Consider the following 101340-nt stretch of genomic DNA (forward strand, 5'->3'; position numbering starts at 1 on the left):
GAAGAGCAGCTCTGTGGCTTCCTCCAGGGCCCAACCAACCTTGCCATGCAAAACATCTACTGAGAAACTGTGGGCATGTATTAAAATACGTGCATGTATTATGAACACCAAACTACAAAGAAAAATTATTAGAAGCAGAGGCAGCCATTAAACACTTCTCTTTACTTAACACAAGTTCCCAATCACAGCTGACTGCACAACAATGCCCCCTCCCCAGGACGTGTTGCTCCTTACAGAAGAAATGCAGATTATAGGTAATCATGTGAGAAACAGGTAATGAGAAGGAAGCATTATAGCAATGTTGTGGCAAAGACAGAACGAATTATATGCAGTTATGTGGAAGATCTTCAGACAGATCTGTCTTAAAAAAAAAAAAGAAAAAGTGGGGGAAAAAAGCTACTGGCAGTAACAGTAATTATTGTAAATCGACTTAGATCACTCACTCCAGGTCCCACATAGCTGTGCTGTACTATAGGTGTATTTGTCTATACTTGCCCTCTGTACACACAGTCCCCAAAAACCTAAACTGACACAAACAAAACCATCCAAAATTAAGTTGCTTCTGCCTACTTAATATTTCCTTCATTAGATCAAATTTGGGATGCTTTCCTCTCTAAAATACCAGAATACTGATTGCCATCTTCCCTCAGTCATTCACCAGTTTTACATAAGGATAATTGGATTCAAGATTGTGCAATTAAAGCAGTCATCAGTGGATGCTCACGTAGGATATCACTACAAAAACAGTAACTACCAACCACAAGTCACACCCAGCTTGTATAAACTCCAGCCCTTGTAGCCAAGTCCAGTCCTGAGCCTTTCATTGCTGGTGCTGGTGGAAGAGGATTTAGAATGTTCTTGCACACTTTTGTAACCATAACCTGAGCTACGCACAAGTGCGGAAAAGAAGAAAGAATCCTTATGGCAGGTAAGTTCATCCAGCCTGATGGCTCCAGACATCCCTCTTCCAATCCAGATGAGCAGTATTTACTGAGGAAACAAATTACATCTAGCTGCTCTCTCAGGAGGCTTTGCTTTTTTAGGTTAAGTGTATTTATTGTTTTTTCTACTAAAACTGATTTTCTTTTTTCTTTTATTATCATGGGTCTTGAACATTTTTTTTCCAGTAACACAGAAAAGCAGAGTAAGAAAATATTTTTCTATCATATCAATTAACTACTCTGTTCAGTGCTTCTGCAGCCATCTAATCACTGTTGGCTAGTGACTGGGGCATCAAACTGCTACATGGAAATCCCAGGCTCTAAGATCAAATGAAGTCTGGCCTCAGAGAGGTCACTTGGTGGCCTCTGGACTCCCAAGAGGGGCTCTGCCAGCCGAGTGCTCTTTGTCTGCATGGGATTGCACTCGCTGTGCTCACTGTGATGCTGACTGTAAAGATCTCAAGTTAGACACATATACCATGGAATACTCACACACAAACTCTATCTACAGTTTAGCCTAAAGAGGTTTTCCTGTTACAGCTTCATCTTTCAGTCAAGGGCAAAGAGAACCCTGTGTGCACCACGATCAGCATCTTCAGCAGTGACCACTGGGCTTTTCCTTCTGAGCATGCTCCCAGTGTCTGTCCAATACAGGATAGACACCCAAACAAATTTTTAGAAGTTTTGGCCAGTTGTACACTGACAGAATTCTAGAAAATAAGTTTTCCTAACAGGCACTGAAAGAAGAAAAAGAAATTATAAGACTGAAATTAAAACTGTGAAGATCAAAACAAGGATAAATTTGAGGTTCATGTGGACAAAAGACTGGCATCAAGCTTTACTGTACTCTTGCCCCATATACAGAACTTTTTTTCTGATCTCCTGCACATATTCTCTAGAAATGCTTGTGTAACCATGAACTTTGCAAGGCAAATCAAACTATTAATGCAGTAAATTGTTAGAGCAAACCAATGCTAGCCACTGCTTTCTTTATCTTTCCTACTTCTGCACACTTCCCCTCTACCTCTGTTGGACATCCTGTCTGCCTGTGACATTCTACTCTGACAGTCTTTAGCAGCACTGTTTAGGTCCTTTAACATCAGTGTGTCACTAATACCAAGCCCATGGCCATTAAATCCCCTATGCCATGAGATTTTTATTTGCAGGTGTGCAAAATCCTTCCTGCAGCCCTGCACAACACGTGGTGCCACAGAGCCTGGGCATTCAGGATACACACAGATAAAGTGCAGCAAGGCAAACTGACTCCTTTTCAAACCCTGACCCCAAGTCAGTTTCCTTCAGAAACACCTTCTAAGTCACTCTTAAATTAGAGGACTTGATATTAGGAATGATGCTATCCATAGGTCCCTTTCAATTAAACATGTTTAAGCCAGGAAAATGAAGTGATGATGCAAGCGACACGCTTTCCAGGCATTTCACATCATGTGACTCAAACACCACGCTCCTGCCAGTGGAATTTTTGTCTCCAGATGACACATCTGAAGCAAGACCCTTAAATAAAAACACTCACACATGCTTATGCACACAGACTAGAGGAAAGTCACTTGCTCGAGGCCTTTACTGCAGCCTTGGAAATGCACATTTCTTCCAAAAAGCTGAAAAATGAGTACAATTACACCTTTATCAAGCCTTCACAGAATGTAACTGCGTGCTGCAAACACAGCAGAAAACTCAAATCTCACCTTCTCTATTATTATAGTAGAATCCTATGGAATCTTTCAGATATAAGCCTCTTTCTTGGTTCAGTGAAATGATGGAAATGTTGCTTACAGCACCATTTTTCTGCACAGGGTTAACAAGCTCTAGTCAGAGCAGCAAGTTTTCCTCAACTGAAACTCCTCTGGAATATCATACTCAGAAAGGGCACTTTCCAAACAGCTGTTTTCATAGGGGAATCTGCTTTTTTGTTTGTTTGTTTTTGTTTGTTGTTGTGGGGATTTTTTAATTTATCAGGGAGAGAGAAAGCTTGAAGCTTTTGTAATCTGAGCTTCAGCGCCCCATCTTCAACATTGGGCAACCTATCATGATACAATAGAGCAACCCATAGCACTGCCTCGAGATATGCCACTCCTCTGCTTGTAATCTTTTCCCAAGAGAGTGTGAAATAACACCCAGCTTCAAGCTACAAGACTGTAAATTAATTGAGATACAAGATATGTGAGAAGATAACAAGCAAGTTCCACAGTAAAGATACCAACCTTCACTGTCAGGCAGTGTTTCCAGAATCAGCCTTGCACTTCCTAATGAGAGTTTTAATACTTCCTTCTGTAAATCTGTAAAACACTATGGGAACTAGATATCACCACAGAAAAAGAGCAGGAACATGAGGAACTGAACAGTCTCTTCAGACTTTAACAAAGTCTTATCTACACACAAAAGATTTTGATTTTTTGTTTAACTCAAAGACGAATTCTCTGAATTTCAAATTTTTGAATGTTTTTTCTCTTTCTGAAAGAAACTGACAGAAAAGGTAGTTTAGTTGTTCATCTAACTCCCTGGATTTTTTTTCAATTTTTAATAACAATGGATTTTTCTTTTTTCCTATAGCACATAATGGCAGCTATACATAAATATAATAAAATTAGTACATTAGACACAATGAAAAGGTGTGCAAGTCTGAAGGACAATGTTTTTAATTAACATGTCTTGTGTCTTTCTAGCCCTAAAAATAGGAAAAGTCAACTGGCAATCCAAGCTAAATAAAGCTGCACATCACACCTCTGATTACAGCAGCACAGAAGTAATCTTGAGGAGAGGGCAGCCCTTCAGCATCTCTCTGAACCTCAAAACAACAGTGCAATCTTGGGACAACTTCACCTTTATTGCAAGCACAGGTAATCTCCCCATGGCACTCATCTCATATCGAGGTTACGCCAGCTCCAAAATAATTGTGCCTTACAGGTCTACATGGCCCATTCTTGAAACATTAACATCCTGTTTCACTCAGGATTCATTGTCCTTTTAGACTTAGGAGTCTCCATTTTAAGGTTTGAGCTATACCTTAAGGCAAGAGACAGGGTAATAATTAAAAGAAAGGCAGCAGCCACCCTCATTCCAAAACCAAGGCTGTATCTCTGCTCCTAAGGACATCCCTGCAATACTTCACGTTATCTTCATTCTGGTCCCTGAACATAATTCACCTCTACCTCTCATAAACCACCATTTCCAGCTCATCCATTCTCTCTGGCAGGACCATCTCCATCCCAGCAGACCAAGGCCATATTTACCCTTTCTGAGGAGGGTGCCAGTGGCTGGAGTGCAACCCAAGAGCCCGGTGAGCCTCGCTGCCTGAACGTCGCCATCCTCAGCCCAGCCGATGCTGTCATTGGGCGATACAAACTCAAACTCCAGGTCCTGGCTGGGAACAAGGTCTCTTCCAAAGTCCTGGGCCAGTTTGTGCTACTCTTCAATCCCTGGTGTCCAGGTATGCTCTGATATATCACATCCTTCAAATAACTCATTGTCTCAGCCTGGGTGTCACAGTGAAGTCTGTACTTGACAAACACAGATACAGAAAGCTGGTTTGTTGCTCAGCATCAAGGATCAAGTTTTTGTCCCTTCTTCAGTGCTGCAAGGCATCAAAGACCCAGACTCTTGCTTGTAGGATAAGAAATCAAAGGCAGTAAATAGTCCAAATATTCATCCTAGAATTTTTTTTCCTCTGGTTCTTGCATTCAGTTGTAAAACAAGTAACATGCACCAGGGAGACACATACTGAGCTTAGTGAAGGGACAGGAACACAGTCAGTTCCCCTGAAAGGAATTTCATGCCTATTTTACTCGCTCTCTAAATGATTACAGATGTGTTGCAGGGAGTCCTAAGCCTGAATGCATGGGCAGTCTCACCTGTTCCCTAGAACTGCCCTCTGTTTAAGATTTTCAGTTACAGCAAAACAATTTCCCTCCAGCCATCATGTCTCGTTCTGCTTGTAGATGATGATGTCTACATGGCTGATGAAAAGGAGCGGCAGGAGTATGTTCTGAATGACAGTGGAATCATATTTCAGGGACTGGAGAAAGATATCCAACAAGAAGCTTGGAACTATGGACAGGTAAACAGCACCACCTCTTCCAGAACCTTCAGAATCAGAGCAGTGGGTAAATAGGCTCTGAGGGGAAAACCCCATTATCTCATAGTGTAAGAGCTCAATATTCCTCGCTCACTTCAGATTTTCTTGCAGATATGTATCTCACTTATCAATACATTACAGACAGCAGCATCAAGATCATCTTCCCTGTCTGGCATGTGCTAATACAGAAATTAAACAAACAAAGCATAATTTTAGTTTTCTGTTGCCTGTTACACAAACTGGTAAAACTGCACTTGTTTTTTTGGCCCTTGTAGAGAGCAAAGAAAGCCACTGGGTATTGCAAAGCCAATACATGTAAATATTTAAGCAATCTGTTCAGTAATGGGGCAGCAGACAGTAAAAGGATACCCCAAATGTACTCAACTGAAACAACTCATGTTGGAATTTTTGAAAACCAGGTTGGCCCTCCAAGTGTAACTGCTGCAAACAGTCAGTCAGCCCATCTCCAGTCACACAGCCATCCTGCAACTCCCCAGGCCAGCCAGAACCTTTCCTGGCCACTTCATGCCCCCCAACTGCACCAGCATTTGCAGACAGCATTTCTATTGGTCCTCCTGATCCTGTGGCTGCTTTGACACTAATAAATGAAACAAGGCCAGAGTTCCTTTCAGAGGTCAAGGGCCGTCCTCACCTGGCCACATCCATCCAGCCAAGCACTGGGGCATTCTCTGGGCCCAAGCAGCATCTTGGTGACACTAATCCACAATAATTATTTTTGTGGGTTTCTTTCAGTTCAGATCACCTGATATGAGGTGGAGGCAGCCCACGAGAATAAAGCTTTCATAACAGATGGGTACCTGAAGGGGCACGGCAGGATGTGGGAGGGTGTGACCCCTGCCGAGCCCGACCTGCACTGGTCTTGTCTGTGCCACCAGGCCATGTAATGCCCTCGTGAATGCCAGTGGCCACGGCCCCACACTGTGCTCACAGACATCTTTAAAATACTAAGGACACTTGGCAGCCTAATGGTTATATTTTCTTCTTGGCCCAATTTTCTTTAACAGTACAGAAAATGCCTCTATTCCCAGCATCTTCCATCATGCTAGGGGAAAGAAAATAGGTGGGGAGCTTATCTTTGGGTTTACTTACGAAATTAGCCTCTGATATATTGCTTGTTTTGATTCCAGTTTGAAGAGGACATCCTTGACATCTCTCTGGCTATACTGGATCGGAGCCTGAACCACCGCGAGGACCCAGCTGTGGACGTCTCCAACCGGAACAGCCCTGTCTATGTCAGCAGGGTTATCAGTGCCATGGTAAAGTGATCCAGCACTTACAGATGGAAATGCACCTACCAACAAAACCCCAACGCACACTCACGCCTGAGTATGAATTCCTCAATGTTTTATAGGTGTGGCCAAGCAAAAAATAGCTACAAAATAGGTTAAATGGATATTTATTCTTCTTCCCAAGAGTTTGCTCATGACTGAAGGAATGTTTCCAAGAACTTCTGAGGGACATTGAAACTCAGATGTATTTTCCTAACAGATTTTCAGTCCATTAGATCTTTTCACTAATTTGGAAAGCCTTTGTCTATTCTGAAATCACTTGCTAAGTTTTTCAAACACCAAAAGAAGCACGAAATATTTTGGAAAACCAGTGCTGTTTCAGCTGCATTTAATGTCTGAATTTAGCATTCTTCACTTAAGGGATATTTGTTCAGTGAGGCTTTTATGCATTTCCTGCAACAAATAGTTACAGCTTCTCAGCACACACCCATCCTCACAAACACATAAAGGCACAACTAAGCAGCTGAAAAGTTTGCCATTTTATAAATAATACATGCCTCACCACATTCCTTAGCTGAGATTCCTCCTTTATAGCTGTGATACCTTCCAGTCTTTTAGACAGCACTCAATTTAGGCATTCTCAGATTCAACATAAAGTAAACAACTCTTCTCAGATGTACAAAATTACTGTAAGTACAAATACTTAAGAAAAAAAAATTTAAAAGAACTTACTGCTTTCTGTATCACCACACACGACACTTAAAACAGGGCTCTACAACGGATGTGCACAAATATATGCAACCACATCTAACAAGTTTGGGCAAGCTATAAGTACTATCTGCACATTTTCACAGAAAAAATGGGTTTCTCAAGGCTTCCATATAAATCACTTTAGAATGTGAAGCAGCACTGAATGCATAGTCCAACAATGTAATAACATACAAGGAATGAGATCAACAGATGAAACAGAGAAAATGTAAACAGGTGTCAGTCAGTACATTTGGGACCACTTGTACTGAAAACAAGGCAGTTTTGAATCATCAGATTCTACAGTCTGCTCTGGGTTTGATCCAGTTCTGGCCCTTGAGCAGGCAAAATTCTAAGATTCAAATACTCTGTCCCATCACCCAGTCAATGAGAACAGTCGTACCCACAGGGTCACTTTGAACTATTTCCCTCTCTCTTTTCCTGTAAATGCTTTAATTCTCTCATGAGAAGGACTCTTCCAGGTTAACAGCAATGATGAAAAAGGAGTAGTGGAAGGGAAGTGGAGTGGGAAGTACCGCTCAGGAACAAACCCCCTGCGATGGAGCGGGAGCGTGACCATCCTTCGGAAGTGGTACCGGGCCAGGTACAGACCAGTCCGGTACGGCCAGTGCTGGGTCTTTGCAGGAGTCACGTGCACAGGTACACAGGGAGGGATGGAAATGACACCACAGAGGCAGCTCACCACCAGTTCTACAGTCTGAACTTTGTGACAATACTGTTGAAGCTGTTTCAGCTTTGACAGGGAGAGTGAAGAACCTCTGCTCTCCATGTATGAAGGGTTAATCTCTCTCTTCAGTTTACAGATTGTAATAATGCACACCAGCTTTGTGAGTAATCAAACAAAAACCAAAGGGGTTTCCCAGGCTGAGCTGGTGAAAAGAGGAAGGTCTCCTGTTTCAAAGCTAGGATACAAAGAAAACCAGCACTCTTTTAAGTCCGTCTCCTCACAGTGCCAGTCTTCTACTACTGTGTCTTATCTGCTGGTGACACAAAAGCAAGTCACAGTTCTGAGGACCCATAAAGGGAGCTGCAAACCAGGAAAAACATTTCATCCTAGCAGTGTCCAGTCAGAGCTGCTCTGAGACACAAGAGTCTCTCTGAGGAAAATACACAGGAAAATTGAGAGGTCTACCTCAGCAAGAGGAAAAAGAAGCAAGTAACAGAGGAACAAACAGAGAGAAAATGGGAGAAAGAACAGGATGAAAAATCAAAGATTAAAATAAATATGTGAATCTAACTCTTATTAAAAAGCACATGACAGCTCAGAATGTCATGTGAGTGGAAGTGTCTTCTAAGGAATTTTGCACAATGACTGTGACTTACATCCTATCTGGAGGGAAATTTCTAAGGGTTTGTTTCACCACTGAAAACATACAGTAGACTGTTTGACCAAGAAAAACACCTTCTAAATGACTGTAAAATAGGTTTACAGAACTTTTATGGTATTCTATATTGCAGTACTGAGATGCTTGGGAATACCTACTCGTGTTATTACAAACTTCAACTCTGCCCACGACAAGAATCTAAACCTGAGTGTTGATAAGTACATTGACATGTCTGGAAACACTCTACACTTGAGTGAAGACAGTGTGTGGTAAATATACATATATTTTTAATATTTCTTCCATTATATTCCCCACTAATTAAAATATCTAGAATCATGCTCCTGAAAAACCACCCAACCTCACACTCCCAGTGATATAAAACTCCACACCAGACGTTTGGCTTTTTGTTCTGGAATGTCCAGGATTGAATTATTGACTCTGAAATGAAGCTGAAATGAAGTATTTTCCTTCTAATATTTCTTTTTCATAACATCCCAACATTTCTCAGAGGTATAACACAAAAAGCTGGAAAAAGGGGGAAAGAGGTATTAATGTAAGGAGTACACCAGCTGCTCTCTCCACAGAGGAGTTATAATTCACACAGTTAACATTATTTCTTGCATTGTATGAATCAGATATTCAGTATTCTACCTCCTTTACAGGAATTTCCATGTCTGGAATGAAAGCTGGTTTGTTAGAAGAGATCTCGGCTCTTTTTATGATGGATGGCAGGTTCTGGATGCAACGCCCCAGGAAAAAAGCAAAGGTAACTCTGCTGTAAATATAAAAAACCTGTAGATAATGTTACTCCTAAAGATTGCCAGGGAAATTTCAGGACAATTCTCTTTTATATATTCCCTGTAGATGTAGCATTAATTTGGGTGCACAAGAAAAGCAATACCCACATCAATCTCCAGTAGGGAGCTTTTCTGTCAGCCTCTGGATTGCTGACCAGCATAGCAATTCTTCCTTTTTGAATTTCAATTCTCTGCCTCCACAAAAGCCAGCACATCTTAAGTTCACTGATCTCACCCTTGCTTGTCTTAGGTCCTAACATCACACAGTCCCATTCCCCACCACTAGGTTTAACAAATTTAGTTCCCTGGTTCTTCTCAATGCACACACAGCACTGTTGATTCCCATCTCAAATCTGACTGTACTTCTGACTCGGCTCACATCCCTCACATCCTCTCCTCTCCTTTCACCTGACAGCTTTGCATGCAGCCTTGCAGCCTTTGGAGGGTGAGAACATTGCTCACAGCACACATCATCAGAAGCTTTAGCTCTCCCTAACAACCTCCTCTGCAGCCCCACCTTTTGATAGAAAGTGCATGTGGAATCTCTGGACGTGCTGTTACCATCTTACACAGACATGAAAACAGTGCACTTGACCCAAATGTCTTTGGCGTGGCTGCCTCTCCCTCCTGCTCTCAGCATGAGGATTTATGTTGTTTTACTTCTCCCAAATGTGTCTTTGCAGTGAGTGCCTCTCCCTCCTGCTGTCAGCATGAGGATTTATGTTGTTCAACTTCTCCCTGTCTAATACAGGCATCTATCAGTGTGGTCCTGCCTCCACCAGAGCCATTAAAGAAGGGGATGTGAACCTGGATTACGACAGCCCATTTGTGTTTGCAGCAGTGAATGCTGACTGTGTTACTTGGATTCGCTATAGCAAGAAAAGAAAAGAGAGAATTTATTCTAATACCAGGAAGATTGGAAAATTTATCAGCACCAAAGCAGTGGGCACCAACTCCCGTGTGGATGTCACTGCTAATTACAAATATCCAGAAGGTAAATTCCTTATTACAATAGTTTTGCCACTGATGATCAGGTGTGAAAAGAATTTAGGCCTCTGTTGGACTGAGCACTGACTCAATTTCTTTACTTCTTCTAGAGCCAAGTAATTGTGAATTTTCTTAGAGTTCCTTATGTGCTGATATTGATTCAATTGAAACGACAGCCGTTCTGGAGAGCTGTTTGGGGAGAATTTCTGCAAAAGGTGTTATTCACCCTTCTCAGTTTCAGAGGAGATGGCAACTGCCCCAGCTGACACAGAACTGAGCTCTCCCAAGAATTACCTTTCTACTGCCCACAGCTTCTCAGAGGTGCCCATGAACAGCCACCTGGAGCTGATGGGCTGGTTTTACTTTCCAGCCTTCATGGCCACATACATTTATTTGCTTCTGTGCCAAAATTCACATTAAGGTTAGACCTCACTTTCTCCTCTTGAGTATCTTTGCACTTCTTGCTTCCCTAAATTGCTGAGATCAACCGTGGCTCCACTGCACTATATCCAGTACATGCATGAGATCTCTGACCATGGTATCTTTCCAAGCAGGATCCTTGAAAGAAAGGCAGGTATACAAGAAAGCACTGAAGCTGCTTGGTGTGAGAAGACCTGGAAAAAGAACCAAAATTCCAAGACCCAGAAGAGGATTTTCAAGGGCACAGCCTGCACAAACCCCCAGTATCTCAGGGAAACTGCTCCTTGATGCATCTCCTGTAATTGGCCAAGACATCCTCCTTACCTTGACACTCAGAAACTTGATCTCAGATTTTCAGACCATAAAAGTTAAACTTAAGGCTTCAGCCATTCTCTACACCAGAAAACCCAAGGCAGAAATTTTGCAGTTGCATAGGTCTATTAAACTTGGATCTGAAGAAGGTAATTTTAATTTTATTACAACTTTTATTACTGAACAAGACATAGTTTTGGATTGTGGTCAGATCACATGGAAATAAAGAATGGCTCAAGAAGTGTATGACCTGCAAACAGCTGGAGGTCAAGGCTATTCAGGGGAAAAGAAACACATATTTGCCCTGCCTTAGGCATTTGCTTTTGAGCACTGGCAAAAAGGAGACTGAGCAGGGTGACCTTTTGTCTGACCCAGCACAGCCATTACTGGTGCTACATTATGATCTATTTTGCTAAGAGAGAACAACTAAGAGACATACTCTGGAGATTAATGAGCTGCCAGCTGTCCATAAGCAAAGCACAAAGACTAAAGGGGGAAAGACAAGCCTATGACTTTCACAGAAGCACAACAGCAACCACCAACTGCAGGAAGAGCTGTGCCACCTGCAGAGAGTGGTCTCTGCCCTGCTTTTACAGGGACAGTGCTGAAAAATGAGACATAGCACAGATGAATAGAACTACCCTCTCAAGTTAATACGTAATGTGTTAGAACTCATTCCACAGTTCCAGTGGAAGAACCCTTTTCTCAGTATGCTGAGTTCCACTGCCTTCCTCACTGGCACAGAGACTCTGATTGTGCAAGGCACAGGCTGAACAGTTGCATCTACAAGGGCATTTAAACCAACCCAACCTTCTCACTTCTGCCCTCTCTGCAAGAAAGGAGCAATAAATGCCCAGTTTCAGACAAATGAGAAAAACACCAGCAGGGACTGTCACATATATCCATCCTCAGATCTGTCCAGGTACCAAACTGTACCTCATCATTTAGTGTTTTATGTAAATACCATAAGCATCATTCCTGTCTGTTGGTGTCAGCACACACAAATGTGCAGCCCCAGGGTGATAGGAGCATTGCTCCTTAAAACACAGGTATCGTACAGATAGCTGGTACTCAGAAAAAAAGAAGAGAGGGAAATTTTGTTTTCATTTCCATTCCAGTGAAAGAGATTTCTTTCAAGATCCTCTATTCCCAGTATAAAAACTCTCTGATGGATGACAGGAAGATCCTAGTGACTGCTGTGTGCCAAATCAAACAGGGAGCCTCGCTTCTCATTGAGAAGGATATTGTACTGCAGGATCCTTTCCTCACCATAAAGGTAAAAGCTAGTCCCCTCTGTGACCCTTGAGAGATGTGCTGAGAAGAAGCAACTAGAATCCCTACTCTGTCTATTCCTCATGGGAAGGAGCATGGGAAGTGAAATCATGTCTGAGGGTGATTGGATCTTGTTGCTGTAGTAATAGGCCAACGAAATGGACATCAACAAATGAAATGAAATGAACTACACTAAAGAAAAGCAAATCTTTCCACGCCATAGCTGTGCTGGGATATTCTTGCCAGTGCTCGTTAACGTGGCACTGATAAAGTTCTCAGTGTTACAACAGCTACAAGGTAAGTTTACCTAAGGAGGGACAGGCAGAATAATACAGACAGATAAAGACATCTCATCCATATTTAGACCTCCCCTTTTGTTAGAAAAGTCTGATCAATATCTTCCAGTTTATTTAGGAAGACTGATTTTACCAAAGACATCTTCACTGACCAGCTGATAATGCCTGAGGCTGTAAGTCTCTCTATTACCAATATTCAAAGAAAGTTCTTTAACTATATCAGGATAAGTGTCACTTTTCACCTTCTGCAACACTTCCCAAGTGATTAATTAGAACTGAAGGCTTTTTTTTTTACTTTTGACTGACTTTTGACAAATGTTTACAATGAATAAAAAGCAGTTCTTAGTCTAGAGGAAAGATCCTGTACTCTGTTTGTCCAGGGACAGTCCTGGCTTTGCATGGCCCATCACATCCACATAAACGAGCTGAACTGGTTTTGGACAGCACATTTAAATGCTGTATTGCACATGGGATCAAATGCTATCTGCTTATCTTACTGTAAATAACATAGAGGGAATATGGTAATGTGGAGAGTCTTTCAGGGCCTCCAGACTAGATTAGCTGTCCCGAACCACTCTGTCAGTAGCATACAAGAAAAGCAAGGTCACACAGAGGAGTAAAAAGTGTGGATTTTTGCAGGTCTGGCAATTTCTGAATACCAAGTTCTAGTGGGACTTTGTAAAAAGCCTCTGTGCTGTGTTATGCAAAAAACAGAGTCAGTTTATGTAGGGCAGGCACCTGGGTTATATTACTCCAATTCGGTGATGAAGTTTTAAGAAGCATTTATGTTTCTGTTGATTGAAACTTCTCTATAAACATGGAGACAGTAATAGAGAAATGCAATTGGGCTGATGGATCTCTCAATTACATTAACGAATATCACATTATTTTACAAAGATGTACCAGATATACCAGTTCCACACTATCTCAGCCAAAATAAGGTAATGAATATGTTTATTTGCTAATTTGCATGCTTTTCCCTGAGACACCACAATTCACCTCTGTCTCACAACCTCCCATGCTCTCCAATCCTAAACCTTTCATTTAGCCTAGTTAAAGCTAATTTAAGGTGCCTCCAGTAGTTAGCCATATATGCCAAGTTAGTACTTGTATTCTCATGCTGTTCTCACTCTGATGAGTATCATATACTGTGTTATACCTGAAACCACAAACTGACCTAGTTAAGAAGGGGACTAAATGGTAGATTCTACAGCAGTTTGCTGATTCTTAGCCACACTGGATGCCTCATTCAAGTCTGAACTCTGTTGCCCAAAAACATGTACGTGAACTAATTCCTGGCTCCTCCCTGTCCAGGTGATCCTAAAAGGGTAAGTGGTTTGCAATGGGAATGAAAGGAGAAAAGCATTAGGAAGACATGAGGCTAATGGTGTGGCTGAGCAGAATGTTTTCTCTCTGTAGGTCCTTGGCCCAGCTGTAGTACACAGGCCTGTCAATGTGGAGGTCACATTCACCAACCCTCTGTCTGACGTGGTGACAGACTGTGTGCTGAGAGCTGAAGGCAGTGGCCTGCTCAAAGAGCAACTCCGAATCCAGTACGTAAATGCTTCTGGCTGGTAACTCATCCACTCTGGTGGGAAATCTGGAGTACCATTGGGTTTTTTTTAAAAAAGATTCTGCCAACCTCATGACTTTCATTTGCACCAACCTTGGACCAAATGCCACAATGTCAGTACTCTCCATACAGAAGATGGAGTTTTTTGCACCTCTTTTGCCAAGATTTGAGTTACAGAATGCTCAGGGAGTGATGGCATACAGTCTTAAATTTGGGTACTCAGAAGAATACATTGCAAGAATTTTTCAGCTGCTTTAACTTACAAATGCATTCTCTCTTTTAGTGTGGAAAGAATGGCCCCTATGGAGACCTCAACAGTGCAATTTGAAATCATTCCCTACCGGAGGGGCACCAGGCAGCTTCAGGTGGACTTGGTTTGCACCCATTTTTCAGACATTAAGGGATTTGTGATGCTTGATGTGGCTCCCGCTCAGTGATATAACCTGTACAACAGTTCAGTTTTGCCTGTTTATGAGGCTGGAGCAGTGTTCATGCATTATTATGACTGCAAGCACAGAAATGCAGATTACTCAGCCAAAATAAAGTGACGTAATATGAACAGAAACTAATAAAAAGGTACTACACACTGCACTGTAAAGACAGTGTCACCTTTCTCATTCCCTAGCCTGTTTTATGGGCCTTCACACATACAATCACTAGTAGAAATCATTATATAATTTAACTTGAAGGAGAGGATCAAGTGTGATGGTTTTCAGCATTAGAGCCTGTAGCAATAATAGCAGCTGGATTTCCAAGGAACGTAATTTAAAATCACTGGTTTTATAAGCTTCATGGAATGTAATTTAATTATCACAGAATAATAAAATAGTTTGATTTAGAAGGAATCTTAGAGCTCATCTTGTTTCAGCTCCCTGCCATGGGCAGGGGCACCTTCCACTATCCCAGGTTGCTCCAAGCCCCATCCAACCTGACCTTGGACACTGCCAGGGTTGGGGCAGCCACAGCTTCTCTGGGCACCCTGTGCCAGGGACTCACCACCCTCTCAGGGAAGAATTTCTTCCTAATATCCAATCTAAACCTACCCTCCTTCAGCTTAAGGCCAGTGCCCCTTGTCCAATCTCCCTATACCCTTGCGAAAAGTCCCTCTCCAGCCTCCTTGTAAGTCCCTTTTAGGCACAGGAGGGGGCTATAAGGTATCCCTGAAACCTTCTCTTCTCCAGGCTTATATCCACTAAATATGTTTTATTCAGTAATAGACAAAGTACTATCCAAGTAGCTGATATAATTAAATTCTAGAATTAAATGTATCAGTTAATCTTATTGCTAGAAGGAAATACAGCAATAAGATACGGCAGTGTTACAAGAGAACTCTCTTCTGATGACTGGAAAAATGAGAAGCTACAAAAAGTACAAAAGCAGAAAAAGAAGGACGTCAGAAAGACATACGAAAATTCACAATTAACAGTCACTCATCCTCATACCACAAAGCTGCTTAAAGTAGATCATCGTTCATGAGGGAGCCATTGTGCCACTCATATCTAAATCCCTAATTGTCCATTCACTCCTTGCAAAGTTAACAAGCCAATATAGCAAAGATCTGAAAGCTCCTAAGAGACAATTTGACTTCTTCCTCCTGACACTCAGTACTGTCCAGCAATGCAGGACCAACTTCCCCCAGAAAGAATGTCCCATGCACACAAACTGACCCTGTGACACAGATTAAACTGAGGATTCATTTAAATATTTCTTTGATTTAAAGCCAACAAAATCTTCAAAACATGTAAAGTCCTATTTTATTACATCAATTACAGCATTTTGCCACCCACACATATACTTACAGTGGATGTGGAAGCTTGGTAAAACTAGTCAGCCCAGAGAGACTGGAATGAAGGTTGAAAAGGACACACACACATACACACAGGAATTCAGATTTCTCCAGGCAAAGGAGAGGGGAATAGGTAGCTTTGTACCTATCAATTAAGTCTTGCAGGATCTTGGAGAGTCAGGGTATACACTCCTTCATTAGCCTCAGAAAAGGCCTTGAGGTAGTGGTGGTATTTCAGAAAATCTCATTAAATCTTGCAAGAATGCAGACTGACATTACATTTGACACACAGTACAGCCAAAACACTGAAATTCCTTCAGTATTCCTTCTCAAATACAATCCAGGCAATTGTTTAAGACAGTGTTTGTCACACAAGCTTGGAATGACCTCATCCTAATTAACTATCTGTAAAGGAAGCCTGCAGTTCAAAGGGGAACCAGCGCTGTAGAGCCTGTGCCAAGTTCCAAGCTTTGCAACACTCGTTGGGTTTTCACAGTGTCAGCATTTTCATCTGCCCTCAGCAACCACACCCAGCTCAGTTTGAGTGTGAAAATGCAGATCTGGCCAGTGCCATGCAGGAGAAACACATTCTTCCTGCATGAGAAGTGAGACAACTGTCCAATTACACTAATGAGTGTTACAGAGAAAAACATGTAAGTGCCCGAAGAAGGATTTAAATTGCTTTTGTCAAACCTACAATCTTTACACAGCCCTTGGTCAGAAGTCAATGGGAGTTGGTGGAGTAAAATATGGCTAATTGTCAGTATTTTTCTTTATAAATATGCAGTTTAAATGTGAGCATGCCCAAGAGGCTGACCCAGCCAGCTCTCATTCCAGTCTGATCACTCCAAAAACAAATCCACTGAGCACTCTCTGATATGACATATTCATACCACGAATTGGTCTTGAAAGACCCTGAAATCAGCCTCCAGGGTGGTGAATTTTTCTTCCCCATCAATCAAGCTTTTTGATTCAGATTAAAAAAAAGAAAATCAACCAGAAATAGCCAAAGTTGGTTATTTCAAATGACTTTGTTCTGCCACCAAAGCCTCACTGCTTTACCTCTTGGTTTGTCACTCTCCTGTACTGAATATGGAAGGCACTGCTTGCTATAAAAGACAAAACCCAATGCACAGTATAAGCATTTCTTATTGCTCTAAAGCAACAAGAAATTCCCCTCAAAAGGAAAATTCCTATCTAACTCATGGGTATTCCACGCCAGAGCTGGAAATGTAGACACAATAAAAGGGAAACTTGGGCGTATATAATTTTTGATCACTACACTCAGAAAGAGACCCAATTATTAAAGATGCTCACAAAACAGTTTAAGCTTCTATTTTTAAAGGTAATAAAGTTTTTATGGATTTATATTTGGACCTGTAACAACAAGTACCCCTACACACTTTAAAGATAATAAAATAATATCCAGGCAGGATGGACACTTCCAAGGATCTTATGGATGGATTACTTTTCCTTAAGATTTCTAGGAGCATGTCAGGGATGCAGTGGATATAGAAGTGACAAAACCAACTAAGTTTAACTAAGGCAAGTGCTGGATTCTGCACCTGGAACAGGGCAGCCCTGGCTGTAGGCACAGCCTGGGGACAGGGGGCCCATTCTCACCAGATGGAATGCCAGTACCAGCACTTGAGTATTACATGCAGAAGTCTCTTTTGTGTGTTAACCTTCTCCATGGGCTTTTTTAGCCCATTTCAGTGTCATGAAAGACACAAAGGGACAATAAGTAGGTCTCTGCTCACAGTTGAAGTGCATCCTATGCAGGAAATCTTACTTGCAGTTGCCAATTTGACCAAGAGATGGTACTGTGTGTATACAGAGTCATTACAAGGCAGCGCTGATGGGATAAATAGCTCCTTGTATCTAAACCACTCTGATTTAGAGGTTCAAAACTCACACATATACTGCAAAGGTGCATTTAAGAACACTGATCATGCAAGGAAAGTCAGAAGTTTGAGCACAATCAGTTTACAATCTGCATAGGTTGAAAGAGCACAAATCAGCAGTCACAAACTGTGTTTGGCTTGTTATGTAAGAAACAAGTTCAAGACATATACAAAAATAACATATAATTAACACCGAAAAATGTATGCTGACAGTAAGCACAGAATTTTTTGGAAGATTTCCTCGATGTTCTTATTCTTAGTGTCCCCAATTTCTGCAAATCTGGTGACCTCCAGGCTTCCTAATAAAAGTCAGAGCAGTCAAAGCTCACGAAAGGCAGGACTGTGCCCTTGCCACAAAGAAGGGAACGATATCCTGGGGTGCCTTAGGTAAAGAACTGCCAGCAGGTCAAGGGAGGTGATTCCTGCCTTTATGCAGCACTGGTGAGGCCACACTGCTGTGCCCAGAGCTGGGCTCAGCACTACAAGAGATGAGCAGCAGCTCTTGGTGACCCTGCTTGAGCAGGAGCTTGGACAAGATGACCTCTGAGGTACCTTCCAACCTCAACGACTCTGAAATTATTCTGTGAAAGTAAATTTATGCAATTAAGGCTATGCTGTAAAAACCTGAAACTTGAGAGAGTTTGTATTTAGCTTAAATGATGCATAAAAGCAAACAATTGTGAAGTTTAATATGGAAATACTAAGAAAAACACTGAACTCACAGGACTATAATTATGTGATCAACTTCTCAAATTATTCTTGAGTTTGTGGGAGATCATAGGTTTCTGCAAAACTATTGATGACTCACTCCACAGTGAAAGCTGTTCATTTCTGATATCTTATTTCCTGACTTTTGACCAATTATCATCAATCCAGTGACGCTCTTTTTATATTACAGCAACCTTAAGAATGTATTTAGTCCAAGTCTCCAGCACAACATTTTTAAATAATCTGCACTAGGCTACACAAATCTAGCTGTTTCTTTTAACACATTTTCTTATTTTGAAGTGGTTTCACTTTTCTGAATTAGGCACAAGAGCAATGGATGCACTATTTTTTTTAACTCCTTGAAGGGTTTAGGATCTAAGTAGCTTGGGGTCAATGTTGGAGAGCAGCTCTCCAACACTTACATTTGAAGTGCATTCTGTGCATTGTTTAGAGCCATATTAAGATTTACATTTCCTGCTCTGGGGTCCCCAGTGCACAGCTTCTTGAAGGAATTGTCACTGGCTGTCTCTAAATGCTTCGCATCCTGCTGTGTAATTTCACCTCGTCTTGTAGCGTGTCTTCAGTGTGGCCTGAGAGATAAAAGGGTCCTCAACATCTGCACACCAGATAAGCTGGAGAGGTGGCAACACCATGTCCCACCCTGTACAAAGAAATCAAGCAAACAACTTTGCAAGAGTACAGTTTTTAGGACAGCTGGAGGAAGGAACCACTGCCCAGCAGAGCAAGCAGAAGCTGAAGACTTTCATGGTACCCAGAACCAGCCATGGGCCAAGGTAAGCAAAAATCACTTTTGTTAGTTCTGAGCATTTGCCAGCTGTGTGCCAGGAAGAAACATCTGTTCTTGCTCCAAGACAGTGCTCATGAGGCCTGTGAAGAGCTGAGCTTACAGGGCAGGAGCCAAGTGCTCTAAAGGTTTAAGGAGCTCAGTTTGCACAGCAGACTGCACAAAAAGGCACAGCAATCCAAAGCTGGTGTGCATGTCTGAGAGGAGTGTGAGAAGTAGCGAGAAGCAGCTACGGCAGACAGGTGAGATTTGGAAGCAAAGGTAAGTGAATCCTCAGCATAGGGAATGGGGGGGCAGGAGGAATTAAGCCAGACTACACAACTGAAACAGAGAGATGACCAAGTGTTTGAGCCCCTGGAGCAGGACACCAGTGCACCAGATGATGTCAGGGGTAAGCAAAGGGAGCTCAACACCAGCGGAACAAAGCTCAGAGTGAAGGCCCCTACCATTACTGGACAGAAAGGCTCAAAGACAAGGGGAGAATGTCTGAGTGGAGAAACACTTGATCAGCTGTTTCTGTGTCCCAAAATGTGGCTCAGAGCCCAACTGCAGGCAGCTCATAGCCCCAAACCCATTCTGTATCTTCTCACACTATAGGTCTGAGCAAGAAAAAATGTGATTTCATGATCCCAGAGAACAACAAAAACCACCACACAGAAGAAATCAGCACTGAAAGGCTCATAGTGAGGCGGGGACAGCCATTCACCATCACTGTGAGCTTCTCAGCTCCAGTACACAACTATCTGCAGCAGATGAAGAGGACCTTCCTCATCGTACAGACAGGTAATGCCATTACCAAACCTACCAGAGCTCTGCTCCTCCCCCCACCTGAAGAACAGAGCTGGGGGCAAAAGCCATCTCCAGAGCTGGGCAGGGGTGCCCAAATTTAGATGTGAGGCCAGTGGACTGTTTATCTAAGGCAAAGTAAAGTCTCATGCTGCTGCAGGGTCACAACCAGATAGACCCCTTCCAGAAGAGACACTGCAGCACAATAACCAATACAGGTTCACTATTCCATGATTTGCAAGTACTCACAGGATCTCTCCTGGGTTAGGAATGTTCAAATTTAGCTGGCCTGCTACAGATTTTTCTGTTACAAAGTGTTTTCTAGTGAGACCCCTGAGAAGGGCAGCAGCTTTCAGCCCCAGCTTATTTTACCATATTGTGAGCACTTGGCTGTGACTTTTGTTGCAGGACACTAAATTCCAGGAACAGCAGGTCTGCACCATTCTAGCCATTCCTGCTTTCTACAAATCTGAGGAAAGCACATCTCACTTTCAAACATGGAAGCCTGACTGCAATACTGGCCTTAGGAAGGTTTAGTAGGCATTAAGCTGCTAAAGGGTCAAGACCCTCTCACAAGGACAGCTATGGCTCCAGAGATAGATGAGATCCCTGCAGTCTGCACATGTGAGAAATAAACACAATGTTTGGAATAAACACAACCAAATTTCTTTGGCTGCAGGATCACATCGTTACAAAGCAGATGAAATCCAGACTGAATTTCCTATCTCCAGCCTGGGAGACCAGAAGCAGTGGAGTGCAGCAGTGGAGGAACAGGACCCAAATTTCTGGACCCTGTGTGTGAACACACCTGCCAATGCCCCCATTGGCCAGTACACTCTGCTTTTACGTGCCTCCAAATCCTCCCATTTCCTGGGCAACTTCACCCTTCTCTTTAATCCCTGGTGCCGAGGTAGGTGGTCAGAAAAAGAAAGGGAGGCTGGGATCAGTCATTTCACAAAAAAAACTTCGGAGCTCTGGCACTGCCTCCATGGAGGGAGGCTGGGGCTGACTCACCCAGAGCTCCCTGCCACTCCTGCCCTGCTCCTCACAGCACCTCAGGAGAGGTAGGGGCTCATAAAGCTCAAAGTTTCCTGCCTCAGCACTTCTGTCCCTTCCCTGGAGTACTCCACTGCCAGAGCCCTGTCCTTCTGCTAAGGGAAAAATGTTTGATGAAGTGTTTCCTATAACAGAGGTTTTTAGTATTAGAGAAGTTACCAGCCAGGAGAGTAGAAGAGCCAGCTAGTGCAACAGCCTAGATCTGGAGGACCTTTTTTGAAAAAGGAAACAGAGATGACAATGAAATTCTTCTTTCTTATCTGTGGTATTTTTCAGGGCAGAATGCCAGGGACTGCCAAAATGCAGTGGAATCTGCTAATGTAAGAGAGATGCAAGTGCATCTGAGACCAGGAATGCTTTCTTCCTGATGCTTTTTTTTCCACTATTCTAGATGATGAGGTGTTCTTGGCTAATGAGGCACAGCGGCAGGAGTACATTTTAAACCAAGATGGCATCATCTACCAGGGGACTGAAAATACAGTCCTAGCCCAACCCTGGGACTTCAGTCAGGTAAGCAAGAGGTCCAATATGTCTGTGCTCTCTTCAGCCACCAGCAGAGGAAGGGTGCATTTATCTTGTGTGTACAGGATGCTCTGATGAAAGAGTTTTGTCCATCTCCATGTTCTCTGCACCCACTACCTTTGTCTAAGACTGTGCAGGAGAACAGGGACCTGTGTTTGAAGTCCCATAACCCACTACATGTAATTTTAGCTTCCTTCTCAGGCTGTCCTCTATAAAGAAATTCATTGATCTGTATCTGAGCTTTGTGTGCCTTCCTTTCATCAACAGGTATAAAAACATTTAGCAGAGCTCAATAGTACTGTCTCTATATAACAGGTAAAGTGAAAACAAATAGATATTTCTGTTTGTCCAAGGCCATCTGACACAGCCAATGATTAGAATGGCATTCTATTCAACTTTAGTGCCAGCAGATCATAAAAATACCTCTGTGCCAACCTAGAGAGTGCTCCAGAAAAGCATCAGTTTCCCTCAGTCAGGGGACACAGTATCATGCTGATGCATTTCCCAGCTTCAATAAAGCTGGAGGTCTGTCCTCAGCTCCCCTTCCTAATCTCTCCTTCACAGCCCACTTACCTAAAACTACCAGCAGAAAGGGAGAAAAAATCTGCACAGTCACAAACCTTTGTAGGGACTCAAGAGAACAGAAGTTCATGGAGAATTTCCTGAAATTACATGTTCTTGTTTCAGTTTGAGGAGGATATGGTTGACATCTGCTTCATACTGCTGGCTCTAGGGGAACACTTTCAAAGAAAAAAGGATCCTGCCCAGCGCAAGAGCCCCGTCCATGTCTGCCGAGCAGTTGCTGCCATGGTAAGGAAGGCAGAGAGCAGCCCTGACCCAAGCAGGGGGCACCTTCTCAACCCCAGGTCAGGCCAAACCACTGACCAAAGAGGAAGCCCGTTCCAAACAACACCTCCTGCCCATCTCCAGCCTGTCCTGACACTCCCTCAGCAGAGTAGTGCTGCAGGAGGTTCTTAGCAGTGAAAGTGCACTTACTGAATAAATCCCAGAGGAGACTGCTGCACCTGTTCTGCTCAGCCATGACCTTCATGCTTTGCACAAAAAAAGTCCTCTTGGTTTCCTCTGCTTTGGGAGTAGCTTCCACAAACAGGATCAGGTGGACCTACCAAAGAGAGGGAATTCCTGAATACATCTTTCTCATCTCCTTCTCTGCAGCTGAACTGCAATGAGTTTAGATGCCTGACAGAATGTGAGCCTGGGCAACACTCTAATGGGATACCCCCTTCCACATGGCTGGGAAGCAGCCCCATCCTCCGGCAGTGGATTGCATCAAAATTCCAGCCTGTCTGCTATGGGCAGTGCTGGGTGTTTGCTGCAGTCCTGTGTTCAGGTACAGTGCTGTTTCAAAGACTTTTGTGTTGAGCAAAAGAGGACCTCTAGCATATGCCCAAATGCCTGGATTAACACAGATCCCAGTAACATAACCTTTAATGTTTAGGTGAGAGGCAAATCCTTAGTTTCCTCATCAACACTCAGCATCACTGCCTTTGAGATAGGAGTATCAGTACCTCCATTCACTGAACGCATCTATGAGATCCTATTTCCTGAGGGAGCAACGCCTCTTGCAAACTCCAAACAGCAGGCCTGGTGCCATTCCTAACAGGCCTAGCACCAGAAGAGGCTCTATATCTATCAGCCAAGGCACCCTTAAGGAGGATGCACAACTGATTCACAGCTCTTTCTTCTGCACAGTTCTGAGGTGCTTGGGAATTCCTACCAGGGTGGTCACTGGCTTTACGTGGGCTCACAACACCAAGAGCAGCCTGAGTGTGGATGAGTATTATGATGAAGATGGGACACTGCTTACACAGGACAATACTGCTCATGTCTGGTAAGAAGAACACATGGCAGGGCCCAAGCAAGAATTTGAGACAATACTTGGATGTGGGAAGTGAAACACGGGGGACAGGAAAGAGGTAAAACAGCTAAAGTGAGGTGATAGGAGACAGCTCAGCTGAAATCCTGTCTACAAGGCCTGTTCTTGATAAACTGCTGCAACCCAAACTCAAGAGTGCCCTCTTTCTAGGGCCTACAAAGGAAGAATGATAGCCCAGCCCAGCTGGAGAAACTCCACTTGTTTCTCCACACAGACCTCTGCTCTTCTCAATGTGCACTGACCTCTTTCAAAGGAGCATTAACTGGCTGTGGTTTGGCAAAAGCTTTACTGTACCTCAGGGCTCAGTCCCTTGGTATAAGCTCATGCTGTTGTCTCTTGCAGGACCTTCCATGTTTGGAATGAATGCTGGATGGCTCGGACAGACTTGCTACCAGAGTACAGTGGGTGGCAGGCACTGGATGCCACCTGCCAGGAAAAAAGCAAAGGTAAGGTGTCAGAGATGGGCTTGAGCAAGAGCAGGGAGAAGTGAAGCAGGGGGCGAGTAAAGTAGTTCAATACTCCTCCTTTTCCCATCTTCCAATGGACAGGAAAGGACAGCAACTCACTCACCCTGTTGACTTTTGGCACAAAATCTTTATTTATCTGTTTGGTTTGTGCAGCTTGTATAGCTCTAAGAGCTCTATCACTGCTTCCTAATGTCCTCCTAAACTAGATACTTCACCAGTATTGGTCTAAACTAGGGACTGGTTTAGTAGGGAAAGCACCTGAATCTTAACTGAGCCACATTTTCTCTTCAGGTCCATCCTTCTGTGGGCCAGCCCCTGTTCATGCCATCAAGGAAGGGGACACACAAGTTGATTATGATGTCTGCTACTTCTTTGCTGCCATCAATGCCAAGTGTCAGGTCTGGATACACAAAGCAGATGACACCCTCAAGCCAGCTTTTGGTGGCACAAAATACACCGGTAACAACATCAGCACCAAGAGTGTGGGCAGTGAACGCTGTGAGGACATCACACAGAACTACAAGTACCCTGAAGGTATGGGGCAGGCACGGGGCTGAGCACATTCCTTGCCACTGTTACAAGTGAGGAGTAAAAGACTAGAGCAGAGCCAAACCACAGCACCGGGGTCATCCACTTGTCACTGCTTCCCCTTCTTCAGTGGCACAAGAACACATAATTCTCCTGCCTAAAAAGCCAAAGCAGAGGTCATCACCCAAACTTCATTCTGCTTAATGGCATTAAGGTCTCCTGAAGGCCAGGTGTTTCTCCACCAGGCACTTTCATGTCTGGAAAACCTTTTCTGATTTCTGTTCTCTCTGCACTGTCCATCTGCCTCCCATTACCTCTGTAATATAGATAGATATATTTCAGACTCCAGCTTTCTGAAAACAACCATTGTGCTCTCAGATACTGCTTAAATCTCTCCCTCGACAAGTAGCTCCCCTTTTCAGAATCTGAGTGCTGTTTCCCTGGCCCAACCCTACCACCCCATCTTAACCTGTGGCTTGTTGGCTCCATGGCTGCAGGAGATAACTGCAACTTCTCTGCACACAGGAACATGGAATTGTGCCTTAGCTACAGCAACAAAAAGCAGCTGCCTCCTCTACTCTGAGAGATGTTAGCACCAAGGTGTTTTAAAAACTATGACAACTATTCCCACGTAGAATCTGTCAGGTACATCCAATGCATACCCTGTCAGCTGAAGCTGTCAAACTGATCCAGCCAGAAGCACAAATGGATATCTCTCTATGCTCTTAGAAACAGTTATCTCCAGTACTACCAGGAGAAATCAATGCCATTCTCCTGCTGCTTCTCACTAGTAAACAGGAGAGAATACTAAAGTATGTGCTTCATTTATTTTTGTGACAGGTTCTCTCCAGGAAAAAAAAGTACTTGACAAAGCCTACAGAAATATGAAGGAACTTGACACAACCACCAGCAGCATCACCACACAGTTTATCTCCATTCCTACTGCTCTTGAAGAGCCAGTTAACCTTTTCATCCACCTCCAGTCAAATAGTTCTTTGCAACTGGGACAAGACATTACACTTTCCATTGAAGTGTTTAACCACAGTGGTGGTGAAAAGGCTACTCACCTGGTAGTTGGGATCCAGGCTCTGCATTATAATGGTGTGCCCATTGCCCAGCTTTGGAAGGAAGAGTTTCATTTTAACCTCCAAAGTAATTCAGGTAAGGACTCTGCTGGGTGCATGGCTAGAAAAGTCCTCTAGTGCTCTTTCAGAAAAAGGCTCTTAGCCATTGGTTTACAAAAGGTTGGCTGAATAGTTGGTTCTAGGTGATTTCCCAGAGAGATTGTGGAGTCTCCCTAATTGGAGATATTCCAGAACCAACTGGTCACAATCCTGTGCCATGTGCCCTGGGATGACCCTACTTGGGCAGGGAGGTTGGACCAGATGGTCCACTATTCTCCATTCCAACCTCACCCATTCTGTGAAATGAAACACTTTGGCAACATCACCTTAGAGATTTTCAATCTGCAAATCCACTTGGGGTCGTTTAAGCATTTAAATGCCGCAGCTTTTAGTACAATTTTGGGCACTGAACACTCCTAGGTGTCATGCAGGAAAAGACCAGACTGCACTCATCATCTGTTATTTCACCACTCTATTCCAGTCAACAACCTGCAGGTCTCTGTGCCTTACACATGGTTTGGAAAAGAGCTGGGAGAGAACCATCTGCTCAGGCTGACTGCTGTGCTGAGAGATGAGGATTCCTTCTACATGTACCTGGCACAGGAAGACATCAGCATTTGTGATTCCCCTCTCACCATTGAGGTAAGATTGGGCTGTCATTCTGCCACTGCAGTAGGGAGAAAACAGCTTTCATAGACATAAGCAGCAAAACAATTCTGCTGGGTTCAGGGGCTCTCTGAGAAACCAGAGCAGAAGAAATTAAGCTGGACTTTGCCTCTTCGGGCAAATGGTAGCTCAGGCACCGAAAAATTATACATCTCCTTTTAATCATAGAAGAATATCTTTTCTTCTCAGTTTCAGCTCATTTCCTTCTTTCAACAGTTCCCAGAAAACATGGTACAGTATGAGCCAAGCACAGCAAAGATCAGCCTCCAGAACCCCCTCATGGAACCCCTGGAGCAGTGTGTGATAGCAGTCACAGGGCAGGGGCTCATTTACAGACAAAGGAATTACAAGTAAGTGCAAACTGACTGATCCAAGAACTGTTTTTTTCTTTCTTTTTGGCACCACATTCCTGTCTAGCAAATGCATATCCTAGACCCAGGAAACTAAAAGCAAAAGAGGTGTGATTCCTGTATAATCCCTTCTTTCCTTTCAGGTTGGGCTCTGTGCAAGTTAAAAGCACTCAAGAGCTGCAGATCCCATTCACCCCCACCCGAGCAGGGCCCAGAAGACTCACTGCATGTCTTACCTGCCTCCAGCTCCAGAACCTGAAGAGCTACAGAACTACCAACATTGCTGCTGCCTGAAGCCCAACTCAGAACAGGTCCTGCAGTTCTGCTTACAAAAGAGTGGTCATGATCTGTGCCCTGATCTTAGACAAGCATAGATGTTAACAGTTTAATAAAAGTTATATTTAAAACCATGTCTGATTTTGATTATTTGCACAAACTCAACTCTCTCCCATCTGCCACTACGTCCACTCTCCAGTTTTAGAAGTTGAACCTCACTGTGACAAAGATGGACTGAATGCTCCAGCAGATGTTGCATTTCTCACCACATTTGTGCTGAGCCCACCAGCGCTTAGTCTTTTGCCCTACCTGTGACAAAGTAAAGGATATCCTGGAACTTTAAAGTGATGACAGATGTAGCATGTCTCTAGGGATATACTCTTCTCCCCCTACTGATCCTTGACTTGGTAAGGCAGTAAACAATATTTTCTGCTGCTTTCTGAGGACATAAAAAAGAGAAAGCTTGTTCACTGCTCTCTAAGGTTAGACAGGAAATAGCAGGAGCGCAGCACATTTTATAATTATTCATTGGTCTGCTTGCAAAAGAAGCAAGACCCTTTCATTCTGTATATCCTTTGCCTTCTGAAGACAGATAAAGCAACTAATGTAAATCTAGCAATATTTTATTTTCTTGGAACCCCACAGTAGTTGTAATGTCTGAAGAACAGGGCACATTAAGATGCAGCACTGCATCATCCCAAGAATCCAAGCAAAATGACACCTTCTGCAATGGCAAAAGGGCAGCTTCCTGGAGAAGTTTTTCCAAGCAGCAGTAAAGTTCTCTCCTACATTGTTCTCATCATTCTCCAAGCAGCTGAAGAACAGCAAAGTTCACTGGAAATGCAGATGACATAGCCAGTGGCAGCAACACGGGTAGGCACAGAAGAGCTAAAGTTGACCCTGTGTGAAGTTCTTGACTTTGTTCATGTTGTGATCTACTGCACCAGTAAGAAACTGCACCCAGCCTTCCTCTGATGGTGGACATACATGGCTTGTCCTGCAAAAGTGAGGAAATTCATTAGGGAAGCCTCCTGGGTGTGTTATACCTATGCATCCATGCAACAAGTGGGAATTGTGAAGTGCTGAATAAACACAGCACTAAAAGACAGCTGCCCCAGCCCCAGAGGGCTTTGAGCAAGGAAAAACCCACACCCCATGTCTGTAGTCCCAAACCCAAAATAAGGGAACCACTATCACCCCTAGCATCCTTTTCTTACTCCCATCCCTTTGTGGGTAGATAGCATCATCATTGTTTCAAATGCCAGCATCTACTGTCTAGAAATAGGTCATCTCTGCCATGAGGCAGAAAGGTATCAACCTTCATAGCAGGGAACACACACTTAGAGAACTGTAGCTCATACTCACTTTGCAATCTCTAAGACTTTCTTTAATACTGAGGCCAACTTAGCAGCCTAGAAAGAAACAAAAGGGAAATAAGGTGAGCCAAGTTTGAGGAAAAGTAGGGTCTGAACAGTACTGGAAAAGAAAGGAATATAGGAATGCCCAAGAGACATGAATGAATAAAACTGCCACGGATCCTGATGCAGAATGGAGTTATCCATCACTGCCATGCTAGAAGTGTCTCCCAATCTACTGCTGGCTGTGACAGGTTAAAAAAAAAACCAGCTGTTTTTAAAGTATACATCAGAATGCTTTTTTAAAAAAAAAGGTAAACCTATTAGAAATTGGAAACTGATATTAGAGTACAAAGTTACAAGTGACTGGCTTTAAAGCAATTTGATATTAAGTAATTCTTTTTTATTCCAAAAACATCAAGCCACTGGCCAAAGGCATGAAACCAGGATTAAGAATAAAAAAATTCAGATATGAGGAGATTTGTACTTAATTTATGATGCAAGAGATGTCTCAAAATTCAGCCAGGTTGCCAGAGCATTGCCCAGTCAAGTTTTGAGTGTTGCCAAAGATGTAGACTCCACTGCTTCTCTGAGCAGCTTGTTTCAGTGGTTAAATAAACTCTTACAGTGAGTGTTTAATTTCATAGATAACTTTATTTGAGCAAGTCTGCATTACCCATGGAAAAAAGTACATCTGCAGTACACAGGCAGCCACAGACCTTGCTTTCCTGAGGTTCTGTCACTGGAAATCTCTATGATTATAGTTCAGAGCTAAAGCCTCATGTTGCCAAGCTCTTCCCTGAAGAGGTACAGATGAAGAATGTGTTTCCACCTGAAGGAAGTTAAGTGTGCAAGAACAAAGGGCACTCTTCATCCCAAAGAAATTATAACTGAGGCAGTCACTAACACCCACCTCTCCATGACAGTCCCATAACCCCTCCAATCTGATTTCTTCCCGTTCCTTACAGCCAGGCCACTGTCCCACATGCAGACAGTCAGATACTGAGCTATCAGTACTGCAGATACTCACATTAAGTCGCACAGCCAAGGGGTTCACAGGGGGGTACATGCTCAGTGCCAGCTCATCAACACTAGTCAGAAAAGAGGGGAGTAACGGAAGAAATGTTCACAACTCACAGATCCTGGTTGAAGCCTGCACCCACCCTGAATGCAAGACAGGAGCAACAGTGAGGTATCAGTTGTACCTATGGGATGCTTCCTACTTCTCAGTCACCTGTGTGTCCCTCTCACTGCGGAGTGAGACATGGTCACAGCTCCACCCCAAACTGCAGTGTATGTTCCTCTCCTGACCTACACAACTCTCAAGAGTTTATGCTGTAATAGTCTTCCTACCATGCCTGTGTCCACCACCCACTCACAGCTCCAGTATCATAAAGGTTGTTCCTACTCCTCACTCAAGACCTCAAGAGAGACCTGGACTGCTCTAGTGGGAAAAGCAGCATGGGGAGAGCCCTGCTTACCTTGGACTGATCTCATTAGCAATGTCTGCCAGGTCATCCAGCTGAGCAATCTGCTCTGGCGATTCAGCTTTGCCATGGGCCTTCACTGCAGCCAAGACCTTCTTCAGGCAAGCTTTAGAAGCCTTCATTAATCCCATGCAGGAGCTGAGCAGCTGCCGGTCAGCCTCTGACCAATATGTGTCTCTGTTGCCCCGAAAGCCCAGCTCTTCATCTTCCATGATGTCCCCATAGGGATCCTGCCCCTCCACCAGTGCCTGAGAACACAGAGGCACTGAAAACCCAGAGCTAACATCAATTCCAGCAATACCCAGGAGGAAAGGGAAAACATAATCTAGACATCCTATAAATAATTCATGGAGGAATCTCAGTTGGTTAATCCTAAAATGACTGGATTAAGAAAAACTAATCCACCACTTTAACAGTGCAAACAGCAAGAACCTGGTGAATACTGCCATTCTTACATGACCCTAAATTGCCTCCCCACTCCCCAGTGCAGGACATGGCTTTATGGAAATCTTACACAAAGTAAACCAGTCTTGACAATAAAAACTTGTTAAAATATATGCATAAAACAATAATCTAGGTCATGTCAGAACAAATTTATATTAAAGCCTGTATGTAAAATAATTCCTGTGTTCCATCACTGAACCACCATAGAGGGTAGGTGGGCACTGAACAGGCTCCCCAGAGAAGTGGTCACAACCCCAAACCTGCCAGAGTTCAAGGAGCATTTGGACAACACTCTCAGGCACATGGTGGGATTGTTGGGGTTGTCCTGTGCAGGGCCAGGAGTTGGACTCGATGATCCTTGCGTATCCCTTCCAATTCAGAATATTCTGAGTCTATGAATCCACCACTGCAGATTCCTCTAAGGTTTAGGGGCTTCCTTACATGTTCCATCTCTTCCACAGCATCCTTGACCACACCTAGACATGCAGCCAGAGCCGACACAACTGCTGCCTGGTTATCTGCAAAAGCAAAAGGATGAAAACTGTGACACCCCACCGTTTCTGATCAGTTTGCAACAACCTTCACCTAGGTTTGCAGTCACTGTAGGATCAAACTTTTTGCAGAGCTCAGAGCTGCACTGTTGTCATGCAAAGAATCTGACCTAGTTACCAAGCTCATACATTTCAAAATCAGTCAAGTTTTTGAGTCATTTGGCCTTCATTGTACCAGCTGGAATGCCCTTGCAAAAGCTGTTGATATTCCAAGACAACATGTCCTAGTTCTGTTGCTCTGCATTTACAACACTCACCTCGTGGCAGCTTAGACACTTGCTCACAGGCCTCCCACACACCTCCAGTTGATATGAGCTGTTCCTGAGACAAGCTGAAACAAAATAAAACCCCCAAAGTTAGTCAATAACACCACCGTGCTAGACTTAATTTTCTGCACCAAAGACAATTCACACTAGGAAAAGCTCTGCTGCAAAGATATCACCAACCAGCTTGTCACTAGTATGCCATGCGTGTGTAAAGCCCTTGCTGCTTCCTAACAAGGACACCTGTAACTTTTTCTTCCCTTCTTTCCCAAAAATTATCACAGAATCACAGAACCGTGTGATTGAAAATTACAACCTCTCCACTGGAGCATTGAGAATGGTGTCTGTGAGTTGGATCATCCCCTCCACTACTTCAGTGGTAGCATCTCGAACCATCTTCCGAAGAGTAGTACCTGGTTGAAATTGAGAAAGAGCAAGAAAGTTGTCACAAAGTCACACTGACAGAAAGCAACTGCTGAAGATGAACAGACAGACTGCTCTGCTTGTGTGGATACACTGTATAAAGGAAGTTACAAGTACTTTGAAGAAGGCAAAATGCTTCCCAGTTCCAAAAGAACTCTGGACAAGGATTTCAAAACCTCATAAATTCCAATGCTCAATCAAACTACGCAACTTCCTGCATTATCACTCTCCCACAGATGGAAACCTGCAGCAGCAGACAGATAAGTAGTTCACTCATAAGCATGTTCAAAGTCTACAGAATAGTTGATAACATTCTAATGGGATAACATTCTAATTAAAACTCGCTGATACCAGACCTCTTATTAGGCTCTGAAATACTGGGTTTCTCTATACAGTAATGGTGAAAGAACCACCATCCTACACAGTGGTGACTACTTTGCTGTCACTGTCTCACCTTGGCTCTTGGGGAGCCAGTAGTACACTGTGGCAACTGCAAGAATGGCATTTTGGACATCCTCACTCAGCTTCTGGCAATCCTGAAAATGGAGAGGCAAAAGGATCACCCGTGAGTAGCACACAGCTGCACCACCTTTAGAAAGCCTCACAAGCAATCACTGGCTTTCAGACTGCTTTGAGAAAAGGGAAGAATAACAACAACCAGCCTGCTTGAGAAACAAATATAGCATGAGAAGAAGGCCCAGTAAGCAAGCTGTATGCATTTTAACCTGCCTCATGATTTAGTAACAAAACACTCCCTGGTGGGGTGGTCATGTATCAGAGAGGAAAAAGTAACTTGGATCATTATTCTGAACTGGAGGTCTTTTTTTTTTTTTTCTCCTCCAAACACCTGCATGATAAACTTCTCTCAATTAATGGCAAAAATGTAGCATATTCTTTGTTAGACCTAAGGTCTGTATTTGCCAATATTCTGTCTCTATCAGCAACCAGCTGTAGCTGTTAAAGAATATAAGAATACTTCTATTTAGTATGTCTCTCTATCTCACAGAAATTAGTTCTCTGGGCAGTTCTTGGATTATGTTAATACACTCTATAATATGCAGCCCATTTAGTCAAGTGAACCAAGAAATACCTGAAGTTTGTCACACACACTGCAATTTCATAGTCTGCCGAGGGTTTCTCTCACCTCTGAAGAAGGTAGTGGAGGCCTTGAGAATGCCAGACTCAGCTTTGTAGCTTCCTGTGATGTTACTTGGAATGTCTGACCTAAAAAAAAAATCCAATGGGAGCAAAAGAAGAGAAAGTAACTTGGGTAAAAGATAACAGAACAGAGCAGCCGGATGAGCAACAGCTCTGATGCTACTACTTGTTTACCATTACATCCGAGCCATACAAACACATAACCAAATCCCACTACAAAGAAAAATTTCCTGGTGCATTTGTGCCATGCATATTGCTTGTGTCCTGTGTCTGCTTTTTCTCTATTTTTTTTTCACTTGGCTGGTAGCGATGACCAGAACCCCAGTCTGCATCCTGGTTCATGACCCCTTCACCAGGATATGCCAGGAGGCTTTAACACAGACCTTTATAAACCTTGTATCAACAGCTCAATATCGGCCGCTGCTTCGCCACACCTGGGAGTGTCTGGCTACCAGAGTTAGGGTGGTCAGGCACTGGAGTAGGTTGGCCTGGGAGATGGTGGAGTCACCAGCCCTGGGGATGTTTAGGAGACTGGATCTGGCACCGATGTGGTTTCGGGGTTACAGAGGTAGCGCTGGGTTAACGGTTGGACTTGATGATCACAGTCCAACCTTGATGATTCCATCACTCCATGACGGAGGGCACGTCCCACAGCTGGAGACCCGCAGGGGATAGCAACCCTGCCCCGCAGGTACCCGGCCCCGGCCCCGCCCGGCCGCTCCCCGCCCGTACCTAGCGCGTCCCAGAAGCGCGGCAGCTCGAACGGCTCTCGGCCCTCGCCGGGCTCTCCCTCTGCAACGGCACAGACAGAGCTCAGCCCGCGCGGAGCCGGCCCAGCTCGGCCCGACCCCCTCCCGGCCCCGGCCCCGGCCCCGGCCCGCACCTCGCAGCCGCGCCAGCACCGCCCGCAGCGCTCCGCGCACGTCCCGCAGCGGCTCCCGCGCCTCCATCGCTGCGGGGCGGCCCCGGAGCGGCCCGCGCGTCACGTCCGCTCCGGGAGCGGCTGGAACGGCCCCGCCGCCCCGCCCCGCCGCCCCGCCCCGCCGCCTCACAGCCCCGCCCACCCCCTCCTCACAGCCCCGCCCCGCCGCCCATCCCCTCACAGCCCCGCCCGCGCCTCCTACCCCCTCACAGCCCCGCCCATCCCCTCACAGCCCCGCACCGCCCACCCCTCCTCACAGCCCCGCCCCGCCGCCCACCCCCTCACAGCCCCGCCCATCCCCTCACAGCCCCGCACCGCCCCTCCTCACAGCCCCGCCCCGCCGCCCATCCCCTCACAGCCCCGCCCGCGCCTCCTACCCCCTCACAGCCCCGCCCATCCCCTCACAGCCCCGCACCGCCCCTCCTCACAGCCCCGCCCCGCCGCCCATCCCCTCACAGCCCCGCCCGCGCCTCCTACCCCCTCACAGCCCCGCCCATCCCCTCACAGCCCCGCCCACCCCCTCCTCACAGCCCCGCCCCGCCGCCCATCCCCTCACAGCCCCGCCCATCCCCTCACAGCCCCGCCCCGCCCACCCCTCCTCACAGCCCCGCCCCACAAAGACGGCACAGCCGCCCAGAGGCAACACAGCCCCGTAGAGACAGGACAGCCCCACAGAGAGCCCCGCCCCATAGAGACAACACAGGCCGGTTCGCAGCGATACACACTTTATTAGAGAAGAAGCAAACGGGGAAAGCAGTGGGGCTGTGCCCCTGTGTGCGTCTCTGTGGTAAGAAGCGATGCTCACACTCCTCTACACCAGCCGGCGGAGGTCCTCGAAGTTGAGCATGTTGTTGGCTATATCGGACCAGGCCGCATGGGTTGCCCCATCCATCTCCGAGGCCAGGCTGTTGCTGCTCTCCAGAGTGTGGTTCGTGCCGCCGATGACTTCATGGCATTCAGGGCAGGTACTCCTCTCCATTGCCCCCCCACATTCCCCAATTACATAGATATGTCCATTTTTGCACTTGAACCAGTGGCCACGAGGACAGCCAATAGCACTGACAATCTGCACCCGCTCAGCTTCAGAAATCTCCAGTCCTGACACGGGCAAGCCAGCTTCAATCTTCTTCAGGTGAGCCTTCACTGCAGCCTCATCCTTCTCTGTGAATTTCTTTGTCCCTTCCAGGATCTCACGTGCACGGTAAATCTCTACTGCAATGCCTGCGGGTATCGTCCTACTTGCTTTGCATCTTGCCAAGAGGCTCAGCAAATAAGTCAGTCTCTGGATCTCAGACTGCAGGTCAGCAAGCTCCTGTTCTGTAAAACCGATGCGTTGCTTATCCAGCCATTCTTGGACTTCATCCAGCCTCTTTTTCAGCCCCTTCCTTTCAGTCTCATCAATTTTGTTCATAGAATGAGTTAGGTCTGCTACACGTTTGTAGAAATTAAACAGGTTCTCAATTAGTCCGATACACTTTGTGGAGAGAACAGAAGCTTTTAGTTTATCTTCCAACATGGTGTACTTAGAGTATAGATTACTCCTCAGAACACCATTCTGCATCAGCGCAGCCCGCAGTCTCTGTCTGTTAGACTCAATTTCCTGTGCTGGGCCTTGGATGTTCTGTTTCACCCGTTCTATCTCCTCCACCTGCCTTTTCACACTGGTGCCATATCTCAAATTTTTTCTGATGGGTGTCTGACACATAGGGCATACCTTCAGCTTGACGACATCATCATCTTCATCCATATAATGGTCAAGGCCTTGTGACTCAAAGACATGGCCACAGTCTTCAAGCTGTACAAATCGAGCATCTGGGTCATCCTCAAAGCCAAAAAATATCTGAGTGAGTTCCTCGTGGTCGCAAACAAGGCACTTCTTTGGGCAGGGCTCTCCACACAGTCCAACACAGGGATGACCACAAGGCAGTATCTTAGCACAGGGAATGTTGCAGCGAGGCCTGTTGCATGGCTCGGAGCAAAGGTTGGTACACTGGTAGTGCTGGCACTGCCACTCACATGGCTCAGCACAAGGAACACAGCTTTCCCAACATTTCTTTTTGCACTTACTGTGAATACAATAGTTCTGACATGCCTTCTGACAAGGAGGACATTCTGTAGTACAAGGCTCTTGACACTTGTGGGAGCAGATCAAGACACGCGTGCATGGGCTGTTACATGCCTTATGAAATCTTCCTCCAAAGCAAGTATGACAGGAACCTGAACATACATGACCACATGCCAGTGTGACAGAACACTTACTCTCACATTTCACAGCCTCTTCCTGTCCCATCGTAGTGATCCAGCATGCAACTTTCTGCTTGTGGCCACATTTCAGTCTGGCTGTAACCTGTTCAGTACATGACACTGTGCATTTCTGCCCGCAGGAATTCCTGCATGTGTGTCCACAGTTTAATTTCTTCTGGCAAGGTTCTAGGCACTTAAATTCCCTCTCTGGCATATGGCATGGCACCATCTGCGTGTGGCCACATTTAGAAATAGTTTTCTTTACCTTCACCATACATTTGTCACAAGGCTCATAACATGACTTTGGGCAGCGGTGCCCATCTGCACAAAGCACCTTTTGACAAGGCTTCGGGCACTGGTACTCTTTGTGCTCCGGGTCATAGGGGTGACATGCCCTTGTGCAAACATGTCCACAACTCAACCTAAACTCACAGGGACGGCTACAGCCTCCCTCCGGGACTCTGTTGAAGTCTTCACCTGTAGATACCTGTGTCTTGGTTTCAGGGTGGTTTTGACAGCAAAGCTCCAATGACTGGCCAATGTGACCATTCTCCCCAAGGGTTTGAATGATCTTGTTCCAGAGAGGAACCTTGCCAAGCATTCTCATGTTTCCAATACAATAGAGCCCTTTCCTAGCTCTGGATAGTGCCACACATATCCGATTAGGGATCTGCAAGAAGCCAGGTCTCTCCTCTTTGTTGCTCCGCACCAGTGACAGCAGAATAATATCATTCTCCTCTCCCTGGTACTTATCTACTACATGAACCTTCACACCTTCAAAGATCTTCACTGGCATGAGCTTACGCAGACAGAAGAGCTGGCCAGTGTAAGTAGTGAGAATGGTGATCTGAGAAGGTTCATAGCCCTGACACAAGAAGTATTTGCACAGTTCCACTACAAAGTGGGCCTCATGTGGGTTCTGGTGGCTTTTCCCTTCCTGGATCTCTTGCTCAGGAACCTTATGTTCCACAAAGAAGATGTTGGTTGAGACGCCCTGAAACAAGAGGAAGGATGTCAGAAAGATAATTCTAGTTTCTGTTGCCCAGCCTGTTTCTATGCCTCTGATTATCCATTCACAGGAAGACTTTTAAACAGATGACTACAGTATGCAGTTACTGTGTACTTAGGTGACTTCCTCTTAAATTTCCATAGGTTATTAATCAAATTCCCATTTCAGATTATTGGTAACATTTCAGTATCCTAATATGAAATCAGTTCCTGTGGGTGATTTTATTCCCTATCTTTCCAGAGATGTTTCTATTGTACCTTTCCAGGTTATACAAAAGAGAACATGAAGTGTTAGTAACATTTCTCAAAGCATATTCATAGTGTGAACAATTTCTTGTTTTGGCCTTGTGGGAAAAAGATATTAAGTTACCAGTGCACAGGGCTTAGCACTTGCCTAAGACATGCCTCCTCTGTTGCTGCAATTAAAAACAAAGCAGCGAGGAAGATTTCTTTTTCACCAGAAAAAAATAGGAATGCTATGACTCCAGTAGTCACTTACCAGCTCATGGTGACTGCTCACCTGTTCAAAAATTCTATTTGTCTTGACGTAGCAGGGACTCTTTTTTTTTTTTTTGCCTATTAACTGGAATTATTCTACCTATAAGAAATTATTGTTCTGCCTGCCAAAACCCAGAGACTGATGTTAACAGGAAAGAACAAGTTTTGTAGATCAAAAACAGATCTCTGGTTTTCCAAGGTGTCCATGGTGGCATAGGGTCCAGTGGAGTAGAACCCACGTTGGTTATTACACTAGCTGGGAAGATTAAATTTTGATGCCTTTTAGTATCTCAAGTTTGTTTTAAGGCCAGATGGAACCACAAGGTTCTCTAGAATAGATTCTTGTAGGAGAAATGGGGTAAAATTTGGTGGTCTCCCAAGTCGTTGTGTGTTTTGGGTGGTATTTTTCTTGTTTGTTGGGGTTTTGGTTGGTTGGAATTTGGAGGGGGTTTATTTGGGTTTCTAATTTATTTAACTAAATCATCTTCTACAAAGACTTGATCTGGATTTCAAGATACCAAAAAGGACCTGCCACTTTTTCAGATAGCTTATTCTAATAATTAAATCTTCACTATTAATTTTCTCTTGTCTAACTGCAGCATTCTGCTATGGTTTTCAGTATGCTTACCTCATCCAGTTAAAGAACTTTTAACTAATTAGTACTGTTTTTTTATGAAGACAGATTTACATAGGCTAGGCTACTGTAATCCTATTTCTGTAACTGCCTTCAGTCTTTCTCCCAGGTATTCAGTGGCTTGTGTTTCAGAGATCCAAGGCCATCACTGTAAAAGTGTAACCTTGGCTCAGACTTCTGGGAAAACAGTTCAGTTGTGACAGAGAGCTGTGAGCAAGTCTGCAGAAAAGGACTATGCAAGATATGCAAGGGAAAATGACAGACAGAGAGATGATTGTTAATAGTTCAAAGGTGCAAGAAAAGCACCAACAGAGCGATACATGAAGTCCTGATTAGGATGAGGAAATACAAATCAGAAAAGAGGGAGTGAGTGTTAAGATGGAAACTCAGTACCATTAAGGAAGAAGCAAAGACTGATGCTTCTGACTGATACCCAAGGCAAGCATTCTACTAACTTACTAAATTCTGGCAGTTTATTGTGCATGTTAGATAATAAGTGATTACTTTATACTGGTAAGCTGCATAGATTTTCTTTGCATATGCTGTTTATTGGCAAAATGCCCAAACAGAGAACCCAAGGAAAAATGGTTCCAGTAATTCAGTCACCTATCTTATGTTGGAGTTTCACATATTATGCTTTAAGTCTTTCATTTAAGATTTCTTCCTAGCTTTCAAACTCCTACAATTCGTTTGTTCCTCCTTCCATTTCTTACCGTTCTTTTAAAGTCATTGGTATTGGATCCATTTCCAGTGTCCACCATCACCAATGCCAGAAGAACTACAGATTGCTTGCCTAATTCTATATCACATAATTCCTTGATTCAGGTATAAATTTCAATAACTGAATTTGACCTAAGAGTTTGAAATCCTTGAACACTGTATTTTACAGAAACTCATTTAGCCAGTAACAGGGGACAAAAGCAGAACTTACTTTTATATTCTCATATTCCAAGACAGAAGGATGGTTCTCCAGTTTTTGGTATATATGAGGACTGATAAGCTGGGCAATTTCAGGGCGCATGCGGTGCTGAAACACAAAATAGTTTTATCAGTCTTGAGGAAGGAGCACCATATTTCCCTGTCAATATTCTGTTGCTCCACTGTACAGACTGTGGCTGAATACAAGACAAGGATGACTTTTCAGTAAGAGATAAGAAGGGAGTACTTCCCAATCCCTGCTCTCCCCAACCCCATTGCTGACACCACCACCAACTACAGGAGTGGTAGTAGCAGAGTATCTTCGAGAAAATCACTTGGTAAGGTTGTTGTACAAGAATGCTGGTTTCGGTGCAAATCTAAGCACACTTATAGATAACAAAAGCCAGCACTTCACCCTAACTACTAAATGAGCTCTTCCAGGTGCCTTTAATACAGGACTGCCAGTGGTAGAATTAACTTCACCGGGCACCAAGATAGAGGATTATAGCAATTTAGCAGGAAGCAGCCTGAGAAGAATTGTGCTGTCTCACTCTGCAAAGTTCTGGAAGCTTCAGTTGCCACAATAAACCATGTTCCTCACACGAAAACATGAGAACCACAGTGCTGTGGACAATATCACTAAATAACTGAAAATACGCTGGAAGTCTGTCTGTGTCAGTTTGACAGCTCCTACCACTCTTCTCAGAAGTTAGATAGTATATTCTTTTCTTTTAGGCTGCTCTTACAGTAGAAATATAAACTTAAGTGTATTGCAAGCTTAAAACAACCTAAATACAAATGCCATGGAGTTTTTTATAGCTCTTCCTTACTTGGTACTTCAGACAGACAAAGGGGAAATCCACTTTGATCAGACGTTCAAAGAGAGAGACTTCAAGGTTGAAGTTCTTGGCCAGGTCATATACATTTGCACTAGGCTGCAACTGAAAGACAAGGGATAGGAGGTCCATGTTTTAGCATTTTTCCTATGTGTTAGTAGGATTTTTCACTCCCATCTTCTGTGACTGGTCCCCCACTGAAAGACCAGAGACTGGATTCTTGCAAAAGTGCTAAATATCAAAGCTAGATACAGTCACAATCAAAGCACATGTAAAATTGTATCAGTTAAACTAGAACACCAGTCCCACAGGAGCTGTACTCTAAAACTACAGGAGACAGGACCTGTGGTATCTATGGAAGCTGGGGAGAAAAAAGCCTTGGCAATTTTCCCACATGGTGTTTGGTTATACGGTTCTTGTTCATTAGCACAGCAGATAGAGACGTTAGTAATGAAAGTTACCTGCTGGTGATCTCCAATGAGGATGAGGTGCTGGCAATCTTTACTCAGAGTAGTAATGGTGTGAGCCTCAAGCACCTCTGCTGCCTCTTCTACAATGACAATTTGTGGCCTTACGTACTGCAAGATCCGTCGGTACTTGGCAGCACCTGAGCAAGGACAGAAGATAAGCCTTAGGATATAACTACATTCAAGCAATAAGACAAGAGTTTTCACAGAGAGGAGTAGGCTCTGTCTCAGAAGAGACTGGAATTCTTCCCAAGATTCCCCATTTCAACATTCAGCTTTTTGAATTTTAAAACAGCACTATACCAGGGGTGGCTTCTATATGAAGAGTTGTTAAGAAAGGCAGGTAGGGATTAGTCCTATGCCTGCCTTGGTCCTTTGTCAATGCTCTCTTCAGACAAAATATACACTCAATACATTGTTCTACACACATAAATAAGCCTAAATTTTCTCTCCAAAGGGAAATGACACAATGACCTTGACACTACCATCTCCAGAAGGTGCTGTAGGAACAGCAATAGATATTAGCTGTGCCTTACTAAGGCACAAGTGGTGCAGGTCTGTTAGAAGAATGCTGCTTGGGACGGGGGAAGTGCAAAAGGGCACAGAAGCTGCTCACGCCACTAATTAACAATTCTCACAACAGGCCTGTTTGCAAAGGGAGTCAGAGATTAAAAAGCCTCCAGACTAATGCAGAGCCTGGCCCAGGCTGTGAAGCAGCACGTGATAGTAATCTTTCAGCAAAAACATTCTTTAAAGCAATACAATACTGGTTTGCTTCCCAACTCCTCCGCACCTGTAGTTGTCATCCCCACAATTCTGGCCTCATTAAGAATGCAGAGATCTTGCTCCAGCTTCAGTTCTTTCAGTCTTTCTGCTGCTGCCTGATACTGCTGTTCATGCTCCAGAATGTCCTCTCGAATAAAACCCTGGTAAGTCGTCAGCCAAAGCCTGGGAAGAAAGTGCCATTATCACACACTGCAAGGAAAACAGGATGGTGATCCACAAGTTCTGACTGGATTCAGTTCAAAACTTCCCCCGTGTCTTTTGATTATTATACAGATTATTACCATCTGTACTTACATGTACAATGTACATGTACAAATGCAGGGGATGACATTGCTTCCCATGCAGTACAAGGAAGGTAAGAACAAGCATGTTCAAACAAGGAGCTGAACAGATACAGGCAGAAACATGATGGCTTGACACAGTTTGCAAACTGGAACAATCCTAGGAAACACTTGCCTGACAGGCCCTGCAAAATAGCTTTGTCACCTGTAAAGCCTCCAGCGGGAGCTCAGGTCAAGTTGCCACACATCCTGAATAGCATTGGCCTCTAACTCTGTCATTGTGTTTGTTTTACGGAGCTCAACCTTTATCTTCTGCTTAATTTTCCTCCTCTGACCAGGAGTTACCTGCATAAAAAAAAAAAAAGCTCCCCAATAAGCAGTTACAGCACAAAGATTCTTTTGTATTAGCATCCCCATGTTATTCTTTACATAGTCACGCTAATGCATGCAGTTACCTCCCACTGCATGGTCTCATGCAGTGTTCCTTCTTCCTGGTCCAGGTTCATAGCCAACATGGCACTGGCTAGTCCATGAACAGCTCTGTCATCTTCCTCCTTCCTTCTCCAAGGGCTTGCTGTCTTTTCATCCTCAATCACTCTCTCAGCTTCAATCAGGTCAGCCATCTCTGGGATCTCCAAAAGCTCCTCTTCTGCTTCATCTTCCCCCTCTCCCTCTCTTTCCTGCTGACCACCTGTGAGAGTCACCAGTCACATGCAGTAAGCCACAGCCACTCCATCAGTGCAGCAGTCAGATCACTATGTGGACATTAGGGTTAATCTTCTTTCCACTCCCTCACAGTATCACACATCATTCTGTGCTTGTTAAGTAGCAGTGTCTCTTTTCTGGCACACATACACTGCCTAGGTAAACACACTCAGAGTATGCATGTGGGGTGGGTGTCTTTTCAGCGTTTGGTTTTTTTGTTTTACCTGGATTTTCATCCCATATATCCTCTTCAGCATTCTGGATGACAGCAGATACACCAAGTCCCAGCCACTCCAGAATCAATGAGTGTCGTGAACCAATGTGGTATAACTCAGTGTCCTCCTAATACAGGGAAAGTCAAATCAGCCAGGCCTATTGCACTTCAGAGTCTTAGGATGATGCCAAAGCAGCACCTTACAGTAGCGGCAACAAGGACAAGTCTCCCCAAGAGACCCTCCAGAGCCAGAAAGTCGAAACAGCCCTGATCTTCAGAAAGGGCACCCTTCCTCCCCTTCCATTTAAGAAGCTTTCATTTGGGTACTTGCATTTTTATGCTGCTAAAGATCACTTAGAATCTCTGCAGTTTAAAGGAGCAACATTCAAAGCCCCTGCTTGCCCCGCCTATCTAGACTACTGTCATTTGGCACAGCTTCCTGTTCACTCCCTTACTTGCCCAGTAACCAAATGATGCTATTGATGCTAAAAAGATGTGTGCTGGGGGAACCTCAGACCCATTAGCAGAAAGGATAGTAAGCATGCATCGGGACTGCTTGACTTAGAAGAAAGAGACCTCTCTTACCAGAGCCGTTACCAGGCTGGCCCAGTGCTGGGGCGCCATGTGCGGTTTCAAGTAGTCCTCAGGCAGAACTGCGTAGGTCGTGTACTCCAACCGCTTCGCTCCTTCAAGCAGCTTCTGCTCAATCTCTTTCATCTCACTCATTATCTACTCATAACAAAGAGAAGGGAGGCAGTGTCACAGAGAAACAAAGTTCACTAACAGCAGAACAAAAAACGGACACAAGAATTAAGAGGCCAAATTCAGCATAAAACAAGGTGGAAGGCCAGGTGTGTGGGAGGTTTATTATCTCCTCCAACGCACAGGCAACCCAGTCCCAGCATCTCCAGGGAGATCTGCACATACATTTTCATAGTCTCTGGGGAGGTAATCTGGGAAGTCGAATCTGTAGATAAGCTTCCTCAGCTCCTTCAAGGTGAATTTGTGCAGGACTGTACTGCTACTCCTGCCCCCAATACGCACTATCCCATCTTTTTGAAATGAGAGTATTCCTGTGAATGAAAGAGAAATATTAGAAATAAAAGGCCAAGCTCAGTTTTCAGCAGTATAACAAGAGGTAGGAGAAACACCCTTTGACTGCATATCCTACAATGGTTTGCTCTGAGTGAAGTTTTTTAAATCTATATCAATGGGGCTAGAGTCACTAGAAATATTCAAACCAAAATGCAGGTTATCATGCCATACGATGAGCAGACTAAGAGTTATAGTATAGTTTTTAATTACAGGTCCTAATAACAGGTTGCCCAGAGAATTTGTGGATGCATTATCCCTTGAAGTGTTCAAGGCCAGGCAAGACAAAGCTTGGAGCAACCTGGTTAGTGGAAGGTGCCCCTGTCTATGGCAGGTGAGTTGGAACTAGATGATCTTTAAGGTCCTTCCAACCCAAACCATCCAGCTCGCAGGTACTCTTACCTTCCAAGAACTGATCCAGTGCATGGTTAGTGTAGCAGACTATAAGGATGGGACGCTTCTGGTAAGCGCTTTGCCACACGTGCTCATTAGTTAAGAGAGCCTGAACAATCTTCAAACCCACGTAAGTCTTCCCTGCAAAACAAGCTCTAAATCAGAAAAGGCTAATCCACCCTCTATGAGTGCCTTGAAACATAGAATTCATCAAAAACAAGATACAAGACTTCTTTCCAGGCTGCCAATCTGGTCTGTACCAAGGGAACTGACCCCAGGGGTAACTAGCTTACAAAATGTAGACAAAGTAGCGTGACACTGACTTTCTGGCCTGTAGTTGAGCAAGGCCACGGTCTGCAAGAATGTTAGTTTTTGGATAATACAACAGACCTGGACACAGGGTTTTCTCTCCCACTGAATCCCCCAGCCCACTCTGATACTGGCATCATACATGATGCATTTGGCTGCACATGAAACATCCACATACTAGTGGAATGCAAGCAGTGGTGCTTGTTGAGTTCAGGTACCATTTCAAACAATTACAGTTCATCTTGTAATACTTTATTCACACAATGGTTCATGGCTGAATGCTCCCAATGCTCTAACATGCCATGAAGCCAAGTAGGAGAGCACTGCACAGCAAGAGGAACCATGTTCTCAAAGATGATTGAAAACTTCTTCACCCCAATATATAAGCACTGCCAACAGTGCAGCTGGTGTCTACTTGGATCTAGGTGGGCAAAGATCAGATGAGGGTATTTGAGAATATTAACTGACTCCACAGCTCACACTAACTGGGCCACTCAAACATCAATTAGCCACAGGACTAAAGCTTTGGAGACAGTACAGCTGGTTTTCTCTGAACTTAATCTCCCTAGCTGGGGGAATCAATGAGAACTTCTTAAGTTACAAAGTCTTTAAGCAAATATTTCTCACCAGTGCCAGGAGGTCCTTGGATAATAGCCAGCTCCTTGGTGAGTGCAAGATTCAATGCCTGCATCTGAGACTCATCTAATCTCAAGGCTTCCATTGAAAGCCATTGATTGGGATCTAGAATGTAGACACTTTTCAAGCTATCAGGGCACTTCTCTTTACATGAAGTCTTCATCAAGGGTGCAAGGTTGTAGGCAGTATCCTCTGTCAGGTATGCCGGCTCCTTCACCTGTGCATCACATTCCACAATGTACTTCTGGAAAGGGATATCTTTTTCCTGCATTTTCTGCAACCCTTCTAACACATGCCGATAGGCCTCAAAGTAGGCAGTTGTCTCTACCATGAGGAAAGAGTCTGAGGGTTGAACCTCTGCCAGCAGCACCTGGCTCTCTGCATCAAAACACAGCTCCACAATTCCACTGACAAGTTCTTCAGCATTACGATTAGAAACAGTGGCAAAAAGGAATGTTTCAAAGTGATCTTGGGACATGCAGACTAGGGATCCATATAGCAATCGTTTAGAATTCTGCCATTTTACAGACCTCAATGGTTTTGTGTCAAACTGGACCTTGTAAACAATACCAGTTGAGGCACAACGTGGAGCAATAATCCGTGCATCAAAATAGATCCTGATATCATCAAATTTTTTCTTTCTCAAATTTCTGTCCTGGAGGCTGTGCAAAACCTCCATGATACCTTCCCTTAAAGGCCTTACAAAGTCTTCTCTCAAAAGTCGGAAGTGGGTGTCAAGATAAACGCTGGTGCTTTCATATCTTCCAGAAACAAAATTGGGACGTAGAACAGGTTTCTCATTACCGTGTATCTCATCATATGTTGGATAAATGCTCATGATACGATAGCTTTCTTCTTGCCCATCTTGAGGCTGCATAAATGTACAGTTATCAGCCCTCAGTGTGCCTTCACGTCTCTTCTCCTGCAGATGCTGCATGAGCATCTGGACTTTATTGAGATTCTTCTCTGTCTCTTCTGTGATGTCCACACCAGAAACTCTCAGGGCATTTATGGATGCTGGCAAGAGTGTCAAGAGAATGGAAACTTTCTGCACAGAGCTGGCTGGGAAAGTACTTATCAGGTGCTGAAGAAGTAAAATTATGTTGCTGATATGCTCGGGGTACTTATGACGTACAGCAGGAACTACTTCTATCACCATGTCAGACACATACTGTGGCAGACAGATCTTGAGAAAGTTGGACTCCTTCACAACTCCAAGAATGTGTTGGACACTCTGTCTATCCATTTGGGAACTGCATGCTTTTCGAAGCACCTGGCAAATGAGCTGAACGAAATTGTGGTTCATAGTTGTTTGGGAAAGAAGTTCCTTCAACCCAGAACTGGAAGCAAGTGTGGCGACAACGTTTGAGGGGTCTTTCTCAAGTAGACTTTCAAGGAATTTATAGCCAATCCTTCTGGCTTGCCGAGGCTGCTCAGCATGGTGTGCACCACCTGGGGTAGCATGCTGGTAGAAATGAGGATTCTCCTGAGGTTGCATCCTCCTTCTACTACCTTCACTTTCCCACAAACTCCTCAGCCTTCCCCCTCTAGCTCCTCCCTGAGCTTGTCCACCTTGATACCTCCTTCCCCTGCCTCCATTTTCTTGCTCATTCCAGGGTCCTCTGGTCTTCTCACGGGCTTGTCCAAGCTGACACCTCCTTCCCCTAAATGCATTTTCTTGCTCATTCCAGGGCCCTCTGCCCCTCTTATGTGTTTGTCCACCTTGATACCTCATTGTCCTTCCCTCGTTCTCCTGTTCAGTAGCTGTGGCTCCACTGTTGGCCTGTTTACCTTGGGTTCTTGGTTCATTCTTACTTGACTGAGGAGCCTTCAAAACCCAACGGCCAAATCTCTCTTCTCTTTGCCCAAGTAGAAGAGTATCATTACTGTCTTGGAGGTTTTCCCCTAACTGAGGTGCCTGGCCTGGTACTTTATTTGTTCTTTTTCTGCCTCCAGTGTCCAAATGAAGTGCACGCCCTTAAAAAAAGAGAAGAAAATGATTAATTATAAATCAACCACATCAACATGCCTCTCAACAAAGATGAACAAGCATATTGACCTGATAGTCAGCATATTTTGATAATTTGACATCAAATTTTAAAAAATGTTATATTTCCACACAGATTTTCCAATTGTACTCCTTTTTCTAACTGCTAAAAGAGAGTGCCATGCTTAGAGTTCCCTTGAGCTACAAAGACACCAAAAAACAAAACCTTTCTCCACAGAACTGAAAGCAGAAGTAAGAAGGTGAAAGATAGTTTTCTGCACAGGACAGCATTTCCTCGAGAGTGAGTCATTAGTGAAATGGTGACAGAGAACGCCACAGCTGACTTGAACTGGCAGTATAGAGCACACTGAAAACACGGAGCTTCTGGGCAAAGTCCCGCCTCTCGGAGCAGCCGAAAGCACAGCCCGCAGTCTTTATCAGCCTCCCGACAGGACGCTCGGGGAAGCATTTTCTGCTAGCAGGAACAAATAGCAAAAGGCTGCTGCAACACATCACCGCATCAGGGCCCCAAATAGACTCCAAGGGCAAATAAAGAAGTGTTGAAACTCAGCCTTGAGAGAAAATTTCGCTGTATACAGGCAGGGGAGTAACGGATCCCTCTGTACCAGCACCACCCCCAGCGCTCCTGCCCTGCATTCCCCGGGGGACCCTCACCTCTCGCTCCACCTCGGGGGTGCCGGGTGTGAGGCTCCTGCCCAGGACCTTCCATCGCCCGGCCGGGGATTGCTCCGGGTCTGTTCCAGCTCTCCGGGGCGAGGGCAGCTCTGGGTGCTGGGGGCCGTGGCGCTCCTGCCGCCGAACACGGGCGATGCTGCGCTGCGCTCCCCGCACAGCCCGGGAGCCGCCGGCTCTGCCCCGACACCCAGCAGTGCCTCCCCTTTCAGTTCCCCGCAAAGTTTCACTTTCCAGTTCCCCGCAAGTCCCGCCCGGTGGGCAGAGCCCCCGCCTCTCGTCACCGGCCGGCAGCGCCCCCGAAAGGCAGCTTCTCCGTCTCTCTCCGGCTTCCACGGGAAGGGCAAGCGGAGTAGGGAAGCGCAAAGGATGAGAAACACACCCAGCCACCACCTATCCGGCCCTGGCACGGCTGGTTTCGGTTACCTTTCCCGGCACTGCGGGGCGGGGGCAGCCGCGGCTCTGCCCACCCACCCGGGCCCGGCCCCCAGCTCGGCCCGGCCCCCGGCCCGGCCCCCGGCCCTGCCCAGCGCACGCGTGTCCCGCGGGGTTCCGGGTCACAGCCATGGCCACGCTGGAGAGCCTCGGCCTGGTGGGCACCATCGCCGAGGGGGACGTGGTGCCCGTGGATTCCGAATCTGGCGACTCCGAGGATGAGGAGGTGGGGCCGGGCCGGCGCGGGAGCCGCGGGTCGGGGCGGTGCGGCGGGGCCGGGCCGCGGTCCTTGCTCACGGGTGTTACCGCAGGAGCTGCGCCGGCCGCCGGGCCCCAGGCGGCGGGGACCCTCCGGCGGGGTCTTCAGCGCCGATTTCGTGTTCGGGGAGGCGGAGGCCGGCGGGGAGGACGCCTGGACGGCGGCGCTGCGGCAGCTCCGCGGCAAGGTGAGGCCTGAGGCCGGAATGGAGCTGCGGCGCCAGAGGCCACAGCACGCACTGTTCTCCTGGGCTCCTCTTACAGCTTCCCTGTTGTGATTTTCTGCCTAGAAAGCAGCTACGACGCTGGATGAGAAGATTGAGAAAGTGAGACAGAAAAGGAAGCTCCAGGTCAGGGTCTTTCTCATTGCTGAAAAGACTGGTATGTGTTTGGCCATTCCGTCAGCCACAGTGCTCTGGCTGCAGCTCATCACTTCAGCTGGGTTTGCTGCTACATGTGATGTGTTGCTGAATGGATAAGGTTGCAGAATTATTAATTATTAAAGTTATGCAAAATCGTGGTTTTGTGAATGGGCTCATTATAAACACAGGCTCATGAAGGATTGAAGTTTCTTTTTCATCCTTTCTTTTTAAAACATTTTTATAATTTTTTTTTAGGAAAAGGAAGCTAAACAAGCAAAAGTGAAAGATGAAGATGCGGAGGCTGAAGATGATCAAACCAAAAAGGAGTGTGAGGATTGCAGTAGGGATGAAGAAGATGTGGAGTCTGAGTATTCACTGGATGATGAAAGTATCTTCGCAAAAGCAGGTATCAGCAGTACACACAGAGATGGTCAAGAACCTGACATAGTGTTGGCTCACTGGAGAAGAGTCTGTAGTGAAGCCTTGCTGAGAGTGGGCAAGAATCTTTTATATTTTGTTTGCCTTCTGCAACATTCCTTCTGATTTTAATCAAGCTTATTTTGAATGGTAGCCATAACAGAACTCATCCCTGAAGAAGGATATTTACTTGGCAGTTTTACTCCATTCCATGCCTCTACTTGTTTCTGAGGCTTCTCCCTCAATATCTCAGTTGAGAGCAAAAAGAATGAGGTTACAAGGTTAGGTCAGTTCACAGCATCTTGTTATGGGTTTAGCTGTGCTTGTTAATTCCCGTCACATTTCTCTTTCTCTGCAGACAAGGTCAAAGTGAAGGAAAAGAGGAGATCAAAAAAGGGAGAAGTGGTAAGTGTTAAAAACTAGTCAGATTTCTCCAGCATTTCTTGTGGAGGAATTCGCTTTGGTTAACAAATGGTAGCTCAAAAACCAGCCCAGAGCCTTTTGATAACAAGTTGTGTTGCTGCTTGTGTTGCTCCAGTTTTGTTGTTATTCCTGTTTCTAGGAACCAGAGAGCTTTTTTGAAGATGCCTCTCAATATGATGATAACTTGTCATTCCAGGACATGAATCTTTCACGACCTTTGCTAAAGGTATTTACCTGGTTGATTTATTACATGTTACTCTGAAAAATGTTGAACAGCCTCCCTACCACCAATTAGAACAGTCAAATTCCTCTTTGCTTTGCAACCTCTCTGACAAGGAAATAATCTGGAAGCTAGTGCGATAGTCCTTTAGGAGCTGTTATTACAGATTAATGGAAACTGTTCTTTGATTGTGTCAAAGATTGAATGTATCGACACCATTTTGAGTGGGACTTGTCACACCATGGTTAAGATTGTAAGGGACCTTGGAGGTCATCTTGTCCAACCCCTGCTCAAACAGGGCCCCCTAGAGCTGCTGCCCAGGAATGTGTCCAGATGGCTTTGAATATCTGCAAGAATGGAGACTGCAACCTCTCTGGGCCCCCTGTGCTGGTGCTTGGTCACCATTGAGGTGACAAAGCAGTTCCTGGTGTTTAGAAGGAACCTAAACACATATATTACTGTATTTCAGTCTGTGCCCATTGCATCTGTCTCTCTCTCCATCCTCTTTCCACCCTCCCATCAGGTATTTATTGACATTGACAAGTTTGCTCCTGAGCCTTCTCCAGGCTGAACAGTCCCAGCTCTGTCAGCCTTTCCCCATATGTGAGGTGCTCCCAAGCCCTTCATAATCTTCATAGCCCTTTGTTGGTCTCTCTCCAGTATGTCCATGTCTCTTGTACTCAGGAGCTGGACACAGTACTCGTGGTGTGGCCATATCAGAGACAGAGTTTAATTGCTCTCTCTCCTTTGTAGGCAATCACAGCTCTTGGCTTCAAGCAACCAACCCCAATTCAGAAGGCTTGTATCCCAGTGGGTCTTCTGGGAAAGGATATTTGTGCTTGTGCTGCCACTGGGACAGGTAGGGGGTTGAACAGGGCACTCTAGAAACAGAGAATTAGCTATTCACAATAATTGGTAACCCTTCTTAATTTTTTATTTCAGGTAAAACAGCTGCCTTCATCTTGCCTGTCCTCGAGCGCCTGATTTACAAACCTCGTCAAGCTCCAATAACACGTGTACTGGTTCTGGTGCCAACACGAGAACTGGGTATTCAGGTGCACTCTGTCACAAAACAGCTGGCACAGTTCAGCAGTGTCACAACTTGCCTGGCAGTAGGTGAGTGTTAAGTAATTTATGTGAACTGTACAGCTCACTGTAAACCACTATATGGAACTGGGAATTCTGTGTTGTAAAACTGGAGGCTGTATGGTTATTATGCTTCTAGTAGACATATTGTGGTTTAAAATCTTGCTTTCCAATGTTGTGCTGTTCTTGTTTACTGGTTTTTGAGAAAGAAAATATGGGGTCATTTCTGGTTTTGGATGTTGTTTAATCTGAGGTGCTTCCCATTCCTCAGCTAACATGCATCCATGTACTCTGCTGCAGTGTGCTCAGAGGGTCAGCAGTCTGTGTTCCCTCTCTTTCAGGTGGCTTGGATGTGAAGACTCAGGAAGCTGCTCTGCGCTCGGGGCCAGACATTCTTATTGCCACTCCTGGGCGACTGATTGATCATCTCCACAACTGCCCTTCTTTCCACCTGAGCAGTGTTGAGGTGCTGATTTTGGATGAAGCAGACAGGTAGGGTAAGCAGGACAGCAGTGAAAAACATGGCAGTTTTCTACCTTCCTTTCCCCAGGCTATCAGGCTGTCCTTGTCCAGCCTTATGTAATGTTTCTTGGCTAGGCCCAGGTGAAGCTGCCTTACCTTGCTGTTTTTCTCCCGTGTAGGATGCTGGATGAATACTTTGAGGAACAGATGAAGGAAATAATCAGGTTGTGTTCCCACCACCGTCAGACAATGCTTTTCTCTGCCACAATGACTGAGGAGGTAAGACAAGCTGCTGAGAAGCATATTGAGGCAGGAAGTTGAATAGGAGTTTGTCAGGTCTGTTACCAGAAATCATGTGGACTTCTTTTTTCTTAACCTGTTTTTGTAGGTGAAAGATTTGGCTTCCGTTTCCTTGAAAAATCCTGTCCGAATTTTTGTGAACAGCAACACAGATGTTGCGCCTTTCCTGCGGCAGGAATTTATCCGGATCAGACCCAACCGGGAGGGGGACCGGGAGGCCATTGTAACAGGTCAGTGATAAGCCGAGGCAAGCTGGAATCAGTGAGTGACTTTGGAGCAGGCTTCTGAGAGGACTTTCTTTCAGCTCTGCTGACACGAACGTTCCAAGATCATGTGATGCTTTTCACCCAGACCAAGAAGCAAGCTCACCGCATGCACATCCTGCTCGGACTGATGGGCCTGCGGGTTGGGGAGCTTCATGGGAACCTCTCTCAGACACAGCGGTTGGAATCACTCAGGTATTAGCAGGCTTAGTTGGCAAGCCTAGCCTGAAAAGAAATTCCAAGCTGGAAGTTTTAGGATGGAAGTAGATAGCTGCATTCACTGCTAATGCATTTGCTTTCTCTGCTCAGGCGCTTTAAGGATGAGCAGATTGATATCCTGGTAGCTACAGATGTGGCTGCACGTGGACTTGATATTGAAGGTGTTAAAACAGTGAGTATTTGAAATACTGAGCTTTTTAATGAGGCCTTTCATGTTGTTTCCTTATTAACACTGTTTCTGTCACAGGTAATCAATTTTACCATGCCTAACACCATCAAACACTATGTCCACCGTGTGGGTCGGACAGCCAGGGCAGGCAAGGCTGGTCGTTCAGTTTCACTTGTGGGGGAGGAAGAGCGCAAGATGCTGAAGGAGATTGTCAAGACTGCTAAAACAGCAGTGAAAGCCAGAATCCTCCCCCAAGGTATGTGCTTCACTAAGGTAAAGAGCTGGAGAGAGTACACAGGGAATATCATGGTACAGAGGGACACTAAAAGGTGCTGAAAAACAAGATGAACTTTGCATGAGCTGCCTCTGACGTTCACATGGTATTGTTTTCAGATGTCATATTGAAATTTCGGGAGAAGATCGAGAATCTAGAGAAAGATATCTATGCAGTTCTGTGCTTGGAGCGTGAGGAACGTGAGATGCAGCAGTCAGAGGCCCAGGTAAGCAATTTTTTAAATATCTGGTGTGATATAGTCCATTCTGAGGTCACCCTAAGTGTACTTAACTTGCTTACTTTAGAAAGGGAAAAGAATCTCTCAGTTCCTGCATGGGAACTGTTGAGAGAGGAGTATTTTTTAGCCACCATGAGCTCACGTCTTGCCTGAATTATCACAGATCAACAAGGCAAAGAAGCAGCTGGAGACAGGAAAAAAAGAGACTGGGAGTGAGGGTGTGGAGCGGAGCTGGTTCCAGACCCGTGAGGAGAGGAAGAAAGAGAAATGTGAGTCATGACGCTGTTGCCATGTTAAATTCTATAGCTGCAGCTGGCCTCTGCTCTGTGCTTTAAGAAGTTCTTTATTCTGTTTTTCTTTCTCTTTCCAGTGGCTAAAGCCCTGCAGGAATTTGACCTAGCATTACGAGGGAAAAAGAAAAGGAAGAAATTTGTACAGGACACACAGAAAAAAGCCCAAATGACAGTGAGTTCCTTTGTGGACAAGTGAGACCCTGGGTGGACTATCATAGTTTTCCCTTAGCAAAGCTTCACATCACTGAAACTTGTATTTTAACACCTTTCAGCCTGAGGAAAGATCACAGTTCGAAATCCTGAAATCTCAAATGTACGCTGAGCGGCTGGCAAAGAGGAATCGCCGAGCAAAGAGAGCCAGAGCCTTGCCAGAAGAGGAACCAGCAGCAGCACCAGCAGGTAGAGACTTTTGTTTTACAGCTAACTTACTTTATGTCACTTACTTTGCTAGAAATAGTTAAATTAGTTTGTACAGAGGGCAGCACTGATCTTTGAAGGAATGGCCACAAGTGCTGGCCAAGGGTCTATGTTTGCAGTCATTTGCCTCATGCTTAGGCTAATTGTTGTGTTCAAGAGTACTGTGATGATGCTGTGGCCTTCCATTTACAACAAATGTTCTGACTATTGTTGGTTAGGTCCCAAGAAGAAGAAGAAACTGTCTGTGTTTGACGAAGAGCTGACCAACACGAGCAGGAAGGCTCTGAAGCAGTACCGTGCCGGGTAAGGTCTTAGCAGGTCTACATTAGTGCAGACTGTAGTAGATGAGAATTTGCTTGCATCTCTCTACTTCCTCAGGGATACTTTGACTGACAGTGGGGAAAAAAAGTGGGCAGGGTTCTTTTGAGAAGTACGTGTCCTACTGCTATAATTCTGTGACTTGTCTGACCTCTCCTCCTTCCCCTCTCTCTCAAAAGCCCATCATTTGAAGATCGAAAACGCCTGGGTATTGCCCAGCGCAGGAAAGGAGGAAACTTCAAATCCAAGTCCAGGTATAGTTCCCTTTACTTTCTTGTTCAAGTTCTGGGGCTTTTTTTCTGCTTTCTTCTTCTTCCTCCTCTTGTGTTTGTTTAAAGGCCTTTGCTAAAAGGTTTGTTGGTTCTGCAGTACCCACTTACGGCAGGTCTGATGCAGGGGGTAATCAAGGATAGTGCCTTTAACAGCACATTCCTAGGCTCCTACTTGGGAGACCATTTTGCCTAGAAAATGCTCCGTGCTGCTCCTCGTCTGTCATTGAGAGCTGGGCTGATGGAATGTCATTTCAATTATCTTCTCTTTCAGGTACAAGAGAAAGTAAGAACTGTTGGCAATTACCGAACAGGTAATTTCAGACACACTGTACAGGCCCTCAGTTTTTTGTACTGCAAGGAGATAACTTCAGTAAAATTGAAGTTTTTCTTCAGATTCTGGAATAACTTTGGGATGTTTGTCAATGCCTGGTTGAAGACTGAAAACATCTGTAGCAGCCCATGCAATAAAGGATTATTTTTAAGAGGTTTTACTCTGTTTTATGGATAGCTGGAACAACTGAAAGGTGGCACATACATTGGCAAAAACCGGACAATGCTTTGTTCATATACTTATGTGATCTCAAATAATTAATAGAGCTGAAAAGGATTTTTGTGGTCCATAACCTATTTCTGTAATAGGAAAAAAAGGTTGTTCAAACTACCTGTCACAAAGATGGCTTCTTTAATTTTTTCCCATCTCTGCGCTCCCTACCTGGTTTTTTTTTTCCCCATCAGCCTTGCTCAATTTCATTGTTATGCCTTAATAAGGAACACAGGCCAACTTCATTTCTGAGCTGTCCATACAAATTAAGCATTTTTCTTCAAACCTGCTTTTCTGGGATGACCCAAGTGCAGCATTAAAAAGTAATGCCTACACTCCTGACATAAACAGACCAGCACAACAGTGACTCCAAATACTAGGTTTTCCAACTTTATTAAAAAGGGCAGACATTACCAGCAGTAGATATAAAATATACATAACAAAGGTTAGACAGGTGGTACTGCTCAGTATCCCCTTCCTTGGTCTTCTCCCAGTTCAGAGGTACATTACGGAATTCTCACGGCCTCGGGGGGCGCATGCCAGGTGGAGGGGGTCCTGGGAATAAAGGAAAGAGTTGAAGAGAAAAGCAGCAGCAAGACTAAACAAAAAATACATTTTCCCCATGCTCAAAGTAGCCATAGCACCCCTTTTTGGCACCAAAGCATTTATGACAACTAGCAGAGCTCGGGAGAGAGTTGAATGCATCACCCTTCAAACATTATATTATGGCTTCTTAGAGCTCCTAGGCAGTTGGGATAACCTCTGCTCACCTCTCATTCCTGGGGGTGGTGGCCGCATGCCTGGGGGGGGCATTCCCATTGGAGCACCTCGGCCAGGTGGCATTCCCATGGGTGGGCCCATTGGTGGTCTCATGCCTGGAGGAGGTCCCATCATTCCTTAAGCCAGAGAAAAACAAGCACGTAAATCCAGCTGAATATTCAAGCACTAGTTGGGTATCAGGATATCTTCCATAACACCAGATTTTCAACAGACTCAGGTAATTACCACTTTATCACCAATTTTGCAACAAAACATGAGCTCTACAAAGTAATTCCTACCTGGAGGAGGGGCTCCTCTGCTCATGGGTGGGGGAGGACCCCCACGCCCTGGTGTGTATTGAGTTGGGGCTCCTGCTATGCTGGCAGTGGCTGCTGCAGCAGCAGCTGCAACTGTTCCACGACCCTGGGGTGTCATCACCTGTAGACAAAATAAATGGGCTCAGGAAAACAGCACCTGCTTTATAATAATAACTAAAAAATAACATTGAAATTCCCCTTCAAAAAATTACATGTCTTCTCTTAACTTACTAAATAATGCTACAACCTATAACACAAATCAATGGATACCACTTGAATTACATGTGAGAATCTGCACTTTTCAAGCCTCTTCTTCTGTCATATAGGACAGTACCTAGGGAGATCTAGTCCCAAAAAAAGCCTTACTAGGCTCAAACTTTGTGGTAACAGAAACTAAGGTTATAATTCTTCCACTACACCAATTTCTCGCATCTCACTGGTGCCAAAAAATAAAAGCCACATAGGTCACAGTATCTCACCTGTTGGGATGGTCCTCCCACTCCTCTGACAGGGCCAGCTAATCCTGCTGGAGCCTGTGGCATGGGAGCACCAGCTGGTACTCCCCTCCCTGCTGCCCTCCCAACGCCAGGTCCTCCAGCAGCTCCAGCAAGGGGTACCCGGGCAATTCCAGTCTGAAAACAGAGCCCCCCAAAAGAAAGATTTATCACAAGTCCTCATATCCTGGAGATGCCCACACCTGTCCTTTGTCCAGTTAAATGTCCAAGCCCATAAAGGAATTAGAGCTTCCTGCAGTGAAGTTTGTTGGACCTAGTCACAAGAGCATCTGGAAGTCTACTACAATACAACAGTAGCATTCCCCTGAAAAGAAGAAAATTCATTAGATTTCCCTTCCCCTTTTCCTTAGCTCTGTGCTCATTCTTACATCTTTTGGAGGTGGTCCTTCAACCGTCATGGACACCAGGTTTTCCCCTCGAAGCAACACAAGACCAAGGACTCGTTTCTCTTCCCGCTCTGGCTGTTTTGAATTTTTAGGTCTGTGAGAAAAAACATTGTGAAGCATAAGAAAAAAACAGAATGAATGAATGAATGCTGCTCTTTGAGCTTACAAATATACGATTAGGCTGCTTCTCCAGAGAGGAGTACATTTTTATATGCCTCAAACTAAGTACATAAAGAAATCTAAACTGCTACAACTAGCATCACGTATGTTGGTTATTAGAAAAGAACTGAAACAAAGGGCCTCTTAAGCCTTGGTAGTTCGGGGATTTGACAAACGAGACTAAACCCATGACTGTTTCTGCGGGAGCCGGCAGCACACGATGCCCCATCGGTGTCCCGGCTCTCGCCCCGAGGCCCCCCTCGCTGGGGAGCCAGGCTGGGGGCACCCCGCACCGCTCACTTGATCTTGCGGAACTCGTCGCAGTCACAGAGGATGAGGTTCATGTGCTTATCGAAGGCCTTGAACGTGCCGATGAAGACGCGCCCATCCTGCAGGATGCACCGCATGCGGTAGTCGATGTGCTGCAGCATCTTGCTGCTCTTCCCCACCGTCTGCAAGAGAGCGCCGCGTTACCCGCGGGCCGGCCCGGAGCGGGGCTCACTGCACCGCGGGCTCCCGCACCGCGGGCCCCCCGCCCCACGGACCCGCCCGACTCACCATGGTTGCGGCTTTCCGTGCTCCCCCCGCCGCCGCCGCCGCTGCCGCTGCTGCTGCTGCTCCCGCCGCGCTGCCTCGCTCCCTCCACCCCGCCGGCCCCGGCGGAAGCTGCTACGCGCGGCCGCGGCGATTTCCGCCCGCGCTGCGCGGGCCCCGCCCGTTCCGGCGCGCCGCGGACGCGCTTCCCGGGGCGGGCCGGGGCGGCCGGGGCCGGGGGCGGGGGCTGCGCAGAGCTCCGTGCCCCACGCTCGCTGTCGGGGCGGAGGGAGCTGAGCGCGGCCGCGGCGCCGCTGCAGAGCCCCGCGCCAGCCCGAGCGGCGGAGCGGCTGCCCTGCATGAGCCCCTGCGCACCCGGCCCCTGGCGCTCGCAGCCGCTCCCGGAGGCGGGGCACCGTGGGCACGGGGAACTGACGTGAGCCCCGCCGCGGCGGCCCCGGAGGCGAGGAGGGGCGCAGGGACGGGGGACGCTCGGTTAGCGGCATTAACTCGGCTGCCGAGGGGGGTGCGCTGGGGTGGCGGGGCCGGCGGGTCGGGTCTCCATGGTCCCCGCGGTCTCCATGGCAGCGGCGGGCGCATGACGCGCCCAGGGGCGGTGCCAGCGCCGGCAGCGCCTCGGCGGGGCCGCGGGAACGCGGAGCGGCCGCGGTGGGGTCGGGTGAGCGCGGGCGGTGGGCGAGGGCGTGGATAGGGATAGGGGAAAGGAGAGGGACTGGGGGCTGCAGCCGTCGGTGGAGCGCCTCGGGTCTGCTGCCTTCCCGGGCCCGCTGCGGCGCCGCGCCCACCGCCCTCCTTGCCGCCGGCCCCGGCTCCGGCCTGGCTCGTCCTCCCGCCCCCGGCCCCGCTCCGCCGCCGCAGCTCCGGTTGTGCCGCGCTCCCGACGCACCGCCCCCGCTGCCCCCGGGGCCGCTGCTGCCTCGGGAGCCGAGGCACAGCACGGGTAGTGCTTAGCAAAAAAATTATTGTTTAATGCCTTGAGCTGCTTTTTGGGCCAAGCTTCAGGGGTTGTCGCCTGGCTGGCGACTTTGAAGTCGCTAGACTGAGTAAAAATAATAAAGCAGTTCTCTTTTTGCCTGTTGCTATCAGTTTCTGTCTTTGCCAAGCGATGGTCTTTGGTGTACTGTGTTGAAATGTGCGTGACCAGGGCCCATAGGCTTGGTGCTTTACAGCCAAAGTGCAGCCATGGAAGGCCTTTGGAGGAATGTAGGATTCCAGAGGCAGGGAATCTGAGCCATTTGGCTCTCTGGTTTATCTAGAGGTTTATCTGGTTTCTCATCGCTTCTTTAGTGAGGTAACATTGAAAATTGCATAGCCCTCGGGTTGGGCTCTGTGATCTCCTACCCTTTCATGCTGCTTGGCCAAGGGATGTGTCTTCTCTGCCCACCTGTCCCATTAGTCCCTCTGCCGACGTCACTTCCAACTTTAGCTTGGCCAGTTGGTACCATCTGGGGACTTGCTGAGGACTGCCAAGGGTGTTTTGTTGCATCTACAGGTTTCAGAAGCTGCTATTCAGTTGTTGACTGGGGGATTCTACCAGGCAGCTTTTCTTTTTCAGGGAATGTTCTTTCATCCTCCTCATTTTCATTCTGTGTGCAGCACACTTTGTTCTCTATCTGTGATGAAAAGAAGATTGAGTTTGTGAATAGGGAAATTCTGCTTAAAATACTCTAGTTGTTTTAGCTTGGAGCTTCTCAGAAGTCTTTTGAATAGTGTGGTTTTAGTGGCTTTGCTGATTTTTCCTTGCCCTGCAGCTACCCCTGCACCACTGCTTTGTATGACAGATCTCACTCTGCAGAAGCAGACTGAATTAATTTTTGATGGATTTTAGCTTTGCTTCTGTCTCCCTTTACAAAACTGTGAGAAACTGTTTACATGCTGTTGAGAAGAATGTGCTGTGAGAGCATGCACATAAGTGACTGACTGATAATCACAATTATGCAACATCATGGTCTGTGCTTCTTCACAAGAGCTTCTGAAGTCATTTTATCAGCTCTATGACTGTTGCACTGCAAAATATCCATTGTAGAACCAAACATCTTGACACCCCTCTTGTCTGCAGACATGCAGTGAAATCTTTTCAAAGCGTGCTTTTGGCAGACAACTTCATGTTAAGAGGCTGACCTGAAGTACCCTTTGTATTTGTAGTCCAGTCTTCCTTGTTCTCTTCTGGAAAGCTGCTTCTCCTTAGCCATTGATCTGTGTTGGTCCTTCAAACCATTGTTTGCCCAAGACTGTTCTAAAGAGTTTCCTGCCTTTTTAAATGTTTAATTCCTACTTCTCTGGGTTCTCCTTTAGCCAAGTCACTTTGGTGTTCAAATCTCTGCCTTGATAGATATCTCTGTGGTTTCTGCTCTGTGGTGCTGCTGTGCAAAAAAAAAAAAAAAATCAGTCTTGAAGCTCTGTTTCTTTCATTGTGTATTTGCTGTGCCTTGAATATTGATTGGAATAGGGAACATGGTTGCCAGTCATGAGTGCTCATTTATGGAAGAAATTTGGGGCAGAAATAAGTCTGAAATATCATGGTGAGTTACTTTGAGTTTGTATGCAGCTGAGAGCTTTTTTTTTTTTTGGAGATATCAAAGTAGGGCAATACAACTTTGTTGGTCCCTGGTTTTGGTGGTGAGGATATCAGGGGAGCTGCAGGTGGAGTGCATGACCTTTAGGTGCTGTGTGCCTCTGCAGTACTTCTTTGGGGATGAAACTCCTGTTTCATGAACCTCCTGTTTCATTTATATGGTTCTTAGGGATGTGGTTTTGTGGTGGACTTGGCAGTGTTATATTTGTGGTTGGACTTCATGATCTAAAGGGTATTTTCCAACCTAACTGTTCTATGATTTCTGCAGGATTTCCCCTCATAGCAGTGCTTCTGTTTTAATGGGCACTTCCCCTCTCTGAATGAGGCCTGTTCTTTGTGTGGGAAAAGACAAGTTAGAGATTTGTAAATGCTTCTACCTCTAGTAATCTGGATGTCTTTGTTTTGGCATATAAGGTGCTGTATTTCCTTGTACTTTTCAGTAGCAACTTGCCACTTGCAATACAAATAAAAGACTATGACTGTACTGCAAGTGGCTGAAGGGAGAAGTGGTAATTAGATGCTAATTACTCATGCAAAATTACTCATGGGTAAATTAGTTTTAAAAGTTGCAAATTCAGTTCTTAATACTCTGGGAGTAATCTTTGAGCCTTGTCTCTTCACTGTGTATTTGCTGTGCCTTGAACACTGAATGGATTTAGATATTTTGTGGTTCAGAATTGGCTCGCTCGTGGGAGAGGTAATTACCTGTTCAGTTATTACAGGCTGGTAACTGGGGATGTTGTGTGTGCTTTTGCACAGGACTAACGTTTCTCAGGATTTCAGGTTTAGGCCATCATAGCCTTTAATTGCTGGAGAACAGTGAGTGGAAATCACACACCATTTGGGAACTGCCTGCCTGTTTCTAGATTTAATACATAGAAAGCTGTATATCCTGCAGGTCTGGGGGTGTCATACAAATTGGGCTCTTTGGGGAGTACTGGTTGTATATTGGTAGTTACCCTCATTTGTGCCCCAAGTCTGCTGCTTTTCCAAGGCCAGCTAATATGTGCTGCTTATCTGAAAGGTTGGAGATGTTGTTTTGAACCTAACTTGACTGGCACTTTTCTGCATGAGATGTGTTTAGTCTTAAAGCCATTTTATGAGTTTTAAGAAAATGCAAGCCATTCTTGTGATTGGTGCTCAAACAGAAAGAGAAGGCCAGGAGTACTGACGTGTAGCCATCTCTGTCAGTTGGGGTAGACTTTCCAGAATATCATGAAATTCTGAATCTGGGTGGCCAGATACTTCCCAAGGGGTGGAGTGGTAGAGTGGACTAAATCTGGCTGTCATAGGAGTGCAGGAAGTCATGCAGTCCAATTTTCTGGGCACAAATGACTGACTACTGACTGGGGCCAAACCCTGAACACAAGCTTATGCTCTGAAAGGCAGATAAAGGAGTGAAAAGTAGACTTCCAGAGGAAGTGCTGAGTTACCTTATTTTCTGTGATGGATGCTCATGTTTTGGATTTATGATGTTGCAGGAGGGGAATAAGATAAAGCTAGCTGCTGCTGCTTTGCCTAAAAGCCTGTTCGGGTATCCTGAGTGGATCAAGTTATCTGAGATATTTGGATGGGGCATCCAGTAAACACCAGCCCATGGGAGGCAGGCAACCTGGGCAGTCTGTTCCTGCTCTCACTCACAGACTGCAGCTGAGCCTAGGGAGCTGCTGCTTTAGTAGCTGCAAACGGAGCTGCTAGTACAGACAGTGGGTGGCAGATGGGGCTTTGCTGATCAGTGATCCTCCTCCTTGTGAGTGCCCCAGCAAGTTCTCAGAAGTATATCTGGGTGATGAGGTTGGGCATACAATTTCACAACATGCTCTTTCTGTGAGGCCTTGATCACTGGTAATACTGGATGTTTCCTATCAGGCCCAGGAAACCTCGTCTTAGGTGTTTTGAAGCTTGGTGTTAGATCCAATGTAGCAAGTGAAATAGCTTTCAGAGAAGATGCTCACTATCCTTTCTCTTAACAGGTGTGGAGGTGTATGCTGCTGTAAAGGCACCTGGAGGAGTCTGGAGCAATGCCACCACCTTCAGACATTGTGAAAGTGGCTGTTGAGTGGCCAGGTGCCAATGCCCAGCTGCTGGAAATAGATCAGGTGAGACATGGTAACCAGGTGGGGGAGGAAAGGCACCCCAGCGTTGATACTGGAATGTGGGAAGCATAGAAATGGGCAGTATTCCTTTCTGGTTGAGAGGAACACGACTACTGAGGACTCTCTTTCTGTTCTAGAAAAGGCCTCTTGCATCCATCATCAAGGAGGTCTGTGATGGGTGAGTAGTTCTCTGGGAACCCTTGTGGAGAAAGTCTGTCCTGCTGACACATCTTGCTGGGTTACTGTGGAAGTCTGCTGCTTGTTAATGTGCTGCTAGCACAGTCTGTGCTGCCTGCTGCCAGTTTTGGCCATGGAATGGGCTGGGGTTTAAATTGTGAAGAAAAGGATCTCCTTTGAAAAAAGGAGCTCCTTGAAAATGAGGGCCTTCCTTTTTATTCCAGTTCTAAGTGTATGCATTTTTATGCCCTAGGGTCAGTGTCTCTGAGGATTGGCCCATCCTGCAGTTCTTGAAGTGTAGGCCTATTCAGATGTTCCATGGAGTTTAGAGTAGGCTGAAGTCCCACATTCTCCTCAAGAGAGGTTCTCTCTCCTCTTTGGGAGACCTAATTTCCCCCTGCTAAAGCTTTGCTTGAAAGTTCTTTTGCACCTTCCTGGGATCAAGCTCTACTTCCTAATTGAGAGCCAGAAGAAAGAGGAGGAAGAAGCTTAATGTATCCTTCTTCTTCCTTTGCCAGGTGGTCGTTGCCAAACCCTGAGTATTACACGCTGCGTTATGCTGATGGTCCTCAGCTGTACATCACAGAGCAGGTCAGTGTGAGAGGCAGCAGTTTGTTGATGTCCTGGGTGAGAGTGCAGAATGCCTTGGACTAGAGTCATAGAACAATGCTGGCACTAATCCTTGAGGAGCAGCATCTCTGCTCTCAGAGAGACTCAGACTCAAATGGTGCCGTTCAGCTGAGGAGCTTTGCACTGCTCCCCTTGCATGCCTGTAGGTGTGGTACCCTCCGTAGGGTTGTGTGGCATGGGAGCCTCTTTACTTGTGCATACAGATGGGTGCTGTAGATCTGGTTGGGTTCTTTCCCCCCCCACTTTTTCACAGTTTGTTTTCTTTCAGACTCGCTGTGACATCAAGAATGGAACGATCCTACAGCTGGCAGTCTCCCCGGTAAATGCTTCCTCACCTCCCTCTTTCTCAGTAACTCTCCATGGATGACAGGCTGTTTCTTGCCTCTTGGCTTTTCTTTCTCCTTCTCCCCAAATTGCAGGGGGGTTGCCTTTGTTGTGGGCCATTCCACACAGTGAGGCACGCACTCCTTGTTTTCCATCCTGGCTGTGGTGTGTGTCTTTCCTTTGGATGCTCTGCCCTTTTATAGGACTTTCTGTAAATAAATCCAGTCTACAGTTTTAATGCATCTCCCAGATTAGGATGTTGTGAAACACCTGACAAATGCATTCTCAGTATGAGTGCACTTGGCAGGGTCAGTCAGAAAGCAGCAGTTCCAGTGACTGAATGCAAAAAATTAATATAACGACAAATTTGATGAAGAGGAGGTTGTTCCTGCTGAAGCGTTGCTCTTGTGACCTCAAAAGTCATCTTTTGCAGCTTTCGTTTTATTTAAATTCTTAAACTTTTTTTGTGCAAGTGGCATAGAGCTGAGGGTGAGTAGAACTGGGAGAAGGTACTTGGACAAGAGGGAATTAAGAGGATGTCATTGATCTGTGTCTGAGAAATCTTACAGAATGTCTTGTGGATACACAAAATGTGCTCGTGCTTCTCTTTGAATCTGTGAGACTTTTTATTAATACTGTATTTCTTTAATGGTGTTGCTCCATATTTCTATACCCACCTCCACTCACCTCAGTGAGGAGAAAAACAGGCATTTGCTCTAATATGTAAAATAGCATTTTACCTCCTGCTTGGCTGTAACTGTTGCTGAGAGAAGCCTTTTTTTAGTCTGTCTTAGACTTGCTGACTGCAGCTACTGAATGTGACTTTGCTGGTATCTTTATCCTGGCTCTGCTCTCCCTGTCCACCCATGGGCTTCTGACAGAATGCTGATGCTGGCAGGACTCAGACTGCAGGTGACTGGTCTGTAACTGGCACCATCCCTCTTTCCTGGCAGTCTAGGGCAGCTCGCCAGCTGATGGAGAGGATCCAGTCGCACAGCATGGAAGCCCGGCTGGATGCCATGAAGGAACTGGCGAAACTTTCAGCAGACGTCACCTTTGCCACAGAGTTCATCAACATGGAAGGGATTACAGTGCTGACACGGCTTGTGGAGAGTGGGACCAAGCTTCTATCCCAGTAAGTTTCCTTTATTCCAGGACTCTGGAAGAAGGCCTCGAATAAGGGGCTCATTTTGCTTGCTGAAGTGGCGTTAAGCAACCAACCTTATAGCAAATGTTGATCTGTGGAGCAAAGTCTTTCTAGTCATTTGCTAAACCTCATGAGGCAGCAGAGGAGACAGTCACAATCTGATCTGGAAGTTTCCTCAAGCATGTTCACAGTGAACTATGATGCAAATAATTCACTTATATTTCCTGCTGTAGTTGTTATGTTTCATTGAAAGTACTTCTAAAGTCTTGATAATTTATTGTCATAACATTTATAGCTTTTTTTACATATTAGCAACTAAGGTGTTTTTGGCATTTTTTGCAATCTTTCCCTCAGTTTCCTTTATCGTTCTGTCTTGTGGTTATGTATTAAATTTTCCACAATTCATGCTGTGCTTTTCATTTTATTTCAAGTCAGGTCCCAATATTTAGAGAAGGACAATTAACTTTCCTTAGTTTTTCTTCTGATGTGAAAACATATTTGTTCCTTTGACTAGCCAAGTACTGATCCAGGTGGTTGTGAGTCTCTGGTGGCAGGACTAGGCACTTACTGCTGCTAATTTTAATTTGTGCTTGTAACCAGGAAAAAATACCTTTTTAGTCTGTCTTGGACTTGCTGACTGCAGCTACTGAATGTGACTTTGCTGGTATCTCTACCCTAGCTCTGCTCTCCTTTCCATAAATAAATATAAATATTTAAATAAAATAAATTTTATATTTAATAAATATATTAAATATATAATAAATAAAATAAATAAAATACCTTTCCACAAAGCAGTAAAATTATCTGCATAAATGTATACACTTTATTGCTCCCCCAGGTACCAAACTGTTTTATTAGGAGAACGTGGTGACATTTTTCTCTTACCCAGCTTATCTAGCTTGAGCAGGCTTTTTTTTCTTGCCAGCAGATCTCTTGTAACTGAATTCTTCAATTTCTCAGTTACAGTGAGATGTTGGCTTTCACCCTGACTGCCTTCTTGGAGCTCATGGACCACGGTATTGTCTCCTGGGACATGGTCTCAATAACCTTCATCAAACAGGTGAGTTTGGGTGGAGGGGGCGAGTGGATACTATTTCTTTTCATGCTTTAATGCATCTTTCAGGACAAGCAAAAGACTCTGAGAAGCCAAGTATTCTCTGAGAACACAGTGCACTCCTCTTTCTGAGCCCTGTCTCACTCACCACAAGGCCTCCTGGATGGGCACCAGCTGACCTGCTGGTTCCTGTGTTTTTAGATTGCAGGGTACGTGAGTCAGCCCATGGTGGATGTGTCCATCCTGCAGCGGTCCCTGGCCATCCTGGAGAGCATGGTGCTCAACAGCCAGACTCTGTACCAGAAGATTGCAGAGGAGATAACCGTGGGACAGCTCATTTCTCACCTGCAAGTGTGAGTGTCCACCCAGCAGTGGTGTGATTTACACCCATTTTTTGACTGCTTGTTTATTTTAAAATACATCACTTTACATTTGAAACACTTAAAGATGATATTTTTTAAGCATTACCAATATGACAACTTACTTGACCTTTAAGATTTCTAATGGATTTTTTTTAAAAAGTGAGATCCTATAAAAATATGTTCTGTGTTCTGGAAGCACTTGGGCACATGAGTCTTGAACAAAGATATTTAGCTTAAAATAACTGCCCAAGTGTGTTCAGTGCTAGGACCAAACCTGCATTTCACTAAACTTCCCAAAGGTTCTTCATCCAGCTGTCTGTCACTTTTACCCCTCCTTAAATTGTCTCCACTAGAAGCTAAGAGCTCTTCATCTTCGGGGTTTTGTCCTGCATACTGAGGCAGAAAACAATTGCTTTTCTTGCTTGAAGGGAATAAAAATTTGCTTCATCTCCTTCCTCTCTTTCCAAACAAACTGGCAAATTAATATCTGTCTCTTAGGGCTGTTTGTCTGGGTCAGTTCTACTCTTCCATATAAAAAACCAGCATGTAATTGTTAGAGTTTGAGTAGGTTGGGTTTTCAAGCCTTTTAATTCTGAACATGTGGAAAAGCACTATTTGTACTTTTCACTCCTTAATCAGTGAACAGTAGGTTAACAAAATTATAGGGCAAACAAAGTATTGCATCAATGTCACTGTGTGCTTGGAATGTTTATACATTTGAATTTGGTTAACAGAAAAGCTGAACAAGTTCTCCTGAACACTCCAGCAGCTTTGTTCTGCAAAGAGTATATGTTCTTTCAGCTTTATTATTTTGGATTTAGTCAAACACAGATTTGGTCCCAACATTGAACACACTTGTGCAGTTTTTTTAAGCAAATTATCTTTGTTCAAGACACAAACTTGTGTGCTTAAGTGCTTCCAGAACACATTTGGTCACTTAAGAAAGCATCTATGCAGGGAATATTTTGAAAAGGGAGGTGGAGGGTGAGTCAGGATTTGCTGGTGGTTTTCTTGGCAAGACCATCAGGAGGGAACAGTTCATAACAGAGGATATGTTCTGGAAGAACATGACCATGGAAACAAGTCCAAAGGAGATGAGTTAGAAGAGGACAAACTAACCTAAAAATTGTTCTGCTTTGTCAAAAAGCAAGCAGTGTGATGAAAAGAGCAACAACCCTGAAAAGGAGAGCAAAATGAATGACAGACTTCAGAGACCTGTGCAGCTCAGAGGCCCAAGAAAAACCTAGGATGATGCATGGAGATTTGCATGTTTGAAGTACAGCAGATTGACCAAAATGAAAAAAAAATGGAAGGGAGCAATAGAAGAAAGAATATGGTCGTTATCCAGAGATATGTCAAAGTGAGGAAAATAGGTATTTAAGCTGAAAGAAGTATTGGGTTTAGATCTTTTATAAAAAATTTATTTCTACATGTGTAGTTAAATAAAAAAAATATTTTTAAAAGAGGTATATTCATGCACAAAAGTTTGTTTAGGTGATACACTGGGCTTCTGTTCATCAGAAGAGGTTGATGCAAGAGTGCACTGGGTCTGGCTGAGATGAAGTTCACTTCCCCAGAACAGCCCTCACACTGCTGTACTGTGCCCTGAGAGCTGAAAATGTGTTGATAAAAACCCCAGTGTTTTGGCTGCTGCTGAGCAGTGCTCCAGCATCAGAACTGTCTCTCCAATGCTTCCTCCCCTCACCCAGTACCCTGGAGGGTGGGCAAGATCTTGGGAGGGGGCATAGCCAGGCCAGCTGACCCAAACTGACCTTATGACATCTGCTCAGCAATAAAAGCTAAGAGAAAGGAGGGATGAGGGGCATTTGTTACTGTGACGTTTGTCTTCCAAAGCAACTGCTGTCTGTACTGAAGCCCTGCTTCCCAGGAAGTGGCTGGACATCACCTGCTAATGGGAAGTAGAGAATAAATCTTTTGTTTTCCTTTGCTTTCATGCACAGCCTTTACTTACGCTTTATTAAGCTGCCTTTTTTGAGTTTTTCCCATCCTGTTTTCTCCCCTGCCTTGTCCTGCTGAAGAGGGGGGGGATAGAGTGGCTTGGAAGGCGCCTGGTGTCCAGCCAAGGTGTACTACCAGAAAGAGAGTATTGCAAGAAACAAACCTGGATTTGATAGAATATCAGGATGAGGGCAGAATAATATCATTGGCATTTAGAAGCCTAGTTTTGTGCTGTTTTGAACATGGCAGTTGAAACCACATGCTGTGTGTGACCTAGGATGGAGCTAAGCACCCTTTACCTGAAGAAATTCTTCAGTGAAGCATTCTTTCCCCTTAGGTCCATTTGCTTTTGGTGGCTTCCATTGGCATAGGGGAGAAAAATTACTTGCTCCATACAAGTTTCAGGCTGTATCCATGTGGCAGACTGTACTATAACCAGATTTTACAGAGATAGTTTCAGCACTGGAAACAAACTGGCAGTGCTGGGCTGCAGTCTGCTCTGTCTCCCGGATAATGGACCTGTCAGTCACGAACTTCTCTCAGGTTTTTGCAAGCCTTTTGAAGAGTTGGGAATCATGAGCATAGCTTACATGAGTCCTGCTTGTCTGTTGAAAATGCAAGACAGCTGTAATCAGTGTTCTCATGGTGCAGGTAAAGCACCAAGCTGTAATACTCTATACTGCCTGTTGCCTTACAAAGCCTCCCTTTTTTGTTCTGCAGCTCAAACCAAGAGATTCAGACATATGCCATTGCCTTGATCAATGCCCTCTTCCTGAAGGCACCTGAGGACAAGAGACAGGTTTGTTCTTGCCTTTTGACTTTAAACCTGAATAATGGTTGCTGCCTGGCTGTTTATGCCTCAGAAATCATATTGTCTGGGCAAGGTAGACCTCAGACCTTGCCAAGAACTTGAGTGGCTGTTTCAGTACGGCAACAGAGGAGAAAAAGTACCATCCCATTAATGATGTGTCCTGGAGCACACATCTATATTTAGGAGATGCTCAGAAAGGATTCTGAAAGACCTTCAGAGACAGAAAGTAATCCTCCAGACAGCATGGGAAGTTTTTTTAAGTTAATTATGTATGGGAGAGGTAGGCTGGGTAGACTCCTTGGGGCTGTATGTACTTAAAAAAAAAAACACCCCACCTCTTTCTCCCCCAAAAAGGGACCTTTCTTAAGTCATAGGGGGATATTCCTGCTGGCAAATGTGAGAAATGAAACACTGTCCTGCTCTGAGGAAACTCCCAAGATCTCAGCTACCTGTAAGATGTGCATATGTGTGTATTGTGTAGCTTTGCTGTGTTAAGTCTTTCTTCTCTAGTGCCCTGTTTGTTGCCTTATTCCTGGACTCCAAGCTAAATCCTGTCTGCTTCTCTTTGTGCCTTTTTTTGCTTTCTGCCAGCAGGACAAGCTGCTTAACCCACTAGACCTGCCCATCACTGTAAGTAACTCAAGCCTGGGGGCTGGTCATGTAGGGGAACTAGGCATGTTAGCTTTTCTCTAGCTATGCCTCCTTGTATCCCAGGGATGATGCCCACAGGCCTCAGAGAGTGGATGAACCTAGGGAGAAGGGCGGGAGGACTCCTGGGGATGCACTCAGACTGTGGAGGGGAGAAGAATCAGTAGCAGGAGAAACCCCGAATGACTTATTGTGCACACAAGGTCATACAGATGGTCATAAAAGGAAACTGATACTGCAAGACTGACCAGGTGAACCAATTGTAGAACTGGAACCAGTCCTTTAGCAATCTGAATCTCCTTAAACTTATTGCAGCATGAGTTTATACCCCAAATCTCACTTGTGTTAATGACAGTTTCATATCCAGCTGCATCCTTCTAAAGATAGAGCTGTTTGTCTGTGAAGAGCAGTCACGAAACTTGATGCTGACTTGGGAATAGAGCATAAATTCTGCCTAATTTGACTTCTCCCTTATGAGAATTGTAGTGTAAGAATATTTTTTTCCCTGTACTAACTCCAGGGAAGTCATCACTCTTGTTAATAGGTTGATTTGGAACTTTCTGTATTGAGATACTGGTACGTTTTTTGGTTTTCTGCATGGCACAGAGAATGTTCCACTTTTTTTGAGGATGCAGCGCCTTCAGAGTGGAAACTGCCATCTCAGTAAATGTTACATAATTTCTAAACTTAATGGATATGCTTAATACATGAAAATAAGAAAAATTATACTCCTCTGTTGGTAATTCAGCAAAGATAGTAGACTTCATAGCAAACAAAATTTCAAGGGATCTTTCATTTGTTTTCCCCTCCCTTGAACACAATCCAAATGACCACAGAAGGTCATGAAGTTGATAAGGGACTTGGAGTATCTTCTGTACGAATGGAGCCTGAGAGATTTGGGATTGCTTAGCCTCAAGAAGAGAAGGTTCAGGGAGGTCTTATGTGTTTAAATATCTGATGGAAGAGAATAAAAAAGAGGGAGCCTGACTTCTCTCAGTTGTGCCTACTGACAGGACAGGACGCCGTGGGCACAGCTTAAAACCCAGGAAATTCTACATGAACACGTGCACAGACACACAACATAAATATGAGAGTGGTCAAACACTGGAACAGGTTACCCAGAGAGATTATGGAGTTTCATCTGTGGAGATACTAAAAACCTGGCTGGACAGTCCTGGGCAACCAGATCTGTCTGATGTTGCTTGAATCAGCAGAGTTGGACTAGATGATCTCAAGACATTTCTTTCAGCATAAATCATTCTGTGTTCTGTGACCATCAAGCAGCACAGTGGGCCTTAGAGATCCCTTAGCAGTGGTTAGACTGTGTGTGTACTCATGCTTCTTTCTATGCTGTTTAGAATTGTTTAATTGTCTTTGTCCTTCCCACTTCTTATCTGCTTCAGTCACCTGTTAACTCCATCCCATGTACAAACCAATTCCTTCAGAGAAAGGATTCTTTGTGTCGCATGCATGAGCAAATCCTAACAACAGAGCCATGTCCTATTCTCAGTGCTACATCTCACAAATAGTAGTAGAAAATAATGACTCAGAGGGCAGTGTGTTCTCTCTGAAAACACCTCCTACTTCATCTAGATGCTCCTTAGATACCTTCCACTCAAGCACTGACTCACTTTGGTTGTAACATGAGTGCTGCTGAACTCACAGCCATTACGGCTTGGCTGTCAGTCACTGTCTTGGTTTAGGAGGTTTCTGTCTGGATCAAAACTCATAACAGGGACTTGGAACAAGGTTAATGCACACATTTTACCAGACTTCTTACTCTGTCAAGAGTGATGTTGATATGAGCAGTTGAAAAGTCTTGGATTGCTCATCATGTACAGCTGATTGAGTGCAATTGTCTGAGACTCCACATCTGCTCCCAATTCTCAATCTGCACTGCACAGGAATGTGAAGAGATCTCAGACTGTCAGTTCTTTTGGACTTCTTCCAGATGATACAATGCCCAACAGATTTTTCTTATCCAAAAGAGTTTGCTTGTAGCAGCAAACTCATGGTAATATTCAACTTGACATTAGCACTTGTGCCATTCTCCTAGCAGGGGTAGTGAGGTCACTGTTACATTGGCCAGTGCATCTTCACAATTTACAAGGAAAGCAGGTGCGTGTATAATTGCTGCTGGAACTGATGGCATCTTGCATCTGCTGTGACTGTTTGTCATCATGACTTGATGTTTGGGAAACCCTCTTCACTTAGAGAAGGAAGCCATGCAGTCAAGAGGGAAAGTGGAAGCTTTCCTCTAAGCATGAAAATTACTAGCCTGTATTTTTGTAAACTGAAATGCTTCTGCAAATTGTCCTTAAGCTGACTTCTGAACATCTCTTTAGAGATGGATAAAGGAAATAAATTTCAGGGGGAGAGTTTTTGAGAGGGAGGAGGCCTGAAACCTGCATCTCATAGTCCTTGTTATCTTGGGTGTTTTGCCTTGGTGTAGGAAGCCATGAAATGCTAATTGGAGGAAGATCTTGTAGACAGCAGGTTTTTCCTGCACAGCCCACTGTATATCTCCTAATAGTGAAGTACCATTTGATGTCCAACATTAAGCTAAATTTGCTTCTGTGCTTTGATTTTATGCTAGTGCCTTTCTCCACACTAGTGATGTTCTGTCGGGGAGCCATCTATGAGTTGTGGTAATTTGCCATGGTAAATTGACAGTCTGTAGAAAAGCACTTCGTTGTGTGCCAATGCTGTCTCCAATTCATAGGCTTCCTTCATTTTCTCCTTTCTACACGGTGTGGGCTTTCTGTTTATATTTCACTCATGTTATTTCATCTTTAAATTCCACAACAGGAAATGGCTAATGCATTTGCCCAGAAGCACCTGAGGTCTATAATCCTAAATGTAAGTATGTCTGGAATGACAGAGTGCCTCCTGATGTCCTCTCAATGAAGGTTTCACTTATGCATAGCGTAAATTCTGCTGCCCTCAGGGCACTTTCAGAAAAGGGACTCTTTCAAAGGCAAAACTTGTTCAAAAGGGAGTTATCAGGATGCTGCTTTCTGCTCTTACAGAGCATTATAATTATGCTTCTGGTGGAGTATGGAGGTTAAACAACTCAATCTTCATATAGAGAGATGTACATGCAGTCTGGCATATGCCTAGGGCTAATACCTCAGCTTTTATTTGCATTCTCTTAATTTCTACCCTCTCCTTTATTTTGCAGCATGTGATCAGAGGAAACCGCCCCATTAAAACGGAAATGGCACATCAGCTCTACGTCCTACAGGTCCTGACCTTTAATCTCCTGGAAGAGAGAATGATGACCAAGATGGATCCCAATGATCAGGTCACTATTAGAGCTGAATAAGATCTGATAGAATGGAATAGACAAGGGGCCTTATTCCTGAGCTCCCTAGCACTATTTGCAGTAGATGGTACATAAAGGTTCAGACTCACCCCTCACATCACCCCTAAACCTTAGGATTAGGGTATGCTCATGACCATCCCACTGCATGCTGTGGGACTCGGAGATGTAAGTGGGCACTGAAAGTCATATATTCCTTTCTTGACCGGTGTGATGCCAGCTATCAAACCAGTTACTTTGCCTCTATGGAAGGCACATCATTTTATCCATTTCCTTGCAGTATAGGAGGAAAAGTGGGCATTTTTAAGGTGTCTACTACTCAGCTGTATTGCAGTCTTTAATGAGAAATGCCATAGCATTATCTGAATGCCTAGAAATTGCCTGTAACTAAACTTACAGTTAAAGAAAAATGCATACAAATATTTTGCATTACCCACTGTACTGAAACTTGCCATTTTGAAATGGACTGCCTCTTTGTGCGTAGTATTTATGACCTTTGGCATCTCTCTCTGTTCATTTTGTGAGCTCTGAAGAGAGATGCAGGACTGTGTTATGTGAAAATACTGCTGTAGTGATTGATCACGTTACCATTTCCCTGCCTTCTGTCCTTCAGGCACAGAGAGACATCATCTTTGAGTTGAGAAGAATTGCATTTGATGCAGAGTCTGACAGCAACACTGTCCCTGGCGGTGGAACAGAGAAACGCAAAGCCATGTACACCAAGGACTACAAGATGCTGGGATTCACTGTATGTATCTAGAGAGCGACTGTAAACCTTGGGAAGGCACTCTAAGCAATCTCCATCAGAGTTGTGGGGAAATAAGGAACAGAAATAGCTGTTTCCTTTACTGTACTTCAGCATCTGAGTTTAGAGATTGTTACACTCACACTTCTGGGGAAGATCATTATGAACTTGCTGATGGGTTAAATGCCAAGTTTCATTAGGTGTTCTCTGGAGGTATTTCCTTAGCATAGGTGCATTTCCTTACTAGAGTATGAAGAACTTGGAATCAACCTCTCCTCTAGAAAGTTTGGATAGCACTGTCAGCAGGTGTCTCTTGGATAGATGTGAGGGAGTGCTTGATAGACAGGTGGTTTAAAATTCATTCAGAAAAGGTTCTCACACAATTTCTTTGAGTTAATTTGTTTGGATTCTTTCTACACACTCTTTTCACAGAATCACATCAATCCAGCCATGGATTTTACACAGACTCCTCCTGGGATGCTGGCATTGGACAACATGCTTTACTTAGCCAAATTTCATCAGGACACCTATATCAGGGTATGTAAAGCTGCTGATTTTTAGAGATGCCAACACCCCAGCAGCTCTTCTTAGTGTGTGTGGCATCCTGTTCTTGTAGATTGTTCTGGAGAACAGCAGTCGAGAAGATAAACACGAGTGTCCCTTTGGGCGCAGTGCCATTGAGCTCACCAGGATGCTCTGTGAGATCCTACAAGTTGGGGAACTCCGTAAGTACCATTTATTACCCAGCTTTACAGGTTGCTGGGCTGATGCTTCTAGAAACCAATATTCATAAGCATTTGTACCTTGATCTCACTTCTGCCATGTAAGGACAGGGGGAGCTTGGAGTTGGCACTGTTGGTGTCCCAGTGATAATACCGCTATTGAAATAAAGTAAGAAATTTTGGTGTGTGTTCAGTGGTTCTCCTGAAAAACTGATACAAGCAGAAAGCTTCAACTTCCCAGAGCTTCAGGAGGGTGCTGCATAAAAAAATTAGTCTTGAAACCATCATGTACTTGGGAAAAGTTTATTTGTTCTGACAGTCTCAGAACAGTGTTCTGAGAAAATTAACCACTGTAAGAAATTCCCCCAGAGGAAGGTGAGAAATACTGTGTTTTGGGGGACCAGGATGAAAAGGGCATGAGTCACAGAGGTTTGCATGGTGAAGTGTGGGGATAGTTGCTGTCATCGATAAACTATCTATGGGATGACAAAGTATTGAACTGTCTTAATCTCTTGGACTAAGTACTGTTGCACACCATCAGGTGTCTGTCACTGTAGTGGATTTTAGTTACTCCCAGTACCTTTTGTCCAGTATGCTTACCTGGTTGTGGTTTGTTTCTTTCTGAAGCCAATGAAGGCCGGAACGACTATCACCCCATGTTTTTCACCCATGACCGTGCATTTGAGGAGCTGTTTGCCATCTGTATCCAGCTGTTGAACAAGACCTGGAAAGAAATGAGGGCGACAGCAGAAGATTTTAATAAGGTCAGGGTGGAGAAGAGATATTTTTGTAAAATCTTTTGTAGATCAGCACATGTTCACTCAGCCTGTACATTTGGTTAAAGAGTAAGACGCAGAAGATGTGACGGGATTGATACGGGCTGTAAAGGAGGATGACTCAACTTTTATTTGGTATGACCTGAGGTCATTCTTGGTTCTTCTGGATCTTCAAAGTCACTAGTACACGGATACTCCTGGCCCGTTATCCCATGTCAGTTCTTTGCTGCCACTGAGCTGCGCCCTGATTCTCTGCTGCCATTAAGCAGCAGTAACGTGACTTCGTTTTCTTCCTGTACCACCTCTTTAGGTTATGCAGGTCGTTAGGGAACAGATCACACGGGCTCTCCCCTCTAAACCAAACTCCTTGGACCAGTTCAAGAGCAAACTGCGCAGCCTGAGCTATTCTGAGATTCTGCGGCTACGCCAGTCGGAGAGAATGAGCCAAGATGACTTCCAGTCTCCACCTATTGTGTATGTGCCTAACAAAAACAATTGCCTTCTATCCTTGCCATTATCTCCATTTTCTGCTTATTCTTTAATATTTGACTGCCAGGGAGCTGAGAGAGAAAATCCAGCCTGAGATCTTGGAGCTGATAAAGCAACAGCGCCTGAACAGGCTTTGTGAGGGAAGTAGCTTTAGAAAAATTGGAAATCGCAGAAGACAAGGTGAGGTGACAGTGTCTACTGTATTTTTTCATGTGAAGAACTGTAGCAAATAAGATCTAATTAATTAATCTGTCAGCACGAATGTTGCCAGAAAGAAAAGCTGGTTACTTGGGCTGTCCATGTCAGCCAGTAGTTTGGGATGGCACAGATGTGTATTTCTAAGAATACAGCCAACCCCTCACAAATAAGAAGCTGTGCTGAGGAACTGGGCCAGCAGGTGGATTGGGTGGAGAGGCTGTAATGTAGTGGCTGTGAGATCTTATGTGAATGATCTTGCTCAGCTTACTGTACTTGGTGTGTGTTCCAGAAAGATTCTGGTATTGTCGCCTGGCTCTGAATCACAAGGTGCTACACTATGGAGATCTGGAAGATAATGCCCAGGGGGAAGTGACCTTTGAATCTCTACAAGAAAAAAGTGAGTCCTGATTACAGGCTGTGCACTCTTCTGTGCTCTGCTGTCTAGAGGCTGAGTATAATCCTAGATAAAGATGAAAGAGCTATGGCCAAAGCCCTGACTGAGGGGATACCAACTTCTGGTCATTGCCCAAATTCTTCCATTCTTGGAATTGCTTGGTATTTCTTTTTTAATAGCCAGCTGCAGGGATGTGTTACTGATAATGTGTTTTGGAAAACTGCACTAAGGAGCTAAAAAACCAAAGTGTTCTGTTGCAAAGACAAGACAAATTTCTGTCTTTTCCTGGTTAGGATTGCTTGTTTGGGAGTTTCACTTTTTCACTGTTAGTTCCAGTTGCAGACATCAAAGCCATTGTCACAGGGAAGGATTGTCCACATATGAAGGAGAAAAGTGCACTGAAACAGAATAAGGTAAGTGCTCCCTTTTTGCTGTCATTAGTATCTAATGCTGCAGTGTTTAAGACTGAAAGCAAGCAACAGGAGTGAATGATCTCCGCTGCAGGTGTGTTGTGTACAAACCCCATGTCCTGTCTGGGCCCTTTCCTAGTATTGCTTTGTGACTGCAAGGAGCTTGTGAGCATGGTGTGATTGTGCTGTAGTCTCTTCAGAATTGCTCAGAATACCAATATGGGAAAGTGAGCTGAGCTGCAGCAAGGCAGCTCTCTCAGGGAGGCAGGCAGAAGGTGCTGCCATGTTTTGTTGAGTTGGTGAATGAAAGATTCTTTTCCATTTAGGAAGTGTTAGAATTGGCCTTCTCCATATTATATGATCCCGATGAGACCTTGAACTTCATTGCACCTAATAAATATGAGGTAAGGAACATAGTGGTTAAGCAGTAGAATATATAGGAATTAACTTCAGAGATTAAGGATTGGTTGCTTCTCATTAGAGACTCAAGCAGGATGTCTCTCACCAGGTTCATTCTTAGCATATGTTGGTGATGCTTAGTATGAACCATCTTTTTTTTTTTCCCCTCAGTTATCTTTTTCATTTAAAAAGAAAAAAAAATCCCACACTAATTTCCCCTAGTCTGGACTGCTACATTTTTTCTTCCTATGATGCCTGGAAAAGGTTTACTTTTTTCATTTGTTATGCCACAGTGGAAACTCCTGTCCCTCTACTAGAGCCATGGGTTCACGCTTTCCTCTAGGCTTGTAACTTCTGTTGGAAATCTCTGTGGGCGCTGTTTTGGGGTTAAGGCTGGGATTTTTTCCCTACATATTAACTCCCTCCAGTGTTTCCTGTCATGAAGTTCTCTGATTTTTGCATGGATGGAAAAGATTCAACATAAGGTATCACTTATGCCTGGAGCCGTGAATTACCCCTTCTTTTCCACAGTACTGTATCTGGATTGATGGGCTTAATGCTCTCTTGGGGAAGGACATGTCCAGTGAGCTGACCAAGAGTGACCTGGACACGCTGCTGAGCATGGAAATGAAGCTGAGGCTCCTGGACTTGGAGAACATCCAGATCCCCGAAGCGCCGCCGCCGATCCCCAAGGAGCCGAGCAGCTACGACTTCGTGTACCACTACGGCTGAGCGCCCCGCGCTGCCGCCGGCGCCTGCACCGAGCCCGCTCGGGCCGTGCGGCCGGGGCCGCCGCCTGCTGCCGTGCCGCGGGCCCGGGCCGGGGGCCCCGGCGCCGCCCGCCTTTTGTATCGGTTCCAATAATAACCAGTAGCGCTCCTCGCCGCCGCCGCCTCCGCCTCTTTCCGCCCTGCGCGGAGCGTCACCGCTGCGCGCCCGCCCCGCTCAGGCACCGTCGCTCGTTCCCCCGCCCCGCCGGGCGACGTCATCGGCGGCCCCGCTTCCCCCGCCGCCACGGCCCGCTCAGCATCGCGGCCCCCCCGCCCTGCCCTGCTGTGTCGTGCCCCGCCGCCGCGGCCCCCTCACCGGCATCTCCCCGTGCCCCCATCCTCGGTCCCTCCTGCTCCTCCCTCCCCGGCGCGGTGCCGGGCGCATGGCGGCGGGGGCGGGCGGCGCGGCCCTGGGGCGGGCGGCGCTGGCGGCGCCGCTGGTGCTGCTCTACTACGGCTTCTCCATCGGCATCACCTTCTACAACAAGTGGCTCATGAAGGTGCGGGGTGGCGGGGCGGTGCGGGGTGGCGGCGGCGGGAGGGCGGCGGCGGTGACAGCGGCTGTCGGTCCCGCAGAGCTTCCCGTTCCCGCTGCTGGTTACGCTGCTGCACCTGCTGCTCATCTTCGCTCTCGCGGCGCTCGCCCGCGCCCTGGCGCGCTGCCGCTCCGGGCGGCCGCGGGCAGCGCTGTCCTGGGCCGACTGCCTCCGCCGGGCCGCCCCCGCAGGTACGGCCGGGACCGGGAGGAGACGGGGCCGGGGCGGCGAAGCGGGAGCGGGCCATAAACTTGGGGCACAACGATATAAGAAGGACATTAAGCTGTTGGAGAGCATCCAGAGGAGAGCCACGAGGATGGTGATGAGAGTGGAGGGGAAGCCTTATGAGGAGCGGCTAAGGTCGCTTGGTGTGTTCAGTATGGAGAAGTGGAGACTGACGGGAGACCTCTTTGTGGTCTTCAGCATCCTTATGAGGGGAAGCAGAGGGGCAGGCACTGATCTCTTCACTCTCGTGACCAGTGAAAGGACCCAAGTAAACATACGAAGCTGAATCAGAGGAGAGGTTTAGGTTGGATGTTAGGAAAAGGTTTTCACCCAGAAGGTAGTTGAGCACTGGAACAGGCTCCCCAGGGCAGTGGTCACAGCACTAAGGCTGACTGAGTTCAAGAAGTATTTGGACAATGCTCTCAGGCACAGTGTGGGATTCTTGAGGTGTCCTGTGCAGGGCCAGGAGTTGGACCCAATGATCCTGATGGGTCCATTCCAACACAGCATGTTCTATGATTCTGTGAGGTTGCTCGGATGGTGCCCATGGCACTCTGGCCGCTTCCAGAGCCATTTGTCTGCCTGAGGTGCTCAGAGCCAGTTCCCTGGGACGGGGTGAGCCGTGGGATGCAGCTCTCACTCCTGCCCCTGTGTTTCCCTACCAGGTGCAGGGCAGGTGTAGATGCAACTTAAAGATTCAGCCTGAGACCTACTACCTTCATTGCTCATTACAAAGATGTGTGAGAATAGGGGGAGGCCACACAGAATGTGTCTTTCTGAAGGAGCCACTGGCACATGAGAACAAACAATGAGAACCTTCTTCAGTACCGTGATAAGTTGTCTCTGCAAGTAGCATTTTCTTTCTAACACTGGTATCAAGCCATGCTTACGTTTATGTTAACTCAGCATCTTTCTCAGGTTGGAGCCTGGTAGAGAATTCCTCATTCATGGCACACAGAACTGTACCTGAGGCCAAGAAGTGAAGCTCCTACTTGGAGCATGGAACTGTAACTACTTTTGCAGTTCTTTGGCTGTGTGTTGTATTGGCTCCCACAGAACAGCATCTGGTCTATGATCTCTGGCAAGGTTTGCAATACCTCATACAACATGCCCCATGGTTTCTTGAAAAATGCTTCCTCCACATCTGCGGTAATTTCACCTTTCAGCATAGCCTGCCCTTGGATCAGTAACACTGTTTCCTGTGGTAGGAAACTTATCTAGAAGGGAGAACAGACTGTACCGAAAGCTGCATCAGGATTAGGGCTGTGTGCAGATAATTGTTGCTTCTTCAGGTTTCTTGCAGTGGCCCTCGGACTTACCATGCTCTGATACATTCAAGAAAGATTTTATGCAAAACTGCAATCACTTTCAGTCACCAGGAGGGCAAGAGTTATTTCTGGCTTTTTTGTAATGCATGTTGAGTGAGAGCAATGCTGAGCCAAACTTGACTCACAGGGAACAGGACAGAAACATAAAGAGCTAAGAGTATGAGTTATGTTGATTCTAAAGAGTTAACTTGAGGAAAGCTTTTTTTTTCCCCCTGGTTCTGCTCTGCTCTCTATGTTCATGGCCATGAAGCAGGGTTTTGTGGTGGGCTTGTTTAATGTCATGGAAGACAGTTAACTTCAGGACTTTTTCATTGATTCTTTAGCTCTGTCAACTTCCTTGGATATTGGGCTGAGTAACTGGAGCTTCCTGTACGTCACTGTCTCCCTGTGAGTACAAACACCACGTTCCCTGGGAGCCTCTGGTGGGGTTTGGAGAGTGCTTTGCCAGGGTCTGTTTCTTGAATAGGTGTTTGATGGATGGAGTCAGCATGCAGGGTCTGTGATAGTTTGCTCATAGCAATGTAGAAATGGGTGATCTGATTCCTAATAATACTTTGATGGGAAGAGCTACACTGAAGGAGTCTGACAGTGTATTTTGGTCCTTACAGCTACACGATGACCAAATCCTCTGCCATTCTCTTCATCCTGCTTTTTTCACTGCTCTTCAAGCTGGAGGAAATGGTAAGGGTCCCACACAATGCTTTAGGGAGGGAGGTCAGACCCAGGAAAATAGGCAGTGCATGCACAAGAAACGTGTAAGTAGAGGAATGATGCAATTATGTGGGTGAATCTGAAAGGAAGGAGGTGCCTGTGTCTGTCGTGTTTGCTCTCCTGCAGAGAGTGACGTTGCTGCTGGTGGTTCTGCTCATCGCTGGGGGACTCTTCATGTTCACCTACAAGTCCACACAGTTCAACGCACAGGGGTTTGTGCTGGTGCTCTGTGCCTCTTTCCTGGGAGGCATTCGCTGGACTCTCACGCAGATACTGATGCAGAAGGCTGAACTGGGTATGCAGGGTGTTAGGAGGGGGTGGTGGTGCTGGTAACAGGGAGGGGAATAAGGAGAGGTGATAGCCCTTGCTGCAGAAACAAAACATCTCATGTAAGGGAAGGTGTTTGAAACCTTGGGCACGGGATATCTGTTGATGGGTAATGAAGGTGGCTTGGTGTCTGCAGCAGCACAGGTGTGGGCATCACAAATAAGGTGTATGTCCAAGAATGGTGCTAATAAAGGCTCTGGGAGCTGTGTTATTCCCTGGCTTGTTGCTACCTGGTCTGTTACTGATTCTCCTCTTTCAGGGCTCCAGAATCCCATTGATATCATGTTTCACCTGCAGCCGCTCATGTTCCTGGGGCTCTTCCCACTCTTTGTGGTGTTTGAGGGTGCGTGAGTTAATTAGAGAAAGCAGGGGTAGCTTTATGGAGTGGTTGGGAGATTGTGTAGCAGTTTGTTGTTTGAGATAATTCACTCAGATAAGTGAACAGCTATGAACTCTGCAAAGTAGTTAGAGACCTGGGTTTATCTTATGCTGGCAGGACTTTAAAGAGTGCATAGAAGTAGTTGCCTGCCACACTTGTGGAAGTAAGGGCTGTGAAGAACTGGCTCCACATCCTCATGATACTGGAATGTGAGCAGCCTACCCCCTCAATCTTATTGAGAGGAATCCTGGGAGGTGGGAATGGTATTCTGCTACTCATTGTCTTGTTCCTAGGCCTGCCTTTGTCCATATCAGAGAAGCTCTTCCGTTTCCATGAAGCAGGAATGCTGTTCTCTCTGGTAGGGAAGCTGTTCTTGGGTGGAATTCTTGCCTTTGGTCTAGGCTTTTCTGAGTTCCTCTTGGTTTCCAGAACATCTAGCCTCACCCTTTCCATTGCTGGCATTTTTAAGGTAAGGCATGGTTCCTGTGCTAATACTAGAAGGCAAGTACTGAGTCATCCCTATTGGGCTTTATGTGGTGGGAGCTTCCTTAGATCCTTAGGAATCATTGCTTGTTATTTTTGTTCTCCTTGCACAGGAGCTTGATGCTTTGCCTTGCAGTCTCTGCAGTGAAGTCTCTTGGTCCCTGACAGCAAAGGGCCAGAGACTAGTGGCTGTACTATAAAAAATACCATTAATGATCAAAGTTTGTTGGAATGTGGGATAGACTAAAACACATGGCCCTCATGAGTAGCAGATGGTGTGGAAGAAAGGAGGGCTAAGAAGGGCAAGCTCTTGCATCAGACCTGCATGTGACCAAACCACTGGTGTGAGCTATCTCTGTAACCTAGTTTGGCACATCCTCCCCTCCTCAGAGGGGTCCAGCACACATACTTTTGAGCTGAACTGTGATATGTGAAATTGCTCTGATCCAGAAGTTGCAAGATTCCTCTGTAACTGAGCTATGCAGTCAGATGACTTAAAATCCCACATCCCAGTTTGACAGGTTGTTTGTTTCTAGAAACTGTTTTTAGAACTCTGTGCGCATGAAAGAATATGCTGATAGAAATTTAGCAGCCTGACATCTTGATCTAGGCTTCAGCTGTAAAATGTCTCATGCATATCTGCTCAGGTCTTGCCCTGCCACTTGTCATGGTTTTTTGTTTCCACAGGAAATCTGCATTTTATTCCTTGCCACACATTTACTGGGAGACCACCTCAGTCTCTTGAACTGGCTGGGCTTTGCTGTCTGCCTGTCGGGAATCTCCCTTCACGTTGTTCTCAAAGCCATGAATTCCAAAGGTGATTGTTTTAAATCACTTTCTCTTTCTTTGTAGGCTTTCTCATTGCTTCACTAGGAGCTGTGTCTGGTTCCAGCTCTTTGACAGCGCCAGGTTTGGTGTGAACGCCAGCAAGATTGTCACTAAACAGGCTGTCTGCATGCAGGTGACAAAGCACTGGAGCCACGCAAAGAGGCCAGCTCTGACCCTGACCTGGAGCTGCTGCTGCGCCACCCTGAACATGCTGAGGAAGAGGTTGTTGAAACCCCACAACAGCACTGACTGTGAACATGAAGCACAAAGCCACCTGCTCTGTTCTTGCCAAACCTGCCTGACAGCTATCCAGGAGGAAGGTCCAAAAGATTCTTTGACCACGCAGAGCAGAGCCAGGGCCTGGTGAGAGAATTCTGCTGTTTTGCTACAGTGTGGATCTGTAGATGCTGCACAAGAAACAGGCAATATCCCTTTCACAGGAACTTGGAAGACAAGCCCTGGTTCAGTGGATGTAGAATGGCGTGATGAGACAGGGAAAAGCTGTAAAAAGTCTATTAGGGGATCCTGAAGGCTGTTTACTGAGAGTGTAGACCATGAGCTGTAGAATGAACATGGACATGTCTGGACTGCAGGCTGAGTGGTTCAGGGATGATTTTACTGCTGTTTAGGTTTTGACTGCAAAGGAGAAGGTAGATACACCTTCTCTTTTTTTTTTTTTTTAATGTTTCTGCAAATTAGGAACTTCCATCCTGGTGGGATCACATGACTGTATAAATCCATAGAGTTGTCCCAGTGAGAAGGAGCCTTTGTGCCTGGTGACCTCCATGTTCTGTGTGCATAGTAAGGACAGAATTAAATGTTGATATTTGGGACCAATTGAACATGATGAACATTTCCAGATGATGTTGGTCGGAGGGAAGACAGGGATGCAAGAGTACTTCTGGTGCTATAGGCCAAGAGGAGAATGAGCAGTGTCACAGGAGATCTAACGAGCAATAAGCTTATCAGAAAGTATGTGGGGTTTTGAGGGGGGGATTTTTTGCTTTTTAAATAAAGTGTTTTTCTGATTTGCTTTCGTCTGTACATTCTGTACCTATGCTTCATCAAGCAGAGGTCATTTGTCTTCTCAACTCCTTTCCTTTGAGTCCTGCACTGACCTTGCTACTGCATGCCCATAAGGCCTGGCACACAAAACACTAGCCCAGCTATCACTGATCTCTAGAATTAGGGAGATGTTCCTGCAGCCTCTCATATTTATGCCAGCCAAGAGAACTTACTGTCTGGTCTGTCTTCATGCACTATATCCTAAGAAGACTTTTAGTATTGTGGCTTTTTGTAAGAATCTTATCTCTTTGCCCCATTTGATTGGATCAGGTAGTGCTGCAGTCCAGGAAGGGGGAATAGCAGGGTTCAAGATGTCATTTTCGTTCCTGCTAAGCCTCAAGTGGTGTTGGGCAGGGGGCTGGTTTTTTGCATGGCAGAATTTCCACATCTTTCAAAGTTTGGTTCAGTGCTAGCTTTTGTAGTTTTTGGAGTGGAAAAAACTTGACAGAGTTTCCCAAAGGGATAACAGTACAATCTTTATCCTGACAGGAGCTGGCTATTAAAGTGAACTTCTCATATTCTGTTTGAGAGCTTGAACCATTTTGACTAAACAGTCCGTCTGTTGATCTTGCTTCATCGTTTTCAGATATGAAGTCTTTCTTGATGACTTTAATCAAGAGCACGTCCTGTAAAAAACTGGTTCTGAAGAAAACTTTTGTTATTAGTGATCATCTTTGATCATGTTCTGGTAACTGGCTTCAGACCAGACAGCAGGTGGTGCAGCTTCCTCATGTAAAGCTACTGAACCAGCACGTCCACACCAGGCTGGCAGAGCAAGGGATTTTGTGCGTCAAGTAGAATGCCTGGAGCTGAGAATGACTTGATCTGTCCCTAGCTGGATTTTCCAATAGCTGGGACTTGTGATCCTTCTGGCAGGATTCACCGTGTTTACCCTGCCAATAGCTGTGAGCTCCAAGCCCCAAATACTCTGTACTTGATGTGGGGCAGTGGTGCTTTCTGCACGTGATCTGTGTTCAACAGTATCACAGCTGCTCTTTCATTTCACTTTCCACTCTTCTATAACTGAACCTCAGGCATCCTTCTGCTATGTGACTCCCAGACTGAGATTTCAGGTCCCTGTAAATCCAAGGTAAAGGGAACTTCATTCTCAGGCCAGAATTTACACCAGATACGGTGCTTGAAGATGAAATGTGATTGTGCTTGTGACCTGTAGAGCCATGTAGTCTGTTGCTTCCAGCCTTGTTTCCTTTTTAAGACAGAGGTGATGCCCTAGAACTCCAGCTCTGTCTTGGAGCTCTTGGAGCAGGGCAGAGTTGTGGGAAAGCTTGGGAGGGGAGGGGTGGGACTATGCTGGTGCAGGGCAGTGCAGCAGAGTATTAAAGCAGTAGCACAGCTCATATGTAGAACACTGTCCATCTTGCTTGAATGGGCACTAATATTTAATGAAAGGAGAAAGAACCTTTGCCCACCCTCTTTCATATAAGGAAAAAATCCTACTGTGCATTGAAAATGCTGGAAATGGAAAAAGGTGCAAAGATGGAGGACTTGGAAGAGGGAGACAGGAGTGGTGCAGCACTGGCACAAAATAAATGAGAATGCACAATCTTGTAGTGGTAGTGTTGAAGTACAAACTGTAGGCATGAAGAAGTAAGACTGGAGTCTACTGAGGAGGGGGAGGATGGAAGTATGGACAGGATGGTAGTGAAGGCCTCTTGGTGTTGCTGAAGCTGTTTGAGGCTTGGATTGATGCAGTGGGCTCGGGATGGGAAACCCTGGGAACACCCAGCCGTGTGTGCAGGCACAAGGCCTTATCTCCTGCCTTTAAGAGGTCTCTTGGTGCCACAGTGTGGTTCCTGTGGCTGGCTGAGAGGAGTGGTGCAGCTCACTGCTTGTGCAGACCATTTTCTAACAAGCCCCAAGCCAGGGGCTGCTTTAGGGGACAGGGAAAGTAGCTTTCAGTACAGACAAACGTTGTGTGGCACAGTTTGGTTCTGCCCCCTTCCTCAAAGGAAGTGTGTGAGGGCTGAATGTCCTGGAAGGGCTCTGGAGCAGTGCAGTGCTGGGGACGTGTGTGCTGCAGCAGCACAGGCAGACGAGCTCCTTTGCTGGGGAGGGCTCAGGGGTGTGTCTGTGCTGCTCTGTCCGCGCCAGCCCCACCCCGACACAGCCACCCTGGCAAGGGAGGGCTGTCGCTGAATATTGATGGTGTTTGAACTAATTAAGCAGCGGAAGCAAAGCTGAACGAGTCTCAGAGGTGCTGCGCTCCTTCCGCAAACTCTGTTCTCGCCTGTAAGACCAGGTGTTTACATGTGTGATGATTCTGCCTCCCCACACATCCCCCTGGGAGACCTCTTTATTTGAAGAACAGATGCTTGGCTTCCTGCTAAAATTTCAATACTGTAAACATCCTGAGGGCAAGGAGAAAGTGTCCCTGCAGACCCCTCTGCACTCCTCTGGTGCTCTGCCCAGCAAACAAGGTATGTAACAGCAGTGGGCTTACTGTGGGGAAGCAAGCCTGTCTCCAAAACACACAGGAGTAGCAAGGCAGAGCAGCAACATGGGGCCTGCTGACAGCAGTAGGGCTGCCTCAAGATGTGCTTCGTTTCTCATATCAGCTGAACATCTCTGTAGTATTAATTACATGGCTTGGGGTTGGTGCCTTGTGAGGTGGGGAAGGGGGAGCTCAGGGTGTAAATGGGAGGAATGCTGGTTACTGCCAGCCTGGGGCTTTAAAGGGCTCACATTCATCTGCAGTCTCTGCAGTGGCAAATAATTGCCTCTGACTCTGATACCCCTGCTGCTGCACTGAGGCTCTCCTGGCTTTTTTCATTGTTGCAGTATGCATATTTTGATGTTCACAGCCTTGGATGTCTGCAGGATTTTTCTGGGAATTGCACTTACCGTTGTCCTCTTGCCATCATTGCCACAGTATGCCTGCATCAGTCCCCTTCCTCACTGCCACATCGCCCCCAGGAAGGCAAAGAATGGGGGAGGCTTTGAGCAGAGAGGAGGAGGCAAAGCAGCTGGGCAAGTGAAGTGGGGAAATGGCAGAAAACAAAGACTCTGAATGGCTGGAGATCACCGTCACAGAATGATTGAGGTTGGAAGGGATATTGGAGGTCATCTTGCCCAAGCCCCTGCTCAACCAGGGCCACCTAGAGCTGCTGCCCAGGAATGTGTCCAGATGGCTTTGAATATCTGCAAGGATGGAGACTCCACACCTTTCTGAGCACCCTGTGCCAGGGCTCAGTCACCCTCGGGGGGAAATGTGGTTCCTGGTGTTCAGAGAGAACCTCCTGTGTTTCAGTTTGTGCCCATTGCGTGTCTCTGGGCACCACTGAAAGGAGCCTGGCTTCATTCTCTTTCCACCCTCCCATCAGGTATTTATCTACATTGACAAGTTTCCCCCTGAGTCTTCTCCAGGCTGAGCAGTCCCAGTTCTATCAGCCTTTCCCCACATGTGAGGGGCTCCCAGGCCCTTCATAATCTTCATGGCCCTTTGCTGGTCTCTAGCATGTCCATGTGTCTTATAGTGCTGAGCCCAGCTCTGGGCACAGCAGTGTGGCCTCACCAGTGCTGCATAAAGGCAGGAATCACCTCCCTTGACCTGCTGGCAGTTCTTTACCTAAGGCACCCCAGGATATCGTTCCCTTCTTTGAGGCAAGAGCACGTTGTTCACTCAGGTGATGCATCTAGAGGGCAAGAACCTGCCCAGGCTAACACTGCTAGAGATTTGCTGGGGCAGAGAGCTGTCCTACAAGACCTACAGTGGCATAAGTAGCCCTTTCATCTTCTTTTGTGCTCTCCAGCCTTGCAGAGCTAGGTAATTGCTGTATCTATCAGTGCTCCTCGCATTAATAGGCAGTAATTGGCACCTGTGTTAAAGAGCCTGGTTTCAATTACTGCTGAATGCAGCTCAGACTCCAGAGCTGGGAGATTACATGGGGGAGGAGCTGTAGTGCTCACGTTTACGCTCTGTTTTTCCACCAGGTGCTCCTCTTTCCCCAGGGATGAAGCTTTTTTTCACGTTTCTTCCTTGTGCCTTGACTCTGCAAAGCTGCCAGCAAGGGCTGCCTGGGAGGCCTGAGGCTGTGCCTCTCAGGAGCACAGAGCTCAACTCTGTTCTTCCTCACGTGCATGTTTCTTACAGAAGCCTCTACTACAAATCCTGCTCTGAATGGTGGGGTTGCAAAGTGTGGGAGGGAATTAGTCTTTGTCGATGGTGGCATTCCCCCAGCCCCATGCAGCAGCAATCCTGGGGGCTTTCCCATTCCCTGCCCTCAGCTGCACATCTCTCTTTGGTTTCCACTGCATCAGCACTCCCCTCTGTGCTGGGCCCTGCCCCCTCCTGCTGCCATTCATCATTTCTGATCCAATAAATTACAGCGCCATAAAAATGCCCAGGGAATTGTTTTCTGTGTTACAGAGCCATGAGCCCTTAAATTTCCATTTGTTTAGTGGCTGATGAATGGACATTGTGGTTGGTGCTGGAACCATGTGGAATGGTGGGAGAGCTCTGACTACAGTCAGTGCTCCCTCCTGCAAGCTCAGCACCAGGAGCCTCATCAGCTTGTGAGGCAACACCTGTCTGGTGCTCCCCTTCCCAGAAAAACCATTCAGTTCACAGCTGGGGTCAAAGGAGGGGTTTGGAGAAGCTAAGTCAGAACATTCAGGCTTTATTCCTACCCTGTGGTGGGAGTTTTATCATGTCTGGGAGGGAGCTGCTGTGTGGGATGCCAAGGTAAAAAGATGTGCTGTAGACGCAGGACTGAGAGTCTCGGGCCCATCAGCTCCCTGAAGGACTGGTTCAGGTAGTGGGTAGGAGCCCTGAGCTCAGGAAATGGGGATAAATGGAGACACTTAACTCAGGGTGAGGGCAGTGGAACAAGGAAGAGGACTGGGATGGCTGATACAAATGCATATGGGTCTGGCTACAGGCGTATGGGGAAAGGCTGTGCTGGCATCCAAGGAATGCTGTGGCTTAGTGGCTTCCCAGTGACAGAAGAAGTCCTGCTTGATGTGGAAGTCAGCATCTGTGCTGCTGTTGCCTTTCTACTGTCCAGTAACCTGGAGGCTTCACCTGGACCACAATGCTTAAACTGTGAAGATCGGGGGCATGTGAGAGGCATGGCCATCACTGCGTAGTTTGCTTCCTTTTTTCTCTAGGTGCCTATTTTCCTCCAAATGTGGTTTTAAATCAGTCTTGCAGCACTTTAGACCTGCCTAATGGTTTTGACACTGGTTGTAAACTTAGCTGCATGACTTGTGCTGCAGTTGAGTCTGACTCCTGCCTTAAGCAATAATAAATTCCTGATCTAAGCTGCTCTGCCTGCACTGCTGATGCATGTCATGTTCTTCTCCTCTTCCCTGTCTCTTCATACTGCAGGCCACTGGGAAGAACCTGGGAGAGGCCTCCAGCTCTGTGCTCCTGCTCCAGGGTACAGCACAGCAGTCATTCCACTGCCCTGCAATCCAGCACTTGCATAAGTGGCAGGAGAAGGCACAGAAGGAGTTAAACAGTGCTGGAAAAATTGGTATTTAATCCATTGCTGTCCCTTCTAGCAAACCTAGATGGGAAAATGCCTCCCTGTTGGAAACAGCGCCTCTCAAAAATGGAAATGCAGGATGGCTGGGGATTAGGGTGCCTATCACTGGAAATGGGTTTCTTATCATCTCTCTGAGCTGAATTGGTGGGACAGCCTCTGAAAATTGAATTGCCTTCTCTGTTTTGGTCTCTGCCATTGCATCCCTCCTGTGCTCCAGCTTTGCACCCACCTTCCCAGCTTCTGGCCTGCCTTGTCCCCATCCTCAGCAGAGCGGGGGCTGCTCTGAGTGGGTCTGTGTCTGTGGAGAGGGGCTGTCCCAGCTGCAAGGTGGGCAGGAATGGCTACATCTGGGAAGATTCATCCTTTGGATTCTCAAGGCCAGGAGGATGTAGTCCCTCTTTCCAAGCTTCCCTCCAACCTTGCAAAGGCAGTGGTGGCCTGGCAGAGCCTGTTTTAGGACAGCGTGAGCGAAGGTGTAAAATGATCAGAAAACATCAGGTGCTGCTGGAAATAAGAGCTGGTGATGAGGAGCTGGGGCCAGGATGGATGAGAGGCAGAGAAGATGAGGGAGCTATAAGAGATCAAGGAGGGACCACGTTGCACACATCAGAGCAGGAATGAGTGTGATTGTAAGACTATGGGCAGCCTGAGCCCTGGTCTGTGCTATGCCAGGTGGAGGCATCTCTCCCACCAACACTCAGGTTCTGTTCTGGGATGGCCAAGGTGGCTCTTTCAGTTCCTCCTCACAGTCTCTGCACACCACAAGCACCAGCCAGGCTGTCCCCAGCTCTGTCCCCACAAAACCTCGGAGGCTCACTGCTTCTCTGGCCCATAATGGGTGAGGCTGAAAGCTGATCAAACCCTTTCTCATGGTGCAAACTGCAAGCCACAGCCCAGCTGTGCCAGCAATCATGTCCAGCCACAGTGCAAGGACTCCTTTAAAGGTGTTTTTCCCAGTGTTTGGAGATAGTTATCTTTTACTGAGCTGTATTTTACCACAGGTTGCTGGTGCCTAATTTCCTTGTCTCCATCACAGTATGGTTTTTTGAGGAATTTCCCATCCTCTGTTAGAATTAAATGTGAGCCATAGGCACAAGAGCTGCTGAGTATCCACCTGTCTATGGCTTTTCCATTCACCAACCTGCAATCACGCTGCTCCAACACACAGTTGGTGCCCTTGATTCTTTGTCTGCCAGAACACATTGAGTTTGAAAGTAAAAATTATTTAGAACTAATTGGGAAATTTTTTTATACTCTTACGGAGCTACAGTCCTTAGTTAATGGAATCTGAAGCGAATCTCTCTCTCAGAATAGCCCCTCTGCACTGAGCTGGAACACCTAAAGTAATGCTGGCTGTCAGGGCAAAGCACTAACCAAGGGCCTGGCTCCTCTTGGAAGAAAAGGCTGTACTCAGGTTGCAGTCTCGCTGTCTGCTCCAAGAAAGAGAAGTCCTCTCTTCTTGCTAGGGTGCTGTTCTTGCCCTCTGCTGAAGGACTGGCTCAAATTGCTGACAAATAATGGAACAAAGGTTACCTTTAATCATACAAGTGCCTCCTCGTATGCTGAGGGACAGCTCTGGTCAGGTCTAGCAGCATGAGAGGGATGGGGAGCCTTTATTTCTGCAGCAAAGGGAATTATGGCCAAAGGCATTAAGCTGTTTGAGGGCTCTGTTACAGAGCTCATTTCTGGAGTGGGATGCAGGTTTGTTTGTTGATCCCTAGCAGCATCCACAGCTGTGTGGGAGAACACACTGGTTTGTTATGTGTGACATGGGCTCAACCTGCAGCGGTGGCCTGGAAAGGAGGGGCAGGGATGGGGCAGACCAGTGGCAGCCACAGGGCAATCCTTAATGCAACTTCGGAAAATTTCCTTGTTCCCAGCCCCACATGCACTGGAATGGGCTGCCCAGGGAAGTCATGGAGTCACCATCCCTGGAAGCATTCAAGAAGTGAATCAATGTGGCACTTAGGACATGGTTTAGTTGATATGGTGGGTTTTAGTCAAAGGTTGGACTTGATGATCTTGGAGGTTATTTCCAACCTTAGTGATTCTATGATTCTATACTTTATCACAGCCTCTGTCCTCCCCAGGGCCCTGTGCCTGGGGAATGGACCCATGGAGTTATCCCAGGTGTGTTTTGCAAGGGGGTTGTTTCCCCAGCTCGTGGTCCACGTGCACCTGCACTCAGTGGGGACCAGTAGAGAGCTGCCCCTGTGTCATCTGTCGATGTGAAGGGTCACCAGCTGGGCACAGGTGCCCTATGGGGCCATCACAGACTCCTGGTCATGTCTGGTCATGTGTTTAACAGTTTATCCAAAGCAACTTATTATTTCATTTTAGGTTAAAACTGATAAATCAAGGTGACTTTGGGGAGAGAAATAATTCCTTTTGCAGTATTTGCATAATCCTGGCTGGTGATATGATAATGGTGTTTGTTAAAGACAGAACACAATGAATTAATACTGTTAAGTTGCTGCTGCAAAATGCAAAGCAGGTAATTTACAGTGGGTGCAAGCAGGAATGTGAGTACAGCAGGCTTGGCAGTGGAAGCATCAGGCCCAGAAGGTTCCTTGCCACAGGACCAGCCAGGGTCTGCCACAGAATCAGCAACAGGTACCCCCTGCATTCGTCTTGGCCCTGGCTAAAGGCTGTGCTTGGCTTCCCCAGGGGAGGATTGCCTGTTTCAGTCCCTTTTCCCACTGTCTCTGTGGGACTGGACCTGCTTTGTCCCCTGGATCATTCTGGAGAGCCAGCCATGCAGGGCCATTCCCTGCTGGGGGAGGGACAAGGGAGCTAAGGGTGATCTGTCATGCTGGTTCTCAAGGGATTTCTGGGCACAGAGATACCCTGGTAAGGAGATGGGCCCTGGCACTGGCCCTGATGCCATCTTGGCTACCCCCAGGAGGCTCTGGAGGCCACTTATTCCTCCCACAGCAAAGATGAAGTCCCTGGGGTGGGTACAGCAGCCTGGGGACCAGCCAGCTCTGACCTCAGCCCTCAGCTCCCACCTTGCTCAGCCAGGCTCAGCTGAAGGAATGGTGCTGCAGGCTGAGTGAGGATGAAGAGCTGGTGTGAGGCAGAGGTGGAAGGAGGTGTTTGGGAAAGGTACTTGGGTGTCTCACTCATTCTCCGGGCTGGTGCTGCACTTCCAAAGCCATCCTTCCTGCCAGACCCCACTGGAATCCTAATGCACTGTTTATCTCTGCAGCTCCACGGCTCTGTGAGAGGGAGATGCTGTGCGGGAGCCAGAGCAGGATTTCAAGCTAATTGGATTCTGTGTCTCCGTGGCTTCCCGTGTAGGCAGGCGACCGGGATTAGTGCAGTGTTTCTGAGGAATGGAGGAGAGCAAGGATGACCTGCACAGGGATTTCCTCCTGCATAGCTTCTGCTGCTACCTTCAGGAAAGGACTGAGCAGGAAAGGTTTTGAACAGGCCATCCAGGTGGAAGGGCCCAAAGCAGCATGTCCCCACCATCCAAATTGCTTCTGTTCTTCCTAAACCTTTGAGCCAGGTGCAACTCCCTTCCCAGGGAAGGAAACAGCTCAAATACCTCCTGAGCCTGAGCCAGCCTGACATGGGATTGGTCTCTCTTGCTGACTCCTTATCAGGGAATCAGAAAGGGAAATCAAAGAACCAGTGACTCCTGTGCTCCATCAGCCACCTGCCCTGCTTTGCTTCCCTTTCCCTCCCCACTTCCCTCCCCGGGCCTGGCTGCTGGCTGGGAGCAGCGCACATTTGAACCTTCTCCCTTCTCCCACGTTCCTTGCTGCGTTTCAGAGCCTGTCACGCCAGGCGCAGGATCCAGCTCATTAACACAGATTTATTCCTGTATAAACATTTCATTCCTTTAATTGCACGGCAGTCACGCCGCTGGCAGCGTGGTAATGGCTCCGATTGCGCCAGGTGTGTGCACCCGCAGCTGGCACACGTGGCTGAGCACTCACACCCTTGTGACACGCACCACGGCACCCACCGGTAGAAACCTGAGCTGTGCAACGCAGCATCAGCTGGTCTGGGTGAGTGTGTGGCCCCAAGCACTCTGCTATGGGATGACAGCAGGTCTGTGGAGCCATAGAATCCTAAAATGGCTTGGGTTGGAAAGGATCTTAAGGACAATTTTGTTCCAACACCCTGTCATGGGCATGGACACCTTCCACTAGACCAGGTTGCTCCAAGCCCTGTCCAACCAGGCTTTGAACACTCCCAGGGATGGGGTGGTCACAGCTTCTCTGGGCAGCCTGTTCCAGGGCCTTACCACCCTCACAGGGAAAAATTTCCTCCTAATATCCTATCTAACCCTGCTGTCTGTCACTGGGAAGCCATTCCCCTTTATTCTGTCACTTCATACCCTTGTACAAAGTTCTTTTCCATCTCTCTTAGAGCCCCTTTAGGCACTGGAAGGGGCTCTAAGGCCTCCCCAGAAACTTCCCTTGCCCAGGCTGGACAACCCCAGCTGTCTCAGCCTGTCTCCAGAGCAGAGGTGCTCCAACATCTCCATGGCCATAGTTCTGGGTAGGACTGGAGTATTTTCCTTGCTGTGCAGAGGAAGGGTGGAGGCCCAGAGGTGCCCAGCCCCTGGCTCTACAGGCAGTGTAGCAGAACATTGAATGGATCCCTGTGTGAGCAGCTGTGTACCCTGACAGCTGCTGGGGTGCTGAGTGTCCAGTGTCTCTGCTGTGCTGAGGGACAGCCCTTGGGCACCTGGACAGTGGGATGGAGCCTTGACAGGGTGCTTGTCCCCACAGCACACACTGAGCCATGCAGGAAGCTGAGGGTGAAGAGAGGGTCTGAGCCACTGTGAGCACCAAGGAGGGGTCCCCCAAGGAGGTGTGGGATGTGGCTGGTTCCTGCCCTTGCCACTTATTCCCCATGGCACTACCAAAATGCCCATCTCAAATCCCAAAAGCTTCCTGGCAATCTCCTTCTGGCAAAGGAGCACCTCTGAGGCCCCACTTGGTCAGGCAGTGGTGCAGGAGGGTGCACCCAGTCAACAGCGCCTGCTGGGCTCTGAAAGCAGAGGTGGCAGGTACTTGCAAACCTGCTGCTGCAGCTCATGGTCTCTTTTCCCACATGCTCATTCAAATGTTAATTTTATGGATGCCTTTATAAATCTTGTGGCTTTCCCCTGTCCACAGGCTACATAGATTTCATCTTGTTGAGAGGTGACACTTCTGGCCTTTGGTACCAGGCTATCAATTTAATATTCTGAGAGTAGTAAAAATCATGGGACCATATTAACTCACAGTTCCTCTGCTGCTCCTTCCTGTAACTCTTTCTGTGCCATCCAAAATGCCAGGATGATGAATAGGTGCCTCAGCTGCTGGCAGAGCCACAGGCACGGGACAGCACCAGCCAGAGCCAGCCTCCAAATTATGAGCTGCTATTCTTCTGCTTGCCAAGAAGACGGAGGTTCGTGCCCATCTCTTTGTTAGACCTGGCAGTCTGGAGAAATGCTTGTACCTTACCTTTGAGGCCCTTCTATGTGTTCAGAGCAGGGGACACCTGTAAGTCTGCCAGCCACCCAGCACATTGATTTGCCAGGCTGAAAGGAAGAGGCATCCTTCTGCTCACTGTGAGGCAGCCTTGCTGCCGACCAGCCTGGAGAAACATGTTTAGGTCATCCCATCAATGTAAAGGTTAAATGTTTAACTGCAGCTATTGAAAACAAAGCAACAGCAGCAACAACAACAGCAGCAGAAGAATTGGATGCCTTATCAGTGTCTGGAATTAAGATCTGCATGTAAGCACTTATCAGGTACAGTGCACTGGGGTCCTGTCTGGGCCCTGCCCTGTGATGAGTGTTGCGTCTCAGCACTTTGCAGAGCTGCCCATAGCTGACAACGGCTCAGCCCCACTTCACTCCAGCTGACAGCTTTGCAAAATGGATTTTTGGACTCTTATTTTTGCCTGGGAATTTTGAAGAAGCACCTGATGTGCTCTCTCTGCTGATAAAGAGGGCTTCTTTATGTTGTATCCTTACTTTCAGCCACTTAACCTCTGTGAGTACACCAGTGACTTACTGTAAGAGTTATTTGAATACAGGTCTTTTTTGAGTAAATATGGACCTGGAGGAGTCATTGTTTTCATGCCCTGCATATCTCCTATTTCAGTAAATGAGTAGATTTCTCCTATATTTAACTCTTCTTGTTTTGCAAAAAGCACTTGATGTTTTAGCATTGTAAAGCAGGTTGTAATTTGGAAAACATGGCTCACAGCTTTCATGGCTCCATAACGAGTTGCAATCTGTATATTAGTAAAAGAAAAACTAAAACCTCATCATGATGCAATATATCCAAGAGTGCCATAATGCTTGAATTCCCTCTTCCTGTCACATTTCTGGGTGTGTCACAGCAACTGTCCTGCTGCCAGGCCATTGTCTCTGAAGTCTGAGCTCACCCTTTGTAGTCATGTTCCTGAAAGACCTGCAGATCCAAAGCACACACCGGAGACATGGGCAGAGGTCCTACTCCATGTGTACTCCTCCCTGTGCTCTGCCTCTCTGTGTCCCTGTTCTTGTCACCTTGTCTGCACAGGATTGATGTTCTTCCAGGCTCTTGCTGGCCTGGAAGTCACCCTGTGATGGGGCCCTTTGGGCTTGAGCTATGATCCACTGCAATCCACAACCAGCTGGCTCCGCAGACCAGCAGACTGATCCTCTGAGGGACTTCATCAAAAGGCTCGGTGGGAGCTGCCCTGTGACTCTGCTAGCTCCTGAACTGAGCTCTGGTGTGATGCCCTGGCCCCACGTGCTGCTGGGCATCAGCCCAGCCACAGGCTGCAGCCAAATGAGGCTGCTCTGGGGTGCGGGGGCCCAGTGAGCACCCAGATCTCTGCTGGGCTGTCACCTGAGGAGCAGCAGCAGATGGATGTGGAAAGCCTTTGAATTCAGCACATGATCAATACTAAACTGATCTTCTGGAGTCTCTTATAAGATTACCCCAGCCTCGTGCATCCAATTGCAAAAAAATCACTCAGCACACTAGGGAGATGTGAGAAACGCTGCAGCCCCCATTTAGGATGCACAGAGCCAGAGTAAGTGACTTCACAATTGTTTATTGCAGTAAATAATTCATCCACTTTACACTTGTTTTTGTTGCTACCCCATGCCCCTGCCTCAGCTCCTTTCTCTGTTTCCCTCTCTTGTCCTAGACTTCCCATGCTGGGTCCTTTCTGTGGTCATGATTCCCAAACACACACAGACACAAATCTGTCTCAGTCCAACTTTTCCTGACAGCCATACCAGGGAGAGCAGTGCTGAGGGAGGGACAATGCTGGTTCACTGCTTGGCTCAGCCCATGCCCAGGCCTGGCTTTGCTGCCTTGGTCTCAGCCCCAGTGCTGCTTTCACATGGTGCCAACGTGCAGAACGGTTTGGAATACATTAACATTGCTAATAGTGTTTCTATTCTAATTAATAATGACATTTGAACAAACTCTAACACAAATTATCAGCTGGCCGGGTGTGGAGTGAGCATTGCAGGAGACAGAGCAGCAGTGAAGGGGTAGGTGCTGCTCACCTGGAACCTGTCTGGAAGCCCTGGGCTTCTCCACACAGCCAGAGCCAGGAGGGACACGGCAGCTGGACAGGACCTGGTGTGGGGGTCATGCAGCCTCTGGGCTGGGGTGCCTGCAGGGCTCTGCCCACCCTGATCACACCCACTTGCCAGAGTGGACTCTGGTGGGCTTCCTGAGCCTGACAACTCCCGTGGCAGTGCAGGTTGTTTCAGCTGCTAAAAACAGATTGATGAGAGTCCCTGCCATGGGATGAAGCTTTTCAAGTCCTGTCAACTGAGACAAGACTGTTACAAACATCTCTGACGCCCTTGCCAGCATGCTAGCTCCTGCTTCTGGATAGTTTTGTGGAAAAGACCAAGTACAAATTGGCACATGTCTCTTTGAATTGAAAATTGTTGGAGTCTGGAAGAGTGTTAGGAGGAGCATTACACCTGCATGCTCAAGGCAGTTATTCCTGGCCCCCCTGGAGACACAACACAGGCTAGGAGAACTCTTGGGACAGATATTGCTGCTCCCTCTGGAAAACATTTTGACTGTCTGTGCCTTGGAGCCCTGCAGACACCTTCCTGGGAATGCTCTCATTTGCACTGGTGGGTGCTGAGGCTCTGATCCCACCTCTGGTTTTGTCCACCCCTGATCACTGTGAAGGGCTGGAGAGTTGAGATCATGGTGGCAGTGGTCTGACCTGAACTGCATCTCCAGGGGTGGATCCTGCTTTACAGGCATTGCCCAGTCATTTCCACTGGCTCTTTTAACACTTCTTCCAGCAAGGCAGCAGGTGACCTTTTGGAGCAAAATGATCCCAGCATCCATATGGTATTTTGCATGCTGTCCCCATGGAATCTGTAAGGATAGGCCAAATCAGTGTTATTCTCATCCACTGCTTTCAGAGGTGCCAGTGAGATTTTGCCATCTGAGATACAGTCTGGGTGATTTTTTTCCTCCAGGACAGAATCCCTGAAATGCCTCAGTGTCATTTTTTGACATGGCCCCTTGGGACCCTTCCTGGGGCCTGGTTTTGGGGGAGCTGGAGGACCTCAGACATGAGCTGCTTTGCCAGTTTGTGATTCCTGCTGCTCCTTGCACAGGAATCTGTCTGCAAAGGGGTTGTTACCCCTCCTCAAAGTGTCAGTCCAAGGCCCCCAGTGCCTTGGGCATGCAGAGCATTACATTCCCAGCAGCTCTGGTAGGCACCTGCACATCATGGGCGATGTCCTTGGGAGTGACCTCTAAGCTGTGCAAAGGGCTCTCCACCTGACCTTGGCCTGAGGTTGTCCCTTATGTCACATCAGGAAAGCCTGACTCATAATCTGGAATTCTAACCAGGGTGGGATGTGTAAGGAGATGTGTGCACAGCCCTGCCAGGCCCTCACCACTCTGCAGGCTGCCAGCAAGTGAAGGGGGATGGAGGAGCAAAAGGTGGGTGCCCAGCACCTCTGCTGTCCCTGGGCCACTCCCTGGAGCAGAGCACTCTGGATACCCCTGCAGATGGCAGCTGGTGGCACTCAGCACCCCTGGAGCTATTCTTAAGGCTCTGAGCTTGTTTCCAGTCAAGGTGTGTGCCTTGGCTCAAGCCCACACGCTTCCCACGGGTTTTGGCAGGCTGTGCCCATGGGGCTGGCTGCTGACAGTCCTCCCGTGCCAGCAGACAGCAGCTGGGCCTGGGGCTGCACTCGGCCGCATCAGGCTGAGCTGACAGGCCTGGTGTGAAACAAGATGAATGGGCTGAAGTTGGTGAAAATTATTCTAATTTATAATCTGCTGCTTTGTGGAGCTCCCCAATTAATTCTTTCTAGATACATAAGTAGGCCACATGTTTGCTTTGCTTCAAATGTAATAAACATTACACTCTGTCCCCTGCTTTTGGTGCTGGTTCCTGTCAGAGCATTAGGCCCTGTAGCTAATTCCTCACACCTGTCTCCGAGGCTCCTGGGACCTAGGCTGAGCACGGGCCGGAAACGCCAGGCTCCAGGAAACTTGTGGCATGGAGAGATAAATTGCTGATCAAAGGGCTAGTGCACAGTGCCTCTGAATATTTAGTCACAGGCAAGGCAGCCCAGCCCGCTCGGGAGAGGGCTTTGTTCCTGACGAGCAGCCAGGGCAGGATGGGCTGCTGGGATCTGTACAACCCCAGGCCATGAAGAACTGGGGAAGAGTGGGGCCCATGGGGTGCAGTGTCTGTGGGGAGCTGCTCTTCACAGCTCTTCTGGGGTCTGGATGTCAGCACAGGGCTTCTGCAGCACCGAGGCATCAGCCCTGGGCAGGAACATCAGCCTCTCTGGCTGGTGCAGAAGTAACCCCTGCACCCATCCTCGGGGAAGGGGACTGCTGTTCTTGCCCTCCAAGGTGCTGCAGAGCAGGAGCTGAGTGCAGCCATGGCTGTGGAGTCAGACCAGGAGCTGCAGCCTTGTTGCCCAGAAAAAGCCAGGAAGACGTGGGAGGTTCCAGCAGGAAGGAGCCAGTGGTTCCAGAATGTCCCTGGGATATTCATGGCCCTACAGTGCCAGGATGCCCAAGGAAAGGCCTGTATTGCCTCTGCAGCCAAGGACAGTACAACCCAAGGGTTTGGGCACTGCTGGCCCAGGCAGTGCTAGTCCTGCTGTCAGGGGGAAACAGAGGTGATGGGCAGTTCTTTGTTCCTTCTGTGCATGCAAAAATAGAACCAATTTTGCAATGCTTTGCTGATCCCTCTCACCTCCTTCCCTACCTGCAGGGGATGGAGGCTGATTCTGGATTTGCTGATAACAAACGAGGGTGCAGAGAGATTTGCAGGAGCAAAAGCCAAGTTCTGTTTTGATTGTCATGTGACTGATCACAGCCATCACTCTCTGCCTTGATTTCTGCCTCCTTCCCTGGTACCATCATTGTGGTCTCTTCACCTACCTAACAAGTCAAGCCCATCTCACAGGCCCTGAGTGTGAAAATGGGTTGAAAAGCCCAGGTTTTATCATTGCCATCACATTCATCCTCCACCTAAATTCCAAGAATTGCCAGCACTGAGGCAGCAAGCTGTGATGCAGAAGCATGCGTGAACTTTTGCTGAACTAGAAGTGACCCTGCTGTTTGTCCTGTTGCCAGTGGTTTCCATGGTCCCCGAGAATCAGGAGACTTCCCAAGCCTTTCTCTCCCTTCTGCACACAGGAAACATCCTCCATCCTCGCCTACTTTCCCCAGTCTGCTTGGCACCCCAGCCTTGCTCTGGTGCTGTGCTGGTTCCACGGGTGAAGTAGGGTAGAGCTGCTTTGCTTGATGAGATGTCTTCGGTGGAGACTGAATGAATTGGGGCTGGTGCCTGCTGCTGAAGGTGCCCACTTCCACCTGTTTTGCTGCAGTGATGGCTTCTTGTTTGCTGTGCAGAAAAGTGGGGGCAGATTACTTGGCACTTTGTTTGCACCATCTGCAGAGGAAAGAGAATTTTAAAAATAAGTTTAGAGCGTAGTTCAATAGTGGATTTCAGCACTCCTGCCGCAAGCACTGCCTTGTTCTTTTCTCTTACCTGGCTTTACCCCTCACATCCACAGCTTCTCTGTTGGCATCCAAGTGCAGGAAAGCACCTGCCTGGCCTTTGGCTCCTGCCCTGCCCTGGGCGGTCCAGAGCCAGCAAGGGTGTGCCCTTCAGTGAATCTTGGGACAGGGACAAATTCCCTGAGCCCTGTTAGGGAAGAGGTGCTGGCTTTGCACTCTGAGCCCCAGCCCCCAGCTCTGTGCTTGCTGCAGGCACGAGGAGCCTGGCTCAGAGCCTGCCAAGCATCTGAGCACACTGAGGGGATGCACTTCCCACCTACCCTTCACCGTGGGGGTGAGCATTTGCTCTGAACTCCCTGGGGATGTTCCAGCGGGAGGAGCTGTGCTGGGGGCTCTCAAGGGCAGAGATGCCAGCCTGGTCTTGGGGCACGTGGCCCCTCCTTTCCTGGAGTGCCAGACACAGGCACTTGTGTGCCCCGTGCAGGCCTGCCAGGGAGGGGAGCCAAGCAGGCACCGTTATCAGACTCACACAGACCTTTCCCATCTGGCTGCTCTTCTGAGGAGTGATCCACACTCCCTGCAGGTGCCGGCAGCCATCGCCATCACGGGAGGTGCAGCCAAGGCAGGAGGTGCAGCTGATCTCCTTGCAGGGTCTCAGGCTGCCTCCTCCAGTCCAGGTTGGTGCAGCCCCTGCAGCATCTGCAGCCCCTTCTCTCACCTCAGTCACGCAGGTGGGAGCTGACAGGGAGTCCTGAGGTTTGAGTCGGCTCGGGCAGCTTGAGCTTTGTTGCAAAAGGCTGGAGACACAAAGCTTAGTCTGGGTCTGGATCTGGGTCTGGGTCTGAGTCCAGAGCACTGAGGATGGGAGAGTTGGTGTGCAGCGACAAGAGGATGCACAAGATCCTTGAGACTCTAAAGCCACCATTTCACTCAACTGCTGTGAGGGGCAGTCCTCTCTGAGTCCTCCCCCCAGCCTTGCTGAGGTCTGCCAGGGCACTGAACACAGGGGCAGGGATCTCCTGGCACACATGGTCTGTGTCAGCGTTGATGCTCTTTGTCCTCCCTACAGCCATTTGCAATGTGCCACTGGCAGCACGTGGAGGTGAAGGGAGAGCTGCCCACCAGCCTGGATAGAGCTCAGAATGAACACCTCCCCTGTGGTGTTGCCAAGCTTTGTGTCTGCAGAGCCACTGAGACTGAGCCAGGACATTGTCATGTCCCCTGTGTCTCCCAGAGCTATCCCCTGAACTTCTGAGCAGGGCTGAGCTAAGTGGGTGTCCACTACCCTGTAGTCAGACCCTCTTGCAGACGTGTGGGGCTTGGACTGGCTGTGCTGGGGAGGCTGAGCTGGGCTGCAGCCGTGCCACTGCCTGCACGGCACAGGGAAAGCAGCAATCACTCCAGTGCCTGCAGCTTGCTCAGTCCCTGGCAGATGGAGAGGGGTGCTGGCTCCTGGGGAGTTGTGCCAGGATGCGTTTCCAAGCCTGAGATGGGAGTGTTTCTCCCTGATGGATGCAGTTTGTTTCAGAGGTGATGGAGCACTTGCTGCAGGAGCAGACCAAAGCTGGTGGGCACAGGGGCAGCCAGGCTGGTGAAGCGAAACATTTTAAATGCTTTTCATTCCAGCTCTCTACAGCCCATGCCTTGCCAGAAGCTGCTCTCTGTTTTCAGTTAACGTGGTAACTGCATCAGGACCAAGTAAACAAGCTTTCCAAGTATGCTGCAGGAGCCAAGGCAGCTCTGGGCATTTTGGTCGTGTCCCTGGGGACAGTGCTGCTGAGTGTTGCTGACGCTGTAACACAGCTGCTCCCACACCTCGACTTTGGGGATCCTCAACACCTTCTCTGGGGAGATTGAGCTAGGGATCTGGCTGTGGAGAGGGAATCCCCCGACTGTATCCTTGGAGAGCAGGGTTCTGCTCTCAGTCTGGGCTGGACATTCCAGCATGGCTCTACTCCCTTTGCATGTGTTTCCTGCTCTTTTCTCTTTCCATCTTCACCACAGACACAGGACAAAGAACCATGAGGAGTTAGAAGAGGTAACAGAGCTGAGCACTCAGAACCACCAAGCCCTGTCTTTCATGGTACCCCACTACT

The 101340-nt window shown here is 46.6% G+C and overlaps 7 protein-coding genes across 17 annotated transcripts; 5 read left to right on the forward strand and 2 right to left on the reverse strand.

Moving 5' to 3' along the window:
* The first annotated feature begins 784 nt into the window (after window positions 1-784).
* LOC116452614 (protein-glutamine gamma-glutamyltransferase 6-like) lies at window positions 785-14876 on the forward strand. 2 transcript variants are annotated; one of them, XM_032127240.1, is made up of 13 exons: window positions 785-928; window positions 3623-3796; window positions 4153-4386; window positions 4895-5013; window positions 6180-6308; window positions 7511-7688; window positions 8508-8643; window positions 9037-9140; window positions 9923-10165; window positions 10713-11039; window positions 12009-12166; window positions 13878-14011; window positions 14315-14876. In XM_032127240.1, the coding sequence occupies exons 1-13, from the start codon at window positions 922-924 to the stop codon at window positions 14466-14468; spliced, it is 2097 nt and encodes a 698-aa protein (XP_031983131.1). In that variant the 5' UTR covers window positions 785-921; the 3' UTR covers window positions 14469-14876. The 2 variants fall into 2 exon arrangements, with proteins under 2 accessions (XP_031983131.1, XP_031983130.1); XM_032127239.1 differs by lacking the exon at window positions 785-928 and having other exon boundaries at window positions 3604-3796.
* A 4208-nt stretch (window positions 14877-19084) lies between these two features.
* On the forward strand, window positions 19085-27040 carry EPB42 (erythrocyte membrane protein band 4.2). Its single transcript, XM_032126630.1, has 13 exons — window positions 19085-19223; window positions 19832-20017; window positions 20700-20930; window positions 21468-21586; window positions 22286-22408; window positions 22775-22949; window positions 23312-23450; window positions 23838-23941; window positions 24254-24496; window positions 25331-25651; window positions 26096-26256; window positions 26497-26630; window positions 26774-27040. Exons 1-13 carry the CDS (start codon window positions 19214-19216, stop codon window positions 26922-26924), a joined length of 2097 nt encoding a protein of 698 aa, XP_031982521.1. The 5' UTR covers window positions 19085-19213; the 3' UTR covers window positions 26925-27040.
* A 471-nt stretch (window positions 27041-27511) lies between these two features.
* Window positions 27512-47656, reverse strand: CCNDBP1 (cyclin D1 binding protein 1). 2 transcript variants are annotated; one of them, XR_004243464.1, is made up of 15 exons: window positions 47193-47656; window positions 44522-46507; window positions 43595-43726; window positions 43028-43173; window positions 42686-42829; window positions 42111-42228; window positions 41637-41872; window positions 41387-41526; window positions 40908-41062; window positions 40109-40254; window positions 39642-39752; window positions 38825-38920; window positions 34235-36747; window positions 33320-33379; window positions 32639-32653 (listed from the first exon to the last, which is right to left on the reverse strand). XR_004243464.1 is itself a non-coding variant. In XM_032126627.1 (11 exons), exons 1-11 carry the CDS (start codon window positions 33535-33537, stop codon window positions 27795-27797), a joined length of 1008 nt encoding a protein of 335 aa, XP_031982518.1. In that variant the 5' UTR covers window positions 33538-33598; the 3' UTR covers window positions 27512-27794. The 2 variants fall into 2 exon arrangements, 1 of the variants encoding a protein (XP_031982518.1); XM_032126627.1 differs by lacking the exons at window positions 34235-36747; window positions 38825-38920; window positions 39642-39752; ... (8 more) ...; window positions 44522-46507; window positions 47193-47656 and adding exons at window positions 27512-27903; window positions 28272-28318; window positions 29292-29352; ... (4 more) ...; window positions 31884-31965; window positions 33471-33598 and having other exon boundaries at window positions 32574-32653.
* A 119-nt stretch (window positions 47657-47775) lies between these two features.
* On the forward strand, window positions 47776-54243 carry DDX27 (DEAD-box helicase 27). The gene is made up of 22 exons (XM_032126628.1): window positions 47776-47871; window positions 47957-48091; window positions 48194-48253; window positions 48521-48671; window positions 49041-49087; window positions 49245-49331; window positions 50079-50184; window positions 50268-50441; window positions 50753-50903; window positions 51053-51152; window positions 51262-51403; window positions 51478-51631; window positions 51746-51827; window positions 51903-52080; window positions 52218-52324; window positions 52500-52605; window positions 52707-52801; window positions 52902-53028; window positions 53265-53349; window positions 53544-53618; window positions 53908-53947; window positions 54030-54243. The coding sequence occupies exons 1-21, from the start codon at window positions 47776-47778 to the stop codon at window positions 53921-53923; spliced, it is 2274 nt and encodes a 757-aa protein (XP_031982519.1). The 3' UTR covers window positions 53924-53947; window positions 54030-54243.
* A 302-nt stretch (window positions 54244-54545) lies between these two features.
* Window positions 54546-57002, reverse strand: SNRPB (small nuclear ribonucleoprotein polypeptides B and B1). Its single transcript, XM_032126631.1, has 7 exons — window positions 56872-57002; window positions 56614-56765; window positions 56137-56248; window positions 55733-55885; window positions 55236-55374; window positions 54948-55073; window positions 54546-54732 (listed from the first exon to the last, which is right to left on the reverse strand). Exons 1-7 carry the CDS (start codon window positions 56872-56874, stop codon window positions 54695-54697), a joined length of 723 nt encoding a protein of 240 aa, XP_031982522.1. The 5' UTR covers window positions 56875-57002; the 3' UTR covers window positions 54546-54694.
* A 49-nt stretch (window positions 57003-57051) lies between these two features.
* ELMO2 (engulfment and cell motility 2) lies at window positions 57052-76992 on the forward strand. Of its 5 annotated transcripts, none has more exons than XM_032126676.1 (22): window positions 57052-57342; window positions 61417-61542; window positions 61677-61717; window positions 62235-62307; window positions 62615-62665; window positions 63624-63805; window positions 64778-64877; window positions 65073-65224; window positions 67913-67991; window positions 68598-68633; window positions 71460-71510; window positions 71833-71955; window positions 72587-72721; window positions 73151-73255; window positions 73335-73443; window positions 74068-74204; window positions 74527-74690; window positions 74773-74885; window positions 75193-75300; window positions 75634-75710; window positions 76034-76111; window positions 76638-76992. In XM_032126676.1, the coding sequence occupies exons 2-22, from the start codon at window positions 61465-61467 to the stop codon at window positions 76836-76838; spliced, it is 2193 nt and encodes a 730-aa protein (XP_031982567.1). In that variant the 5' UTR covers window positions 57052-57342; window positions 61417-61464; the 3' UTR covers window positions 76839-76992. The 5 variants fall into 5 exon arrangements, with proteins under 5 accessions (XP_031982567.1, XP_031982564.1, XP_031982570.1 ...); XM_032126673.1 differs by having other exon boundaries at window positions 75628-75710; window positions 76638-76991; XM_032126674.1 differs by having other exon boundaries at window positions 57086-57310; window positions 75628-75710; window positions 76638-76991.
* A 94-nt stretch (window positions 76993-77086) lies between these two features.
* Window positions 77087-82726, forward strand: SLC35C2 (solute carrier family 35 member C2). 5 transcript variants are annotated; one of them, XM_032126680.1, is made up of 9 exons: window positions 77087-77376; window positions 77453-77603; window positions 79289-79352; window positions 79574-79646; window positions 79803-79971; window positions 80263-80346; window positions 80676-80851; window positions 81553-81682; window positions 81827-82726. In XM_032126680.1, the coding sequence occupies exons 1-9, from the start codon at window positions 77260-77262 to the stop codon at window positions 81940-81942; spliced, it is 1080 nt and encodes a 359-aa protein (XP_031982571.1). In that variant the 5' UTR covers window positions 77087-77259; the 3' UTR covers window positions 81943-82726. The 5 variants fall into 5 exon arrangements, with proteins under 5 accessions (XP_031982571.1, XP_031982573.1, XP_031982572.1 ...); XM_032126682.1 differs by having other exon boundaries at window positions 80676-80740; XM_032126681.1 differs by lacking the exon at window positions 80263-80346.
* Window positions 82727-101340: the final 18614 nt, after the last annotated feature.

This window comes from Corvus moneduloides, chromosome 17 (assembly GCF_009650955.1).
Source record: "Corvus moneduloides isolate bCorMon1 chromosome 17, bCorMon1.pri, whole genome shotgun sequence".
Classification (NCBI taxonomy): domain Eukaryota; kingdom Metazoa; phylum Chordata; class Aves; order Passeriformes; family Corvidae; genus Corvus; species Corvus moneduloides.

Bases quoted from the DNA above. Each gene is read 5' to 3' on its own strand.
- EPB42 (XM_032126630.1), top strand. The intron at 23,451-23,837 runs GTAAGAAGAACA...TGTCTCTTGCAG, and splicing joins GACAATACTGCTCATGTCTG to GACCTTCCATGTTTGGAATG. The intron at 23,942-24,253 runs GTAAGGTGTCAG...TTTTCTCTTCAG, and splicing joins CTGCCAGGAAAAAAGCAAAG to GTCCATCCTTCTGTGGGCCA.
- DDX27 (XM_032126628.1), top strand. From the start codon at position 47,776: ATGGCCACGCTGGAGAGCCTCGGCCTGGTGGGCACCATCGCCGAGGGG. The intron at 48,092-48,193 runs GTGAGGCCTGAG...TTTTCTGCCTAG, and splicing joins TGCGGCAGCTCCGCGGCAAG to AAAGCAGCTACGACGCTGGA. The intron at 51,404-51,477 runs GTCAGTGATAAG...ACTTTCTTTCAG, and splicing joins CCGGGAGGCCATTGTAACAG to CTCTGCTGACACGAACGTTC.
- CCNDBP1 (XM_032126627.1), bottom strand. From the start codon at position 33,537: ATGGAGGCGCGGGAGCCGCTGCGGGACGTGCGCGGAGCGCTGCGGGCG. The intron at 31,075-31,322 runs GTTGTAATTTTC...ATTTTGTTTCAG, and splicing joins CTCAATGCTCCAGTGGAGAG to CTTGTCTCAGGAACAGCTCA. The intron at 29,997-30,633 runs GTAAGGAAGCCC...CTGTGTTCTCAG, and splicing joins CTGTGGAAGAGATGGAACAT to GCACTGGTGGAGGGGCAGGA.
- SNRPB (XM_032126631.1), bottom strand. The intron at 55,375-55,732 runs GTGAGATACTGT...TTTTGTCTACAG, and splicing joins TGGGAGGACCATCCCAACAG to GTGATGACACCCCAGGGTCG. The intron at 55,074-55,235 runs GTAGGAATTACT...CTCTGGCTTAAG, and splicing joins CAGAGGAGCCCCTCCTCCAG to GAATGATGGGACCTCCTCCA.
- ELMO2 (XM_032126673.1), top strand. From the start codon at position 61,465: ATGCCACCACCTTCAGACATTGTGAAAGTGGCTGTTGAGTGGCCAGGT. The intron at 67,992-68,597 runs GTTTGTTCTTGC...TTCTGCCAGCAG, and splicing joins CACCTGAGGACAAGAGACAG to GACAAGCTGCTTAACCCACT. The intron at 75,301-75,627 runs GTGAGTCCTGAT...TTTCACTGTTAG, and splicing joins TGAATCTCTACAAGAAAAAA to TTCCAGTTGCAGACATCAAA.
- SLC35C2 (XM_032126680.1), top strand. From the start codon at position 77,260: ATGGCGGCGGGGGCGGGCGGCGCGGCCCTGGGGCGGGCGGCGCTGGCG. The intron at 79,353-79,573 runs GTGAGTACAAAC...TGGTCCTTACAG, and splicing joins CTGTACGTCACTGTCTCCCT to CTACACGATGACCAAATCCT. The intron at 79,972-80,262 runs GTATGCAGGGTG...CTCCTCTTTCAG, and splicing joins GATGCAGAAGGCTGAACTGG to GGCTCCAGAATCCCATTGAT.
- LOC116452614 (XM_032127239.1), top strand. From the start codon at position 3,604: ATGTCTTGTGTCTTTCTAGCCCTAAAAATAGGAAAAGTCAACTGGCAA. The intron at 7,689-8,507 runs GTACACAGGGAG...TCTATATTGCAG, and splicing joins TGCAGGAGTCACGTGCACAG to TACTGAGATGCTTGGGAATA. The intron at 9,141-9,922 runs GTAACTCTGCTG...TGTCTAATACAG, and splicing joins GCCCCAGGAAAAAAGCAAAG to GCATCTATCAGTGTGGTCCT.